The sequence below is a fragment of the Lepisma saccharinum genome, chromosome 27, assembly GCF_977018435.1.
Source record: "Lepisma saccharinum chromosome 27, izLepSacc3.1, whole genome shotgun sequence".
NCBI classification, from domain to species: domain Eukaryota; kingdom Metazoa; phylum Arthropoda; class Insecta; order Zygentoma; family Lepismatidae; genus Lepisma; species Lepisma saccharinum.
In genome coordinates, this window is record NC_139255.1 from 52,565,768 (window position 1) to 52,709,946 (window position 144,179).

The window sequence follows — 144,179 nt, forward strand, 5'->3', positions numbered from 1 at the left end:
ATCACGTACGCCTATACGTGCGTAAAAGTATGAATAGAACCTATGCTCGGAAATCGAAAATGGCGACCGGAAGTAGGGTTATCTTGGAAACGGTAAGACTTAGGAAAAATGTGTTTGGGGATTCATCACGTACACCTATACGTGAGAAAAAGTATGAATAGAACCTATGTTCGGAAATCGAAAATGGCGACCGGAAGTAGGGTTATCTTGGAAACGGTAAGACTTAGGAAAAATCTGTTTGGGGATTCATCATGTACACCTATACGTAAGTAAAATATGAATAAAACCTATGTTCGGAAATCCAAAATGGCGACCGGAACTAGGGTTATTTTGGAAACGGTAACACTTAGAAAACATCTGTTTGCGGATTCATCACGTACGCCTATACGTGAGTAAAAATATGAATAGAACCTATGTTCGGAAATCGAAAATGGCGTCCGGAAGTAGGGTTATCTTGGAAACGGTAAGACTTAGCAAAAATCTGTTTGCGGATTCATCATGTACACCTATACGTGAGAAAAAGTATGAATAGAACCTATGTTCGGAAATTTGAACTAAGCGAACCGGGAGATCGAATACGACGTGGACGTAGGCGACGGGTTCGTTCATCCTCACAGAGCTGACCTCTACCTTCAATTCGACGTGGTGAAGAAAGAAGGCGGAGAAGCCTTTCCGCCAGCAGCAGCAAATTTGATACTCGTGGACAACTTCGTGCCTCACCTGTTCTCGCAGGTGGAGGTGAGGAAACACAACACCGTCATCGACAGAATCGATTACCCAGGCATCACGTCGACGGCAGTGGGAACATTGAAATTATCCAAAACGGACGCGGCGTATTATCAGGCGGGAGGATTCGAAGCGGGGACCAAAATATCGACGAGAAGTCACACGGTGCTCTTTCCCATGCGTCTGCGATACGCTACTTTGGGTCCGGACGGCACCACGCCGCTGCCCAACACATTACCCGAAGCAGCCAAGTGCGTCATCCGGAGCATGGAGTTGAGAATGCCGGTGGTGGAATACGAGACGAACTACGCCCTCAAGTACAAAGCCGAGATCTTGAAAAGTCCGCAGGTACCGATTCACTTTCACGGTTACCAGTGCGTGCAGAAGATAGCGTCGGGAAGTCACATGGAATTCGACGTGACGACGCAGTTCAACAACATACAGTTCGACATGCCAGTTTTTGTTGTAGTGCTCTTTCAGACCGGACGCGATAACAACCAGGAGAAAGATTCCAGCAAGTTCGACGACTGCAAGATCAAAAATGTTTATCTCAAGAACGGTAGGAACGAAGTGTTCCCGCGCGAAAATTACAACCTCGACATGACCAAAGACGATTACCTAAAACTTTACGAAGCTTACACCTCTTACAAACGCGTGACCGAGGGAAGCGTGGACATGTACTACACGCCCAGCGAATTCAAAACCCACAGACCCATGTCCGTCATCAACACCACGAAGAGGAAGCAGGTGGTGGTCAACGATCGCACCAACATCAAGGTCGTCTGCGAGTTCAACAGTCCGTTGCCCGAGGATACTCTATGCAGCGTCATCCTGGTCGCAGAGAAGTCCTTCGTCCACGACGTGAAGAACGAGAGGGTCACAGAGCAGTTTTAACAGGTTTAACATCTTTTCTTGCACAATCAGTTACAATAAGAATTTTGTACTAGCACAATCAGTTACAATGGCACAATACGAATGTCACTAGTTCAGATCAGTTACAATGTCAATTTCATCAGTTATCAGTTACAATATCTTTTTTTTTTCATCAGTTTTTTTTGCACTATAGCACGAGACAATCAGAATTTGCACAAAATTTGTTGTTGTTTTTTTTACATGAGAAAGTTAACAATAAAATTCTTTTTTTTTTTTTATCGTTTCAGATGCTGTCGAAACATCAAAAACACATACACATACACACACTAGAAAAAAAAAGCATGCAACTTTTTTATTTGTAACACACACATATTCTCCATCTTCATCAAGAAAATATTATAATAAACATAATATTTTTATCTATCTCACAATAAAACTCTATATCCAAAAATTACAACATCAAATAACACTAGAGTCGTTAGTACACGTTGCATGCATTACGGAGGTCCTCTGTAGAGTTTCATGGAAGTTTGTGAGAAAAAAAAACACGTGAAACTCTATAGAGGTGTGGTTATCTATAACCGCAGCCGTTAGAACCTTTTACTTTTTTGGTTGGGCACCACGCACCCTGACGAGGTTATAGGGGCCAGGAATCCTAAAAAACAACAATTATTATTTGTTTGTTTGCTTGAAATAAAAAAAAACACGTCACAATACAGAAATAATGAGAGGCGCGCGCGCGCGTGTGTGTGTGGCACATCGTTCCGAGAGAGGTTTACAAAAGTCACGATATATAAACATTGCCGGAGTTGGAAAATTACGATAAGGTGCATTCATCCTTCAAGGATGAGAGAGTGCATTTACTCATCACGCTGTGTCAGCGCAATAAATGTGGCGCGGAACGTGGAGAGAAAGTGATTTTTTGAGGTTTTGGTGCTGTTTTCTTCGCTGTGAAACATCGTCAGCGCAATAAATGAGGCGCGGAACGTGGAGTTAAAGTGAGTTTTTGAGGTATTTTTGAACCTCAATTGATGCGTTTGAACCCGGGCACCTGCACTACTCATGTCCCCTTGCAGTACGGTTGTCACTTTTCCCGCCAGGTGTCAGCCCGAACTTCACCCACCGCGTTCTGGCAGGCGCACCGCACGGAAGCAGAAGGCAGACGCCAAACAAACATCACATTGATTTCCACCGATTTACTACTCATATTAAAAATGTAACATGCTATTTCATCATTTATTCAGTATTATCGATAAAATGTTAAAAGTATAAAGAAAAATTAATTTCGTTTAATGCAATTTAATATACACTCTTGAAACTCCTAATAATCAAAAGCTTGCAGAAAAAGTTTAATCTTACACAATTAAAGTGCTAAGTCCAGTAGTTAGTAGTTTGTACAGTTACAAACATATGTACAGTTTTCGCATGATCTTCTTTCATATGGTCGTCTTCAGAATTAACAAATTTTGACATTCGTTTTCATCATCTAAATTCAACACATTTTCCAATATCTTAACACATTTCAAAATCAGACAATTCTTTCTTATAATATGCCATTTCCAAATACTAAACATTTGAAAATTTAGTACCAAGAAGATATTACACTATTACCCACACCCACCACAACCAAAACTACAACACGAAACACTCTTCCCATTCCAGAAGGTTCTCTTCATTGAACTTCTTGAGAATACCCAGAAGTACAAACCTGTGTAAAATCATGCTACATCTGGTGGCACGTGTTAAAAAAAATCACTGGGCACCCATCCTAATGTTCAATGGGTAATATAATTTAATTTTGCAAGCTTCAAATGCATTACTCTAACCTAAAGTCCGCCCAGCCAAAGAATGGACTTTAGGAAACCCAGACTTTCTGCCTCGAGTTCAAGGGGAGAAAAGCGGTGTTACTACCGGTTTGCTACATAACTGATTTTTTCCCACAACTTGGTGAAGGATAAATTCACAGAACATAAACTTCTTGTTTATGAGCTGAAGTCAAAGTAGCGGCAAGTATTTAGAAGATTCTCTAGACTATAGAATGTCCTTTCACAGAGGAGCTTCTTTATCCTTACCTTTGCTGCCCCTGTTGCGGTCTCCTGTTTAGACAGAAATCTGTGACTTTGACGTCATCATCCACATTCCTTCCATATCTGCATCGAAGGTCAACAGTTCCTAAGTTTTGGGAACGAAGGGAAGTTTTATTCCTTCAGCTGGGGGTGGAATGTACGGTAGGCACTATGATTGAATATTATTCATTTTTTTGTATGATATCTGGATCATCAAAAGTATGTAATAAGGGATGAGGCCAATAGCAATTAACACTTCAAGAGATGTTTTAGAAGATACCTATAGAAAAATGTACTATTTGTGTGATATTTCTAAATTTTATATTAACTTAATGACCCCCCCCCCACACACACACACACACACAAACACACAAATAATTTACCTTCATTTAACACTGTTAAACTTTTGAAAAATAGACTTGGTTTACACCCCCCACCCCCCCACCCCCCCGGAGATCAATTCTAGCTACGGGCCTGGGCCATACCCTAACCTACGCTCAAGGTAGGCTGGACTTTAAGTGCCACTTAGCACTAGGCCGACATTGAACAACTGAATAATGATGTTAAGTGTGACGTGAGAAGTTAAGCAGAGATGACGCAACAGCCCCCAAAAAAACGTAAATTTTAGTAAACACGGGAATTTTGGGGGACAACGACCCTGTTGTCCCGACTGAGTTATGCCAATGGGAGCAGTTCAATACTGCAGGGAGTAACACCATGTCCCAGCTTCATGTATTGCCCACTAACATCGTGTGAGGTTGAAAGATCTGACACTAAAGCATCATTTACTTTGGCACAACAACCCTTAAAGAGCAGGGCCTACCTACCGACTTCCAGCCTAACTCTAACATGCCTCAGCAGAGGTGGTCAGTCATCCTACCAGTTTTGGGGTGACCTGTCGTCAACATGACAAACCCCCAATCATTGTTGGTTTTCGATTAGTCCTCAATTTCCTCATGATTGTGAGTGGGCACCGATCCCACACACTGACTGAAATCTCAGGAGAAACGTTGTTATATTTCCTCCCAGGAGGCTCGAACCTGCATGCATCCCGACCCCAAAGTGCACAGCCATGGTGCATGACAATATAATGTAGTTAGTTGAACAAAAATGAAGGTCCAAGTTCTTTTTGTTTCATTGCCTTACGTTGGTTAGCACATACTGCGGAGTTTTAGCAATTACTTAAGATTTTGTTCAATATATGCTTTCGTGTTAGGGTAAGTAGGTCACGTTTTAAGTCCCTAAATGCATTCTAATAAGATTCCGATTTACTTCTACATTCATTGACAAAAATATTGAGCCCTTGGTTTGCGTGCTTGTAAAACTGTACTCCTTGGGAGGAAGATGGGAGGAAGAAAGTCAAATATAGCTCATTGGAAAGCTACAAGTGTCTGCTTTTAGACAAAAGCAAGACAAAGTGATTTTAACTCTGTCTTGTTTACTATTCAGACAAAAATGTTTGTAATAGTGTAGTTTTTCGTGTAATTTTTACATTAGTCGAATTCAATTGTGTGTAGCTTCGTGCAAAACCGTCGCAAAAATATGTTGTTGTTTTTTTTGTGATTGAAGCTTGGTTATGTGGAAATATCTCAGCCAAATATAATGGTACTATCAGCTGTGGAACAGCCACAATTAATGATTAATTATGATGTTGCAATCTCGGAAATGGTCAGTGCAATGGTCATGAAATGCATATAAAAATGATGGCCGTGGAATAAAAATCAAATTTCCATATCTCATTCTTTCACACTGTGCGAATTGAAAACAACAGAGCGAATTGAGGGGTCTAGTGAGAGAGGGGGCTATGCCACTTTGACAAGAAATGGAAATAAATTGAGTTTTCTAAAGCATTGCGTTGAGTCATAATTTGTATAACAAAGGGCAAGTTTTTTTTCTGAACATATTGTTAGGTAAATTATTCAAAAGGAAAAATATGAATTTCAATATAAATACCATTTTTTATGAATATGTATGGTATATTGTTGTAGTATACCCATGTGGAAAAATCAATCTAGCACATCAAATACATTGAACAAGGCTTGCCTGAGTGTAAATCATGTTCACAGGGTTACATATGAACTACATAAAGACAACTTCGTCTTCTGGAGGATCTTCACTGTCCATTGTTTCTGTGGATTTTAATTTTTGGTAAACACCAGGAAAAACTGGAGGAATATAAGGCATTATTGCCACGAGATCTTTTAACTTCAGGGCTGATATTAAATCTAGCACCGGTATCTACAACACAACCTCTGCCACTCCTATTGCAGACACCATCAGTAAGTGGCATAGCTCCTTCTCTCACTCAAAATGCTGATGAGGACGTATTCAAGAACTCAGAAACTCTGCTGCAGAACAAGCGGGAGCTATGCCACATGGTTGTAGTTCACATGATAGATGACAGATGGTAGGAGAAGACTGAAAATGGCAAAAAATAAACTTTTCAAGATTTGTGGCATATCTCCCTCTCTCACTAGATCCCTCAATTGTTTTTTCTTGTTGTTCCCGCGCGATTCACATAATTGCTAAAAGCAAGTGAGCATTGTTGCCAAGCGTTTCCACTTGCCCTTGAAACTACGCGTCGAAGCAGCTTTGACACAGGAAATGAGCCGAAACAATGTGTTGCTCGAAGGAAAGCATTGTAGAGATGCCGAAAGTTTCTTTTGTCACTTCTGTGTTTACATTCCTGCCATGAATATTGCCTGAACACCCACATAGCCATAATAATTCTTACGTGTATTCTGTACAGGCAGTCAGTCTCCCACAAGTTCGCGTGTTTGTTCGTATGTACAGTATTGAGTGATAGCGGTTCTGTGAAGTGATTTTTTTGTTGCATGATAATGGCAAGATGGTGATATCATAGTGGTGTAAAAGAAATGATTGTCAGTGCCAAGAGATACTTTGACGAGGAGAAATGAATGGGTGCATCTCGCGACATAAACCAAGGTGTCAAGTGCACGGCGGAGTGTTTGGGGGGGTTACGTCAGCACAGTGAAAAGGGTATGTATAAAAAAAGGGAAAAACAAAAATTTGCATCGACCCAATATTTTATTGGGCAGGTTTTTGTAAGATGTGGTGAGAAGAAAGATACGGAACTTTTGTTTTAATTATCCAGTTCAACAGAATCCATTATGAACAGCATTTTATACTTTTACCTTTCACTCATTATATTTATTGAAAATTTACTGTCTCTCCAAATAAACCCACAACTCCTTGCTTATTACAGCAGTTGCAGCTGTGTAAGAGACCAAAATATAAAAACAATATTTCAGGTGGTATGTATAGCAACACGTTAAATGCTGAAACCACCACCACTACTCGATACAATGTTTAAGTGAATCTTACGAGATAAACACAATTTACATGCGTTTTTGCTCGAAATATATTTTAAAATGTTAGTTGGTGTGAAGGCTTCAAATGCACATTTTTTAAAAAATATAATTTATATGTGTTGCTATCACTAGTACGCACCTCGCTCTGTTTTCCTTGCTTACGAAATCGCTGTACACAGCAGGTGCATTATTATTGTATACAGAGAAGACTGGATCTCTCATCGAACATCGTTGCACTCAATATATGTTTAAATGAGCGACATAAAATAATACTGGGAAAATTACATTCATAAAAGCTGAGTGGAGTTGTTTTCTCTTTCTTTAAGTTCACTTTATGCACAGGTAGCCTATGCTAATCAGGACTGGACTTAAAGTTTAAAGTGAGATCCGAACCACTATGTACCTCCACCGGGTATCGAAGGAGATGTTGTTCATATGAAGTTAACAGCTAGAAGAGCCCCCCCCCCCAAAGAAAAACTGCAGTTGCAATATGAGAAATATTTCATTCATTATTTTATGCTGCGACAGTACCTACTTTGGATCGGCTAGACGGAACGCACTTGCGCGATTCTCGCTGTGTAAGTCGCCTGCAGCCCGCGGAGTCTGAGATTGGCTGCACCCGGGCATACATCATACACCTGTTTACCATATTAGGAGTGCGAAAGAATAATTAATATCTGGAACCACATTTAAGGTACACACACACGCCAAACTTCTGGAATTTGATCATATGCGTTATATCAACAGTTTTTTTTTGCAATTTCATTGAATTTGTAAGTATGCATTTCAATTTTGCACGTTTCCCTAAAACGCCAATTTTTTAAGCATCTAGTAAAAATATGCATTTGATTTTTTCTACAGTGGTGCAGAAATAATGTTCCCCGTTCGTGAAAATTGGAAGAAAAAACTACATTTTTCAGTGATTTTTTTATTATTTGTAACAAAGTTAAGATTAATTTTCAGATAACGCTTATTAAATAGTAGATACTTGAAGCTTTCCAATGAGATATATTTGAATTTTTTCCTCCCATGGAGTACAATTTTACAAGCGCGTAAAAAGAGGGCTCAATATTTTTGTCACGGATCGTCAGGGTGGGTCAAAAGTCGCAATACACCTAAATAAAAGAAGCCACTGTGGAGATAGGTGTCAGTGAGTGTTGGATATGTGTGTTGGGGGTGGGGGAAAACTTTATGATGAGGTTGATCTTGACGGCCGCTATCTTGGATTCAACTTCAATTTTTTAAATGGGAAGGGGGTCGTGTGACACATAATTTTAGGCTAGAATTTTGTCAGGAATTAAATGGTGTTGTCCATTTTGACGTATCTTTATTCGTGTAGGAGTTACAAAGGTTTTCTCTTCGTTGCAGGTTGACAGGACAACATGAAACTAAGCGACGCTGAACGGGTTGAGATCATCCTAATATCAGGGGAAAGAAGTTCTCGCACCATTGCAGCCGATTTCAACGCTCGCCATCCAGACCGACATCCAATTTCCCACGCCACAGTTGCATCACTGCTGTCCCGGTTCACTGCCACAGGGAATGTGAAAGATACGCCAGGGTCTGGGAGGCCACGTTCATCAACAGATGAGGCGACAACCATCGCCGTGTTAGGTAGCTTCGCCCTCAGTCCCACAAGGAGTGTGCGTAGCATGTCTCATGTGACTGGTGTTGGCAGATGCTCCATACGCCGGATCTTGAAGACACATCATTTTCATCCATTCAAGCTGCAGTTATTACACCACCTTTCTGAAGACGATCCTGACCGCCGGCTTCAGTTTACGGAATGGGCAACAGCACAGCTTGCAGATAACCCACAGTTCGCCCAGAATGTGCTCTTTACGGACGAAGCTAACTTTACGTTAACGGGGAGGTTAACAAGCAGAACCTGCGTTATTGGTCAGACAGTAACCCACATTGGACTGATCCATCCAAGATGGTTGGAAGTAGAATCAAAAATACTTAGGAGTTATTAATTTATTCATAACGACGCTCGGCTATTGTCATTCTGTCATTTTTAATTATGATTAATGGTTTTTTTTATTTCTTATCGAGGGAAGACGCTATTGTTAATTAATCAAGCGCCACGTGTCGGGGGTGGGGGAGGAGATGAGTCATCGATGACTCATGCACACGTGTGAGTTTGAAATTAATGGTTTTCATTAGTGCACAAAAGATACTATTATGTATTCCGTTTTTACCCTAACCTAACCCTATTGTTGTATTTTATATATGCGTTTCTGCCGGATATGAGTCATGAGTGCTTTATGCACACGGGGGAGTTTGGAATTAATGGTTTTCCATTAATGTACAAAAGACACTATTGTGGAGTTCCTTTTTTACCCTAACACAAAACAAATAGATTCAGTAAACAAATAAAAACAAATAAGGAAATAAACAAAAAAGCAATCAACAATAAAGTTAAAAAAGGATAGCACTGAAGTCAAACAACCTAACTCAGATAACAAGCAGCAACAAGGATAAACAGAAACCAACATGGAATTCAGAAAGGGACATCAATAGCTACAGCCATAGCAAAAATAATAGGAAGTCAAACAACCTAACTCAGATATGAACCAGCAACATACCTCAGATATCGAGCAGCCACAAGGCATAGAATAGAGTAAAACAGGGCCTGCTTATTGAGAAACTCAACAACATAAGAATAAAAGGGACAGCCAAGGCTATTTACAGTACAGAATTATAATTACCCAAATAAGGTACATCATACATAGCACCTGCGAATAGGAAATTAACAACATCAGCAGTAACTACTTATACCTGCTAGAACAACTAAGCGACTATAGTTAATCAGAAAAATACATATTTTCACGAACTAATTTACCTCTACGTTAATAATACTGTACTAGCAGAATGCTAAGGCTTCAAAAGATAGCTCCCCGAACAAAGTACAGCGTGGAGTATAGGGTCACATGCAAATGATTATTCAAAGGAGCTTCGTAGATCAATAAGACAATAGTGATTATTCTAAGTACTGCAACTTGACCGAAAATAGGAAACCTACACAAGAACATCAACACAAGAAGGAAAGATACTTGCTACCATTACAGCAGCCACTCAATATCACAAAAGACCATGCAAAATATTCTACAACAATCTGCTTCATAACATAAAAAACTGCTAAGTTCGCATAAAGTATCTAATCAATGAAAGAAAACTGCTTGAAAAGAGAGAACTCTCTACAGTCTCGGAGAATTATAGGAAAATAACAGCAAAACTTGGAAGTATACACACTCAATAATGCTCAATATGCATACACTTCACATGCAATCCTCTGCAAAAGGCACATAGCAGACTCTCATCTGAACTTGGACACCAAAAAACAGCACTTTGGGATTACTAATACTCGTAAATACTACATTGCCTGCCCTTGTTTGAATAGCGTGGATGCAAACTTCATAGCAAAATATTGAAAAACGTCAGATGTATATTCGTATAAGTGTGTAAATGTGTGTGTGTGTGTGTGTGTGTGTGTGTGTGTGTGTGTGTGTGTGTGTGTGTGTGTGTGTGTGGCGTGCGTGTGTGTGGCGTGCGTGTGTGTGTATAAAAGAGAATATATGTGTATTTACCAGAGTGTGGTCTTACATAAATTGATAAAAACAGCAATATAGAACCTGATAGAATAGGAAATAGTTAAAAATAAGGTTTTTAACATGCCGAAGTAATTAGTTTAGTTTGTTAATTATAAGAAACATAAGTTAATTACAAGAAATATAAATGAAATGCGCTAAATAAGTACAATTGTTGGTTTGAAGGTACTGAATATATCGAATTTGTACAAATGTTTGCATTATAACCAGTGAATTAAACAACGTTTGCGTTAGAATAGCACAAAATAGCATACTTATTAGATTAATAACAAACTTTCTGATGCAGTACAGTATTGACTAGGGCTGAATGATTCAATTACTGTAAAATATTAGTCTCAGATTGAAGTAAATAAAGTGTAAACAATACCACTTGTTTGTAAAATAGGGTTATTAATTCCTCTGATAGCAGAAATATCAACTTGTACACAGTAAATTTGAGAGTTTTAGCAATATTTGTCCTGAAATGGATATAAGTGTAACTTGTTAAGCGTGCCAAATACAAAATATTTAAGAAACAGTACAGTATAACCTCAATTTTGAAAGCTAACAGTACTCTAGTGTTTCTACATAGGCGTCTGTAGTGGTAAAATACATCCACTCCTTAAGATTTTTGGCCATTCATTCATCCTGAGCGTCACGATTAGTCACAAAAGCAAAAAAAGCGAAATCTTGTGGTTGTTATAATTTCTACTTTTCATGCAAACACCTACACTATAGTACTAAGTTTAGTGAATTTTGTCGTCTTCCTGATTGGTCTGTTAAAATTAGTAATCAATAAAAATATACTTATACATAGAAAAAATCCTTATATAGTTGGATTCTCAACTATGTACAATCAGTGTTCTTGCTACATTTAGCACCTAATAAAGTATAAATTGAAGTCTAGTTAGTGTTGGGCTGTAAAATGTTCTGGTACATGTAGTTACTTGAAATAGCAAATATTGGCTGTGTAACTGGTAAAGCACTCAAAAAAATCAACTTCGTTTCCTCGTAGTACTCCCTGAAAGTGCTTCTTGCACGCTAATAAGGCTCTGGCGTGTGTTCCTATGCCTCCTACTAGCCTCTGTAAAATTCATATTGACCAGTGCTTAACCATTCAACATGCTGTAGAGCCTAAGCTTTAAGCTTCAGTCAGTGGAATTTAGTTCTCAGGGACATATAGTGATTGTAGAATAAAAAATAGAAGCCTCGAATAATACAGCATAACAGATACAAATAACCCCTGGTATTAATCAAACACTCAAGAAAGTCAATAGTACTTGAATCGTACCCCGAATAAAAGACTATAAGGGTAAATAGCATGGTAAGAAAAGTTTGGCAGGTGGACTTAAGAGCCACGTAGTCATCTGCTAACATCGACTTGTCCTGTGATTTGTCATTATATTGTTAAATTGTTATATTTAAGGGATGAAAGAAACAATATTAATAAAAGTTCAGTTATAGTACTCTTGGTAAAGGGGTTTCAGTGCTTAGAGACATAATAATTTTAGTTACAGTAAAAGTTTGGCCTCTTATAAGTGCAAAAAAAAGTACAAATATTAAACATTTCATACAGTTTATCTAGAAAGCAAAAGCAAAAATACAATAACTGCGCAACATACTTAAAAATGAAGCAAGCCGTGATATTCTAGTGGCCCATAATAAGTCTACAATATACTCAAAAATACTCTGACATAAGGTTGACGGTTATCTGAGATCGAAATTTTCAAGCTTTCTCTCATGCATAAAGTGGCTCTAGGAATTACTAAGCCTCAATAAAATGGAAACATGCAGTAAAAGCACTTGGAGAGTTGTGGTGATCACATCATATGAAAAACATGCAAGAACAAGAATATATGGAACCCTACTCATATATTTAGGAAACTTTACCTACCCTAGCAGTAAGAAAATACTGAGGAAACTCTAAAATAAACAAACTTTCGTACGAAGCAAACCAAAAATAGCGTAGTGGAAGTCAATAAACCCTAACAACAACAACAAGATTCAACAACTACATCAAAACAAAAACAACAACAATAATAATAATACTAATAATAATAGTAATAATAAAGTTTGTGGGTACAGTTTTACTTAAAAGTACTTCTTCCTTAGTGATTAGAGAAATTTTTTAAATAAAGAACAAAACTCGAAGTTCAGAATTAAAAAATATAAGATACAAAAGGCAATAAATAGAAAAATTAATAAAAGAAGTTGAAAAAATTATCTTTGCAAGTCTAAACTGGAATAAACACTCCTGCCAGAATAGATGAAATTGTGATATTAGAGTAAAAAATGGAAATAATTTTTTAAAATAGCAAGTTAAAAGTTGAAAAAATGTCTTTGTGAGTCCAAAATTTAATAAAAAATGTTGCCTGAATAGAAGAAATTGTGATATTAGAGTAAAAAATAAACCTAAACTTCAGCTAAATTTGAAGAAACACAGTTTGTGTGTCTAAATTGCCATGCAAACTCTTGCTTGAATCGTTCAAATAGCGTTTTCTGAGTAAAAATACATAAAAAATGCGAAATATTGGCCCTAACAGTAAAAACATCTGGTCAATTTTACGTGAATCCTGATGTTTATAAGTCAATAATCAAAGGGTCCATGGTTCGCAACCTAGAAATAAGGGCAAATAGTGGATCGCATCCACTTTAACCTGTAGATACTGGAACTGATTGTTCCTAGTTCAGCCAAGTTCCTTACGCCTTAGGTCAAATAGTCTTTGCAATGTTACAAAAGGTGGAAGAAAAAAGAACGCGTAAATTACTTCCACAAAATAAAATTGGGAACCTCAAAGAAAATCAATACACGCGTGTAAAAAATTTGGCGGCACTTGACTTCCATTCAGCTCGCGTAAGGGGGACATAACAATAGAGTCGTTTCTCCCCTCACGCGTCAATGATCGCTCGCGGTTTGGGGTGACGATGAATGCAACCACGTAACAGGTTCTTGCGGTATTCTTCCCTTTTTTAAGAGCAATTATTATTAATAACATGCATTCTGCCCGTATATTTCGTTTTCATATAACCTACATCGTTCAATTTCTTTGCCTTTAAAGCGAACATAGGCTAACGCCATACATTGTGTTATAATATCTTCTACCCCAGATCGCATCGACACCGGTTGAATTCGGGTAAATCCAGATCCTTAATGGACATTTCCACTCAATTTTTTTTACAACAATTTTAAAAACTACACCCTGGAAAAATGACCCCTGCAAGTTCTCGCGTTTCTCTGCGTCCAGTTTAAGGCAGAAACGAGACTTCCAAAGTTGCGAGCCTAGCGTTGCGCTGAAAACATGCAGCCGCCATGTTACTACGTCACTCCTTATGGAGAGCTCGTTGTCGTCTGCTTCGAGCGTCCAGTTCCGGATAGGTAGCCCACGGTGAGCGAACACTGTACCGATTTAAATAATGGAAGAAGGAGCGATAGGAGAAAGGAAAGCTATGCTTTGTAATGATCATATTTCTATGAAATATCCGTGCTGCTCGCTCACGTGCAAGATAATGAAAGGGTTCAGCTGCGTGCGTGTTCGCAGGTCATCCGAAAAATATTGCTTGTAAAATTGGTTGCTGACCAAACTTTCAAAAATATATGTATTTTAAACTTATATTTATCGAAATTTACCGTAACCTATGTAGTGCAAAATAAGAATTTTCACATTCACTTTATTTATAAAGCCTTTTTTACTTTATTTTCCATAAAGCAATTTCAGTTTGTGTTTCATTTCTGTTGCGCAAGTTATGATCAAATATTCTTGGGCAATTAAGAGAAAATACACTGAGAAGATTACATCAGTTGCACAGTACATATTAATATTTAGTTTATGTATAATTATTACAAGGAAATAATGTGTATAACCAAGGGCGTATTTAAGGGGGGTTTCAACGGGTCCACCTCCTTTGGTTCAGTAAAATTGCCAGAGTTACCTGTTCATCCGCTTGTTCATAAAAATTTCTTCGGACTTATTTTATTCTCTTAAATTAGAGACGTAAGACGGGATACGAATGGGAAGGAAATTACGTAATTCCACACACCAGATGGGACTGCAGACCAAATGTCTGCAATTTCCTGATAGTTTCGGAATTTCTGCGATAAGAAACTGCATTGAGACTGTCAAATCAGTTATTTTTCCCCCCTCGAGTCATCTTAAAGATATTTGGTTTTTAAAACCGCAGTGACACAAGATGAACAGAAAAGTATCAATACTAGCGTGACTTCGTGACTACATACACATAACTTTGTCGGGTCCAGCACTCCTGCTCCCCAACAAGCTTCCGGCCAGCAGTGTCCTGGATTTTCACTTACGAAATAAAGCAACCCTAATCATACCAAAAGTTGATCCACCCCCCCCCCCCACGTGAACTATATATACGCCCATGTTCATAACAATATCCCATACTGAAATGGTACGATATATTTTGAATTTTGTACTGCGAAAAAAGCCGCCTCATCTCCTTACCCCGAACGCATTAATTGGTTGGTTCACAACTTCACCACTAAGGATCCTATCGAGACGAGACATGGCAGCCTTGGTCTCGTTCTCGTTGAGAGTTGTAAATGTCTGTCTCGTGTTTATTTGTAAATGTCTCATTGACAGTCTCGTCTCGATTTATAAACATCCGTCTCGGTTTGGAGGGCGATTCTCGTTCTCGTCTCAAATCTCGAAAATTATAGAATTAACAACGTATGCAAAGGCTTATGATTAGGGATCGTAAGTTGAAGACCTATAAATTGCCAAAAAAGGACCTAATATAAAATGACCTAAAAATACCAAAAAAAAAGGACCTAAAAACGGAAAAAAGGACGTATAAATGTGATCCAAATTAATTAATAACTTCAGTTTTAATTACATATTTAATGAATAAAAAAATAAAATTATGGTGGTATGGAACACACAGTGCGAAAAAACTATATGAAAACTTCGTCCAGACATTACATATTTTTTAGATTAACATAATTTGAAAAATCATATTTGAAGAATCATATTTGGCCTAACCACACTAGGGTTACAGAAATAGGACTTCGGATCCTATTTCAGTCATCCAAAAATGTTTTTCTCTCGTTTCAGGGATGGTTCAAATTTCTTTCTTTTTTTTATTTCTTTACTACAGAAAGGACGTTTAAGAGGTGATGAACTGATGATGATTCGAATTGAGAATGGGCAGTAAAAACGTAGTCGAAAGAAGGTGAAGTCGAAAAAAGCCGTTAAGACCTAAAAAAGACCAAAAAGCCAAAAAACGCCGAAAAAGGCAAAAAAAGGACAAATAAAACCCACCTTTTTCTGGCCTACAATGACCCAAAATGAACATATATTATGTTGGGCCTCGTCTTCGGACACTAGGAAAGAAAAGGATTTTTCCTCAACTTCCGAGCCCTACTTATCATTATAAATGCAAATTAAAAACCTTTCTTAATATATTTTTTTTGACTCCTCGTTTTAACGGTACGAGCCCTCGAAAACTGAATATTATCCTGCTTATATATGCAAACCAAACAGCAGATTCAGAATTACCAGAAATGAACTGGCGTTGTAATTATTATACACAAAATTCATGATTTATCTGAGGAAGTCACATGTTCTAGGTTTGACTCCCGACCTGGGCATGACTGTTCCCTTGTGAGTGACATTTCATTGAACTGGAAATTGTTACATGGGAGGATGTTTGTTCTAGACTTTGGGGACAGCTAGTGGGATGCTTATATTGTTAATGTTAGTGTTGCTCACGAGACGAGACATTTTCCATCTCGTCTCATAAAAGGAGATGGGACAGAAGAAAAAGTTCGTCTCGTATCGTGGCAGGTTGGGTGATACTTAGATTGTTCTTGTTTGTGGTGGTGGTATAGTGGGTGTGTGTGTGGGGGGGGGGTCCTCCTGCACCCCGACTTCGAATACAGCTTGTAGTCATTCATTTTCATTGTAGCGATTAGCCAAAATTGGGAAGAAATGTGATGTTAGAGAAGATACATACTAAATTAACCATGCGTTCTCATCGTTTCGGTTAAACAAAATGACGGAATAGCGACATAAAAGTAGGCTAAATACAAAAATTTGCAATATATATATTAACTGAACAAAGCTGACCTTTTACCGAAGGAAATTTAAAAACTCCCCGTACCTTTTTATACCGTATCACCTCTTATATTGCAGAAATTGGCGTGTAAACCAGTGTGTTCTAAACGTATTATCTTAAAATTTGCGAAGAAAATATTATGACGAAAATAATTGTAATTCCAGAAAAGGCATTCCTATAACATTAAGTTCTTGCCAGTCAGTACCAACCTATGTATTCGCAATGAACAAGGCTGTTCACGTGTTCAGCCATTGACTGCTACAAGTTTTGCTTTGTCACCTTAATGGGAAAACCCTCTACCGAGTGGCTGAATTATAGTAAATACTGGTATACTGCTAGGGCATAATTCATCTCCAAGAAATGGAGCACAGATTTTTGCACTGGAAGTTACAAGATACTTGTTTTACGCAGTAACAAGTGACTGCTGTCGCTTCCGCGGCTCATGCTAAGTTAACGGGTGGGACGAGCAGAAGCCCTGCCTGCACGCATTTCTAAGGGATGACGTCAGAGGTCCTCGTGTCTGTGGAGAGAACGTTTTCAAATCCGTGACGTAGGAGGTGAATTTCAGCGGTGTTTGAAGGCGTGTTTCTCGAGAACCAAAACAAATATCGCCGAGATATTTTGCTCATCTCAAGTTTGTGTCATTATCTGTAAAATGAATGGATTTAAAACGTTTTTCATGTCAAAGTGGAAATGTCCATTATAGCTAATATAATCCAGCACCGGCGCCACATGACGTCATCGACGCCTGGAAACCTTGCCTGACGCCATCAAATGGCTTGTACATTAATGGAAAAACCATTAACTTCAAGTACCCCGACTGTATAAATCATCCGTGACTCATATCCGGCTGAAACACATATATAAAGTACAACAATAGTGTTAGAATAGTCCGAAAACGAACTCCATAATAGTGTATTTTGTACATTAATGGAAAAACCATTAAATCCAAACTCCCACGTCTGTATAAATCATCTGTGACTCATATCCGGCTGTAACGCATATATAAAATACAACAATAGAGTTAGGTTAGGGTAAAAAAGGAACTCCACAATAGTGTATTTTGTACATTAATGGAAAACCATTAATTCCAAACTCCCCCGTGTGCATAAAGCACTCATGACTCATATCCGGCAGAAACGCATATATAAAATACAACAATAGGGTTAGGTTAGGGTAAAAACGGAATACATAATAGTATCTTTTGTGCACTAATGGAAAACCATTAATTTCAAACTCACACGTGTGCATGAGTCATCGATGACTCATCTCCTCCTCCACCCCCGACACGTGGCGCTTGATTAATTAACAATAGCGTCTCCCCTCGATAAGGAATAAAAAAAAACCATTAATCATAATTAAAAATGACAGAATAACAACAGCCGAGCGTCGTTATGAATAAATTAATAGCTCTTAAGTATTTTTGATTCTACTGTTGGACATACCAAAGTCATGGTGTGGTGCGGGATCTGGGGAACACGGGTTATTAGTCCTGTGTTCATCCACAACAATTTGAATTCCGACAGCTACAACGAGATGTTGGAGGAGCTGGTGTTCTCATCCGTAGCGACGGAGGATGTTGACTTCCCCTTATGGTTTCAGCACGACGGGGCACCACCTCACTACGGTCTGCAGGTACGTGGATTACTCAACGAACAGTTTCCACAGCGCTGGATTGGCCGTCGAGGTCCAGTGGAGGGGCCTGCAAGATCCCCCGATCTCAATCCCCTGGACTTTTACCTATGGGGCCACCTCAAAGCCATGGTGTATGCGGTCAAAATCAATGATCTTCGCCACCTGGAACAGCGGATCATTGATGCATGTGCGGCTATTACACCAGATGTCCTGTTACGTGTGCATACGGAGTGGCAGAAGAGAATGGAAATGACTGTCCAGCATGAAGGAGGCCACATCGAACACATCATGTAAAGTGTGCCACTTTTCAAAACTTAAAAAAAGAAACCTTTGTAACTCCTACACGAATAAAGATACGTCAAAATGGACAACACCATTTAATTCCTGACAAAATTCTAGCCTAAAATTATGTGTCACACGACCCCCTTCCCATTTAAAAAAATGAAGTTGAATCCAAGATGGCGGCCGTCAAGATCAACCTCATCATAAAGTTTTCCCCCACCCTCAACACGCATATCCAACACTCACTGACACCTATCCCCACAGTGGCTTCTTTTATTTAGGTGTATTGCGACTTTTGACCCACCCTGTACTATATACTTGCTGTCAACGGAGATTACCTTGTCCATGGAAAGCGCGCATGCTTGCGTAAGGAAATATTTAAGTTGTTTTTCTTCAACAGAAATAACTTTTTCGAATCCAAACAGTGGTCAGTATTTTAAGGAAGGTTCAAATTTCGTATGACAATGATTTCCAAAATTCTACGATAATTAGCCTTTCTGCTAGGAGAATTTGAAAAAAAAATCAAACAATCTGAGACGTTACCAAAATGAATTACAAACACTACTTTTTGTGCATAATTTGGGTGCCATTTTTGAGAAATTTATTGATTTTTCTTACGTATTTTCATTAATTTTGTGTTAGTATTACAGTACAAATAGCCTCCAACTAACTTACAACATTGTAGCTTTTTCTTTTCACTGTCTTTATGAAGATGTAAATAAAATTCAGGAGAGTGATTTTTATATATTTTTCTAAGAATGCAGTTTCTTAATCTAAGGCAAAATACATTAGAACTCTCTGGTGAATACATCATTCAGATTGTGAACTCATTTTTCCATTTTGTAATTTTTTTATTGTTTCTATGCTCATCCATAGTGCAGATGTGTTATTTTTCTTTTAGAAGTAATATCTGTACTTCTTTTACCAGATCCTTTCTTGTACAAAACATCATGATGGCATGTGGTTGAAGATGGACCTTGTTCAACAGGTATGCAGAATATTTTCTTTATTCCTCATAACTCTAAGTTTTTGCTTTAAATTATTATTGGAACATGAGAAATAGCATGCTCAAGTGATAGTTTGCTTTGGATGTCAGTAGGTGTTTGGAAGCTAGATATTTGTGAATTTAAGACCATAGAGGCTACGTCTTAACAGAAACTATATTAAGGTGTAATGAGAAATAAAACTATCAAATTAATTACGTGATATATTTCTGTAAAAGAAATTCACAAAAGCAAATTGGAATGTCAAATGTTTCAAGTAAATACAAAGTAAATTCACAAAAATCAATTTGGAATGTCAAATGTTTCAAGTAAATACAAAGTAAATTCACAAAATGCAATTTGGAATGTCAACTTTATTAAGTGCAATAAATTTTAAAATATTGTGCTTTAACAGGCACACACACACACACACACACACACACACACACTTGAAGTGTAATTTCATTATATGAATCACAAGCATATTTTTAATTAATGAATTAATGAAACATCTCTTACATAATTGGTTGCATACAATTCTTTTTTTAATAATCTTTATAATATTCCAGTTCCCATAATATTTTCAGCAACTTACACACTAAATGTTGCACCATTTCTTATATATCTTATATATCCACCAAGGCAGGTAGGTAAAAGCTAGTAAATAAGCATTGGTACCTCACTGTAAATTTTATACAGAATGTAATGAAACAGATAATATATTTCACTAATTGTCAACTCCAGTTTTCAAAAATGCATGGTTACTTTGGTGATTGGATTACTAGGATTGGATGACACCTCCTTTGATAGGTCTCTTAAATTCAAACAACATTTGTATGAAATACTTTTTGGTATGTGTCACTGAATTCAATTATTCCTTTATGCCTTTTGGGCAACGATTCCTACTTGCTTACTATGCCAATTAATTTTGTGCATGTTGTGAATTTATATTCAATTATTTACTTCAAAATCTGGTAATTTGGCAAAATATCCTTGAATGTACAACAAAAATGGATTCAACTGGAAATTGTAAAGTACACAATGCCCGTTTAACTTAACCATTATCCTCTTACCTAGGTAAATAGCCCTAAAAGTTATAGACAAAAAATACTTAATATTATAAATTCACATCAGGGCTGAACCGATATTTATCCAAGTATTTTGCTGCAATCTGCCACAATTTTGCTTTAAAATATTGAGTGGAATATTAAACATCTAGTTTTTCACAGTGTTGTGGGACATTTTTTGCGAACCCATTGAAATGAACAAAATCCAAGAAGCTATCCGCTGATACTGAAGCATCGGAACTGTCCTAATTCACATTATATTAAAAATTCTGCCACTTGAAAGAAAGTTCTTCTTTATTTAATAAGAAGTAACACTTCCTGCTGCACATAAACATATCGAAACAGCAATCATCATATAGTACGCATACATCATCATTCTATTATAATCAACCACTTAATATAACTCATACAGTAATTCCAACTTAAAATGTGCCAAGTCCACTAACAGTTTACACTTCTTCACAAACTAACGACTCAGCTACAAATATTTCTTATAATCTAATCTGCATACATTACCATTATCATATATTTTAAATTTATTAGCTTTCTGATATTTCAGGATCATTGACCAACTTTCCTCATTAGTAGTACGCTCAGAAAATTTGTTAAAGGAGGTTTACATCTAGCTTTTTCAGTTGTCAGCCACATATTTTGACTTTTTTTTCTGAATTTGACTTTCTTTTATTGAAATGCTGGGCCAAAGCAGGAGGTTATGCCCCAACCCCCCCCCCCCCCACTTGGCAAATGCTGCTGCAAAATATATGTATATGAATACGAATTATAGGAAAAGGCAATCTATTAAACACACTAATTTGTTTGTAATTTGCAAAGAATAATTTCAAACTGTAACAGTGTATAAGAAATTGTAAAAGAGAGCAAGAATTGGAACTATAACAGAACAAAGTAATCCGATTGGTATGATTAAATTTTAATTTTATTTCTTTTTAAATCATCCTTTGTTGAATTGATTTTTCTTCTTTTTTGTTTTTATTTTTATGTTCACTTTATGCACAGCAAGGCTAATTGGGACTGCACCTACAGTTTAAAGTTGGATCTGAACCACCATAAGCATCCGCCAGGTATTGAACCCGGGACCCCTTGACTACAAGGCAACGACGTTACCACTATGGCAATGGAGAGGCCCATCCTTTGATCTTGACAAAGTTATATGTATATTTGTGTCGAAACTTCAAACAAATTATACATTTTTTTTTTACATTAGTGTTTTATATAAAATTCACAATCCACAAAGTGCTGATCACCTTTGTGCAATGTTTAAAATTAAGTGAACAAATCTCACTCAGGATGTTCGAGTACAGCTGAACCACGAGCAAGTTAGTAATAGTGAACCTACCAGTCGATAACTAAAAAGTAGGGCAGAGCCGATACCGATGCTGATGTATCGGAATTGGAAAATATTGGTTGGACTTTTTTATTTTTACAGATACCGGCCAATACCTTTCTTGTGTATTGATCATTCGCGGTGGCTGCAAAAATGCCATGTGATGCTCTATGGCTCTAATTATCCTGGAAGTTATGCAAAATTCAATGTTTCCATTGATTTTGTACCAATATTATGTGAAAAAAATGTATTTTGTGATTACATAACAGCTATTCCTATATTCTGATGTAATTTTTTTAATATTTTAAAGGAAAGCTCTGGTAAATTGGTTCTTATAATTGGAGTGAAACGCTGACCCACTAACATTAATCAATATTTTGAAGAACTTTTAATTTTTAAAATTTTGAAGCATCATTATCCATTGGAATTGACTAGAGCATCGGTATCGGTTCAAATGGTATCGGGTTAGCTCTCCTATAAAGATATCATATCGATCATGTTCATAAAAATAATGTAATCTAAGGATTTCGTTCTGGTCCTTTTCTGATATTTAAAGATGTAACCATACCTTGGAAGGGCAAAGTTTTTTAAGTGTACTTTATTCGCATATAGGCTAATCACAACTAGACGAATCAGCTAAGCTAATCACGACTAGACCTACTGCTTACGAACTACAGAAATGTGCCCCCTATTAGTTAGCAAACCAGGGATCTCTTAATTACCAGGTGATTCCTCTACTGGAAGTAGGGGATTGACAATAAACAAGAATCATCTGCAAATTGTAATTTACAGAAAAGCTTGGCTGAGGAACATGACTTCCCGTTTTGATAAATTGATAAACATTATAGTATATAAAAGATTTCTGAGTATGTAGGAATTTGTTTTATCACTTTTGGAATGTTATGATAGAGATGAGAACTTGCAAGAAAGTCGTATAAACCTGCAATTGATACAAAAGGAACTCCAGCACCACAACCCATAGTTTCATTCATGTAAACAAAAGAGGGAAACTTTTGTGACTGTGAAACAGTGAAGATGATCACACAAATGCAGTTTTAAAATTATTTGGTTGTGTTTATTTTGGAACAAAGAAAATAACCAAGAGATGCCTATGAGGAAAGTTCTCGCAATGAGCTCAAACGTCAATAAGCTAAAACCTAACCACACAAGTGAGCGCAATATATTTATTTTCTATACAATCAATAATTTTGTAATATTTCTTCACCAATTACACGTTTAAGTTGCTTTTTTTTTAGTGCAATTACGTACATGTTACGGTTTACTTTTCACGAGTACTTGCTAAAATATGTTTCACGCTCACAGTAGAATTTAACACAATTTGGCCTCAAGAGCACATGATCAATATGCTCTCGAGACCAGTTACATTAAAACTGCTGTTCATCATGGAGCAATATGTAAACAAAAGCATGTTGAAGTAACCGCTCCATGCAATGTATATGATTATGTATAACGTCCGCAAGTCAAATCGGCTAGTCCATCTACATGATCTCTTCTAGCATCGTCACCACTTCCTGAATTGACGGTCTGGCATCTTGGCCTTCGCAGAGCATGCTCCTCAGCAAGTCCACCTGAAAAATAAAATATATAGCATTTAAATTAAATTTATAATTTCCTTCCCCTGCACATTGCATCAAGCAATTAAGTCTCAGAGGGTGGCATGTGGAGGCAGAGCACACTCACGGTCTTGGTCATTGTAGAGGTGATGTGATCAGCACCATGCTCTGCTCCCCCATATATATATTTATTAGAGGCTCCCACCTAGGTCTCCAGTTTGACAACCAGATCCCCTCAACTGAACCACTGGTGCTTAGTTCTGTGGAATTAGAACATTATAGCAATTTAAATTATTTCGAATAGTTATAAGTTTTAAATGTGCAGTTTTAGTTGCAATCTAATAAAGGATAGGATTTGTATGACATAACAATCATGAAAATATGCAAAATAAGAAATGCCCTTACGATCTAAAATTTCAATAAGTATGCCCTAAAAGAAGAAATATGGCCTAACAACAATATAAATTTCTAATTAATAAATTATGTTTTTTCATAGCATTCTTCATGGGGTGCACTGTGAGTAAACAACATAGAAGAAACAAATACAAAGTAGAAGGCCTAATTTATTTTCTTCCAAATATAAGTAACATATGCTCAAACGTAGGCCAGCTTGGTGACACATTAAGTGGTAAACCTTCAGACTTGTCACCAAAGTTCTTAATTGTGAGTATCCGTTCATCAATTTCATTGAATCATCACTCATTATCATCAACACGATTAGCCAAAAGTGGCAGATACACAATGCTAAATAACAAACACACAAAATACAAGAGAAGTAAATTTAACCTTTGAAAATAAATTTGTATACAAAGAAAATTTCTTATCCCTTCAAGAAGCAAAGATATACTGAATATGATTGAAAAATTATTAAAATATCTTCACGTTAATTTAGAATTACTTTTACATAACATGAATTTATATATAATTCACATAGAAATAGGCAAAACATGAAAATCCTAGCCCAACTAAAGAATAATCATGTAAAAATTAGATTACTAAGGGATTTCAGGTTTCATGTAGAAATAAACCTGAATTTCTTCAGATTGGGCAATGTAATGTTAATTTTTGGTGATGTCAAAATTTTACCATATCATACAATAATACGAAAAATTACAGTAAAAAAATATTGTGACACCACCGTGCCCTTATCATCACCCAGTTCCTGCAGGAAAATAGAATCCATTGCATGCCGTGTCCAGCTTATTCCCCAACCTCAACTGAATCGAAAGTGCATGGAGACTCCTGAAGAGAGCCATCATTGTCAATCACTCCCAACCCACCATAGACTCTCTGATACCTCACCAAGGCTCCCGTACAGAAATGGGGCATACTCCACAGGATACAATGGACAATCTGGTGCGAAGCATGCCACGTCATGCAGGGAGGTGCATACATGCTTGGGAAAAACCATTGGTTCCTGAAACCAGGAAGCAGTGCAACCGTATTGGCTGTTGAGACTGCTGACACTCATATACACCCTGTTTATATTGGTTTGTATTGTAAAGCTGTTTGTACACAATCAATTGACTCGCAAACAAGTCCTTGAATTGAACACTTAAAAGGGAATGACTTCTGAGACCACGTCATTTTTTTCATTGGATGCAAGGTTAGGTTCAAGAATTTCTATTTAGGAACGGTTCTAAATAACATGTGCAATTTTAAACCATTCAAGATTTTGCTGTTCAATGACTTTCAATTTTAGTGTTCAATTCAATTACTTGATTCTTTAATCATGTACAAGGCACTTAACAGTGCTACTGTATACTCTTTTTCTTGTTTAATGTAAAACATTTTGACTTTACTATCAAATATACATATGTTTTATTCTTTGTGCCTCATTTACTGGCAACCCCACTCCCTTCTATAATTGATTGATTGATTGATTTGTTGCTTTAAGTTAACTTTATGCACAGAAAGGCTAATCGGGCCTGGACCTACAGTTTAAAGTGGGATCCAAACCACTTGTGCCTCCACCATGTACTCCCTTCTATAAATATCACATTATGCAACACTTTTTTAAGCACGGTATATACACACCTAACTCTTAATTTTGAAATTTGCATTCAAAGTTTATTATACAGTTTTATAATACATCCCTCACTTGTTTCAAAATTACAATAATGTGAATGTAGGAAAAGTATCTATGAGACACCCCTTTGAATATGGTGATCCATACCTAAAGCATGAAAAATTACCTTGAAATTCGTATCACCCAGTGCTCATTCTTTGGCACCCAAATTTACAAATGATACCATCCCACTTGCACTTTGCTTTCTCATTTGATGACAAAAAACATTTTTGCAGTTTATGTTCAGTTTTAAAGATATTAGCCTGCTATTCCCTGTCCGGCCAAAGAACCAACTTCAAATTCTATTTTTGTCTTTTCCGTCGAAGGGCAGGGAGGGTCACATGAACCCTTGAACCAATCGGCTTGGTCTAGTTGCCATGGGGAGGGGAAGTTCTTGAGGTACTCTGCCTTGCCAAACTTATGCATGACAACAAAACAGGTGGGAAAGGCATCCCAACAACACCAAGGCTCGGCTAAGCCTAACGGTCACCGTAGCAAAGGAATGGGTCTCCAATTCTCTCCCTACCCTTGAACCGCAAGGGAAGGGTGCATGTTGACAGCAGAACGTGTAATTTAGGACTGAGCAAAAATCTTGCATTTGGCAACACCGCTTTTTTTTCAGTTCGAACCTCTCCCATCCGGAGACTAAAAGTCTGGTTTTGTCCAAGTTGGATCTTTGGCTGAACAGCCTGTAGAATGTTACAGACTCACCCTAAATGTACTTAAATTAAAGTGAATGTTTGTTATTGAAATCAAGTAGGAGTTTCACAACTGAACTTACCATTCTTTGATCACAGATGAATGGAATGTCTGGATTGCCATCTTTGATCTTAGTTATGTAATCCAATAGCCCATGGCCCGTTGTGCATTTGCAGAGCAATTTGATTGCAATGACTCCCAGGCTATATACATCTGACTGAAATACAGAAACAGATTGTTTAATTTCTTTTGATTGCCACATCTAACAAAAGTGATAATTCAAGTTGGTTTATAATAATTTTCTACAAAAAATTACAAATAAATGAATAAATAATGATATTTCTCACTGGAGTTTTGTGATTTTATTATTTTGAGGTGAAAGTCTTGGCATGTTTTATCAAAGCACACAGAAATCATATCATATCTTTACAAATTTTCTGTGGATGGTCTCTTACAGAATATTATGGGTTATTCATTTCTTTAGGTGTGCCTCTTTTGAGATTTTTTTTTTTTTTTTTTACTATTGAATGCATTTTCTTGAGTTAAGCAATTCCAAGCCAATTGGATATAGGATATAGATGAAAGGAAGGAGGGCCAGAAGGAAGTTGGAAACTTTCACCAGACGCTGGAAATGTTTAAATTTTCACAGCCGTGGGACTCATATACAGGTGAAAGTATTATTTCTCTTATAGTCTACGGTTATTACAAGCATAAAAACACAGTTTTTCATTGTGACGTTTCAGGAGAATACACACTCCCTTCATTAGACATTTATTTTTAGTTTGATTAAAGATACAGTTATAACAATGGTTAAAATGAAAGACTAACTTCCTTCTCCTGCTTCACTGTGTACAATGCAAGACACAGGTTTCACTTTCAGTTTCCCCCACCCCCTCTTTCTTGCCCCTGCAATGCACAAAACAAAGTGGGTGAGATGACGTCTCTTTAAAATCCCTCAATTTGCCATGGTGTAACACGGTCTCGAATGGAATGGGATTTCAACATGCGCATGAGTGTAGATACGCACGACTCGATGCGTGCGAATTGAGGGGTCTAGTGAGAGAGGGAGCTATGCCACTGTAACAAGAAATGGAAATAAATTGAGTTTTGTAAAGCATTACGTTGAGTCATAATTTGTATAACAAAGGGTAATTTATTTAACAAGGATCTCTTCTATTTTTGGCGCGGCAACCTGGCATCTTCTTGAAGAGTTCTAATCCATGCCACTGTTCCATGTCAGAATAGGTGTCTTTGAAGAAGACAGTATCCAATGAGGCTTCACTCATTTTGTGCTTAACATTGCCATGTTTTCCGCATCTATCTATATGTGGCATGCCAAGATGTGTTGTATTAAGTTCATCAGTACTTCCATCACTATATACAGCTTCACCAACATTACATACTTGCCTGTCTCCTCTAGCTGTTGCCACCCTTTTCCTTGAAAATGCAAATATGTCACAAAACGCTTTTAAACATACTCTAACCTTTGTATCAGTAACTGTTGTCACATGGTAAACAAATGAGTTCTTTCTTCTGCTCACTCCAACATCATTGCGTTTTTTGGCATAGCCCCAACTGCACACCTTACGCTCAATAAGACCATTGAGATATGCATTTTGAATGTTGTACTCCTGCAGCTTGTAAAACTCGCAAAATAATGTACTTTTGCAATCTTCGTTTAACACTGAATAGCTGCACCAGTTGAGGTTAGATCCGTCTGATTTGTTTTCACAGTCACATCTAGGTCCTTGTTGCTTAGCTGCTATTTTCTTACCGGTTTTATCACTCACGTATTCATTTCCACAGTTTCTTTTTCTCTTCACGACTACTCTCTTCCATTTGTCTGGGTTACGAATGTGTTTTTTACAACCACTTTCAACAACATCTGATACACATGGATCCATGTTTCTGTGGAATATTTTAAAGCAGGGTTACCAGAACTAACATTCACATAAACAAAAGAATGACGTAAAATGTTTATTGCAATGTGGGGACAAAATAAAAAATCACGTATACGCATAAAAGAAGAGAGATATAATGGAAAAAATTGCATTTCTTATCAATATTCCTTTACTTGATAACTGATAAACCAATTTGTAACATTCCTATTTTGGTACCTGCCACTCCTATTGCAGACACCATCAGTAAGTGGCATAGCTCCTTCTCTCACTCAAAATGCTGATGGGGACGTATTCAAGAACTCAGAAAATCTGCTGCAGAACAAGCAGAATCTATACCACATAGTTGTAGTTCACATGATAGATGACAGATGGTAGGAGAAGACTGAAAATGGCAAAAATTCAAATTTTCAAGATTTGTGGCATAGCTCCCTCTCACACTAGACCCCCTCAATTCCCTATGACACAAGCCAGAGGAGGGAACCGATTTTGCAGTTTTCTCTATGCAGACAGCAGCCACCTGAATACAAATAGAGTTGTGTTGGTAAGCGCAGTGTAGCCAACTGACGTCCGATGAAGCGCAGCAGGTGAAGTACCGTGGGAACATTCTATGTTTTGAAGGAGACGGTATTCAGTGAATATCTAGAATAAAAAAATATTTGCATTGCAGATTGATTCGGGTGTGCACGTGCGAATAGGCAGAACCCGCTACTGTGTGGTTCTCTCGCCAGGCTTATCGAAATGTGTAAGTGGTAGGGAGGGTGTGATGTGCGACCAATGTGAGGGGGAAAACATAATAATGCAGTTTCTTTGAAACAAATTTAGTGAGTTATATATTAGTGGGGTTATGTATATTAAGAAAATTCTGCACTCATGTCTAAATTGGTACACTATCATGAAAACATTATCTTGGGCTATCGATCAAGTGAGTTGTGGAAAGGATTCCAAGATTTTGAGTGCTAACGTCACTCGTTTTCAGGGTAGACATGCAGTGCTGAAACAGGGTGGCTTCTCACCAGGAATTCCTTGAATTCCGGGAATTACATAAATTACTGGCTTCGGGAATTATACGTGAATTCTACATGAATTTTTCTCCATAGACATGAACTTATATTAATACAAATCCAATTGAATTTGTACATATTTTTAATGACCTCACAAAAAGTTTTTCTCAGTTTATATTTTATTTTTATTGAGGCAGGAAAAGAAAAGAAAGCTGTGTGGAAAATAAAACATAATTCTCTCAATCCGTTTGCTTTGTTGGTCATCATTTGCAGAACAATCTTTCTGACAGACGGAAGATTATTGCAAGATATCTTGAAGTTGATTAGGTAAATCTGAGTTTGAAATTCTTATACAATTAACAGCTTTTTGTAGATGAATATATCGCGTAACATTTGTGACTTGTGTTTGTAGATGTATTTTCGAGTCTGAGTATGTGAAATGTCAAACATAAATTCTGCACCTTAAATTATATATATAAAAGGAAGGAGGGCCACAAGGGCTAAATATAAAGTGAAAGAGGAGAGAGGAAACACTCACCGGACAAAGAAAAAATTCGAATTTTCGTGATGGTATTTTCTCTCTCCTCTTTCACTTTATATATATATATATATATATATATATATATATATAGTTTAATTGAATTTAATTAGAATTTTGGGATAAATTAGAATTTCACAGAACTTCTATATTGTTAATATATGTGTATGTGTGTGGTTGGTGAGAGGCGGTAAGACATAAGGTTTAATTTGAGAAAACACCTGGTTGTACCATTGAATTTTTTTGAAAGTTCCCCTTGAAAACCGGGAATTATACTTGAATTTTATCAAGATTGTAGAGTGGTCACCCTGTGAAAGTCAACCCAGCATGTATGTTTTTGTAGATGGAGGTACCCAATGAAGATGGCAGAGCAATCGGGAGCCATGTCTGCTGCACCTGCACGGCTTGGTGACTATTACTAGAAAGATTGGGTTCAGTTCGATTGATTGATTGAGTTGGTGTTTTAAGTCCACTTTATGCGCAGAAAGACTACTAATTGGCACTGGACCTACAGTTTAAAGTGGGATCCGAACCACTATGTGCCTCCACCAGGTTTCAAACCCAGGACCCCTTGATTATAAGGTGACGACAGGGTCCTGTTCGAACCTGTGTCAAGTTTTTCCCCATGAATGGCTATTGCGTCCTTGATGATGCCATCCCAGTAGTTTGAAGATTTTGCTTGAAGTACTGTTTTGCAGAAATCTATTCTATGTCTCTCATTGATTGAATGTTGGAATTCTTTTTTCCTCAACTCGCCTGCTTGTGAGAAAGAGAGAGAATGTTTCCATCATTCATTGCCAGGAAAGCTTCGTGTGGTACACTATCAGTTCACAGTGCCAGTAAAATATGTACATCAACACATTTCTATTAAATGTTTATTGAAGATGCTATGTGGTCAAATTTTGATCTTTCATTCAAGTCGCAGCCTGGCATGGATGTTCTTTGTGAATGTCCCTTCACCAATTTCATGTATTCATCATTCATTTATCATCAGAATTAGTCAATGGTGGCAGAAAAGTGATGCTAAATAACAAAAATACATAAATTTTTATTATGCAATGAAGAATAATTAATACCAACTTACTGCTTGATATATGAATCCATTACGTGTTTCCGGAGCTCTGAAAGGCAACACTCCAAAGTATGGAGAGATAACAGTCTTAGTGTTTGGTCTAGCTAAGCCAAAATCTGTTATCTTTGGACATATATCTCCTCCATCAGTTTCTTCTACAAGGATGTTTTTATCCTGCAAAATAATATTGAAATAAAGTAATTCTTCTTATTGTTTCACATTGTATGTTGTTAAAAGTAATACCATTAATTCAATACAAATAAAGCAACTTGAAAGTTATTGTTACAGCATACCAGGCTAAATAATTTTACACCTATGTGTTTTCCACTCAAGTTAACAGTGCTTAAGTTGTTGCAATTACTTTAAAACTATTAACAATTAACACCCTGTATCAGCTTTATTTATTTTATGTTTATTGTTATTAATTCCTTCCCTTTTTCTTTCTTTTCTGTCAAATTCTTTATTTGTATCGCACATCTTAATACTCTCTATGTTCTTTTTTGTATTTCTATTGAAAAAAGTTCATTATAAAAAAATGTAGTGCATGAATACAATATATAGTGTGTTGCTTTTCCTCTGAGTGACTCTCCTCTGCATTATCCTCACACAACACTGCAGATAGAATTTGAAAAGAAGACAGTTGACAATCAAATAATTAATTCATGTATTAAGGGAAAAAGTCAGTGAACTATTAAATAAGGAATAATTGCAAACTTACATGCATATCAGCATGAATGAATCCCTTTCTATGAATACATTGCAATCCAAGGGCAATTTTGTGAAATAGTCTGGTGGGAGCTTTCTTGTATCCATTTGCAGTGCCAACAAATGTTTTGTCCATGTCCGAAATCAACTCCTGCAAGGTTCTTGAATAAACTTTCATCCTTATGTATAAGCAATACTGAAAATGAAAATAATTTAACTGTAAAACATTGCATGTGTAGCATTTAAAAAGACATTTGAGTAAATAATAATAAAAAAGGCTGATTTTGTTTTCTTTTCTTTTACATTTTCTTTTCAAATGAACTATAATACAATGTATTGTAAATAGTACTATTTATATGCATATTAGGGTGGGTGGTTCTCAAAACTCACAGCAGCAGTACAAAAGGGAATTTTGTCAATATGTAATGCTTTTAGAAAGGTTATGCTGTTAAAAATGTTCAATCTACTAAAAACATTTTTTTATTTTTTTCCCCCACATAACTGATTTGATTTGATTTTGTGTTTTAAGTCCACTTTATGCACAATAAGGCTAATTGGGACTGGACCTACAGTTTAAAGTGGGATCTGAACCACTTGTGTCCACATAACTGGGGACCACTCTAATGTATATTATTAATATGTATAATGTAGCATAAAACTTTTAAAAAAAAAGTTTTCAACATATTACAAACTCTTTGTTGGCATCATTAGTTGATATACACAGCACAAAATGTTTCCATTTCCCAAACTTCTTTGCATCACTAGTTAATATATCAGTATATATTAATTAACTGGTGATTTGAAAAAATGTGAAATGGAGACTTTCTGTTTCAATTGATTGATTGATTTGTTTATTTTACTTTGCATTTCTGCACTTTTGGCTAATCGCGAAGATGAGGATGAGTGATGATGATATGAAATTGATGAAGGGATACACAAAGAATACCCATGCCCAGGCAAGTCGTAGAACTGTGTGCATTCTGTTTCAAGATCAACATTGTGTATATTGTGTATACAATGCATGAAGCAGAGAAGATTTGGCAATCTAACTGAATGTATTAGTTATTTTATGTATTACATACCTTGGATACATAACATTTCTCACACACTCTTCGATCATTTGGAGTCATCTCACTAGGTTTTGAGGGCCCACTGTCAAAATGAAATGAAAGTATGTTATTAGATGTGAAATGTAGAATTTGTCAGCTTAATATACAATTAAGAACAAGTTTCACTTAAAGAGCTATGGTAACACTGTTAAACCTTGCTTCCATGTTAATAAAACATTAAAATACTGACCAAGGCAGAATTTATTGTATAAAAAATATATACACTAAAAAGGTAACGTTTCTACCTTCTAACAGGGTCTTTTTCAGAGGAATATTCACACTAGAATGATGAAAATTACAAAACATCATCTTATATATACACACTCCCAGACAGGGTCAATACATAAAACATAGTGGAAATTGTTAGTAAGAGGATGGGACAAGAAATAGGAGAATGGGATGGAGAACGTGTTGTGAAAGCTCTGCAAACTGTTTGGGATAATGGTTACTGCAAAGTGGGGGATAGAATAATGAAAATGAGTGAAGGCCTAAATATAGGCTCTTGTTTAAGCCCAGTGTTAGCAGAATTGGTAATGAACGAGTGGGAAAAGAAGGTGATCGAAAAAGGAGGGGACAAAATAATTCTGTTCTGCAGATATGTGGACGATTGTTTCGGCATATGGAGGGGAACAAGGAGGAAGCTGGACATATTTGTCAAAGAAACAGAAGATGAAGCACGAGGGATATTACTGAAGCTTGAAATAGAAGAGGAAGAGAAGATAACTTTTCTAGATATAATGATGAAAAGGGAGAGAGGAAAGAAGATTGAGACCACTTGGCATCAGAAAAGTGTGCAGCAGGGGTCTTCTGTCACAAAAGAAGTGATGTGAGTGAAGGGACAAAAATAAATTTTATGAAGAATATGGAAGACAGAATCAAGAAAATATGCACGAAAGAAGAAGAACAAGATAGCAAAATAGAGAGCCTTTGGGAGCAACTAGAAAAGAATGGGTACGAAAAGGAAGACAGACTTGGCGTAAACAGAAGAAGAAGGAAGAAAGAAGATAAAGAAACAGGAGAGGGGGAAGAGAAAGAACAAGAGAGGCGGTTTGATATAAGGAGTATGGGGAAAGCCACAGAGACATTAAGCAAAGTACTTAGAAAGGTGGGCATAAAAACGTACAGAAAGGGAGGCCGCAGTATTTTAAGGATAGCGAACAAGAAGAAGGAAGAAAACAGAGAGGAGGGGATTATACATGAGGTTCAGTGCAATGAATGTGATAGTGTGTACATAGGGGAAACAAAAAAGAGACTGAAAGACAGGTTACAGCAATATAAGGATGACGTAAGATTAAAGAGGGAGAAAAATGCTATATTGAAGCACACAAAAGAAACGGGACACGACATAGAGTGGGAAAAGGCTAGGAGGATAGGGAGGGAGAAGAAAGGAATAGTGAGAAGTGGAAAGAGGCAAAGCAAATAGAGAAAAAAGGAGAAGAAGAAATAATGAACTGGAATGGGGAGACTGAAAATCAACAAGGAATGGAGAGGAGTGTTAGAAAGAGTGGAAGGATGAGAGAAAGGAAGGAGGAAGAATAACGAAGAAAGAAGAGAGGAGGGAAGGAGTCCAGGAGGTAAGGAATCTGTCTAGGTCCATTAGTGGAGAAATTGATAAGGCACAGACTCTCACCAGGTACCTGTCCATCACCTGTCAGGTAGTGTCAATTACCTGTCAGGAGATTCCACACTCAGGAATTCCTGACAGGAAATGTTCTAAGATAAGGACTGGTGCCTTCATGTTGTTTAGTGTATTGACCCTGTCTGGGTGTGTGTATATATAAGATGATGTTTTGTAATTTTCATCATTCTAGTTTGAATATTTCTCTGAAGAAGACCCTGTTAGAGGGTGGAAACGTTAACTTTTTAGAGTACCCAGTCATATCATAAATTCTGTTACAAAATTAATAATGAACTACAGGCACAGTGCTCAAACTAATGTATTAATATTTGGATGTTACAAAGCTACAGGTCTTGCCAACACAGAGCACCAATCACTGTTCAAAATGGCCACCTCTGGCCTTCCCACAGGCCCGAAGTCTCTGAGGCTAGTCATCGATCGCAGCACGCAAGGTCTCGAGGGGAAAGTCTGCCACTGCTCACAATGCTTGAGACTCGCAAGGTACTCTTGTAGTCCAATGGGCTGAGGTCGGGGCTGCTGGAGGACTAATCAGCTGGAGCAATGAAATCAGGCACATTCCTCTGAAGCCATTCCTGTGGGATCTTTGCCTTGTGGGCCGGTGCTGAGTTCTGCTGGAAGCTCCATGGCTCATTGTTGAACATGGTGTGGGTCAACGATTTCACAACCGGCTCCAACACTGTCGCTTGGTACACTTTTGAGGATGTTTTCACACCATGTTCACAGAAGTGGAGGTCAGTTGTGCCATCGTACGAACTCCCCCACCAAACCATCACTGAGGCGGGATAATGGCCTCTGAGGATCCGTGGCGTTTTTTCACGAGCTTCCTGGGATGTTGAGGCATAAACACAGTCATTTTGACGATTGTAAGACTCTTCAATCGTGAAGATTTTTTCGTCTGTGAAAAGGATCCTCCTGTGGCCACTATTTGTGTAACGCTGAAGGAGTCTTTTTTTATTCTGCTCCCTCTGGAACTTAAGCGTTGGAGTCAGGAAGTGACCAGTACTTCGCCGATAAGCGCGGAGTCCTAGGCCACTTCGGAGCACACGGGACATTGAATCGTATTCTTTGTTGGGGACATAGTAATCCTCGAATTGTATAGTGTCCCCAACAAAGAATACGATTCACCGTTTACACCAGGTGGCAAACTGTATATGTTGTCCCCTGCACAATTTTATTACCAGTTCTTCGTAAGGGGCACACTCAAACCGGTCAAGATCAAATACTGGTTACAACCACAGGCACACTACTACCCTACCTTGTCAATAGCCAATGCTGACAACATACGAAAAGTCACCAGTGTGGAGTTGGAGGAGTTTACAGACCCCGATACACTAGAAACAGCCTATGCTGAAGATGGTGGTTCTTTGGAGTTTAACATACAAATAGGGTATAAGCTGTATTTAGAAAATCCAGTATGTATCAGCTGCTGAACACCCCATAGTTGCAATATTCTTGTTTACATACTATGTCTAGACAAACCATAGTTGACGAGCTACACTAACCAGCCACACGTAACTATAAGCGACTGCCAGTGGTCACAAAAGGCATAGACGATCTGTGGCAGGCTGACTTGGTTGAGATGGCAAGTGGACAGCTGAAAAACATACACAAGATCAACAAGGGCTACAAGTATCTACTTACTGTCATAGATACATTTTCGAAATATGCCTGGGCTGTGCCACTCAAATCCAAGACTGGGGCATGTGTGACAGAAGCTTTTAGGACAATCAGAGTAGCAGATTACCGCGCTATCTACAAACAGATAACGGTAAAGAATTCTATAATTTGGTGTTTCAACAATTTCTTAAGAGCCAGTCAATACGACATTACTCAAAGCCTCTATTGTAGAAAGATTCAACAGGACCCTAAAAAGTCATATGTATAAGCAATTTACGCTTCAAGGTAATTATAAATGGATTGCTATGATACCAGAACTTCTAGATCAGTATAACAACTCGGTCCACACCACAATTAATAAGAAGCCATCTGACGTAACCAAATCTGACGAGCAGCAATTGATCAACACTGTTTACTATCCGAGATATCAGCCAACAACCAGAAGACCTAAATACAAGGTAGGTGATCAAGTAAGGATTAGTAAATATAAACACATATTCAAAAGAGGCTTTACTAGAAACTGGAGCACTGAATTATTTACAGTGGTTCAAGTTATACATGGGAACCGTAATAAATAATAAAAGATATCACAATGAAATCCTCAAGGGCCGATTCTATGAAGAAGAACTTAGCAAAACTAAACAGCCTGACACATATCTCATAGAAAAAGTCATCCGCAAAAAAAGGCAACAAGCTACTGGTCAAATGGCTAGGTCATCCAGAAAACAGCTGGATCAAAGCAGACAAAGTGATACTATGAACACCTGGGATGTTATAAAGCGACTACCAGAGCCTGAACAGCAGACTAAGAAAAATGGCAATCTGCTACCTGATAATATTCGTTGTCTTATTATTGGGCCATCGGGTTGCAGCAACACTACGCTACTGGTTGATAATTTTTTACTGGCACCTAACTGGTTAGACTGGAAAAACAGGCACTTGTACGTCTTTTCTAAGAGTTTGGAACAATTAAAATATCAGCAGCTGATGAAGCTATACGATGGACTGGATATAGCAACTTTTGAATCAGATGTTAAGCCACTCGATGACTCGATGATTTTTCGTTGCTTCCTACTGAGTTTCCTAAAATAAATATTTGACACGATTCAGTGCAAAAAGTAAAGATTACCTGTCATTTTTTCTGTCTTCCTTATCATCAACCAGAAGTTTGTATCCATCGTCATTATTGTTTTCGAATTGCACAACTGAATCCACACTTGTATCATATGCAGACTTGGTCACTTCTGCATCATTACCAGAATAAATACTAGCATCATCGTCATCATCATCTTCACTCTCAGAATGAGTACAGTCTGGCGGCTTATCAAATTTGTCCCAGTTGACTTCAACCCAGCTTTCATGATACCTAGCAATATATGGACTGTCAAACTTCGCCATAATTTGGACCTCCTCCTTCACTGCATCAAGTTCATCGAATGTACTGGAAGCACAAAGAAGCCATTATAAGTTCAAATATAATATAAGGATAATTGCAGGGTACCTTTCATATTAATTATAACATATATATAACTGAAAGCAGAATACTCGAGGACTATTCCTGAAGATAATGTGAACAGTTTAAAAAGCCAACTTCTCTCATTATTTATATATTGTTTGGATGATCAAGAGTAACTATGAGTGAAAGTTACTCATTCTAAAATAACTCACATACAGCTACTGTTCCTGTAAAAAGTAATTAATTTAGTTTTACAGTTACTTTATTCTTGATATTACTCATGTAGCATGTTACATGCTGGCCCACTTTAGATGAAAGCATTTTTCTTAGCATGTTTCTTAACATTTATGCAATGACCAAAATGCTACCATGTACAGTGAAAAATCTTCTGGGATATTTCTTAAAGATAGGATCGATCCTATTTTCATAACCAATCAGAATAGGTCACCAGTGCAGATGTAATGGCGGCCGCATGAGTTGTAAACAATGCATCACTTCACATTTTTAATAGACAATAATTATTCAACCAAGAGGAATAACATTTCCTATTAAACGGTTTTAGGTACAAATCAACAGCGCTGCTTAAAGACATACTTTATAGCGTTTACTGTACACATATGGAAGATTATTTAAGTTGTTTCAATTGTAAACACCGTGCACTCATGATATATGGTGTAACTCGGCATGCCTTTCATGCTGTATATTATACATTGTAATTGCAAAAGCTAACTGAAATGTGCCATGAAATGCTTCCGTATAAAGAACTATCTGCTATAAGATTTTTGGAAGCATTCACATAGCATTTATGCTAGTAAAAATGTTAAAACAAATGCTTCCGTCTAAAGTGGGCCTAAACTGCAAACAGGCATTTCGTTTTTTGTTTTAACAGATGATTGTTTAAAATTAAAATTATTTTTTAAAATATATTACATTTAAAGATAACATTTTAGGTGCAATTTTTTTTTGCATATTTATATCAGACAAATGGTCATAGTAGTTTGAAATGCAATTTCAATATTTCTGTAGGTAAAACATTTTAAACTGTCTACATGGATATCACTGTTTACAGTATAGAAACATTACATTCAAGATGGCGTCAGGTTAATGTATACATGCTGCTGTGCTCCTGGAAAAACTCGAAATTAGTGGGGAAAAACTCTGAAAACCTGCCACAAATACCACACATACTTTCATAAATAACTCGGAAGATAGTGTAGTTGAAAAACAGGTAACAGTAAAGTGTAAGACAAGGGAAAAATCGCAAAAATGGTGGTCTGCTGTGATTGTGAAAAAGTTAAGTGGGAATTAGAAAAACTACAAATTGAACTGCAAACGAAAAGTGAAAATATAAGAATTCTCGAAGAAGATAAATTAGAACTGTTAACATAAGATAAGATTTATTTCCATCCACTTGATCATATGAGTACAAATAGCACTATGATATGAGATAGGTCAATTACATGTGTAATTTTGAGTACAAAGGAATTAACACATACTTAAGCATATTAAAAGTATAAAGAGTATAAAATAAAAATAAAATAAAATTACATGTATAATTTTGAGTTAATTTTGAGTACAAAGGAATTAACACATACCCTTGAATGTATGTTGGTCCCCTCCCCCAAAATGTACAAACTTTTCATTTCAATCAGTTAAACAATATAACACTGCTACTACATTAGTTTAACAGTCGCGAGACAGTCTGATATGATATGATATGATTTATTTCCATCCACTTGATCTTATAAGTACAAATAGCACTATGATATGGGATAGGTTAATTACATGTATGATTTTGAGTACAAAGGAATTAACACATACTTAGGCATATTAAAAGTATAAAAGAGTATAGAATAACTTAAAAAATAGAAGAAAAATCAAAAGTTATGGCTATTAGTGAACATGAAAATGGAAGAAAATCAAAGGTTATGTCTATTAATGAAAAATATGATCTAAGTACTCCTCTGTGCTATAAAACAAATACTTCATAAGCAAGCTTTTTACTGTTATTTTAAGTTTGGTTGGATTATGATTCTTGAATTCCTCTGGCATCTTGTTATAGAGTTTTACACCTTGAAATCCTAGACCACTATGTGTTTTGGATGTGCGGACAGTAGAAAGGTGGAGGGAGTTATGCATACGAGTGCTGTACTTGTGTATGTCCAGATTTTTTGAGAAGATTTTAGAATTTGTATGAATAAAGTACAATGTTTCTAATATGTACAAACATGGAAGAGGTAATATTTGAAATTCATTGAACATTTGTTTTGTTGGGTTTGAGAGGGATACATTCTTCATAATTTTTAATATGCGTTTTTGCCAAATAAAAAATTTCTGCATTTTGGGTGAGCTGCCCCAGAAAGAGATACCATATGTAAGTACAGGTTGAATCTGTCCAAAATATACTGTCCTTAAATCATTCAAAGTTAAAACATTTCTCAAAATTCTCATCATGTAGCAGAGCCTGCTTAACTTTTGAGTTAAATTAGTAATATGCATGTCCCAAGACAGGTTTGTGTCTATCCATACTCCTAAGAAATTTATTGCACTGCATTCTTTGACAACTTCATTGTTAATAATCACATTTAAGTTTTTATTTGTTTTGCTGGATTAAAATTTATTAGAAATGTTTTATTAACATTCAGGGAAAGCTTGTTGTTGTTTAGCCAGGTGTTGAGTTGTGTTGTTGTTGAAATGGAATTCTTTTGAAGTTGCTCATATTCCAGGCTTTTTACTATGATTTTTGTATCATCCGCAAAAAGTATTGTTTGAGACTCTGATAAGGTTTCTGGAAGATCATTTATGTAGAGTAAAAATAAAACTGGTCCTAGAATTGAGCCTTGCGATACACCTGTATTGAGGAACAATTGGTCTGACTTGATTTTGTTAATATCTACATGCTGACATCTGTCTTTTAAATAAGACGTGAACCATTTTTTTGCTAAACCTCTGATTCCATAATGGTCCATTTTATCTAGTAAAATGTCATGCTGAACCAAATCAAATGCTTTGGTAAAATCTAAAAATAATCCATGCACATGCATTTTTTTGCCTCTCGATTTTAGAATGTTATTTGTAAATTCAAAAATAGCTTCTGATATTGACTTACTTTTTTGGTATCCAAATTGATGTTTGGATAAAATGTCGTATTGTTCTAAGAAAGTTACTAATCTATTTAGCATAATTTTCTCTATTACTTTAGAGAAGACCGATAAAAGAGAAATTGGCCTATAGTTTGAGCATTCTTCTTTGTTGCCTTTCTTGAATAATGGTCTCACTTTTGCTATTTTGTACTCACTAGGAAAAATACCTGTTTCTAAAGATGTGTTGCAAATACTTACTAGTGGTTGTAAAATACTATTCCCACATTTTATTAGTAGAGAACTTGAAAATTCATCTGGCCCTGATGAATATTTATTTTTAAAATTTATAATTACCTACTCGACTTCTCCCTCAGTTACTGGTGTAAGAAACGTAGTGTTTGTGTTTCAGGGACTGTTGAAATATGTTCTTAATCTAGGTGTAGAGATTACTTCATTTTCATTTGCGGTATTGGGAATGTTCACAAAGTATGTATTAAAAATTTGTGCTACATCAAGCGGATTGCTCATTTTCTCTCCATCAGCCATTATTTCTATTTTTTTCATTCACGCTCTTTCTTTTCTTACCAGTTTCATCATTAACAATTTCCCATAGTTTCTTTGATTTATTTGCAGATTTGCATATTTTTTCTGCAATGGTCAATTTCTTAGCATTGTTTATTACCTTCCTGAGAATAATTACATATTTTTTGTAGCGGTCTTTAAGTATGGGATTCCTGTTTTTCTGAATTTCTTTATATAATTTTCTTTTTGTTTCACAGGATTTTTTTATACCTTTAGTTATCCAGGAAATTGATTTTGTTTGATTTAGGGGTTGTCTGTATGTTTTGTATGGAAATGCTACTTCAAAATTCAAAAGGAAAAGAGAAGAAATAAAAGAAAATGGTAATAGTACATGGTCAGAAGTGGTAAAAAGAAGCATACAGAGAAAATCTACCTTCACGAACTATGTAGGCAATCGTGGTGTAACAACTACTTTCTCCCATCAAAACCCATATGAAGTGCTAATCGATGCAGAAGTAAGCCCCCAAACAAATGCATTGGTTCTTTCATCAAATTCAATTCCAAAAGTAAAAACATTGCAAACCAAACACAGAAGTAGATAAATCAGGACAAACAAAGAAACTAACTAACGGTGAAGTGCTAAGTGAAAGGAAACAAAGAGAAGCTAACAAAACAGCATTCTCTAAAGCGGTTAGTACGCACTACAAAAACACCATTTCTAACAAAAAAAAACTAAGAATGCAGTGAAACTGACTACAAGGAAAATAATCCCCAAAGTGATGGTAAACACTCTCCCAAGTAAAAACAAGAACAACATTTCACGAAAAAGAAAAATTCTTATCTTTGCGGATAGTCATGGATGTGATTTAGCTGCTCATGTAAACAGTATTTCAACCAATGTAGTGTGTAGTGCAGTGGTGAAACCAGGTGGTGAAACACAATAGGTAACCCACACAATAGCAAAGGACTGTAAATCCTTAGGATCTGAAGACTGTTGTGTTATTGAGTGGTACAAATGATGTGTCCAAAAATGAAGGTCAGAATGTTGTAAGCACAATGAAACACACCTTGAAACAACTAACCCATACAAATGTCATCGTATGCAATGTCCCATTTCATCATGACCTAATAAGTACCTCTTGTGTAAATAGTGCAGTAAAAGAAGTATACAATGAACTGGAGTCAATGTGCAAGAGATTCAGGAATGTGAAATTGCTCAAACTCGACATGGCAAATAGAAGTCTACACACAGAACATGGTCTACATTTTAACAAGGGAAAGCTCTACATTACTCAGTGTTTAGTTAACTTGTGCAATGGAAATACCTTCAACACAGCATACCACTCAAATGGAAATCAAGTCAAGAAAGTGAGGAGAATGGCATAAACCAAAGGGAAATTGAGGAGCAAACACATTCTTCCATGGTAGAAGTACAATCTGAAAACAGGGATTGTGCTATAATCAGTCACGACACCGAAGATAGCAGTGAAAAGTGTAGTGAAAAAGTGAATGCTCCAAATGTACGGTCATCTCAACGGAAGAAGTGTACACCCAGTAAACTGAAAAACGATTTTTTATGGTAAGTGATAAGCATACATATGATAACCAGGTGCCCAATAAAAACAGCCTGCCAAACCAAGAAGGAACGATTACAGTTCTCCATAACAATGTACAGAGCATTTCTAACAAAATTGACCAACTGGAAATAATGCCAAGTGAATGCACACCAGATATATTCGTAGTTACTGAACATGGTCTCAGGTCTGAAAATTATAAATTATGCACAATTACAGGTTACAATCTACATGCAGTTTACCAAAGGTCAATTAAAAAAAGTGGTGACACTGCGATCTTCATCAAAAATAGTGTACAAAATATAAAAAAAAGTGTTAAACCTTGCCAAATACTGTATGGAAAATATACTAGAAGTTACTGATGTAGAGCTTAATATAGAATTAGATACATTTAAGATTATAGCAGTAAACAGATCACCAAACAGTGACATAAATCTCTTTGTAAATGCTTTGAAGAACATGCTAAACCACCTGACAAAAAAAAACATAACAAACTATTAATAGTTGGAGATATAAACATAGATCTTCTAAAACAAGACACTAACAGTGCTCAATACTTGGATACCTTGAAGTCAAACAACCTAACTCAAATAATTCAAGAACCAACTCGAATAACAGAAAGTACAGAAATCCTAATTGGCCATGCAATATCAAACAAACATACAATCAAATCACATTAAAGCTGAAGTCCTACTCCTACATACGCTTATCTTTGACCACACATCTCAAAAAATTACAACACAAGGAAAAAAGATTAGAATACTCAAAAAGTTACACAATAGAATGTAGGGATACATGTGAGCAAAATATAGATTATCTTAAATACCTCTTACATCAGGAAAATTGGATAGACCTTTACCAACTAACTGACACAAATTATATCTGAAAAAGAATATACCCTAATAAGAAGAAAGTGCCACAAACAGAAGAAATTATACTTTTGAAAAGTAATATGAAAAATTTAGAATTACAAAAGACATTAAGCGCCAGGAAACTATTCAAGAAAGCCATAAAGAAACAAAAATCAAATATTTTCAGTAAACAAATAAAGTCTGTTAATGAACAAAAAGGAATTTGGAAAATTGTAAACAATCACGGTGTATCAAACACAAACAATGATAAAGCAAACATAAAAGTCATTAAGGATGACACCGAAGTAATTGACCCAAATATCATATGTAACTTATTCAATGAATATTTTATAAACTTAACCAACACAAACAGAGAGAATGAAAATAATGACAAAACACTAGAGATCCCAATGGACAAAGATCGGCCAAACAGTATATATATCCCAGAAGTAAGTGCTAATTAGGTAAAAAAAAAGTCATGCAAGGTATAAAAAAAAACAAGAATCTCACAGACCTGATGAATGGTCAGCTGAACTTATTAAATCCTCCTCAGAATCTATTTTAGAACCCCTGCTGTATGCAGTCAATAATTCAATAAAAAATGGCACATTCCCCAAAGTTCTAAAAAACAGCACAGTGATACCCATATTAAAAAAAGGAGCTGAAACAGACATTGAGAACTACAGACCTATCTCCCTAACATCTGCTTTTTCAAAGATATTGGAATTTTTTTTATCAAATTATATTATAAAGTTTTGTAACAAATATAACATAATAAACAGAAACCAGCATGGATTCCAGAATGGGAAATCAATTAACACAGCTCTAGCACAGTTAATCGATTATGTAACCGAAACATTAGAGAAACACGAAGCTGCAAACACTATATATCTAGATCTTTCGAAGGCATTCGATAGGGTGAAACATGACTTGCTTATGGTCAAACTAAGCAACATAGGAATCAGAGGGATAGCTTATGAACTTATACAATCTTATCTACAGGACAGAATGCAAATTACTCAAATAAGCTACACCATGCATGGTATAGTCACTAACTTTAAATCACAAAGTGGGAAAGTGTTAATGGGGATACCCCAAGGATCAATCCTGGGGCCCCTGCTCTCTATTTTGTACATAAACAATGTACCAGAATACCCAAACACAAAAATTGTCACATATGCAGATGATACAACCATTCTTGCCAGAGGTATCGACCCTAGGAAGCTTGAAAACACTTTTATCGCCATAAACCAACTGGCACAGTACTTAACTTCACATGGATTAATAATAAACAACAATAAAACAAAATTTATGATATTCAATACAATCCGAAACATGGATTTTGAGTCACAAACACTATGCATAGACAATGTGCTCATAGAAACTGTATCTTCAGTAAAGTTTTTGGGAATAACACAAGATCAAAAATTAACGTGGGAAGAACAAATTAACAACATCTGCAGTAAACTATCATCTAATCTATACCTGCTAAAACAAATGGCTGAATATAATTTAACAGAAATTAACAAATGCATATATTATGGACTAATTTACCCCTATGTTGAATATGGCATAATAACTTGGGGTGGATCATTTTATAATAATACTGTCAGAATACTGAGACTTCCAAAGAGAGCACTTAGAATAATGTACAAACTAGGCTGTAGGGAATCTTGCAAAGAGTTATTCAGGCAGAAACAAATAATGACAATATACTCCCTATACATCTATAAGGCTATAACGTTTGTTCTAAATACTGGAAGCATGACTAAAAATAACCAATTACACAACCACAATACAAGGGGGAAAGATAATTATTACCAGAACAACACAGACTCAGTATCTCAAAACAATCACCAATGAATGCCGGGAAAATATTCTACAACCAGCTGCCTCATAACATAAAACTGATATCTCCAAAAAATAAACAAATACAAACAATAAAAAAATATTTGACAGAGAGCTCTCTACAGTATCAGAAAATTCATGGAACAAGACAGTACAAGGCCAATGTACTAAACAATATGTATTTTAATTGTATTCTTATTTCAATCATGCAACAATGATAATGTGTTTTTATTTTTATTGTAGTGTAATGAAGTGTATTTTCCAATTTTTCATCTTTTTTGTTATGATGTACTAAATTAATTAATATCTCATTATGTATCTTGACGTTTTCCATGCCCTTTTAATCAAGGGTCAACGGTAGAAAAGAAAATTCAAATTCAAGTTATGTATCACAGAACTGAGCCTATTTTCCGATAATATCAGTATTGGAATCAGAAAGTATCATTCTGAATTCAGTCACTGATGCTAGCCAATACTTTTCCAGCATGTTGTGTCTTGCTGAGTCAGCAAAATGCTGTGTAAGACATGCACAGAGTCTAAATGTCCTGGAAATTATGTAAAATTTACATGAAATTTGCATTTACTTTGCACTTGTATTTTGCAGAAAATGAATTATTCTATTGAATGACACTATTTTTAATGTGATTAAAACTTAAGCTCCGTGGCACAGCAGCTTTTTGAGAGCCAAATCCTGCCACGTGGCGTTTTGTTAGGTGGAGTGTGGTCAATGCATCGAGCCCTGTAGTGCATATTCACATCCTCAGTAATACAGTAGTGTTAAAGCAATTTTAGGGCAGCATCCCAAGTAACTAAAAGTGGTTGGGCCAACCATACTAAAAAACTGTTGGCTAAACTTAAGAACATACCATTGGACAATGGTAATTTTGGCCGTAGTTCCAACGTTGGCTCAACGTGTGGTTTTTATGTTGAGTAAACGAACTGAAAATTAAAGTATAGATAGGTTTGTGTTCTGATATATACATAAATTATTGTAAGGCCAAATATAAACTCTAGTACAAATTATTTGTGTAAAATGAAATAATACACAGCACTTTCTCGTTCATGTGGTATCATTGTTTTCAAGGTACTTTTAAGTGGTAGCACAAGATACTTTCTTGAGTTTATTTAGTTTTCCACTTTTCATGGAATTTAGTCTGTGCATAACGTTTACTTTACATATGTGGATCTTGATCCACCTTCACAAGAATACCTGTAAGAATGTTATTTTTATGCTACAGCTCTTAAACAGACAAACAATCAACAATTCCCAACACATCTTTCATCCATGGCAGCTGACAAAGGACTGGTGAATGACTACAAGTTAAAAATAGCTTCTACTTTGATTAACATAATATTATATTTCCAGTATGTGCTGTGACTGAAATATTCGAAAAGAAACACTTTTTTTTATCCTCTAGAATTTACAGCATACTCTTGAAAATTGTCTTAACAGTAGTTTTTAAAACTGATTTTGACTCACTTTTCCATGTGGGCAAGCATTGGCAACAACCATTGGCCCAACGTAAGACAAATTTCAATTTGCCACTAATGTATGCCCAACCTTTTCCACACAAAACTGCAGTTGGTCCAATAGTTGTGGTTACTCGGGATAAAGTATAATTTTAAAAAATATATATATATTTCCAATGCAGTTGATAAAAATCTTAAATACTGTTATCATTTTGCAGTAGTGAAAAAATAATAATATGATCTTCAGTGTAAGCAACTCTCACTACAATATAATCATTGTACAGGGTGGGGCAAGTAAAAAGGTAACCGAAGTTATATCTCATTTCCATGTTTCGATTACCTTTTTTTTTTTGCCCCACTCTTTAGTTGATCTACAATATCTCTAAGTAACAGGTATACTTACCCATCATAAGCATCCATGTTCACTTTACAATGTTAAAACATATTGTACTGGTGCCAAAAAATGGTTCATTGAAGAGACAGGGAATTATCATGCTGTTAAAAGACTAAAGCAATGCCATTTTACCACTGCCTTGAAACCTGCTGAAAGAATTCCCAGCTCATGCTGAAAAAAATTCTGACAACAATAGTTGAGATTGAAGTATGCAAGTGAATGACTTTAAGGAAAAACAGTAGCTGAATAATGAAAATCTCAATTTAAAAAAGTACACCTGTGAATACATATATTTCCATCTATTTGAAGTAGGTAGTGTTAATTATACACAGTGTCGTGCACTGAGGAGTGGCTAGTCTAGCAGTGATAGATCAATGATCTCACACATCTAATTATTTTCAAATTGCAATATTTATTGTCTTCTCGAAGCTGCAGCTCATATGCAACATTTTTTTTTCACATGCTTCTCACCACTTGGTACGATTGCCAGGCAGCCTGGAAGGAACTACTCCAGCTGACCTTTCCACCGCCAGACCAGTTTCAGGCTGTCTCGGAAAGATTTCTGTGTTGATTTCCCGACCTCGTCGCCTCGAACCCTCCAACAAGAGCCATGGTTGAAAGCCTATTTTTTTACAGATAGCCCAGTCTATCACCTACATAGGAGATAGAAGATTGGTTTCCCTCAATTCCCTTTTGACCGAGAAACTTGGGGCGTGTTATTCCAATTTTTACATCACAAATCTTACTCATTATATTTATATATAATTATGGCTTCAAGTCTTATTATTTATGCAATGAGAAAGTGAGTATTTTTTGTGCAGACGAATTACTGGAAACATTTCCTTTTTCTCCCATAAGGATTGAAATTATGCAAAAAAACTCTCGTCTTAGTAGTATTATTATCTTTAATTGCAATAATCTCGTCCGCAAGTAGAGAACTCATCAATACATTTTGATAAGCCTAACAATCTGAAATTTATATATTCGTGAAGGAGTGGGTTGGGACGTGGTGTATTGTACTTTGTCAGACAAAGTACAGTGAAAAACTGCGTACACAAAATCTATCAGTTTTCTCACTGTGCTAATTTACATTTTTGCCATTTCATGTCACTTTTCTGGTTTTTGAACTTTAATTGTGAAGTGACAATAAAAATGGCTAACGACAAGTGGTGAAGTGTGACATTTTTACATAGTCATCGCAAGACTTGCCAAACGTCAGGGTCAATCTTTCAACCATGGAGGAGGGGGGGATCATCCTACATTGATAATGATGATAACAGTGTTCGTACAGACGTGTGAAGTGGAGATGGCCAAATTCATTTTTTTCTGCAGATTATATGATCGTAAAATAAGGAAGACTAAACTTTCTTAAATTCTACCCGAAAAATGGAAAAATTGTTAAACCTCTCTCTCCAAAATTTGGGTTGCCTCCGAAATCTGGGTAGTAAAATTTCCGAATCTGAATTTAAAATCTTCCGGAATCCTGATGTTTTTGATCATCCCTGATGTGAAAGTAAGATATGTTAAGGAAAAGGTTCTGTCTAAGTAAGTATATCTGTCACCCCGTGAACAAAAATCTTGATCACTTTTGTCATTCGTAAGCATAGTAAACATGAAACAACATGAAGTACTTCATGTTTTTTAAAGCAAGAATATTATTTTCCAAAGTCAATATTTGAACCGCAGGATAAAAAAAAAAATAATGAAAAGGAGAAATACTGTGAAGGAAATTCAATGGATCCAGAACTGCTTTTCTTTCAGTTCTTTCTAGCACTAACCGTGGGGAAATTTATGCTTTTGCTTACTTATATTTTCTTCTATGCACCATTACTTTCATGTATTCTGTGTAAGTTGCATTGCGATGCTCTTCAATGTGTTTTTCTCTTAAAAATAAGAGCGTTGCATATGCTTTAGGCCTACAGTGCTGGACATTCTGAGAAGTTTCATCTTGATGTCATCACAGAAACCCTGCCGTGTTTGTAAACAAGGGGGCTGAAATAAAGGTATTTTATGACTAGACCTTCAAGAGCGGGGGAAAAGCGGTCGAAGGACCTTGGATTTGCAGATCTGCTGCGATGAATTGGCCTGCCTGACACCATTGCACTCAACAGGAAACGTAGCGGGATGGTTGGGAACGGGTGTAGAACTGGGCTCTCCTTTCGATGCGTTAAACTTTAAAATTAGCGAATCTCTTGCGTATTTCTAGCCGTTTCGTGGCATCGCATGACTAATTTCGCTCAAATATGCGAGTATTCTGACTTATTTTTTACTTCTTCTCTAAAATATTTAAAAAGCAAAATTTTTATTATTTTGCTTTGTCATTGCCACATCTCCCGTTGACCGGACGCCTGCCTCGCCTCTGCTAACGAACTCATGGTAGTGATGAGGAAAGTCCTAAACATTCATACTGTACTCGGAATTTGAATTCAATGCCTTTCTTTTGAGTGCTTATTGTTTTCAAAGAGAGCTTTCTTAAAATTCCCTTCTGTGTGTGTGTGTGTGTGTGTGTCTGTGTGCTTGCGTGCATAGGTGAAGTTCCTCGTTCATATAGCACTGTGCCACGGAGTCATATTAAGGGGATGTGGGATAGGGCTCCACACATTCTTGATTTCAGCCCATTTCAGAGGTGATGTGATCTAATCGGTACCACACTCTGGCTGCCCTTACCCACAAAGATACCCATTGATTTGAGGTTGGGTGAGCCTCAGAGCTGCTTTATGTAGTGACAAGGCTGGAAATATTCTGGCTTTAGATCACCCACCCCAGGAATCAAATGTGGTCCCCAACGTGGCAGTCAGACATCATACCGACTAGACCATGCAGTTGTTGCATGCATAGGTCCAACCAAAAAGGTTTTTTTATTATAATGTTATATTTTAGGTCGTATGAAATAATAAATTCTTTCGTCTGTGCTGAAACAACACTGAAAGTGAAATCTATACATGTGGATGTCGGGGGAGGGGGGAGAGGGAGATACCTGATGCTTTGAAGACATACAATTGCTACCCCTAGTGCCGAGATCACCTTAAGTCACTGATTATACAATACAGTAAGATTGAGCTAAAATGTTTAAATTTTAATTCTGCATAATCAGAAAAATGAAACACCAAATGTATGAACATCAAGCATGCATAACTTATATAAATAGAAGAAAGAGATGTGAAATTTGAGTCTAGACTGAGGCTACTGTATATGTAAGGCTTGGCCAAATGTAAATTCATAATTCATTGTACATAGTGCAACACTGCCACTTGGTGCAAGAACAGGTGTGGTATTGGGAGGTTGGCAATACTGTCGAAGGTGTGCAGTGAGTTAGTCATGAGAACAACTTGTGAATGAAAGGTTCATGTCAGCATGGAACAGTGCATTGTAATCAAATTCCTCACCAAAGAAGGCTGTAGCCATCTGAAATAACAGTACGGTGAGAATATGCTGTGAGATGTTAGTGCATATAAGTGGTGTAGTGCCTTTAAGAAGGGTTGGGAAATCATGGAAATGAACCATATGCACGCCAGCCCAAGATGTCCTTAATACCTGAGAACATTGAGCATGTCAACTAACTCATTTAGGAGAAGAGATGAATAGCTGTGTGAGTTGGCTGGCATATAGAACATCAGTGAAGGTAGCATGGAAGACATCATCAGAAAGCACCTTGGATATATGAAAGTGTGCACCCAGTTGGTTCCACAATTGCTGTTGGACTAACACAAGATTACATGGATACAAATGGCACAGACATTGTTGTCATGGTACGAACAGATAGGCGATGCTTCTTTGATGTCAATGGATTATTTCCAAAGATGCTGACCAGCTTCTTCTGGGACTCTTAAAAGCACTGCACCTGGATTTCCTCACAGAGTATTGTAATGCAGAATATTACACAAGGCTCCTTGAAGGTCCAGTAAAGACTGCCATCAAGAACAAAGGAAAAGATCACAAATGATGGTGTCATTTCTGCAGAATAATGGCCGTCCACATATGGCTGCATGAGTCATGGCTACAATCCAGAAACTGAAATTGAATCATGTCCCACATCCTCTGTACGGTCTGGACCTTTCACTGTGAGACTATATTTTCTTAGGTCAAGAAGCATCTGAGTAGGCAAAAGTTTGGGAGAGTGCTGGCACACGTGTGTTGTCAAATAGACAGAGTTGAAAATTAGCTACTTTGCTTTCGATAAAGGAATTACAGGTATTGATCTTTTATGCATTATAATTTATATTTGCCCAAGCCTTGTAGAAGACAAGACGAAACTAAGAATCCCCCCAGTCAAAAAATATAATATTCATTAATACAATATTAAAAAACATAGAATTTTAAAAACAAAATAATGCACTGTCTCTTATGAAGCTTATATATATATTCAAATTTTAAACTCATTGAACAAATTAAAAATTAAAATAAACTATTTTTCTTGTAGTTTACAGTTGTTACAATCATAAAAACACATTTTTTTGTTGTAACATTTCAGGAGAATATGCTCCCTTCATCAGACATATATTTTTAGTTTGATTGCCAGTGACCATTATTTAGTAATTGCTAAATTAAGAGAAAGACTCGCAGTGATAAATCATAAGCAACAAAATCTAAAAGTTCTAAAATTTAATACAGGAAAATTTGCTGATGAAAGAATTAAGAAAGTTTACCAAATTAAACTGTCAAATAGATTCGATGTTTTGCAGGATTTAAATGATGATGAAAATATAAATGAAACAGACTTAAATAAGAATTGGGAGCACATACGTAATGCAATAGAATCAACAGCTAAATAAAGTATAGGACACCATAAACCAAGAAAAAGTAAGCCATGGTTTGATAACGAATGTCATAATGTAATAGAAATAAGAAATCAGGCTAGACTTAGGTGGTTAAATAACTCTGAAGATACAAATCTAAGCAATTATAATAGAATAAAGCGAGAAGTTAACCGCACGTTTTGAAGTAAAAAAAGAGATTACTTGAAAAGTAAAATTAATGAAATTGAAACAAACAGCAAAAACAAAAATATCAGAGATTTATATAAAGGTGTAAATGAATTTAGAAAGGGGTGGCAACCTAAAGTAAACTTGATAAAAGATAAAAACGGTGATTTTTTGGCCGATCCAAGCGATATTTTAAATAGATGGAAGAACTACTTTAATGACCTCTTAAATGTTCATGTAGGAGATAAATAAGAAGTAAATGAAGTACACACAGCAGAACCTTTAGTTCCGGAACCTAACTTGACTGAAGAAAAGGCTAAAGAATAACAAAGCACCTGGCATTGATTTAATGCCAGCTGTGTTAATTAAATATGGTGGAAATTCCTTAATATGTCAAATTCATAAATTAATTTGTTTAATATGGAATAAAGAAGAAATCCCTCAACAGTGGAAAGAATCCATAATTGTTCCTGTGTTTAGAAAGATGATAAAATGAACTGCAATAATTACCGTGGAAATTCTCTACTCTCAACAACATATAAAATATTATCTAACATTCTTTTAACAAGACTAACCCCATATGCTAATGAAATTATAGGTGATTATCAATGTGGATTTAAACGTAACACATCAAATTTTTCACATCAGACAGACACTTGAGAAAAATTGGGAATATAATCAAAGCGTCCATCAGCTGTTCATTGATTTCAAAAAAGCATATGATTCAGTCAAAAAAAATAAATTATATAATATATTAGTCGAGATTGGAATACCTAAGAAGGTTGTTAATATGATAAAAGTATGCACCAGTGAAACAGAAAGTAAAATTCATGTGGCTATTAATGTGTCTGATAAATTTACAATTTATGATGTGTTAAAACAAGGAGATGCATTATCTCCATTGTTCTTTAATTTTGCCTTAGAATATGCTGTTAGGAAGGTAAAAGAAACTAACAAAGGAATAAAATTAAACGATGTGACTCAGTTGTTAGCATATGCAGATATGATGTAGACTTATTAGGGGATGATATAAATACAATTAAGAATAATGCTAACATATTTTTCAAAGCAGCTAAAGAGATAGGTTTGGAAGTTAGCAAAGAGAAAACTAAATATATGCTTACAGGCCGAAACCAAGTGTTAGGTACTAATAAAAATCTAATTATTGATAACAACTCGTTTGAACCAGTTTCCAAATTCAAGTACTTAGGAGTAATACTAACAAACGAAAATGATATTAAAGAGGAAATAAAAAGCAGGCTTAATTCAGGAAATGCATGTTACTTTTCTCTTCATAAACTTTTGTCTTCTCGTTTAATATCTAAGAAACTAAAAGTTAAAATATACAAAACAATAATTTTGCCTGTATTATTATATGGATGCGAAACTTGGTCCCTTACATTGAAAGAGGAACATAAATTGAGAGTAAGATATCAAGAATGTCTGTAAAAGAGAAGATGATTGTGAATTGCCTGATGATATTTGGGGTTTATAATTTTAAAATGTGATAAAAATTTTCATCTAAAATAATAATAAAACAGACTGCTTGTTTCACAGTTAAGTTGCTATGTTACAGCAATGTAACATTGACAAGGTCCATTGTTTAACTGATTCTTTTTTGTAAAATTTTTTAACCATAGTTATAACTGCATCTTCAATGAAACTAAAAATAAATGTCTGATGAAGGGAGAGTGTGTTCTCCTGAAACGTCACAACAAAAAAATGTGTTTTTATGCTTGTAACAGCCGTAAACTACAAGAGAAATAATTCTACAATGCAAGCAAAAAATGAAATAAACAATTTTCGCAGTACTTCCATGTGAGATGAAAGGAGTTAGAAAATTATAAATCATATGAATTAATGAATTAGAGAACCTTAGCCCAACATCAAGGGATAAAAGAAACTCATCAGATGCAATTGAAAACTCGCAACACTTACTCAAAGAGAATCCTCTTCATGGCATAGATTTCTCCATCATTCTTACAACAAACTTTGAAAACTTTTCCAAAACCTCCTTCACCAATAGTTCCTAGGTTTATAAAACACAGATGAAATCTATTGCTAAACAACATGAGTAGTTCCTCCTTTACAAATCCACGATACACCAAAAGGCTGAAAAACAAGGAAGAGAAATAAGTTCACACTCATGCAATCATTACCTTACAATTTGGCACACACAAGAAATGTACGAGGGGTGTATCATAACGATTTACAATTTCGAATGTCCAGCATCCCATGGTTGACCATTGGGCTTGTCATACTAAACACAGGTAGCTAGTACCTTGGTCTATCACCTGATATCAGCACTGGACAGAAGCGGGCCAATCCACGTGAGCCATGGTGCATTTTCTGCACCACTGTCAGCATGTGAACAGACAACATGGAAGGACAATGTTGGATGATGTGGTTCTTTTGGAAAGAGGGCATGACTACCGTAGAAAATCACAGACAATAGTTAAGGGAGTATCATGTGTGTGGCAGCACCTGAAACCCCATCTTGGCAGTGACGGTGGTTGTTTCCAGATTGATATACGGACATACATATGTCACAAAAGCACACCTTTCGACCACTTCCCTTGCTAAATCTTATAAATGGGGCGATGCAATCTGCGGAGAGTGGGCACACATGCTGTGCTGTTAATGGAGGTTCCCGGTTCAAGCCAGTTGATGACGATGATGCCCTGAGTGTCCCAAGAGATTGTGGCCATTGCTTGCAAGCTGAGGATGCTGTCCAGAATTTCTGGTGCTTCGATTGCATTGATTCGGCTTTCGTCTCCTGCTCATGGTATTACCAAGATGGGGTTTCAGGTACTGTCACACACACCATACTCCCCTAACTATCGTCTTTGGTTTTCTAGGGTACTCACGCCCTCTTTCCAAAAGAACCACATCATCCAGCGCTGTCCTTCCATGTTGTCAGCACACATGCTGACAGTGTTGCAGAAAATGCACCATGGCTCACGTGGATTGGCCCGCATCTGTCCAGTGCTGATATCAGGTGATAGACCAAGGTACTAGCTACCTGTATTTGGCATGACAAGCCCAGTGGTCAACCATGGGATGCTGGGCATTCGAAATTGTAAATCATTATGATACACTCCTCGCACTATGTAGAAATTGAAACTGAAAATACAGGCTCAGAGGCAACAGATACTGTTGCGGTAGCACTGGCAGAGAGAATTCCATGCATGTAAAAGAGCAGCAGTGAAAAATCTGGTGAAGACAGGGCTGGCGCAGTACTGCAGTTGATAGAGTAATAGAACGTTATGCCAGAAACCCAGGTTCGAGCCCTGGTCGAGCCTTTATAATTTGTTGAAATTTCAACATGCAATCAATACATTGGAGCTGTGTTTACAGAATGCATTCACTACAGCTAGTATTTTTATGGTATGTCATATTTTTATCCTGTCCTGTTTTTCCATGCATAAGTTATTTTAAGCACATTTCTAGCTTTTGTGAACTCACTTATGCTGGTAGTTTTACCATATTTAGTTTGTTATATTTTATGAAAACATGGGAAAAATCATATTTATGATATTTTTAACATTTCTCCAGATGTTCATCAACTCATGCATATGCCATTAATAAAGAAGGCATTTCCTTGACTTCTCCACCCCCTTTTTCTTAGAATTGTGTTACAATTAAGTAAAGGAATGTGCTAGGAAAGAACCAAGAGTTCCTACACACCCAAAAATAATTTGGTATATATTTTATCTCTTTATACAGCCAACAATATATTTAAGCACACTTTACTGCAGAAGAAAATAATAATTTTGTATTTAAAATACAAATAAAAATAGGAGGCATACTTTGCAATTTTTTAGCAATATGTTCAGTTTTTTGGTCATATATTGGTAATTTTAGGGTATACTTGCATGCATATCTCTAAAGTTTTTAATTTATATAAATCATAACAATAGTAATCACAATAAGCCCTGTAGGTACTACACATCTTATCAGTGAGGTGTGGATTTATAGGCACTAAATAGAACTTGTAAAATAGGCAACTGAAGGCACCAAAATAGGCAGTAAGCATGAACTAGTTATTAATTTTCCTATTGACTTGCATGTTTTTCTACTTTACTATTTTTGTGTCTCTTTTCCATTACTTTTGGCTAATCACAACAATTAAGAAGAATGGTGGTTGGATCAAAAACCTCCTGCAATGTACTGTTGAGAGCCAATACACGAATAAGCAAAAAATAGGTGAGATTATGTTCGAATTAATATGAAATAAATTAAGAGCATTAAAACCTGAGTTGTCAAAGTTTGCTAAGACCTTTTGGAGATGCAAAACAATGTTTTGGGTCATGCTATCACTGGTGATGAAACATGGGTGTACCAATATGATCTTGAAACAAAGCATTAAACTGCACAATTGAAGTCTGCTAATTCCCCATGACCTAAAAAACTTCTGTCAGTCCAAATCAAGAGTCAAGATGATGTTCCTAACTCTTTTCGACATCAGAGGGTTTATTCATTATAAACTTGTACCAACTGGACAAACAGTTACCAAATTTACTATTTGGAAGTGCTGAAATGGCTGTGTAAAAAAGTTAAATGTCAATAACTTGAACTTTTCGCAAACAACTCATGGCTCTTGCAACACAACAATCCACCAGCTCACACGGCATTGTCTGTGAGGGAGTGTTTAGCCACTAAACAAATAACTGTATTAGAACACTCTTCCTACTCACCTTATCTGACCCCAATAACTTTTTCCTTTATCTGAAGGTAAGGAGATATTGAAAGGAAGACATTTTGATGACATTCAGGTCATCAAGCGTAATACAACAACAGCTCTGATGGCCATTCTAGAAAAAGAATTCCAAAATTGCTTTGAAGGGTGGACTAGACACTGGTGTACCTGGGGGAAACCCTGGGGGGTAAAGGCAGTCAGGGGCGTGATGCTGATCACATCACCCCCACTCACGACCGGATCAAGAAAGTGTGGGGTGTTACCCCCACACCCCCTATATGCCTTCATGGCATGGTGCTAAGCACATGGAAGCACTTTACCTTTTTTTTTTACTAGACACTGGGGTCGGTACATATTTCCCAAGGGGAGTACTTCAAAGGCAGCCATAGTGGTATTCAGCAATAAGGTATGTAGCATTTTGTCTATGATGAGTTCGCATACCTAATTGTCAGACTTCATATATTTTGTAGGAATGCAGGAATACTTACTGAACAAGCATGCAAATAAAGGTGCGGAAATTGTATTCTGAATTCTCGCCATCATCTGGAAAAAAATCAGTAAATATGTCATTACCAAAATGTACCATATGAGAAGTATTTTTTCTCAAGCTTCCCTCTTTATTTAAAAAATGAAAATCGATAAATCAAAGCAACTACCTCTTTCATCTTCTAATGTTATTTGTATGTTTTTCTCATTGTTTTTTTTAACGTACAATGTTATTGTTAATCCAATAAAATTTGATTCATCCATTAAATGTAAAGTATATTTTTTAAATTAAATTATTAATAATATCAAATTATGCTTTGCAGAAGTTATAATTAATTTGCAAGTTATCAAACCATTACCATCTAATACTTAATTTCTATTTCTCTGCAATAATTCTGCTGAGAAATATGTAATATATGTGCAGGATGTAAATGTGTGGTGGCTGTGGCCAGTTCTGGAACTAACACACTGGAATTACTGAATGAAAAATTGTTTGGAATGTGTATATATACTTAGTATATACTTAATATATAGTAATAAGTCATGTGTTTTGCTGTATCTAGTCATAGTCCCCCCAAAGTTGATGGTTTAGCAGTCTCAGTTAGCCAAAGTTGATGGTCTAGAATATTTCAAATGTGTATTTAAAGTTAAGTTCATGTGGCACATTCAGAGTAAACTTTAAAAGAAAAGCAAAATAATACATTAGATCCTCTTAAGCAAAATTATTTGGGGGCTCTGTCCCCACATTGTTAACATTGCGGGGGTTGTCCTCGAGCCCCCCTCCCCCAAGCCCCATGGAGTCTGGGCCTATGCTACAGGAGGTTATGATTTCTACAAATATCTCTCTGTCTACCATATTGTATTCTGTAAAAAAAAAAAAAAAAAGGTAAAGTGTTCCCCTGTGCATAGCACAACGCCATGAAGGCGTATAGGGGGTGTGGGGGTAACGCCCCACACTTTCTTGATCCGGTCGTGAGTGGGGGTGATGTGATCAGCATCACGCCCCTGACCGCCTTTACCCCCCAGGGTTTCCCCCAGGTACCCATGTTATTCGACGCTGGGTGGGCGCCGGGGCCGCTTTCACCGTTAGAAAAGTTCCCGGATTTGAACCGGCCGGGGATCGAACCCGGGACCTTGAGCATGGTAGTCAGACGCGTTACCGACTGAGCCACCTTGTATTCTGTAGGATCTGAATTAGTATTAGAGAAGCTATTCTGTAAAACAAATCCCAAGTGACAACTGAAAGAATAGGTTTCATATTTGGTCTCGAATGAGTATTGACAACACATTAATGCGATCTATAGACAACTGGGCCAGCGTACCACTTCTCCACTTTCTTACATGGATAAGTTAAGGGTCGTAAGCAATCTTGCAAACTTCCTTAACCTAGCTGCTGTTTCTCGCTAGTTTATTTTACATCTTGTAAGAGACTTTGATGTCTGCTACTCAGAAATTGACTTTTGTGGTAACTTATTCACACCCAGCTACTCTAATGTGGCATATCTCGTGTGTTGTAAAAGTGAAGTGTCATTGTTACATGTTCCAAACAATTTTCATTCCTGAGTGCTAGTTCCAGACTTGTTATGAGCCGTCATGTCTGAATATATGTATTATATCTTTTCCAAAATAATGAAAAATATGTGACAGTTTATAAAAATAACCCTCAACCTACAAGAAACACCAGTCAGTTGAACTATTTCCTTCCATTTTGACTTTTTTATAACCACAGTATTGAACATTCTTTGTTTAGCACATGCACAAATGGATGTGAAATAATGATTTTGAAAAACGAATCTCAAAATATGTTATATCAAATTTTGTGCAGTTTCAATTTTAAAAGATACCATGATTCTGGTTATAATGCTATTAAATTAAACATGCATACATATGGAAATAATAAATACAAGGCCCACCCATAAAATAACCAAACTTTTATTTTAGGAAAGAAAACAAGTAATTACCTTCAAAATAATCACCAGAGGAGGCAATACACTGTGATCAGCGTTTGTACAGGTCTTGGAAACATTGTTGATAGTCATTGACAGTAAGTGTTCGCAAAATAAGTGTAACATTTAATTTGATATCTGCGACGTCGTCAAATCTTCGCCCTTTCATAGCCATCTTAATTTTGGGAAAAAGGAAAAAATCAGCAGGCAATAAGTCCGGAGAATGTGGAGGGTGATTGATCACTGTCACTGAATGCTTAGCAAGGTATTGTTGAACAGACAATGCAGTATGAGGCCGATCTTTATTGTGTAACAGAAACCATTGGCCAGAGTCACAGAGGTCCTTCCTATCCCACTTCATCCAGTTTCTGAGTCGACCAAGCACTTCCTTGTAATACCACTGATCGATTGTTTGGTTTTCAGGGACAAATTCATGGTGGATCAGTCCTTGTGAATCAAAAAATGCGATCAGCAGCACCTTTGTCTTCGATTTCGACATCCGTGCTTTTTTCTTTACGGGCGAGAACTGTCCTTTCCACTGCGCACACTGTGTTTTTGTTTCGAGGTCACATTGTAAACACCAGGTTTCATTTCCCGTATCATCTGTAACGTTTCAGTAAATGATTTACCAAATTTGTAACAAAACTTTATGGTGTAACGTTGTTCCATCTTGGTGCACGTATTTTGTACGCTGCCTGCACACGACCTGCATCTGATGCATGCTTGCCCTGATACCAACTCCCTGTAGCAGGTTGAAGCATGCACTGACGGGAAGTTTAGATATACGTAGCTCTTTGCGGTGTTGATAGAATACGGTACCTTCTTATTTGGTTTGGTTCTTTTTTTTTTGACAGTTCGGTTTCTTTATGGGCGGACCTTGTACAATATTTTTTATTTAACTAAAAAATTACATAAATTCTAAATGGGAGAAACTTAACAAAATATTCAAAGTAACTTATGTCTCAACTGGCTCTGTGAAGTAAAGAAAATATTAACTACCTCCTATTAGTTGGTCAAAGATCAATCTTCTAGCTTCTTCTAAAAAGAGAAAAAGTGAAAATGTATAATTAGCCTTTTCTTAACATGACAAAACATACATACATAATAATCATAATCTTTATTCATCTGTTGCCCCATTTTTTCATGGGTATGGATTTGGATATTATGAAGGATATGAAGCACAGGGTGTGCACACACTCCACTGCCCTGTTCGTATTCGTGACTTTCACACGACCTTGGCACGTCTTCTCATGCTGTCATAAAATCTCAAGGCGATGTCGTCTATTGATGCACTGCATGTTTGAGTTCATTGTTTGTCTGAGAGTCACAGCAGTTGAAAGTCGAAGCAATGGCTGACACAGGTGAATACACAATTGAACAGCATTTGGTGATCGCTGTTTGGGTCTATGAGCATCCTATTAATCGCAAATCGATTATAAAGGTAATTTACAAGTTCGTTGCACATTTTGTGGGGGAAAAATCTACTTTCTTTGAAAAAAGTGAGCACCATCCATCTCATGTCATGATCTAAGCTGGAATGACAGCAATGCATCCTTTTCGTATGTATTTTTTTATGATTCTATTGATAACATCAGTTATCTCCAAATGATGTGTGCACTTGTAGCTCATCCCACAAGTGCCAGATGGAGAAATTCTGAACAGTGTTTGGTTTCAGCATGATGGAGTGCCGGCCCACTTTGCATTGGCTGGTGAACACAGTCTTGAATCATTAATTATAATTAGAGTTTAGCTTATACCATCTTGAACCAATTCCGATACACTTACCAATTCCGTCTGATACCGACATTGAACCTTGAAACTTGTAACAATTTCAAAAAGTTTGGGTCAACCTCACTTCCACATAGTACACCCTGGACTGCAGACTAACTACGCTCTGGTGACTGGCCCCATGGCCAGTATAATTCTGTGTCATCCTGTGTTTTGTCCTTATTTGTGCTGAGTGCCCTTTTTAGCCTCAGCTTTTAACCAAGGTAAGGAAATTTTAGTTTTCAGACACGCTTTTATTTTTGTTATGATAAGGGGCTGGACCCCGTATAGTGTGATGGGTGTAAAATTGCCTCAGTGCTGATGCACACAAAAAATTTTGATATAAATTCAAATTTTAAAAAGTTGTTCAAAATATTGATTAATATTATTGTGTAAGTATTCCACTTCAATTATGTGACAAGTTGCTTTAAAATATTCTAGAATTACATAAGAATATTAAACTACATAGCTGATATGTATGCATGAAATCCATTTTTTTCCATAATGCTGGTGGAAAATGAAATAAAATTTCAAATGTGCATACCTTCCAGGATAATTATACACTGCGAAAGTGTCTCATGGATTTTTTTGGAATTCGCGAGAGAAGAAAATGAAGAAAAAGTATTGATAAATATATCCCAACCAGAACTTTCCGATACCTATATCACTTATATCAGCCAATGCCAGTATACATCAGTATCTGTATCTGCTCAGCCCTAATTAAAATTAATCACTGGATATGACGAGGATCAGACAATTGTCCAACTCCTCTTCCATGGCTTCCAACAAGCTCTGATCTAATGCACTCTGGTGTTTCATCAAGGAGGGGTTAGTTCTGTTATTTAACTCTGAACTCCAAAAATACGGTGTGTGCAGCAGTCCAGAAAGTGACCCCAACAATGTTGGATCACATGAACAGCGGATATTAAAATATCATACAGCCCTACTTCTGAGATGTTTGTGTCAAGCATCAACTTCACCTTACAATTACTTGAGAACTACTTGACGTATTATAATGTAACAAACGCCATTCTTAATTAATTATTCCCTACTTTCAATTGCACTAAAAATAATATGGGGTTTCAATTTTTTTTAAAAATAAGTTTGTGTTGATTGATTGATTGACTTGCTTTATTTTACTTCGTTTTTTGTGCCACTTTTGGCTAATTTGCAAAGATGGGGATGAATGATAATAATAATAATAATAAATTAATAATAAATTTTCTTTATTCAGCAGGCGATGTTCAGCCAAGGGCTGCTCTGCCACCTAACCTAATGATGAAATTGATGAATGGACACTCACAAACATCCATGCCCAGGCTGGGATTCGAACCCAAGATGTCGTAGCGCAATGTGCTACCAACTCTGTCACGGGGGCCAGCAAGTTTGTGTTGAAATCCGTACTTCCTTACATTGTTGAACGTATTGTGTCCACTAATTTGATGAGCCCCTCTCATACATTTATATCTGCGAAAGTAGTTTTTCAATATTTTTTTGTTGTTCATGAAATATTTCCAGTTGTAATTTTAGGTGACTCACCCAGTATATAAGGGATATACGGACTTTGTGCGCACTTTGTATAATGAATGAAGAGCTGCAAGTGCTGTTTCTAGAGAAAGGTTAATGCACCACAAGTTACAAAAAGGGGCATCTACAGGAGCTGTTCAAGAAGAACTTTTACAAAATTGAGAAAATAGTAATATTCACCAACTATTTGGACCTGTCTCCTTCAAAGTACTCCCCTCTACTGTGCACACACTGCTTCCACTGTTTCTTGCAGTTCTGGAATGCCTGCTGAAACTCCAGTTTTGGAATGGTCTGTACACACCTTAGCGAATTCCCTTTGATCTCTTTTATTGTCTGGAATCTGTGATCTTTGAGGGTTGATTTCAACTTATGGAAGAGTAAGAAGTCTGCTGGTGCCAAATCAGTGGAGTAGGCTGGTTGTGGGACAACCGGTGTCTGGTGCTTTACCAAAAACTCCGGCACAACGAGTGAGGAATGAGCACGTACATTATCGTGATGAACCATCCGGGACTTGTTCTACCACATGATCAACATCACTTTAACATGGGATCTACTCATCCCTCGTCCTCGATGGAGATTCGACCTGATCTGAAATGTCTGTACCATTCGTAACACGGTGTTCAACTGAAACATTTCTCCCCATAGGCTTCATGTAACACGTCATACGTCTGTCTGAAAGTTTTCGGCAATATCACACATACTTGTTGCTCTTCCCTTCCAGTTACTTCATAGTAGGGTAACTGACAATCTCGGCAGGTACTCAACACACCTGCACTCAACGCGGACTACTGCATTACTCCAGTTAGCAACAGTTTTCAAACTGGGCCAAGTTGATAACTTAGAACACCGTTATGCACCACCACTGTTGGTTATCTTCAACGAATTTACATACAAACTTTACAAAAGGAGTTTGGTTTCTTTTTGAACAGGCCTTGTATATAGGAGCAGCAAAATATGTAATGATCAATCAAGAATTCAAAGTAGGGTTTAAAATGGGCAACCATGATATAGCATAAGAGTTGGAAGGTGTGTGGTGGGTCTACTTTTAATCATATCTAATAATTAATTCCATCGTGGTTCCCAAGAGTACACACAGCACTCCTCTATGGAAGATAGAACGTTTTATATTTTTGGCACATACACTTACATTTTCATACTGTGGTGGTATTCTATAAATAATACCACACTAACAGTGGAGTGCCCAGGATTTTCGAAAGGGAAAAGTCCTCACTTTGTCATATTTTCTTACCTTTGACATTCTTTTTTTTATGAATACTGGGACTAAGGGGGGTTATAACCCCCACCAACCACACCACTGCACACTTACAGTAAATTTTATTAACATGAAAATGTTAAAACTAAGTTTTAGTGTGGTCTTTGCCTATAGAATAATTTTAGTAATTTTGAATATTTTTCAAATGCCCAAAAACAGTTGTTTTTTTAAAAAAAACTCTTCACAGTAAACTTCTTCATTTTTACTGTTCTCAACTTACTTAGTGCATCATTCCTTGATTGATTGATTGAATTGTTGTTTTGAGTCCACTTTATGCACAGAAAGGCTAATTCAGGACTGGACTTATGGTTTAAAGTGGGATCCGCCAGGTATCGAACCTCTGGCAGCATTCCTTGATGTGTGAGGTTGTAGGAAAGTGGCATATTCTCCCATGTTACCTGGTTTACTGCCAGTAAACCATTTTTTTCATGTACATTGCAATTGACAGAAAATTTGAAGATGTTGGACTTACGTTTTTGTTTTACTTACATGCATGCATTGGTATTTTATTTCTTATTATATGTAATTAATACATAACAAATATGTACAACTTACATGCATGCATTGGTATTTATTTCTTATTATATCTAATTAATACATAACAAATATGTACAATGAATAAGAATTGTTGTGGTAAACCAGGTTAAATTTTCAGAATACGCCACTGCCCTGTTTTTACCAACTCCTAGGGTCAGCTTTGTACCAATGCATATGGGTAGTAATTAATGTACATAATATGTTATCCTATTACTAGACAGATGAAGGAAAAGTTTTATGAACATGACATGGATTTGCATTTTTTATTTGTTGACTTCAGGAGGCTTTTGATAGTGTTAATTGGAATGAACTGTTTAAGGTACTTGAGGAGTATACGTGGACGTCAGCAGGATTTCTTCCAGGGAAGAGCAAGGAAGGTATTTTTTTTCCAGGGAGGGGGTCAAACAAGGCACATTTTCCCCAATAATTGCGTTGTTCCCTTGAAAAACATTGCTTAAATTTGAATGTATGATGTTCGTGCAATAATTAACACACATTATTGGGGCTGAAATGAAATTATATGTGTGAAATATATAATTTTTGGTTGACTGCCCCTAGTCCCCCCCCCCCTTTCTGGATGCCCATGAGAATATAATATTCCCCTCAATTAATAAGACTAATAAGAATGACTGAGTGGCACTAAGGCAAGAGTGAAATTAAGTAGTAAATTGAGTGAAGAATTTGAATTCAATACAGGAGTGAAGCAAGGGGATGATGACCTTTCAGCCATCTTATTTAATCTATCACTGCACAAAGTGATAAATGGAGTTTACCAGAAGGGAACAATATTTGGAAAGTCCAGTCAAATCTGTGCATATGCAGACATAGGCGTAGCTACGGGGTGTGCTGGGTGTGCCTAGGCACACCCTAATGGGCTGCTTTATCAAAGAGAATTAAATACAGATATTTCAATAAGAGAGAAAATAAGCGACAGTTCGTATGAAGTTCGAAATGTCATTACTTGGCACAAACGTGTGCATTATCGCTGATGAAACGAGTGTCTATAGATTTTCGATTTTTTGATGTCATTGGAGAAAGAAGATATTTACTGCATTCTACTCTGTACTACAGCGCTTTTCTTCTACACCTGTCACAAGCTGCAAGTGTGAGAGAGCTTTCTCCAAGCTTACCCAAGTTAAAACTAAATTAAGAGCAACTCAGAAGCAGGATAGATTGGAAACCCTGCCCTTGCTATTTGTGGAACAAGAAAAAGCTTAGTCTATTGATGTAAATGAAGTTATTGATGAGTTTAAGAACATTGTACCTTTTGACAGACGTCTCTTGTTATAGGTGACGTGTATTTTGATGTATTTGTTTGTAACATTTAAGAACATTTTGTGTGTGTGTAATTTCTATGCAATTTGATTTTCTACTACATGTTTTCAGAAATTTTCAACACTGTCATTTAATGAATTTATATTCCTTTACAAACATCAGTGCAGTTAAAGATTCAAGTGATTGTGTTGCAAAATATGCTATTAAAAAGGTACAAGACCTATTTTTTTTACTTTGTGCACACCCAAATATAAAGTTCTAGCTACGCCTATGTGTGCAGATGATATTACAATCATTACTAGAACAATAAGTATACTTGAACAAATTTATGGGCAAATGGAAAGGGAAGCAATAAAAATGGGGCTTGCTGTAAATGAAAAGAAAGGCTGTACATGAGAATATCTTAATTCTGAGATTAGAAGAGCACCTTAAGGTCTGTCAATTGGAGAGAAGATTTGAGGGAGTCCCTTATTTTAAATATCTGGGGACAATGGTATATAATGACAATGATATGAGTGAAGTAAAATAAAGGAAAGAATACTGGCAAGCAATTGTGCATATTTTGCAAATAAGCAGCTGTTCAGAAATAAACTGACTACAAGAAATACAAAGCTTAAAATCTATAAGACAATGGTACGACCAGTTGTCACTATGAATCACTTGGACCTTAAAATTGTCAGATAAAAGTGCCTTCAGAATATTTGAGAGGCAGATCTTAAGAAAGAAATACATGGACCTGTGAGGAAAAATGATGACTGGAGAATAAGATATGATAGATGACTTAATAAAATGACAGGATATAGTGAGATTCGTTAAAGCTCCGAGAATAAAGTGGTTGGGTCATGTGGCGAGAATGATGGAATACCGGATGTCAAGAAGAACGTTGAGAGAAAAACTTCACCACACAACAAGAAATGGCAGACCACGACTTTGATGGATAGACAATGTCACTGCAAACTTGCGGACAATGAAAATTAAAGGATGGAGAAGAAGAATTGATGACAAGAGTGAATTGAAGGCTGACTGTGGAGAAGGCCAAGCCCACCAAAGACTGTATAGAGAGAGAGAGACAGAGAGAGAAATATTTTATGTATTCCCCTTGAATTCTGTAGCAACTTGGATGGACCATTATAGATAAAACCTCACATTATACTTCATTCTGTGGTATATTATTCATTAATGGAAGCAGGCAAAGCACAGGCACCATTACCTTTTACTTTTTTAGACAATATGCCAGCGGCGGCTCTAAGGAGAGAGCCGCCGAACCATGGCTCTACCCTCAGAATAAGAAAAAGCACTTGCTTTGCCAAAATATAGTTAAATTAATGCATTTACGAATGAGGAGATTCGAATCTCGTAAGGGTTCGAGCTTACAGCCGCCTCAATTCCTGCTCCGCATCCCCAGCTGTTCTCTCACTTGACTGGGCCAGCATAGTCTGGCCTGTGCGCAGAGGCATGAAAAAGTCTCCGCAGTTAACGAGCGAGGAGGTGGTAGCCCAGTGGTAGCCATAAGACAACCAGCCGTGTCCCTTTTCGGCTGGCACGACATGAGAGCTTTTGCATTGTGTTGACATAGTTGCAAACTTCACAGAGAAGTGACTAATTCTGACCGATTTGTAATACTCGTTGGAGAAGTAATTCGTGAGAAAGATACTTTCCTGCACACTTGGCAAGAACGAACGTAATATCTTCCCCAAATTTATATAACCATTTAGATAGATGCATCTAAAGAGCCAACCAGACTATTTTGTTATCGATTTCTTCCTTAAGAAAATATATATCCCTTGCTCTCACGCACACAGAGACTCACGTGTTGCAACTGACGTTGACAATATTGAAGACATTTTCTGTACAAAAGAATTGCCTAAATATCAAAGGGAATTCGCATCACCAGGGGATTTTTTACTTTAATATTTGTAAAAAATCACACGGAAAATCTATGAGTATAGGAATTTCACTTGGAGATATAATTCAATTTCTTGCATTCAATTCTAAAAATTGTAGATCTACAGTTCATTTAGCAGATAATCATATTTCAGTTGTTAGTAACACTGATTGTTGATGTACCGTCTGCCGTGCTGGGGTTGCAAATTATAAACAAAGCAAGGTGAGAATACCGTGATCGACTCGGTGTCTCTAATTGTCCAGTGCTTTTTTCTTTTTAGTGAAGTGAAAGTGTCCGATGGTGTGTGAAAGGAAGGGTAGTTAGTAAAGATGAGTCAGATTAGAGCATTACATACACCGTTTTCCAAGGTACTATGTAATATTAAATTAAAAGTTAAACAACTTGGCTGTCCCACGCCAGATTTAAACATCAATTCTATTTAAAAATATCAAAAATATGGTAAAGGTGACAGGCGTTGAAATTTTAATAGTCGCATTTATTTCCTAGAAACTCTAGTCGGCCTCCGCACAGCATGCTACAACGCCAGGGATTGCGGGTTCAAATCTCGGCCTGGGCATCGGTGTTCTTTGTGAGTGTTCACTCAACTTTATCTTTGCGATTAGCCAAAAGTAGTACAAATGCGAAGTAAAATAAACCAATCTTAGGAACTCTGAATTTTTGTCTGCAATATTAGTAAACAAAGCTTCATTAAAATTACCTCTTTCATTAGATTTCTATCTAGTGAAAACTTTTCGATTTCTTGATCACGTTGGCACTACCCATCATACTAGCTGCCAGCCACCACTGCGATATGCTACATAACACACAATATCTTGCATATTACATTTTTCAGATTATTGGATACCTTCATTTTAAAAAAAAAATCTGTGGTAGGAACTTGTTAATTCAAAAGCCAAGTGTCATCTTAAAAAGTGCATTGTTTAGAAATGCTAAACAATTTAAATGATTATTTTTTGCTAAATTTATGAAAAGAGAGAATAATTACCATTTAATCTGTTGAACACCAGCCTCAGAGCAGGATATCTGGACATCCCTAAAAAAGCCAAAGAAAAAAAAATAATTATAACGTTCATGAAACGTCAAACATCATCTTGGTGACAAAATGCAGGACAGTTTAACGAAGCCTTTCACAGTATATATAAGTTTCCAAGCAAGCAAATATATTGTGGGGTCCATGTATGTACAAGCAATGAGTGAATTAAACATTTTGCCTTGGGTGGGGGTGACATCCATTGGTAGCCAGGTTTTTGTACACAAAAAATGTATGTCTGTGTGTGCGCACTCACTTTTTAGGGGATATAAATGCACATTATTATTATTATATTATTAACTAGAAGAAAATATTAAACCATTATAGAAAGTACGCATTCATATCCTAACGCAAATTATTACCTGAGCTTAAACCCTTCAACTTAACTAAATTTTCAAATTTCATGATTTATGGAGATTAGGTGGCTATTGAAATCCATGATTCTAACATGAAGAGTAAATTGTTGTAGATAAAATTTCATGATATACTGCATTCTGTGTTATATTATTCCCTAAGGGAAGTAGGCAAACTAATTGAAAGATTATAACTAGAGAAAATATGTTGTGTACATATTTACTTCAAATATAAAATGTGTGCATTGAGGCAACTGTATATTCAGTATGGTATTTGAGAAACTCCTTTCAAAATATCAGGATATATATATAGTATCTTCCTCAAGAGCTAAAAATTTGGAAATCATATAATATTCTGCATGTAAATTATTTTTGCTCAAATTCACTTGACCACAGTTAAAAATAATTATAATCTTACAATCCCATTTCTATCCCTGCTACAATAATACTCTATTGGAACAGTCCATGTAAAAAAAAAAGATGATAATTTTGCCCAAAGCCATTTCTGATTCTTGCAGACTATTGTTTAGAGTCTAAATTATAAATATAAAATACTTTGAAAATAAAGCTAACATAATTCTGCATTTACCTCGATGCATTTCATGTACAGGTAAGCTTGACCTTTCCATGGCACCTAAAAGAAAAAAAATGGAATAATAACAGTAATTAATGGAATTTTTTAACAAGAAATTGTAAGAACATGACTTGATTGGCATGCAAAAAGTATAGAAGAATTTTATAATCAAATTATCAAAATGGAATTGCCTTGTAAAGAGACATTGGTAAAACTTCGACATGGTCCCAATGGATTTCTTCATTTTTACACAAGAAACTACTTACGGAAATGAATTTCTGTAGCATTTAGAAGTTCGTGGAGGTATTTTCTTTCATCGTGCAATCTCAAAACTTGCCTTGAAACAGTAAAAAACACAAACGTTATTGTTAGAACCATCCAACTATGATACGACCTAATGCAATCATCATGTGTAAATGTGGAAGTAAACAAGGCAAACTCCAAATTCTCCAAAGTCTGCAAAGTTTTCCCTAGGGCCTCCTCGATGGCGCATTGGTTGCGTCGTCGCCTTGTAATCAAGGGGTCCCAGGTTCAATACCCGGTGGAGGTACATAGTGGTTCAGATCCCACTTTAAACTGTAGGTCCAGTCCCGATTAGCCTTACTGTGGATAAAGTGGACTTAAAACATTAAATCAACAACAGCAAAGTTTTCCCAAAAGTGCAAATGTTAAGTGCAAATGAAATCGGAAGAGATGGTCATACCACCCACGGCCAACACTTAAATAGAAGAGGGAAAGATTTGCTGTGTGACGAACTCTCCCTATTGGTAAACAGTACACCTCCCCCCCCCCCACCCCAAAACGGGAAAAATGCCATAGTTCTTCCGGCTCCAAATCCTACTGAGAAGACTAAGAATTTACCCTTGGCACAACCCTTACTTCAAGATATCACAGAAGTAAATCAGGAAATAGTAAATAGTGGTAACCACATCAAGCAAAATGCTAAAAACAATCAAGTTGATAGTGAATCAAAGGAATGTTTGACTAGTGAAAGTGCAAATAGAAGTATTTAAGATACCCGTCGGAAATCTACAAGGGAAAAAAAAGTCCCGTTAATGCATGACAGAAATTTTTTATGGGGAATGTAATTTGATCAGTGGGCTGTATGGATACTATGGAAAGTTATAGGAAGTCAGAAACCTTAAATAATTCTCACCAAAACCTTCAAGTTGTAAATTCAAATGTAGATAAGAAAATAATGTGTATGAGGAATGTTAAGAGAAACTGTAATTGGGTAAGAAATGGTAGAGGATCAATATCTCTGAATATATTCCATCAAAACATCCAAGGACTAAACACCGCAAAAAAAACTAATGGTAGAAACATTCCTAGCTGATAAGTTAGCAGATAAAAACATCATCTGTTTCACTGAGCATTGGCTAAAACATGATGAAATATGTTGTGTAAATTGTCCAAACTTCATTTTAACTTCAAACTTTTCAAGAAGTAAATTCAGGAGAGGTGGTGCATGCATATATAGTAAAATTGATATCGCAGTAGAGGAATGCAAAAAGTTTGCTCACCTCAACATTGAAAAACACTTTGAATCATGCATTATCGAATTGCCAGAACTAAAATATATAATCATATGTGTATACAGAACGCCAGATAGTGATTTGAATATATTTGTCAGTAACATGGAAGTTATTCTAAATCACTTTCAGCACTCCAACAAAAAGGTAGCAGTGATAGGTGATCTAAATGTTGATTTTCTAAAAAAGAATGTAAATCATGAATTATACATGCTTCTTAACATGTTCAACCTAGAAGCAAAGTAACAAAAAAATACAAAAAGTGCTCTGGACCAAATTCTATTGAACACACTAGTCGACCAGTGCACAGTAGAGGTTTTTGACACTGAATTTTCAGATCACTTTGCACAGTCTTTCTCACTTTCAACACCATTTTCACAAAGCAATAGCAATGTTAAACAAATAAATGATTATACCACCAAAGAGTTTTTAATGATGAAAATACAACTTACTTCAATCACTTACTCAGCAATGAAGATTGGAAACATATATATGAGTGTAGCACAGTAAATGATGCTTTCGACAAATTTCGTTGCATATTTTCTTACTATTTTGATGTAGCCTTCCCAAAGAAGGAAGTTAAAGGGGCAACACAGAAAGAGAAACCTTGGATCACAAAAGGAATAAAAATAGCTAGTGATAGAATGAGATTCCTAAACAGGGCTAGGAAAAGCACAGCTGTAACAATTGATTTTGAAGAATACTTCAAGAAATACAAGTCAACATATAAACGTGTGTTACAAGCTGCAAAGAAAGGGCATAAAGGGAAACTAATTTCAGACTCTTCAAATAAATCCAGAGGAAAAAAAAATAACTGCAGGGAAATTGCAAAAAACTAGAAAACATCACACTTTATCAAAATGACACAAAAGTAAGCGATCCTTTGGTAGTGGCAAACTTTTTTAATAAATACCTAATCAATGTAAATAAGGATAAAGTCAAAACCAATCAAAACTCTGGTAAGGTTAAAATGAATACACATAGTGCATCAATGTTTCTACGCCCAGTCTCTGTTGAGGAACTGACAGACATCATCTTAAAAATGAAGAGCAAATGGTCAACTGGCTTGGATGAAATTCCATCCTCAAATATAAAGAAATGCCACACCCATATCCTACACCCATTATGTTATCTAGTGAACTTATCCTTTGTTACTGGTGTGTTCCCAAATAAACTAAAACAAGCAAAAATCAAACCTGTGTATAAAAAAGGGGATAAGCATAGTGTGGATGATTACAGGCCCATAGCTCTGCTTTCACCCTTCTCAAAAATCATGGAAATTGCAATGAATAAAGAAATTACAACTTTCTTAAATAAAAACAACATAATATCTAAATCACAACATGGTTTCCGTAAAGGCAAATCAACAACTACAGCAATATTTGAATACATCGAACATGTCAGACAACTCCTGGACAATTGGGAACAGCGTGTAGGTCTCTTTCTTGATTTATCAAAAGCTTTCGACACAGTATTGCATGACCAACTTCTGAAAAAAATAAATCACTATGGAATAAGGGGTATGATAAACACCTGGTTTAGATCTTACCTGCAAAATCGCAGTCAAGCTGTAGAGATCTTACATGTAGAAGGGACAAATACCAATGCATCTTCTCATATCTCTAGGCTAGAAGAAGTGACATGTGGTGTTCCTCAAGGCTCTATTCTAGGGCCAGTACTATTTACCATATACATAAATGACCTGCCTTCAAACTTACCCTCAGTTAAAACTACCTTATATGCAGATGACACAAGCATTGTAATAACTGGCAAAAATGAACAAATTCTAAATTCAAATATAAAAAACACCTCAAACGAACTCTGCAAATGGTTCCCCACAAATAAGTTGATGATAAATAAAAACAAAACTTTAGCAATAAAATTCCATCATTCAAGAAATAAGAACATTGAAGAACCAGTAATAAAAATAGAAAATGAACACGTCAAATATACAAAATCCATAAAATTCCTGGGTATTTGGATACAGGAAAATCTCAACTGGGACATACATATAGAGCACCTAGCAGGGAAATTAAGTAAAACCATATATGGTATACAAACCTTAAGAACCATAATAAACAGGGAGACAATAAGAATAACATATTTCAGTCTTTTCCAGTCACAACTAACATACGGAATTGTATTTTGGGGGAATGCTAGAAACAGTGCAAATTTTTTTATTTTGCAGAAGAGAGTAGTTCGAATTATCGCAGGAAAGAAAATAAATGAACCATGTAGGAACATTTTCAGGGATCTTGGCATTCTACCATTACCTTGCCTATATATATTACATTTACTGTGCTATGTAAAACAAGATATGTCTAGTTTCTCCAAACGTATCAAGGAAGTACATAAATACAACACAAGAAAAATCACAATCTGGTTCTACAAACTCATAATACCACTCTCCTTGAAAAAGGTCCTAAATTCGTAGGTATCCACCTGTATAATAAATTACCTGATCACATGAAAACAATGGAATCAACTACCCAATTTAAGAGGGAATTAACAAAATTCTTATTACAACATTGTTTTTATTCAATAAATGAATTTCTAAATTTGTAAATATTAAATTACATAAATTGTCAACAAAGAGGGTTCGGTTGTACAGAAAATGGAATTATACTATTTATATTATCATGTACAAAGTATTCACTATATGCTATTATTGTGCCTAAATGATCATTAATTGGTTCTGTATATATATTGCATTCTTCCATGTTGTATAAGTAACATATTTACTTTTACATTTTATTTTTACACTAAAAAATTTCTTTGCTTATTATTATGCTCGCCTTAAATATTGTATGTAATTTCACTCCAATAGTGTATTCTTCCTTTATTTGGATTTCCTTCATGTAGAAGTTCTTCAAATCATTGCTGTAATTCTTGTCTATAATTGTATTAATATTTGATTAGTGTATTTGGATTTCCTTCATGTAGTAGTTCTTAAAATCATTACTGTAATCCTTGTCTATAATTGTATTAATATTTTATTAGTGTATTTGGATTTCCTTCATGTAGTAGTTCTTAAAATCATTACTGTAATCCTTATCTAAAATTGTATTAATATTTTATTACTGTATGTATTGTTATATGACAATTTCCATACCTATGGACATGGGTCAACGGAAATAAAGAATATGAATATGAATATGAATTTCACTGCAAAATCATGTATTTTTGAACAGAAATATATCTCCGATGCACAATTGTCGTTCCTTTCATTTCCTTGCACTACGTGAACCAAATGTTGTAAATGTTAGATGACGTAACTCCCTGTCAGTGTTTCGAACCGTGCCGTTTTTAGCAAGAAGATGACAATTTTAACTATGTTTGCCTAACGTAACCGAACCTAACCTAACATTGCCGTGCATGGTTTGTGGGGCTATCCGTGCATGGTTCGTGGGGCTAAGCGTGCATGGTTCATGGCTATTCATGAATTGGGGCTATCCGTGCATGGTTCATTGGGCTATCCATGAATGGTTTGTGGGGATTTTTCGGTTGACAAGGTTGAAAACACTGCATACCCAATGATGATGTAGCACGCTAGTCAAGCTGTCTCGCCATATTGTGTCTTATGCAAACGAAAAAAGGAAAAGAAATAATTACTCGTATGTGAAAAATTCATATTATTTTCGTGAAACAAGCAAAATACCACCTTGAAGAATCTTTCGCAATGCAGAATAGGTAAGTACGAATGGTAAAAGTGACGAAATGAATGAGTGAGAAGTGTTGGGACCGTGTCGAAGTTTTACCGAGACATTAATGTTAGAATGTACACATTCTGAAACTATACCTCTATCTACCATAAATGTGTAGTTTCCCTAATAGCATAACAGCTAACATTGTTCCCTGTAATCAGCTGGTCATTGGTGGGTAGTCCTGAAGGAAGATGTCAGATAGATTCATATTCCACTTTAAACTGTAGGTCCAGTTCCGATTGGCCTATCAACATAAACTGGACTTAAAAAGTGTAAACTCTATCATGAATGTCTAGTAAATATTCCAGTGGAATGTTTAGGAATTTCTTGAAGAAAAGGGGGAAAGTTGAACTAAAAGTGAAATCTTTGCTTTTTTTGTAATCCCTGCTCTCTCTCTCTCTCTCTCTCTCTCTCTCTCTCTCTCTCTCTCTCTCTCTCTCTCTCTCTCTCTCTCTCTCTCTCTCTCTCTCTCTCTCTCTCTCTTTCTATATATATATAATTTCACTCCAATAGTGTATTCTTCCTTTATTTGGATATCCTTCATGTAGAAGTTCTTCAAATCATTGCTGTAATTCTTGTCTATAATTGTATTAATATTTTATTAGTGTATTTGGATTTCCTTATATACTTATATATATATATATATAGAGAGAGAGAGAGAGACAGAGAGGTGGGGAAGAATTTGTCAATGCATGTAATTTTATAAAAATAAACATATATAATTTTATTTTATAAAAATAAAATTATGTGCGAAATTTAAACCCAGTTAAAATAATGTTAACTGAGAGTGGATATTGGTAGGGGTTAGAAAGACTGTCTCTGCTCCCAAAGTCGGCAACTATGCTTTTGTGCATGTAATATTCTTTTTTATAAGAGTGTGATAAAAGGGAAGAGGGGTGTAACAACTACCAGCCTCCTTCGGAGGCCTCTGAATATGCGTTGGATTGGCTTCGTAATTGGAGGATTCTTGTTTAGAACCTGACTTTCTGAATTGCCCCAGTCAGCCAGTGCAGCAAGTTAATCGTGATCTTGTTGCTATGCAAATGTATACCGAAGACGTTCGCCTCTTTCCGGTGATTTTATTGTATTTTTATTTAAGATGCTAATATCTCCTAGGAATGTCGTGGACGAAAAATTCGCTACCTGTTCCTCTCTTGATGCTGTAATTGTCTGTGCGGATAGAAAGCCGGCAGATGTTCACAATAGTCGTCCAGTACCGTTAGATGGGTTACGCCCAACCTTGTTGACTATAGAGCGTCTCAACCTTAAAAGTCAGTACCTTCGAGAATGTAAACGTTTGTGGTCTAGAAAAGACAAGACGCATTTGAGATTTGCAGTGACGTGTACTGAGGAGTAGCTAGTCTAGCAGAGATAGATCAATCAATCTCACATTTCGAATTATATTCAAATCATAATATTTATTGTCTTGTTAAAGCCACAGTTCATATGCAACACTTCCTTTTCCACGCGCTTCTCGTATATCGGTGTGATCCGCGGGCAAAGCTGGCTGGATACCCTAGCTCGCTCTTCTTCCGCCTGACCAGTTTCCAGGTAGAAACGACCGCCCGAAGGAAAAAGGAAAATTTTTACCTCTACCTCCCTTGTCCCCTCGCCCTCCGCTGTAATGGTTGAAAGCCCAAGGCTTTCAGGTCTCCCAGTTTATCTGCTATAGGACAGATAGGGGATTGGCTTCTCATAGATTTTTTTTGTAAATCCTCTAAAGAACTCAGGGTAAAATTTTCTGCAGTACTTATGTTTTCTGTATTTACACAACCTTTTACACGTTGTACAATATGTACATATGTATAATATGGGATGTAGTTTTATTATTTTTGAAATGGGAACGTGTTCTGTGCAGACAATAATGTTATGTTTTCTTTCTTTCTTTTTTAAATATCGAATATATAATGATTATAAATTAGAAATATGTGCTCAGGCTCTCTCTCGCTCTCGTTTTAGTAGTGTTTTATTTAAATATACTAATCTCTTGGCCTCTAACGGATGTATTTATTTGGGCAAGAGAACGCGTGTTCATATTGTTATTGGTTTGGTTTATTTTACTTCGTTATTCTGCCACATTTGGTTATCGCGAAAAGGATGAGTGATGATATGATGAAATTGATGAAGGAACCTCATATGAACAATCCAGATCAGGATTCGAACCCGTGATGAGCGCGCATTCTTGTTACTATGTGTTGTACTCTGCAGTGAATAATGAAATAATGTTGAATGAAAATGTATCTCAGAACTCAAGAAGCCAAATGAATATTATTGAAGAAACTACAAAAATGTGTGTTTCGTTACCTCTTCTTTTGCTTCTGTGCATAAAGTGGACTTAAAACACCAAATCAGTCAACCGTGGGGGAGTGGATATCACAGCGTGCTACGACACCAGGAGTTCTGGGTTCGAACCCCGTCCTGGGCATGGGTGTTCTTTGTGTTTGTCCCTTCATTAATTTTATTGCATCATCTTCGCAATTAACAAAATGTGACAAAAAAGCTACGCTAAGTAACAAAAATGAAATCAAATCATTTATTGGTTGTTTGATTTGGTTTATTTTACTTCGCTTTTCCGCCACTTTTGGTACTATAAAATTGATGAAGGGACACACACAAAGAATACCCATAGCCAAGCCGAGATTCGAACCCAGGATAAATCGTTTTTTATTTTCGAATGTGGGTGGGGATTACGTGTACTTTTTTTAGTACTCATTCATCATTTTGCAATCTTTTCCTGTTATTGACATTCTTCTTTTTTTTAGGAATACTGTTCCCTAAAGGGGGGAGGAGTGTGACCCACATCAACTCCCCCCTTGAGCACGCCACTGACTGCTACCCCAAGTGTCGACGTCACCGCACGTCACTAGAGATTTGAGCTGCATTGCAGTTGTAGCAGTGGGATTTGCTGCACGACAAAAGAAGAATGAAGAGAACAATAGACACTTATTTTAGTGTTTCAGCGGCAGGACCTAGCAAGAAATCGCGGGAAGTTGTCACAGTCTACGGTGGGATCTTCCGGTTCCAACCTGCATCTTTCGAAATCATCAGGTGCATAAGAAGAACGCCACTACAACAAACAGTGGGAAGAAAAGTACAGTTGCCTGGAGTATAGTGAAGAAAAAGGAGACGCGTTTTGTAAACTATGCCAAAATCCTGAAGATTGACGCAAAAGTTCTGCAAAGGACAGGTGGCGTGTTCATAACTGCTCCTTTTACATCTTTCAGAATAGCTTTAGAAAAATATGGGAAATTAGAGAAACATGAACACTCTTCAGCTCATACTGTAAGTGTACAAACGGAAAACCTCAAAAGGCTGGCTATGAAGAAATCCGTTTATGCTCAAGTTGTTCAACAGAGTGAAAGTGAAAGAGTGTTAAACAGAAAATGTTCGAAAATACTTTGCAGGGGCTTGTACTTTTTGGTGAAGGAGAAGTAGCTTTCACTACTAAATATGAAAGCATCACTGAAAGTATTCTGGATCAAATGAGTGATGAATTTAAGGTGCGGAGAGAAGCTCTGAGTGATAGATCGAATTACAGCAGTAAGGACACAGCATGTGAATTGTTGGTGTGTTTGGGCGAAGTATTGAATGAGGAACTGAAGAAAACGTTGAAAAACAAGAAGTTCTCCATTTTGCCAGATGAAAGTGTCTCTTTGAGAAATGAAACGGAGTTAAGTATAATGCTCATAGTTGTTGAGGATAAGGTCCCCGTGGAAAGTTTTTTGTCAATAGTGAAAATTCCTAATGGAAGGGCTGAAACTATTGCAAATACTATTGATGAAGAGCTTACTGCTCTTGATTTAACATAGATGATATTGTTGCTTTCGGTTTTGATGTGCCTCAAATATGGCTGGGAATGTTGGAGGGGTGAGAAAGAAGCTTTCGGAAAAGGCTCACAAAGAGATTCTGTATATGCACTGTAGAGCGCACATTTTGTCTTTCCACATTGAATTACTAAGTATGCTTAGGTCACCGCATCCTACTTTAGTTTTGTTCCTGTACGTCATTTCCCACCTGTAACGCTCAGCGTCAAGTTCATTGACGAACCACGAACGACCACTAATTCTCAATGTTAAACGCACATATGTTGTATTTCGCAGATGAGATTCATAACGCCCTCCCAGTTCTCTGAAATGCCCCCCCCCCCTCCCGGAGCAAATTTTCTGAAAGAAACACAACACTGAGTGGGAGGAAGGGAGAGTCAGCTCCCAGCTGGACACCCATTCCAAAGGCTTGACCATGCGACGCTAAGGGGCAGTGGCTGCGATTGGGTGTCAAAACTGGGGGAGGGCAGGAACAGTTTACTTTCTCTTGGTAGTCAAGGTTAGCACTAGCATTTAGTAAGAGACCATAGTATTCGCAAAAACTTGGGGGAGGGGGCAACTGCCCTCCACGCCCCTCTAATCGTCGCCACTGATAAGGGGTGCTGCCGAGTCCCTTCGTCAGTTTCATGTAATCATTCATCCTCAACGTCACGACTAGCCATAAATAAAAAAAATCAAACTACCTGTGAGAAGAAGCACAAAGTATGTATTTTGCATGCGATCAATCTTTATTTGTTATAGTGGTGTCCGGTAAAAATGGCAAAGGAAAAATTGGCAACGGAAAAAATGGCAAACGGAAAAAATGGCCAAAGTAAAAATGCCGACAAGAAGAAAGGAAAAGCAAATGATAAATAATGGATATAATTAATTCACATGTAAATTGTAAAGAGTATTCATCAGGTTCTTAAGAATGCAATACCTGATACGTGTGAAATTAATTTATGATAATTTATACACTATATTGCCGAATAAGGTTACCAAACCTAATAAAATGTTCGTGGTACAGTTCGAAATCAATCTTACATGATTGCATGAACGTAACAAAGTATCAGAATACGACTACTACAGACTTATTCTTCTTCCTTTTCAGAATGCGAACGACTGCATGTACCCACAAAGGCAAAAGTCATAGGCAAAAATGGATGAAAAACGACACTAATTAACAAAAATCAAACCAAGTCTGACGTAGTGATACTGCTCGAAATGAAGTTAGCAACACTGTCAACGCAGCTGTATGATTTTCTCTCAATGAAATCATGTTAGAACTTGCATCTGACTTGCATCGCTGCTCAAGGTCGTGTCAGTGAACCTGATGCAAGAGATGAGTGCAGGGATACGTATTTCCCGGAGCAGGCACGTATCCAAGGGGGGGGGGGGGAGGTTATGGGCTCGAGACCCCCCGAAAGTTTTAGGTTTACACTAGATAAAATGAGGTTTTTGTTTCTTGTGGTGTGAAATAAAATAATGTAATGATAATTTAAGGAGAGAAAGAATTATCGAGGCAAGACGGAGAATGTTCTGTAACCCTGTTATTGATAAAAGCACGTATCCAAGGTAGGGTACAGCCCCCCCCCCCCAAATGTTTGAGTTCACACTAGATATAATTCAGAGGCGTGGCGTGCATGTAGCCGCTGTTACCGCAGGTAACACCAAAATATAAAGAATTGAAGAACCCGTCTTAAAATATTATTACGTACATAAACTGGTAATATTGTCGTAAAGTAAACATTGCAGACTGACATTTTATCTGACACCGGCAAAAGCGAAGAGGAGGACTGATCCGGTACCCTCCTCAGGCAACATGAGGAAAGGGCCCTGAGCCCACACAAGGAAGACTTCGCGTTGCGGCAAAGACTGACCGCGAGAGGAAGAGGCGGGTTTTTGGCATGCTTGTTTAGCCGGCGCATTTGCCGGTGATCCTTACCGGAAACATACCAGTGTGGGTGCCATATTCAATTGACAGAAAAGAGCTAAGTCTATCTTACTCTGAAGGTGTCCAGTCACACTGGGGAACGATGGCGCAGTGGTAGCGTCGCCGCCTTATAATCAAGGGATTTCGGGTTCGATACCCGGTGGAGGCACAAGTGGTTCGGATCCAACTTTAAACTGTCCCAATTAGCATTACTGTTCATGAAGTGGACTTAAATCGCCAAATCAAAATTTTAAAAAATCAAATCACACTGGGGCAAAAGCAAACTACCAAGTGATATTTTGTATTTACACTAAATATCAGCGATTATGAAAGTCCTCTTTGTCCTTCTTCGACATCATGGGCGAGAAGGAGAGGAGAGGGATGGGTATGGTCAAGGGGTCCGCTGTCCTTCTAAAAATGTCAACCTAAAATTCTATATTTCACACATATAATATTATTTCGGTTACAGGAATTTGTGATAATTGTTGATAATACTGATTGAGATTGACATACGTTGTCGCAGGAATGCAATAATTTCGGATTGAAGCAATGTTTTTGAGGTGGTAGAACTGTTTTTGGGTGAAAACAATACAAGCATAATTTCCAGATTGTTATCTTAGCACGCTCTGAAGTGTCAGGTGTCGCAGGTTCGAATCCTCAGCAAGAAATGGTTATTTCAATGTTCAAAGAAATAATAATTTTATTTCAATAATTCACCATGCATCCTCATCGTCACGATTATCCTATAAAGCAAAAGCCTCAAAGGTAGCAAAGGACGTAAAATATACGAAATAGTAGTGGTGTCAGAAATGAGATTTCAGTGGATTTAGCGAAACATGGGAGTGGGAGTAGTTAGGAAACAGATGAAGACTACATCTACTCTACATACGTCTTATTTGAAACGAAAAGTTTCGCGATTTGGGCAAATCTGGTTTCAAAAGAACTAAGATGGCAACATTAGTACAACTGGATTTCTTGCAGGTTCCGAAGGAAATATTGGGGAAGGGCCGATGCTGAGAGGGGAGGGGGCAAGGAGGGTGCTTCACGTGTTACAAAACTAAACAACGGTTTGTGGGAGGGACTGTGCAGTGCGAGTTTTGTGAGTGGTGTCTTTCGTCTTCATGTTGTTTTCGGGCATTGTCAATTAATTAATGAAGCTTGCTCCGAGTTCCGAGGTAGAGGGTTCATCCTATCTGGACAGTGTGTGTAATCGTGCGATAGAAGATATTTTGAAGCAATCTTTCGGTTCGTTATTTTGCAGAAAAAATCGAAATTGTGGCGAAAGGGAGGCCAAAGCCTATTTTGAACGATTTAGTAAAAACCAAGTCGTCTGCTGGATATGACCGACATTTCAATGTTTCGTGGTATAACGACTATCCGTGGTTATGTGGATGTGTGCAGTTGTCGAAACTCTTTTGTTGGCCATGTACTCTATTTTCGGGTTTAAAAAAAAGCGTGTCGAATTCAGATGTGGATAACATGGACCATGACCATGACGCACCCAAAAATTCAAATTCAAATGAAAAACTTCTCTTTATGACAGCATCATAGAAGTTTTTTTCATTTGATTTGATTGATTTTGCGTCGCTTGTGCTACTTTTGGCTAATTTGGGGATGAGTGATGATATGATTAAATTGATGAATAGACATCACAAACGCCCATGCCCAAGCTAGGTTTCGAACCCGGGATCTCAGCATCATATTACTATTTTCAAAGTCGGATTGATCTGCTCTATAAGTAGCCTTCGATGTTTCTGTAGGTATCAAATTACGTATTATTGTGTCAACAACCAATGTTTGCGATTTCACATTAGTCCTTATGTCAACATTTTTTTTCCTGATTAATAACTTTACCAAAATCTAGTATTGAATTGCATACGTACCAGATTAATATTATATGAACTACTTGGAATATATTGGGGAGGGGGGGGAGGCGCCCAAGTCTCCCTTAAATGTCCTACTTATAACCGGTAACACTTTTAAAAATCCACGCCACGCCACTGATATAATTAGATTTTTGGCTTCTTGAATAATGTGACGATAATTTAAGGAGAGAGATAATTATCGAGGCAAGTCGGAGAATGTTCCGTAAGCCTGTTATTGTTAATGCATGTATCCAAGGTGGGTATCAGAGGGCTCGAGCTTCCCCCCAGGAAATTTTTCTGTTTTCGCTAGATAAAATTAGCTTTTTGGCTTCTTGAATAATGTGTTGATCATTTGAGAGAACTAATTATCGAAACAAGACGGAGAATGTTCTATAACCATGTTATTGTTATAATAGCGTGTATCAAAGGTGGGGATCAGGTGGCTCGAGCCCCCACCAGAATTTTTTTCTGTTTACACTAGATAAAATTAGGATTTTGGCTTCTTGAATAATGTGAAGATAATTTAAGGAGATAAATAATTATCGAGGCAAGACGGAGAATGTTCTATAACCCTGTTATTGTAAATAGCACGTAAGCAAAGTGGGGATTAAGGGGCTCGACCCCCCGGAAAGTTTTCTGTTTACACTAGATAAAGTTAGGTTGATTGACTCGTTCTAAACGACATGTATCGCGTGGCCCTTCTGTCTTGAAATCTTCCTAATTCTTGAAGATCCAAGTCACAAGGATGGAAAATTAGGGCTTTGCGAAGGCAGGCGACAGAAACATAAAGGTTAATATCCAAACCTGCAGGAAGAACGCATCTTACATCAGTCTCCAATACGAAATGATAAAAACTTTTGGTGAATTGATTTTAAAAAATGTGTCCGAGATGTGCCCAGGATTTTCGAAAGGGAGAGGGGTTACACATACTACTTTTGGTGTTCAGTTCTCATATTGTCATCTTTTCCTATCTTTGACGTTCTTTTTTTTTTAAGGAATACTTGGTCAAATGGGGTTATGATGCCACCAACTGTTCCTTGGGCATGTCACTGGAGATAACTGAGTAAGAATTTGATCATATTGTGAGACGAAACATTAGAAGTGTTTCTAACGGAAGGATTTTCAATGTGCATGAATTGTTTTGCGATCCAGCTGTATTCGAGAAGACTTCTTTTGTCTCTTGCCTATATATGGTAAGACTGCGGAAGCTGTGACAGACAATTTTGAACACTTACGAGCTCTTAGGCCTGAATATGAACAATTTGGTGGGTTTCGGCTTTTATAATAGCTGATCTGCAAACAGTTCGCAGCCCACAGTTTGAATCTCGCGTTGTCGAGTGCATGTGTAACGGCTTCGTAAAAACACTCAAAGACACCATAGATGTTTTGATGCCTGATGAGAAGAAATGGACAAATGCACATACTGAGATTGTTCGGCACACAATGTTAATGCATGGAAACAGGAGTCGAGTGGTAAAAAATTCCGATTTTACGTTCTGATTAAAATGGCAGCCTCAAACAGTGGCGACGATTCATGGGATAGTTGCTCCACATTTTTTGCCTGCACACTATGGCATTTTAATGCTAAGCCTTGTCTACCAAGAAAAAATAAACTTTCCGTGCAACCCCCCGTTTTGGAACCCAATCGCCGCCACTGACCTTAAACATACAATTGTGAGGTTCTATTTATACCCTTTAAAAAGAAGACTGTGTTCAGCCCCCCGAAAGGAATTCCTGGATACGTGCCTGTCACGGAACTAGGGCTGGAGGGGACAGAACCAGACAGTGATTTATTATGATTTATATATTATTATTATCCACACACACCCCTAATATTTTTTCACAAGGGCTCAAAGGCTTCCCCGATGGCATAGTGGTAACGTCGCCGCCTTGTAATCAAGGGTTCTCGGATTCGATACCCGGTGGAGGCACATGCCTCGGATCCCATTTTAAACTGTAGGTCCAGTCCCGGTTAGCCTTTCTGTGCATAAGGTAGACTTAACACTTCACAAGGGCTCAATTTATGGTCATTTTGGCTACAAATATACCCGTACACCTTTCCTCCCCCCCTACCAAATTATAAATTCTGATTAACTCTTAGCCAGTTCATAAAGCCAATAATTACCATTGAACTGGATGATGCAATTGGCGTCAGGAGGGGGATAAGGGGACCGTTGTTCCCCTGTAGAAATGAATGGTTATTGATTCCACAAATGAAATTTAATTTCTTCTGTCACAGCAGTTTGCGCTAATTATGCGACAACTGCTAATTGTATTGAGAATCCAAGTTATGACGCATCTTCCAATGATAATGAGACTATGGCAGAGTTGTATATCGTGACAAATTATCAAAATATGATTCGTTACAAATTTATAATACCCGGGTGATCATTCTGTCAATCACGATAGGATCGATTGTAGAATATTCAGCATTGGGCTGACAGAATTACTCATAACTAGACCACGGATTTTTAGGTTCTAAAAGTGTGCTTTTAGCTTCCTAAAGTAGGCTCTAAAAATTCTAAAATAGGTTCTAAAAAATCCTAATATAGGTCCTACAAATCTTGTTAGGCTCGAAAATTCTTGAAGTAGGTTAAAAAAAACTTAAAATAGTTGAAAATTCCTGAAAAATGCAGATTTGGTATAGTCACCGGCAATGAAATTGGGACATCTATATCCTGAAATACGCACTATCTTGCGTAACGTTATGTGTGTTGCCTAACCCTACGGCGATGGCAGAACTTACCATTGGAAATTTACTATCCAAATCCACTCTTCGCCGTATAGTTAGGCAACAATCTTTTTTCATGTTATCCACAGTCAATCTCCGCAATTTTGTCTGTGAAGATCACAGACAAAAATTAATAAAAAAATAATCTTTCAACAAGAACAGTCAGTGGTGCAAACTTCAATGCTGAAATGTTAGTTTGCCACAAAGCATCAAAGTGACGCGAAAGTGAGCAAGACCACACAGATCAGATCACTTTGGAATGTATAGGTGGCAGTGGCACCAGACATTTTGCTTTGTTTAGAGCTTTGAAAAATCACCATGGACTTGGAGGAAGGGAATTCGACAGAGAGTATGTTTCAAACACGTTCGTCATTGAATTTTTTCGTGACCAAGCAAAGCAAATGCCTCTGTGTGACATAAAAATCCTGTAAAACCTTTAAATTTATATAAGAACCTAACGAAAGGCTTGATTTAGGTGTATAAACCTAGGTTCTAACAAGCAAAATAGGTTATTTTAGGCAGTATAAAACTTCATCAGTTGTTGCGTTTTTTAACGAAACACTGACATAACTTTATTATTTCTTACATACCTGTAATGGAAAAAATAGGTTGAAAACCTAAAATCCAAGATCTACCATAACATAGCAATACCACTTGTCACCGCATTCAAAAATTTGAATTCACGTATCACCACAAAGTTAATAAAATGAGGCTGCACGTGCAACCAAATTATCTTCATGCTGTATATCGGTAAACTACAATGTTTGTAAGGGACAATAAAAATCTTCAGTATTTTGGGTAATTGTCATGACTCATGAGCTGCACAACGGAAAAGCAATAAAGCACAGGGAAATATTGAAGACGTTGATAATGCTTTTATTAGGAAGACAAGAACTACCATTCCAAGGCCATGAGGAAGGGTTCGTTCCTCATTGAAATAATTTTCCGTGGTACCTCAGTAGGCTTTCAAAATGATTTTATAAATTCAATTGATTGCTTATGTAACTCAATTTTACTTGAAATATTTCTGAATTTACAAGTAAGTTGCTCTGAGAAAATTTGAAATGTTTGTTCACAGAAACGAGAGGGGTGGGGTGAACACTTTCCTTCTTTGCAACTTATGCCACTAATTCAATCCTGAATGCATTGGCGTACGCAGGATTTTCAGGAGGGGTAAAGTTGCTTTCTATCTTATTATCTACTTCTTTTTCACTCTGGCATTTCCCGAGTTCTTCACTGCTTTTATTTGAAAATGTGGGTGGGCTGCAGGCCCATGAGTAGGCTTACCATATTTTTTTTGGGTCCGACCCAGGACATAATCGCGATCAACTTGTTACTGTTGAATTTTAGGTTTTTTTACAAAAATAAATTGAAATTACTTAAAAGCCTTAACATTTTATTGGAACATTAAACTATAAATTGTACAAGAAAAAATATTAACATTATTTTCTAATATCTCTTATGTTTGTTGAAGCAGTAGCATTAATAGGAATCCTATATTTAACTGTTTTCACGTGGTCTTCAATGTCACCTCTTCCTTTATGTGCAAGAAAAAATACTCCATTACAGAGTGTACAAAAACATTGCACATGTTCACTGTCACTGTCGTTACACAGTTTCAAGAATTTGTATTCCTGCTGCAGGTTAACGTTAAATACACACTTTCATTTGCCCATTGCCAAATGGAAAGCCATTGTAAATAGTTATAATTATCAAAAACGTGTAGACGAGTTTCTTCACACGCTTGCAAGACAACCAAGACGCTCACGGAAGTACGGAAACGGAACCGTTCGGAAGTCGATTTCTCGAAGAAAGAAAAGAATCGATCCTTATAATCGATCGATCCTTGCCGGTCATAAATTCGGTCGTCAACAGGGACGTCGTTACGGGGGGCACGCATGGGCACTGGCTCCGGCAAACGTCCACGTGGCCCCGGGAAACTGTTCTGTATTTGCTGGAAATTTTACTTTGATGACAAATATTGCAAAATAATTCTTCAGTAAATTTTGCTTGCAGTTTGAAACACTTCTTCAATTTTCAGTAGCACAAACCCAAGCAAGGCATTTCTTTCTTATTTCCCTGTTTCTTGCTTGTCGAACACAAACAGATGTATTGGGAGGGGATGCAGTTAATGGTTTTGTGGTCCGCCCCGGTCAGGGAAGTCTGAGACCTATTGAAAATGCACTTTTCCCCTGCTGCATTTCAAATTCCAAGAACAGAATTCTATTGCTTGTCCCTTTTTCGGCGCGGGAATGAATGACATAGCGGTTTTTCTCACATGCACTCAACCCTCCTTCTAATGACCTGCCCTATAAGGAGGGAAAGGTCACTTTCTGAAAATTCGGAGAAACATCGAAGCGGTCGGTTCATCTGTTGATTTGGTGGAAAATTGATATCTGTCAGTTTGAAGTAGGATTTGTTGTCCGAGCGGTGGTAAACTTCTGTAAACGCGAGAATATAGCATCACGAAATGTTTGTGATCTCGTTTTCCTACACCGCGAGTATAATGTCGAATGAGAAGCTGCCAGATTGTCTTCCGCTTGAAACAATGGATCAGGATCGACTGATCGACCAAATATCCAACATATTGGCATTCTAAAAGAGAGTCTGACTACCACACAAGATCCTGGGTTCGACTCCCAGAGTGGTTGATCTCATGTATAATGAAGAATAAACCACGTTTCAATTAAGGAAGGAAACTAGGTATGTAGCAATGGCTAATCGGGGCTAATCGGGGATCCGAACCACTATGTGCCTCCACCGGGTATCGAACCCGGGACCCCTTGATTGCAAGGCGGCGACGCTACCACTGCGTCATCGAGGAGGCCGAGTAAAACTTACAATTAGTCAGTAAAATTAATATTGAGGGACAAGGCCTGCGAAGAGTTCTTTCATTCGGTTGCGTGTGGTCATCACATCGAGTCCCATAGTTTCGAGGGCAGAATTTGCTTCCAAATCGCTTTCAAGTACTTCCCAAATTGTCCTCACGATGTTGGAAGAGCACAGAGATTTTGGAACTAATACAAGCAGGCACATACCCAGGGAAGGGGTTCGGGGGCTGCAGGCCTTTCCCGAAATCCTGCAAACATCTGATTTTAATAATGTGTAGTAGTAATTGAATTGACTTCATTAACAGGATAAAACATCTTGTATATGGTAAGTTGCAATATACCAAGAAATTCATCTTCAGTGCATTTACTCCTCCCCCCGACCTTTTCGTCGTTAGATGGTGGCTGCCGATAAGGGATAAGCAACTTCCGAAATCAAAGGCTGGTTACCGGCCTAACCACCAGCGATCGAACCTTGAACCTTTCGATTGATTGATTAATTGAACTGGTGTTTTAAGCCCACTTTATGCACAATAAGGCTAACCGGGACTGGACCTACAGTTTAAAGTGAGATCCGAACAACTATGTGCCTCCATCGGGAATTGAACCCGGAACCCGGTCAGGTTGTTGAGCCTGCCGAACCAAAGACGAGAGCGTAATCATTTGAGCGTGTGGGAACTTTGTTTTATCCAGTGCCATCATATATTCAGTTTCCACACACACAAGATTAATTTTAAGAAATTAGACGTGTGCATATAATTTCTTATCGTCATCATTTCTCAAGTGAACAATCAGATGCCATAGAAGACTCGGGCCCGCCCTTGAACTAAGAGATACCGGATTCGATTCCGGTATGAACTGTATACATGAGATGCCTAGCTTGAACTCATTACGCACACATTTCATATTTGCACTGTTGCCAATACTTGTAAACCTGGTTCCAGGAATTTATATCTAAAACCACGGAAAAGGATTTTATCTACTTCTTAATTTTCTTCCAGCAAATTTACAAATCTAAAGACTAATAACATTGTTCTTGGTGTATCAGCCATTAAGCTAATGAGTTCATTCTGCATTTAGTTTCCCGAATAATGACTGTGGATTTCGCGAGAGTATATCCGTAGACTGTTGGAGGCTACAGAAGAAAATGATGTTCCTTTCCAATTTATTGATTGATTGAGTTGGTATTTTAAGTCCACTTTATACACAGTAAGGCTAATCGGGACTGGTTCTACAGTGTAAAGTGGGATCCGAACCACTATGAGCATCCACCGGGTATCGAACCCGGAACCCCTTGATTACAAGGCGACGATGCTACCATGCGCCACCGAGGAGGCCCTTGATCCTTTTCTTTCCAAGACTATATATATATACACGCACATACATATATAATGTATGTATACAGCATAGGCCTATATGGTGTATAAATAGTTTGTTAATTTATAATAGTTTGATAGAGAAAAATGTTACGTTTGGGCCCCCCGAAACTGATCAACCTAGCTACGTCCCTGGCTATTTTCATGTTCAGATTCTCAAATCCCCGGACATTTTGCAATCCCGGACAGCACTAAAAAAACAGGACTGTCCGGGCTAATCCCGGACGCATGGTAAGCCTTTCCCCTGGAGCCCCCTTCTGCGTATACCATTCCCTGAATATATGCTAAGATGGAAAATGTCACGGACAAGTTAGGTCCAGCTTGACACCCGGACAATGCAGATCAGCTGTGCTTGTATTTAAAAACTCCATATCAGCTGCAACTTCCTCTCGCTTTCTGCATTGTCACAGGAAGTAGAGCGACCATATGGTTCACTCTTGCAAACTAGCACGATAACTTTCAACCGTTTCCTTCCCGTGTTTTGTTACAAACATTGTGTCATGATGTGACGGTTTTCAAGGTTACATAACTGTAAGTTATGATCATAACAGGCAGCATAGGCGTGCATAGACCCAGGAGTGCCGACTTGTCAACATTATTGGGGGGGGGGCTCTGATCACTGAAATATATTAATGAATGACTCACTCTCTCCATTTTTTAAGTTTTGGCCTCAGTGTTCGAAATCTCATAAAAGCCCATGAATTCCTAACAAATATCAAAATTTTTATTCACAGTTCGAATGCAGAATATTAATTGTCCACGGATGGATGTCACAAGTTTCGTCAACCATAATAGCAAAATATTCCCGACTTTTAATATCTGCTACCACGGAGCGCAAAACAGATCTCCCTAATATATCAATGATCTCGTCCTGAATGTCATGTGAGAGCCATTTGTAGCCCGAACGTCCCACCCACTTTCGAAAATCCAAAACATGTTGAATTGACTATTAAGCCAGAGATCACGGGTTCGAATCCCGACCTGGGCATGGGTGTCAATTGTGTTTGTCCCTTCATCAATTTTATCGTATCAACTTGAGGATTAGCCATAAGTGGAGGGAAAGCGAAGTTAAACAAACCAAATCAAACAATCAATCAATGATTTGATTTGATTTATGCTACTTAGCGTCGCTGACACATTTGGTTAATCGCGTAGATGATTCAATACAATTAAAGAAGAGACAAACACAAATAACACCCATGCCGAGGTCGGGGTTCGAACCCGGAACTCCTGGTGTCATAGCGTGCAGTGATAACCACTCCCCCGCGGTTGGTTGATTTGGTGTTTAAGTCCACTTTATGTACATAAAAGCTAATCGGGACTGGACCTACAGTTTAAAGTGTGATCCGAACCACTATGTCCCTACACCTGGTACCGATCCGGGGCCACTTGCACTCCCCCACGGAGGTCGGCCGACAACAAGGATGAGTGGAAAGCTCTAACTATTCGGATACTTGGGTATCGGTAAAGCAAACTGCGTATTTACTCAGTGGTACGTAAATTTCAATTGGATTTTTGAAACACCATATTTGCATATGATTAACGTTTTTCCAAAAAATTTGCATTGCTTGATTTCCCTAATTTCTCCATCTCACGATCTCGTTACTGAAGGATCCGGGCTCGAGCCCTGGCCTGTGCATGAGTGTTCCTTTGTAACCACTCTTCATTCCGTTTAATTTAATCAACGTTCATCGTCATGGCAGAAGTTAGGTAAAGTGATGGAAAAGCAACGCTAAGGAAAGGTGGAAGAATACAAATAATTTCCTCCCAGTGCATCTGCAGGGCACTGTGAAATCAGGAGTCCAGAGTTCTCTGTTTATGATTGTCCCTCGTGACTTCCATAAGTTCATTAGCTACTTATCGCGATTAAATCTATACAGCTAGAAAAAGCGATGGGAGGTGGCAAAAATTCAATATATTAGAGGATATAAACAGGTAACAAAACACACTTTTTTCTTCTTTCTTCAATGATATTCATTTGGCTTTTTAAGTTCTGGGATACATTTTTCATTCCAAATTATCTCATTATTCACTGCAGAGTACAACACATAGGAACAAGAATGCGCGCTCGTCACGGGTTCGAATCCCGCCCTGAATTGTCCTTTGTGAGGTCCCTTCATCAATTTCATTATATCATCACTCATCCTCATTTTCCCGATAACCAAATGTGGCAGAAAGGTGAAGTAAAATAAGCCAAACCAACAACAACAATTAGAACGCGCGTTTTCTTGCCCAAATTAATACATCGTTATTTATGACTGCTTAGCTTATCCATTTTTTATTGGAGGCCAAATTATTAGTATATTTAAATAAAACACTACTAAAACGAGAGCGAGAGAGAGCGTGAGCAAATATTTGTTATTTAATCATTATATATTCCATATTTGAAAAAACGATAAAAGAAACCATAACATTTTTGTCTACACATAATACAAGTAAAACTACATCCCGTATTATAGTACATACACATTGTACAACGTATAAAATATTGTGTAAATACAGAGAACATGCCCACCCAGCGTCGAATAACATGGGTACCTGGGGGAAACCCTGGGGGGTAAAGGCGGTCAGGGGCGTGATGCTGATCGAAAGTGTGGGGCGTTCATGGCGTTGAGCTAAGCACAGGGGAGCACTTTACCTTTTTTTACTTTATAAGTACTGCAGAAAATTTTCCCCTGAGTTCTTTAGAGGATTTACAAAGGAATCGAAGAGAAACCAATCCCCTATCTGCCCTATAGGAGATAGACTGGAGGACCTGAGACCACGGGCTTTCAACCATGGGAGCGGGGGGTGAGGGCAAGACTACTAGAAGGAAAGGCTGGGGTCAGACACGCCTCTTTTCGCGACTGCCGAGGGTGTGACGTCATGGGCGGACTAAACCCAGCTGAGTCTTCACCCCATACGGAAAGAAACGTGGAAAGGCTGATTTGTTTTGTTCTTTTCGCTCCTTCTTTCTTGTATTTCTGGATTGTTGGGTTCAGGGTGCGAAATCCTGGAGGGGACGAGGGGGATTTCCCCCACCAACAATCTTGGCCTCAATAATCCCCCCACCAAAAATTTCCCGGGGGAAAGAGTTTTTGTTATAACAATGAAAAGATTTCAAATATACTTTACTAAGAATAATATCCAAAACACACACAAATTAGTGTGGTTGTGAGTGTTGAATGCTTTCTCTCTCAAGAGATAATTAACAAATCTAAATCAATACGCTCAATAAAAGTAAAACAAGAATGCAAAACAATAATAACTATGAAATCTAATTGATTTATATTAACATAGTGCACAAACTAAACAAAAACTTACACATAATAAAACCACTTCAACTATGTCATAATTTATTAACATCTTTAACCGGTTAGTAATGGAATTAGTTAGCTGCTTTACACTATCTGATATGTATGAAAGTAACAAATTAATTTCTAATTAATAATCATAATAATTATTTTAATTGAGTAATTTATTTTTTACTTTTAATAACATTACAAATATGTACATCCTATAATTCACACATATGTTTGTGGGGAGGGGGTTGTAGGTTAAGGACTTTCTCCCCCTCACCAGTTTTCAATGATTTCGCACCCTGGTGGGTTGTGAGGTATTGCAGTTCACAATGCCTTCAGTGAGGTGTTGCGACGTGACGTGATCTCCGATGAAAAAATAAAAACAGCGGGTGACAATATATAACTGAACACATCGCATCTAACGAGATTTCGTAGTGAATTGCGATACCAGTAGTCTCATTACACAACATCAGGCTACCATACACTTCAATTGGGTTACAATTATTAGAATAGAAAATAATAATATTGTAATTTTTTAATAAAGGCTCTCACGAGTATAGTAAGATAAAAACTGCAAGCATACCCCTCCCAATTTAATATCCAGTCCCCCACCAAAATTCCTATGTCAATTTTAGGTTCACTGTTGGTATTGAAGAGTTGAATCTCGACCTCCTCCAAATAATTTAATTCTCAATCGCCATACCAAAATTCCCACAACAGTCTAAGCGCAACAGTAATTAATACTCAAGACTTGGCTATCTCCCATCCTAGTGCTCAATTTCCTTACTATAGAATTGGAAACTTCCCCAACCAAGGGTATTTCCACATCAGAATTCACGATAAAAATTTAAGATTTAATATGTAATAGCTGGCTGGATATTGTGCACCTCAAATAGTATATACCGTGTTGCCGAGAGACGACACTGGTATGTCTCGTCGCGTGAAAATTCCATCTCTTCTCGTGTCTAGTCTCGTTAACAACACTAATAATACATAGTAACTGTTATAATTCCCTTGGAAATACACAACTTGCTATTTATATACGAGCGATGCTTAAATGACAACGTAGTTCAATTTCCGTCCTCCATTGTTCTATTATTTATTCAGTCAAATTTTCATCACACTCCCCCCCCCCCCCCCAAGTTAAGTGGACGCAACCAGCTTTCACATACCCGCCTGTGGGCACCCCTGTTCGACATTCCACTGATTATATATATACGTATATAAAGTGAGCCTCGACTTTCTTCAGTTCTATGTCTCAAGTTCTCGTTCAATCAAAAGTTATTTAAAGTGTTTGTGACATAATACACACGGAACTTCCTTACATTCCTCCCTGTGTAGTTCAAAGATTCATAAGACTCAGAATTGTAATCTGAATAAGGAAAATTAATGAAGAAATAAATATCAATAGTCAAAGCAAAGTTACCAAATTTGAAGAAGTTAAGTGAAAACAGCTCCTCTCTCACTCCTAAAAGAGAGCAATAGATGAGGTTGTTTTCTTTTACATATTCAACTTATCCATAATTTTGGCTTTCTGCCTTTCTTTATTTAACAAAATTATTTTACGCATTCAACATATATTTTTCTTTCTGCCATACAAAACGCATTACTAGGTGCATTAACCCAATTTTACATGAAACCTAATGTTTCACAGAGGAATGTGACGACATATAAACTACCGATAAAATGTGTACGTAAATGGCTGTGTAATCCAACTGTAAGGACATACGTGATGTCGGATCCTAAGTAAGTCTGTGTATTCACTCCCAATTAGCTTCTGGGCATAATTGCGGCTCTTTTTTGTTCATAATTACTGCTTTGATTCGGCTGCGAAACCGGAGCGTAGAGCGATCTGTCCGCCCGTGACGTCACGCCTGACGTCAAGGACCACGTGATCAGGTATGGCCCCAGCCTTCTCCTCTACTAGTCTTGGGGTGAGGGAGCAAGGGAGGTACAGGCAGAAATCTTCCCTTTGCCTTTGGGCGGTTGTCTATACCTGGATCTGGTAAGGCGGAAGAAGAGCCAGCTAGGGTATTCAGCCTTGCCAGCTGATCACATCGAGGGACGAGAAGCGCGTGTAAAGAAGTGTTGCATATGAACTGAGACAATAAATATTGTGATTTGAAAATAATTAGAGACGTGAGATTGATTGATCTATCTCTGCTAGACTAGCTACTCCTCAGTGCATGTCACTGCAAACGTCCCATCCACTCTCCTAGTTCATGCACATCGTCTTTTTAAATTCTTTTTAGTAAAAATTTTAAGAATACTCATAATTACAGTAATACGTCATGTGTTTTGCTGTCTCTGGTCATAGCCCCCCCAAAGTTAATGGTTTAGCGGTCTCAGCCCCCCAAAGTTGATGGTCTAGATTCTAGAACATTTCAAATGTGTATTTAAAGTTAAGTTCATGTGGCACAATTTAGAGTAAACTTTACAAGAGAAGCAAAATAATACATTAGATCCTCTTAAGCAAAATTATTTGGGGGCTCTGCCCCCACATCGTTAACGTTGGGGGGGGGGGTCGAGCGCCAAGCCCTATGGAGTCGGCGCCTATGCATAGACCCCCTGGGGTGGCAAAAGAATTTATGGAAGTTCAGTCGGAAAAAATAAAAATCCATTCCATCTCACTGTTTTATTGTATTGTTGGGTACTGAACAGGGGCGTATATAGTGTGTGTCCAACCCACCGAAAATCACTCTGCGAGTATTAGAAGAATGCCAGCTTCCGTGGCACAGAAATTCTCTGTTCCCCTTTATTTTCCTTCGCTGTGGTTCAGACTAATTTACACATAAACATGATTCCATACAGCACATTCAAAACAACTATACACAATTAATTATTCATTTCCAATGTGTGATCAATTTATTCTGCGACCACACAGGTGTAACACAACTGGGCCAACGAATAGAATGTGTGAGTCTTAATAACACGTAATTTGCTCGAGAACGAAGTGAGATATTCCAATTACACACAGGAAATAAACCCGTCGTAGTTTGCTTGCTTGGAACTTTCGTCGGCTTGAAGATACTTTATTTTTTAAAGAGAATAATATTGTTTAATAACGGTAATAAGATTTCTCTACTCTAAATTTCTAAGTGAGAGTATTAGGAGGGGCAACTGGTCTCCTTGCCCCCCGTGCGCACGCCTATGACAGGCAGTAGTGTATCTATAGTGGAACCACAAGGAAAGAAACCTGCGCAGACCCCATCGCGCTGGCGGGTGGGGGAAAAAAAAAGGAGGAAGGAGCCTTCAGAGCGGCCAACGTCAGTGTTGCCAGACCTATTGATTTCTCGGTAAGATTCCATAATAAACTATTGCTATGGAACCTCCAACGGCCAGCTTAAAAACACGTTTCCTGCTCATCTTACTTGAACATGGAGGGGAGATGTGGAGTGGAACTTCACTCAGCCGTGAAAAGTGCTGTTTGAACTGTGAAATTATGTCAAACGCTACTCACGGGCCTCCCCGATGGCGCAGTGGTATCGTCGTCGCCTTGTAATCAAGGGGTCCCGGGTTTGATACCCGGTGGAGGCACAAGTGGTTCGGATCCCACTTTAAACTGTAGGTCCAGTCCCGATTAGCCTTACTGTGCATAAAGTGGACTTAAAACACCAAATCAAAATCAAATCAAACGCTACTCAATTGTGCTAGGACATTATTTTATTACTTTTACTACATTACTATTTTTAGATGGCTGTATTTTATCCCAGCCCAAAACTCTATTTCTATTTTAGTTATTTTACGTCGCTTTTGTGCCTCTACGGGTAAGTACGACAATATGGATGAATGAAATACTGATGAAATGGATGAAGTGACACAAACACAGTGAAATGTACTTGCCTTACAAGGTAGAAACACTGACTTCGTAGCGTGGGCAAATTATGTTATACATGCATGTGTTTGTGGGTGTGTGTGTGTATTTCTAGCAGATGGGGAGGATGGGTGGCACCCTAGCATAAGCGTTGCTATCTTGAATTATTGAGGAACACATGCTGTCTAATTCACCAAATATATTTCACATACGTAATGCATTTTCTCATTATGGTGCAGAACGCGTGCCCACCCCTATCGATAGCTGTACACCGAACACCAACAGAAGACAAATTGATTTGTTATTGTTAGCATTCGACTTGAAAGATTGTGGAAAATCGCCGACAACGAAAGCTTCATCTGTGAACACAACTTTCTACCATTTCCTGTCATAAAAATTCTTCGCGATAATAGAGGCATCACAAACCCCTTGTGTCGGTGCGGAGAAAGGGCAAATTTGAGGGTGTTTTCCATGCACCCTCTAACCGGAAAATGCAGAAGAGATGAAAGATGTTGGTCGGTTCCCTCGGGCGGTTTGCTTTCTTTTGTTTGAAACATGTCCACTCCTGAAATGGAGATCTTCGGTTTATTTTCGCCAAGCACAGAGTTCTGGGTTTAGCACCATTGTTACAAAAGTATCTGTGACGTTTACACCGTAAACAATGTGCGCCACTCCCCTTGCCCCCCCCCCCAGTGCGCACGCCTATGCCGCCCCTTCGCCCCCAAGAACGTCGTTCATCCGCTACTATTAGATCATCGGATTTTGTAGCAGATCTTCTGGTTTCCCAAGGAACAATCTCCCGAATTTTTCAAATCTGACCTGGCAACACTGCCCCGAACACCGATAACGGCAGGGAAGTTGCGCGAACGCTTTGGACGGAAGGTTTTTTCCTTGTGGTCGAGCTATAGTAGAATGGCGTCTCGTGAACGCATGCGGTGCATGCTGCGCATGCGTCAATTGTGGGAAAAAGGACAGCTTGCTCTGCGATGACATTAATGAGCATTTCTACATTCTAATTTCTTCATATATGAAAAGTATTTATTTTACACGAGAGCGCTCAACTAAGCTTATATTACATTTCTTAGATCTGAAGTGAAAGAAAGTAATAATTCTTTTCCCACAATTGATGCATGCGTCACTTCAGATCCAAGAAATGAAATATAAGCTTAGTTCAGCGCTCTCGTGTAAAACAAATACTTCTCCTATATGAAGAAATTAGAATGTAGAAATGCTCATTAATGTCGTCGCGGAGCAAGCTGTCTCTTTTCCCACAATTCACGCATGCGTTCACGAAACGACCCTAAATTCTGGTAGATTGAATCAGTCAGCGTTCGAACTGTACTCAAAATGGTCGTCGGTGACGTTAAGTAACCAAATGCAAACAATCGTATTTATTTGTAGAAAATATCGAGGAAGATAAACTTAACTTTCTCTTTGCAGGTAAGGTAAGAAGGAAAACATACAAGGTATTACTCGACTCCTTTTCTTCTTTTACTTGTGGGTGGCGGCAATTGGGTTCCAAAACTGGGGGGGGGGGGCGCAATGTGACCAAACTAGGGGATTTTCCCTTGGCAGATAAGGTTTAGCATAGTGCAGGAGCAAAAGTTGCAAAACGTGGGGGCAACTGCCCCCCTCACCCCCCTAAATGCCGCCACTAGCTTATATTCTGGTAACACACTGCTAGAATTTTCTGTTTCCCCAAAATAGTACATTTTTAAAGATGCTCTTCAGGCACTCGGACATAGTTGGAATGTTCTTAAATATGCTATTTTTAAAAAAAAAAAAAATCAGAAATACGATTCTTTAAATACAACCTATATTATTTTTGAATGAGTGTTTCTTTGTTTCCTCATTTCAAAATTTGTAGAATGTAAATATCACAATACCATGGCATAATCGAAGGATGCACATGAAATGTCGGTGCTTGGTATTGAGGTGGAAACATGGGCGTCCGGAAGGGGGGGCAAGGGGGGGCAAGGGGGAGGCCATGCCCCTCCTGGAAAATGAAAGTCAACAAAAATTTCACACATAACATTTCATTTTAGCCACAATAATATGTGTTAATTATTGCATGAACACAATAATTTCAAATTTAAGCAATGTTTTTTTTATGGAAACAACACTCTTTTGGGGGAAAATGTGACTTGTTTGCCCGCCCTGGAAAAAATCCTGCGGACGTCCATGGCTGGGAAGGGGCACCAAACCACAATCCTGGATAGGGTGGCAAAATATCTAGCTACGGGGCTTACACTGACCAGATTATTTTCCAGAAACTACTTTACCAACGTCGGATGTGAGAAGAATATTCAAATTTTTAAAAATGGCGTTTATCCTTCTTTAACCCTCCCCCCAACCACCTTTTTCTAACATGTCTCTTGTATGAGCGTCGCTACTGAGGGAAGCGGGCGAAGATGGGCACTAGCCTAACACGATTGAACCTAACCAAATAAATGTTTTATAATACACTCAAACGTTGACCAAGGCAACATTTATTGTAAAAAAATACACTATAAATGTAAAGTTTCCACCCTCTAACAGGGTCTTCTTCAGACGAAGATTCACAATAAATTCTCAATAAATTCTATGAATGAATTCATTTTGAATCTTTGTCTGAAGATCATGTTAGAGGGTGGAAACTTTACATTTATAGTGTATTTTTTTACAATAAATGTTGCCTTGGTCAACGTTTGAGTGTATTATAAAACATGGAAACAAGGCTTAACAGTGTTAACAAATAAATGTGAAAATAACGCAGGCGATAAGCATTTTTAAGAGCTTGGTAAAACGTTTAGTAAACTTAGCAAGCACGACTACAGCTGCTGGTCACATGTATCATACGACACGCAGAGCATATTGTTTCTATAATGTCCTACGGAAAATCAATTCTGTCACCTGTGCTTTATTGATCAAGTAAAGTTCAAAACACTCATACGCTCAATACGGTTGTGAGAATATACTTGCAACCACATGGAAGATTTTTATACGGTGAACTTAAAGGTTAGGTGAAACATTTTTGTACTGATAGCGGCATGGGTGTTCTTTTCGTTCCAATTAATTTTCATTTAATTGGGTACCTGCGGGCAACCCCGTGGGTAAAGGTTGATCACATCACCTCCAAAATGGCCGAGATCTAGAATGTGTGGGGCTCTCCCCCACGTCCCCTACCTAAATGTGCCTTCATGGTTGATTGATTGATTGATTTGCTGTTTTAAGTCCACGTTATGCACAGTAAGGCTAATCGGGACTGGACCTACAGTTTAAAGTGGAATCCGAACCACTATGTGCCTTCATGGCACGGGTGCTATGTGCAAGCGGAACTTTACCTTATATTATATAAGCACTGGTCTAAGAGCGAACGCAGGTAACGAAGTGGTGTGGTCAGCACCAGGGTCTATTCTAACAGGAGACATTTTTCTTGCAACGTGCCACCACTCGTAACTCCAGGGTATGGAGATCCAAATTGGCAACACACCGCTCCTTGCTCCGGCTGGTCAGTTGGGAGCACAGTTCTCACCCAGGGATCGGGATTAAGACGATCCACCCTTCCTCCAGGAAGGAAACCACCGAATTGCGACACGTGACAGTAAATAAAATTCCAAATACTTTATAATTAAAATGTCCAAAATCTTTAATCACGAATCGCGCGCGTACATACTGATTCGCACAAGTTAAAAGTTATAATATGTTGGGTCATGCACGCTCGTAGGCAGTGATAAGCAATTTATTTAACACGAGAGTCCGCGCACCGCCTTCACAGTTAATAGCAAGACCTCAACTGCCTACCTCAAGCGCGAGGAGCAGCATAACAGGTTGTTCTAACTTACAATACAAACTCATAACATAAAATAACACAAGAAAAACTGATAATTTATATAACACATCAATGTTAATTAGCGATAGTAAGCTAAAGTTCAGGTTGGCAACAATTAAAAATGCCAACGTGGAAGTTTTTACGTCGCCAAGAACACGAAGCGTGGTTCCCCCACTCCTAACATAAACAGCCAATAGCAAAACGATATTTTATTGAAAACGCGGGAGAAATACTTTGCTATAATATTACAATGTTAAACTATATAGAAATAACTAAACTGATTTTATCAAATAAATCATATTTGCCCTTGCACATAAAAATGATTAAATAAAGTTTTAGTTTATAACGAAGATAAATTACTTCAATCTTGTACATTGTTGAACAAAAATCGATATTAAGAAGAGATGTATTTAACTTGTGCTTAAAAAACAATGAAAACGTTGCATATATTATTTGGGATAATTATTAGCCTATAAATTCTGAATAAATGTTGCAAAAATATGCGAATAATATTATAACATAAGATAAAACGTAAATATATACATGAATTATAAAAACAATTGAGTATAAATAATTTAATCCAAGTTCTTAACTTGAAAGTATACGAATAAGATAAATGCCAATATACAACTTAAATCTGCCTAACATGGCGGTCGTTACATTCTTCACCAGAGTTCGAACTCAACCCCCCTTACCTACCACAGCTGTCAATTTTAATGACTACAATCAGACTATCGTCCAGGTTTCATAAACAAGCGACGTAAAATAACCTAAATAGAAGGACAGACATTTCAAAAACCTAACCACTTGCTTCCTCAGAATGGAATTTCTTGATGCATGTTGGGTTGCAGCATAGTAAGGGTGATTTTCCAATATCAGTGCGAAGGAGAATTGCTTGTATTACAAATCATAGGAGACACCCTAAATGCCTCTAAACAAGATTGAATGGCGTAAATTATAACAACATTCTGATAACAGTCGCGTAAGATAACACTATGAATCACCATAAGGTTTATTGTAAAGAAGTAGGTATCTCGTCTGTTGTTATTTCTTAAACACATGTGCGTTGGTTGTATGATAATAATATTTCTTTCCCGTAGCCTCCCTCTACGAAACAGTGCATTTTTTACCGTACTTGCTTCCTGGAACGTCCAGAACCGCAAATGCGTCCATTGACAAATATGATTTTTTTTACTCCAGTAACACATCGCCAATTATGCACTTTCGGTGATAAAAATACGTAGAGAAATGCATCAAAGAGAACTTTTTTCAGCAGCTTGTCCGTTGATGCACTAAATTATGTCAAACAGTAACACCATGCAACTGTCCATAAGTTACACATAAAAATTGCAACGCTTTGTATGTTTTATGTGGGATTTCAAACATGTTTGAAGAAATATGCAAAATTGTTCTTTTTTTAAGTTTAATTATTTCAACGCAATTAACTGTGTAGTAATTTGAAACGAAGCAATCCATCGATACAATTTCTTCCATGCCAATGCAAGTAATTAGCATTCTTTGAGTTTAGTATCAAACTGTAGCTTTCGATTCTCATATAATAAGTACATTAGGGATTATTAGGTCATATTTCTGAAAATTTTCTCTGTCATGAAAATAAGTAGGCTAACCCTAATAAGTTCTTATCATAATTATTAAAAATAAAAATGAAATTATTATATCGATAGTATTGATTAATTTGGTGTTTTAAGTCGACTTTATGCACAGTAACACTAATTGGGACTGGATCTACAGTTTAAAGTGGGATCCGATCCAGGTATATATCGACAGTAATATGAATTTATGAGGTGTAGTGTAACAAACTCTTAGAAATGAAGCACTAGTTCTTACTCCTCCAAAGAAAGTCCGTGTCACTGATAAAAGCCAACCTTTGTCCTAAATGTCGAGCAAAAACATCTTTGAATTCTCAACATACCTTTTAACAAATATTACTTTTAAAACTGAATGTTTACTCATTCCAAAAATGTCCATAGTGATACATTTCACCTAAAATGTTTCATTTGTCATTTCAATAGCAACGTGAGTGATACTTTAAGAGAGCCAGAATGGGATAGATGGAGATTTGAAGTAAATATTTACTGTGTTAGTAATATATAAAATACTTGAAAATGCACATTTTCTTTTATAAATATTACATACAACACATATGGTCTTACTAGGTAAGTTTACTGAATTAGAAGGAAGGATCTACATATCTTCGATGCCTAAATCTTGTTGTAATCTTCGTTTAAGTAATGAGCAATTATAACACCATTAAGCCTTGTTTCCATGATTATGAAAAACTGAATATGCTGACCAAGGCAGTAATTTATTTTATTAAAAACATAAACTAAACGTAACGTTTCAACCTTCTAGCAAGGTCTTCTTCAGACTCTATATCAAGTACAAATGTAACAAGTTACAAACACAGGGCAATATATATACACAAACATTATGTTTAGCCTTTTAGGTGAAAGTACAGTTGACAAGGGAAAGCCACCTCTAGAAAGTTCCAGAACAACTTTCTAACAGTCTGGAGGGAGTAATGTTTGTGTGTATATATATTGCCCTGTTTTTGTATCTTGTTACATTTGTACTTGATACAGAGTCTGAAGAAGACCTTGCTAGAAGGTTGAAACGTTACGTTTAGTTTATGTTTTTAATAAAATAAATTACTGCCTTGGTCAGCATATTCAGTTTTTCATAAGTAATGAGCGTTTTGAACGGAAAATAGATACAAATTTAGGTTATGTCCTATCCTAATCTAGCGATTACATTCAAAACAAATTTCTATGATATGAATTTCTCAAAAATCTCGCGTAGATGTGCTTTCATACAAGTTCCAACTTGAAATGGCTGTGTTCAATTCTTGAAGTTGCGGCCCTAGAGGTCGAAACGCGCCTGTTAATAAAGACTATATCTATATATCTATCTTTGTAATGTTTACAAGGCATGTTGGCACGTTATTGACTGAAGGAGGACTAATATATTTCTTGAACAAAGTGCCTTTCAAGAAAAGTGTGTTGTGTGTTTTCTTCCTGTCAGTTCTTTGTTCAGGTCCGCCATTTTGATCACTTCATGATACGATACGACACTTTCGATTCTTACGTTAAACCAACCGATGTTGGCGTTAATATATTCAATATGGTCTTTTAGAAAGGAATATTCGATTGAACTATGAAATAAAAACACAAATAATATGCAAGTTTTCCAAATTCATCGCCTTCCACGTTTGCAGATTATTAGACAAGAGAATGATGGATGTCAGCTGTCACACCACTTAACTTTTCTTTGCACGGCGTTACTGTTTGACACAAAGCCTTAATAATAGAAACAAGTTATATTAATACTTTACAGATTACCTGAAGATGATTCAGCACTAGTTGTACTTCGGAAATCCTTGTATTTTCTCGTGGGAGTTGCTGCACCACAATTCACAATTATTCCAAGATATACTATTCACTAAAAAACTGACGTAAGACTGAATAGTTGAGGCAACAGGATTGGCCGAAAGGGTTAGAGCATGCGCGTTAAAAGTTCCAGAGTGTTCTAGGCAAATGTAGAATCACAACATGATTGTCATGCGTTATTTTGCACGTAAAAAATGTGCATGTCTGAAAATAGATCGATAAGTTCTGTAATCGCTTCCTTTTAGATTAGATAGTACAGTAAAACCAACGATAAACAAATAGAGATATGAAACTAGTTGTTATGTTGTTGTTATATTTTAATAACTTAGTTGCTCGTGTGAATAAAGTTCTGTCAAAATTCGGATGTAGGCTGGCCTTGAATCATTCATGTACATGAAACCGGATGAAGAGAAGTACGATTAGAGGAGATGCATTATACGTCACTCCTCTTCTATTTATCAGCAGCTCATTTAAAGGAGTTTCAAAGTGAGACCTTCAAAAGTAGGCAGTGAAGGTTTCAAATCCAAGGCTCGACTTGTAATCAAAGGGTCGCTGGTTCGATACCCTGTGGAAGCACATAGTGGTTCGGATCCCACTTTAAACTGTAGGTCTAGTCCCGATTGATCAAATATTTGTTTAAGTAGGAGGCAAACAAACAACTGTTCACTAATACCAAATATTTTTAGTAATCGTGCATATTCGTTTAGTTACGAAATAATTTAGTCAAAATTACCAAATTTTGTAAAAGCTACCATTCATTATTCTACACTGAAGAAAATAATAATGCCGAAAATTGCTTGGACAAATGGATACTGTTTTCCAAGCACGGTATTTTTTTTTCAGGGGGGCAAACGAGGCATATTTCCCCCCGTAACAGTGTTTCCCCCTCAAAAACAGTCCTTCAGTTTGAAGTTATCATCTTACTGCAATACCCTTCCAATAATTAGCATTAATTACTAGTGACTGTAATCAAATATCATGTTTGTAATATATAATTTTATGGGAACATTCATTTTCCAGGAGCACACGCCCCCCTTTCCCCTTACCGAAAGCCCATCAGCTGTTTTCTCACCTTAATTTATGGAGGGTATTTCCTCCCTTTGCAGACTTGACTAAATATTCTCTCTCTCTCTCTCTCTCTCTCTCTCTCTCTCTCTCTCTCTCTCTCTCTCTCTCGCTGTTTCTCTTCCTTCTTTTGCTCTCTTGACTGTTTCTTTATCGTTTTCTCTCTCGTTTTCTTTTTCCTCTCTTCTTTACCTGCTTCTGACACTGTACATCTTTATCGATGGTAACTTCACTATGCGAGCAGAGGTAAAAAAGTTTTTAAGCTCGCATGCGCTCTCAACAATTTGCACTAATCGTGGGCATTTTTTATTACGCATACTGTATGTTAGCTCGGGAATTCGAATGCGGACCAAGTATTATTACGTAAAATACCTAAATTTACTGCTCTAAAAATAGGAGCAATGTCATTCATCTGTACTAAAGGTGTTTCAAGAAGTAAATGAAATGATCTACTACAGGGTTCATAATTGATCAAATATACTGTGGTCAAGAAATAAAATAAGCCTATGTCTGTCTTGTAAAGCGAATCTTTGAAGTCGGGATGATGCTGAATAAATGTACGGAGCCAATTAGGAGTTAAAATATGATAAGATAATTTTCCTCAAGCTATTTTAATAATTATAAAATCTAAACGCTCTATCATCTCAGAGGCGTGCAATAATGCAACTATATGTCTCTCTTCATTATAATCATAACAAAATTTAAGTAATTCTTCCTTTAGATGCAAAACTGATTGCTTTAAAACTACCAAAATTCCATTGACAATGTTGACCATCTGTAATTGACTTTGTTTCATATTTTGTACTTCCTTAATTATATGATGTTGATTGACTGCTAAAGTTTTAACTGATTGCGATAAATGATTAACTGACATGGTATTGAAAACAGAAAGTCCTGCACTAAACAAATTTATTAAGTTGAGAAATATCTGCCTCAGTAGATGGTAAAATACTTTAGACCTAACAATAGACCCTTTAATTGACATTAATGGTTTTTTAATTCATTTTCGAGGGGTGACGCTATTGTTATTTAATCTAGCGCCACGTGGCGACACGTGTCGGGGGTGGAGGAGGAGATGAGTCATCGATGACTCATGCACACGTGTGAGTTTGAAATTAATGGTTTTCCATTAGTGCACAAAAGATACTATTATGTATTCCGTTTTTGACCTAAGCTAACCTTTTGTTGTATATTATATATGCGTTTCTGCCGGATATGAGTCACAGATGATTTATACAGACGTTGGAGTTTGGAATTAATGGTTTTTCCATTAAGGTACAAAAGACACTATTGTGGAGTTCGTTTTTACTCTAACCTAACACTATTGTTGTATATTATATATGCGTTTCTGCCGGATATGAGTCAGGGGTGCTTTATGCACACGTGGGAACTTGGAATTAATGGTTTTTCCATTAATGTACAAAAGACATTTTCGGGCTATTGTAAGGCGTCACGTCCGGCCATTTTGGCGTTGGTGGTGAGTCATATTTGGTATAATTAAGGATCCAGATTTACCCGAATTCAACCGGTGTCGACGCGTTCGATCGGAGGTAGAAGATATTATAACACATGTTCGCTTTAAAGGCGAAGAAATTGAACGATGTATTCTATATGAAAACGAAGTATGCGAGCGGAATCCATGTTATTAATATTAACCTGTTACGGAAGAACCTGTTATGTGGTTGCATTGATCGGCACCCTCAAACCGCGCGCGTTCATGGACATGTGAGGGGGAAGAAAGGGTCGCCATTGTTACGGCCCCCTTCGCTTGGTGTTCTTCCGAAGTTGAATGGAAGGCAAGTGTCGCCAAATTTTTACACACGAGTATTGATTTTCTTTGAGGTTCCAATTTTATTTGGTGGAAGTAATCTACGCGGTATTTCTGCCGCCTTTCGTAACATTGCAAAGACTATTTGACCAAAACCGTAAGGAATTTGGCTGAACTAAGAACATTCAGTTCCAGTATCTACAAGTTAAAGTGGATGCCAGCCACTATTTGCCCTTATTTCGGGGTTGCGAACCACGGACCATTTGATTATTGCCTTATATACATCAGGATTCACGTAAAATTGACCAGATGTTTTTACTGTTAGGGACAATATTTCGCATTTTTTGTGTATTTTTACTCAGAAAACGCTATTTGAACGATTCAAGCAAGAGTTCGCATGGCAATTTAGACACACAAACTGTGTTTCTTCAACTTTAGCTGAAATTTAGGTTTATTTTTTACTCTATTATCACAATTTCTTCTATTCAGACAACATTTTTTATTAAATTTTGGACTCACAGAGACATTTTTCAACTTTTAACTTGATATTTTAAAAGTTTATTTCCATTTTTTACTCTAATATCACAATTTCTTCTATTCAGGCAACATTTTTTATTAAATTTTGGACTCACAAAGACATTTTTCAACTTTTAACTTGTTATTTTAAAAGTTTATTTCCATTTTTACTCTAATATCACAATTTCATCTATTCTGGCAGGAGTGTTTATTCCAGTTTAGACTTGCAAAGATAATTTTTTCAACTTCTTTTATTAATTTTTCTATTTATTGCCTTTTGTATCTTATATTTATTAATTCTTAACTTTGAGTTTTGTTCTTTATTTAAAAAATTTCTCTAATCACTAAGGAAGAAGTACTTTTAAGTAAAACTGTACCCACAAACTTTATTATTACTATTATTATTAGTATTATTATTATTGTTGTTGTTTTTGTTTTGATGTAGTTGTTGAATCTTGTTGTTGTTGTTAGGGTTTATTGACTTCCACTACGCTATTTTTGGTTTGCTTCGTAGGAAAGTTTGCTTATTTTAGAGTTTCCTAGGTATTTTCTTACTGTTAGGGTAGGTAAAGTTTCCTAAATATATGAGTAGGGTTCCATATATTCTTGTTCTTGCATGTTTTTCATATGATGTGATCACCACAACTCTCCAAGGGCTTTTACTGCATGTTTCCATTTTTATTGAGGCTTAGTGATTCCTAGAGCCACTTTATGCATGAGAGAAAGCTTGAAAATTTTGATCTCAGATAGCCGTCAACCTTATGTCAGAGTATTTTCGAGTATATTTTAGTCTTATTATGGCCCACTAGAATATCACGGCTTGCTTTTTTTAAGTATGTTGCGCAGTTATTGTATTTTTGCTTTTGCTTTCTAGATAAACTGTATGAAATGTTTAATATTTGTACTTTTTGCACTTATAAGAGGCCAAACTTTTACTGTAACTAAAATTATTATGTCTCTGGGCACTGAAACCCCTTTACCAAGAGTACTATAACTGCATGTTTATTAATATTGTTTCTTTCATCCCTCAAATATAACAATTTAACAATATAATGACTAATCACAGGACAAGTCGATGTTAGCAGATGACTACGTGGCTCTTAAGTCCACCTGCCAAACTTTTCTTACCATGCTATTTACCCTTATAGTCTTTTATTCGGGGTACGTTTCAAGTACTATTGAATTTTTGAGTGTTTGATTAACACCAGGGGTTATTTGTATCTGTTATGCTTTATTATTTGAGGCTTCTTTTTTTATTCTACAATCACTATATGTCCCTGAGAACTAAATTTCCACTGACTGAAGCTTAAAGCTTACGCTCTGCAGCATGTTGAATGGTTAAGCACTGGTCAATATGAATTTTACAGAGGCTAGTAGGAGGCATAGGAACACACGCCAGAGCATTATTAGCGTGCAAGAAGCACTTTCAGGGAGTACTACGAGGAAACGAAGTTGATTTTTTTGAGTGCTTTACCAGTTACACAGCCAATATTTGCTATTTCAAGTAACTACATGTACCAGAACATTTTACAGCCCAACACTAACTAGACTTCAATTTATACTATATTAGGGGCTAAATGTAGCAAGAACACTGATTGTACATATTTTTGAGAATCCAACTATATCAGGATTTTTTCTATGTAAGTATATTTTTATTGATTACTAACTTTAACAGACCAATCAGAAAGACAACAAAATTCACTAAACTTAGTACTATAGTGTAGGTGATTGCATGAAAAGTAGAAATTATAACATCCACAAGATTTCGCTTTTTTTGCTTTTGTGACTAATCGTGACGCTGAGGATGAATGGATGGCCAAAAATCTTAAGGACTGGATGTATTTTACCACTACAGACGCCTATGTAGAAACACTAGAGTACTGTTAGCTTTCAAAATTGAGGTTATACTGTACTGTTTCTTAAATATTTTGTACTTGGCACGTTATAGTTATATCCATTTCAGGACAAATATTGCTAAAGCTCTCAAATTAATGTGTACAAGTTGATATTTCTGCTATCAGAGGAATTAACAACCCTATTTTACAAACAAATGGTATTGTTTACACTTTATTTACTTCAATCTGAGACTAATATTTTACAGTAATTGAATCATTCAGCTCTAGTCAATACTTTACTGCATCAGAAAGTTTGTTATTAATCTAATAAGTATGCTATTTTGTGCTATTCTAACGCAAACGTTGTTTAATTCACTGGTTATAATGCAAACTTTTGCACAAATTCGATATATTCACTACCTTCAAACCAAACAATTGTACTTATTTAGCGCATTTCATTTATATTTCTTGTAATTAACTTATGTTTCTTATAATTAACAAACTAAACTAATTACTTTGGCATGTTAAAAACCTTATTTTTTACTATTTCCTATTCTATCAGGTTCTATATTGCTGTTTTTATCAATTATGTAAGACCACACTCTGGTAAATGCCTATATATTCTCTTTTATACACACGCACGCACGCTACACACACACACACACACACACACACACACACACACACACACACACACACACACACACACACACACACACATTTACACACTTATACGAACATACATCTGACGTTTTTCAATATTTTGCTATGAAGTTTGCATCCACGCTATTCAAACAAGGGCAGGCAATGTAGTATTTATGAGTATTAGTAATCCCAAAGTGGTGTTTTTTGTGTCCAAGTTCAGATGAGAGTCTGCTATGTGCCTTTTGCAGGGGATTGCATGTGAAGTGTATGCATATTGAGCATTATTGAGTGTGTAGGCTTCCAAGTTTTGCTGTTATTTTCCTATAATTCTGCGAGACTGTAGAGAGTTCTCCCTTTTCAACCAGTTTTCTTTCATTCATTGGATACTTTTTGGGAACTTAGCAGTTTTTTTATGTTATGAAGCAGATTGTTGTAGAATATTTTGCATGGTCATTTGTGATATTGAGTGCCTGCTGTAACGGAAGTAAGTATCTTTCCTTCTTGTGTTGATGTTCTCGTGTAGGTTTCCTATTTTCGGTCAAGTTGCAGTAGGGAACTTAGCAGTTTTTTATGTTATGAAGCAGATTGTTGTAGAATATTTTGCATGGTCTTTTGTGATATTGAGTGGGTGCTGTAATGGTAGTAAGTATCTTTCCTTTTTGTGTTGATGTTCTTGTTAGGTTTCCTATTTTCGGTCAAGTTGCAGTACTTAGAATAATCACTATTGTCTTATTGATCTACGAAGCTCCTTTGAATAATCATTTGCATGTGACCCTATACTCCACGCTGTACTTTGTTCTGGGAGCTATCTTTTGAAGCCTTGGCATTCTGCTAGTACAGTATTATTAGCGTTGAGGTAAATTAGTTCGTGAAAATATGTATTTTTCTGATTAACTATAGTCGCTTAGTTGTTCTAGCAGGTATAAGTAGTTACTGCTGATGTTGTTAATTTTCTATTCGCAGGGGCTATGTATGATGTAGCGTATTTGTGTTGGCTGTCCCTTTTATGCCTATGTTGTTGAGTTTCTCCATAAGCATGTCCTGTATTACTCTATTCTATGCCTTGTTGCTGCTAGATATCTGAGGTATGTTGCTGGTTCATATCTGATGTAGCTTGTTTGACTATCTATTATTTTTGCTATGGCTGTGGCTATTGATGTCCCTTTCTGAATTCCATGTTGGTTTCTGTTTATCCTTGTTGCTGCTTGTTATCTGAGTTAGGTTGTTTGACTTCAGGACTATCCTTTTTTAACTTTATTGTTGATTGCTGTTTTGTGTCTTGTAATATTATTTACTATAGTAACAAAATTATTTTCCTTCCATCCCACATTTATTATTCTGAGCAACAGAACTTCTCCTTCTTTCCCATATATTTGATTATTTCTGGTGTAAAAGTACAATTTTTCAAAGTGAATGTTTTAAAAGTACAATTTTTACAAAGTTAATGTTTAAAAGTACAATTTTTTCAAAGTTAATGTTTTAAAAGTACAATTTTTTCAAAGTTAATAATTTAAAAGTACAATTTTTTCAAAGTGAATGTTTTAAAAGTACAATTTTTACAAAGTTAATGTTTTAAAAATACTATTCTTTCAAAGTTAATAATTTAAGAGTACAATTCTTCTGCTATTTGAACTTTTGTACAATTTTGTTATTGTTGTTAAAATAAATATGTTAGTTGATATAAAATTAGAGTAAATTTTCATGAATTTATATATTAAATTTCAAAATAGTGTTACTTGCTAAAGATAGCGGACAAAATAAATTAAACTTTGACAAATACTGAACAAGAAATATACAAATATGTTGATAAATATCAATTTTTAAAAATAATTTTGTTACTATAGTAAATAATATTACAAGACACAAAACAGCAATCAACAATAAAGTTAAAAAAGGATAGTCCTGAAGTCAAACAACCTAACTCAGATAACAAGCAGCAACAAGGATAAACAGAAACCAACATGGAATTCAGAAAGGGACATCAATAGCCACAGCCATAGCAAAAATAATAGATAGTCAAACAAGCTACATCAGATATGAACCAGCAACATACCTCAGATATCTAGCAGCAACAAGGCATAGAATAGAGTAATACAGGACATGCTTATGGAGAAACTCAACAACATAGGCATAAAAGGGACAGCCAACACAAATACGCTACATCATACATAGCCCCTGCGAATAGAAAATTAACAACATCAGCAGTAACTACTTATACCTGCTAGAACAACTAAGCGACTATAGTTAATCAGAAAAATACATATTTTCACGAACTAATTTACCTCAACGCTAATAATACTGTACTAGCAGAATGCCAAGGCTTCAAAAGATAGCTCCCAGAACAAAGTACAGCGTGGAGTATAGGGTCACATGCAAATGATTATTCAAAGGAGCTTCGTAGATCAATAAGACAATAGTGATTATTCTAAGTACTGCAACTTGACCGAAAATAGGAAACCTACACAAGAACATCAACACAAAAAGGAAAGATACTTACTACCATTACAGCACCCACTCAATATCACAAAAGACCATGCAAAATATTCTACAACAATCTGCTTCATAACATAAAAAACTGCTAAGTTCCCTACTGCAACTTGACCGAAAATAGGAAACCTACACGAGAACATCAACACAAGAAGGAAAGATACTTACTTCCGTTACAGCAGGCACTCAATATCACAAATGACCATGCAAAATATTCTACAACAATCTGCTTCATAACATAAAAAAACTGCTAAGTTCCCAAAAAGTATCCAATGAATGAAAGAAAACTGGTTGAAAAGGGAGAACTCTCTACAGTCTCGCAGAATTATAGGAAAATAACAGCAAAACTTGGAAGCCTACACACTCAATAATGCTCAATATGCATACACTTCACATGCAATCCCCTGCAAAAGGCACATAGCAGACTCTCATCTGAACTTGGACACAAAAAACACCACTTTGGGATTACTAATACTCATAAATACTACATTGCCTGCCCTTGTTTGAATAGCGTGGATGCAAACTTCATAGCAAAATATTGAAAAACGTCAGATGTATGTTCGTATAAGTGTGTAAATGTGTGTGTGTGTGTGTGTGTGTGTGTGTGTGTGTGTGTGTGTGTGTGTGTGTGTGTGTGTGTGTGTGTGTGTAGCGTGCGTGCGTGTGTATAAAAGAGAATATATAGGCATTTACCAGAGTGTGGTCTTACATAATTGATAAAAACAGCAATATAGAACCTGATAGAATAGGAAATAGTAAAAAATAAGGTTTTTAACATGCCAAAGTAATTAGTTTAGTTTGTTAATTATAAGAAACATAAGTTAATTACAAGAAATATAAATGAAATGCGCTAAATAAGTACAATTGTTTGGTTTGAAGGTAGTGAATATATCGAATTTGTGCAAAAGTTTGCATTATAACCAGTGAATTAAACAACGTTTGCGTTAGAATAGCACAAAATAGCATACTTATTAGATTAATAACAAACTTTCTGATGCAGTAAAGTATTGACTAGAGCTGAATGATTCAATTACTGTAAAATATTAGTCTCAGATTGAAGTAAATAAAGTGTAAACAATACCATTTGTTTGTAAAATAGGGTTGTTAATTCCTCTGATAGCAGAAATATCAACTTGTACACATTAATTTGAGAGCTTTAGCAATATTTGTCCTGAAATGGATATAACTATAACGTGCCAAGTACAAAATATTTAAGAAACAGTACAGTATAACCTCAATTTTGAAAGCTAACAGTACTCTAGTGTTTCTACATAGGCGTCTGTAGTGGTAAAATACATCCAGTCCTTAAGATTTTTGGCCATCCATTCATCCTCAGCGTCACGATTAGTCACAAAAGCAAAAAAAGCGAAATCTTGTGGATGTTATAATTTCTACTTTTCATGCAATCACCTACACTATAGTACTAAGTTTAGTGAATTTTGTTGTCTTTCTGATTGGTCTGTTAAAGTTAGTAATCAATAAAAATATACTTACATAGAAAAAATCCTGATATAGTTGGATTCTCAAAAATATGTACAATCAGTGTTCTTGCTACATTTAGCCCCTAATATAGTATAAATTGAAGTCTAGTTAGTGTTGGGCTGTAAAATGTTCTGGTACATGTAGTTACTTGAAATAGCAAATATTGGCTGTGTAACTGGTAAAGCACTCAAAAAAATCAACTTCGTTTCCTCGTAGTACTCCCTGAAAGTGCTTCTTGCACGCTAATAATGCTCTGGCGTGTGTTCCTATGCCTCCTACTAGCCTCTGTAAAATTCATATTGACCAGTGCTTAACCATTCAACATGCTGCAGAGCGTAAGCTTTAAGCTTCAGTCAGTGGAAATTTAGTTCTCAGGGACATATAGTGATTGTAGAATAAAAAAAGAAGCCTCAAATAATAAAGCATAACAGATACAAATAACCCCTGGTGTTAATCAAACACTCAAAAATTCAATAGTACTTGAAACGTACCCCGAATAAAAGACTATAAGGGTAAATAGCATGGTAAGAAAAGTTTGGCAGGTGGACTTAAGAGCCACGTAGTCATCTGCTAACATCGACTTGTCCTGTGATTAGTCATTATATTGTTAAATTGTTATATTTGAGGGATGAAAGAAACAATATTAATAAACATGCAGTTATAGTACTCTTGGTAAAGGGGTTTCAGTGCCCAGAGACATAATAATTTTAGTTACAGTAAAAGTTTGGCCTCTTATAAGTGCAAAAAGTACAAATATTAAACATTTCATACAGTTTATCTAGAAAGCAAAAGCAAAAATACAATAACTGCGCAACATACTTAAAAAAAGCAAGCCGTGATATTCTAGTGGGCCATAATAAGACTAAAATATACTCGAAAATACTCTGACATAAGGTTGACGGCTATCTGAGATCAAAATTTTCAAGCTTTCTCTCATGCATAAAGTGGCTCTAGGAATCACTAAGCCTCAATAAAAATGGAAACATGCAGTAAAAGCCCTTGGAGAGTTGTGGTGATCACATCATATGAAAAACATGCAAGAACAAGAATATATGGAACCCTACTCATATATTTAGGAAACTTTACCTACCCTAACAGTAAGAAAATACCTAGGAAACTCTAAAATAAGCAAACTTTCCTACGAAGCAAACCAAAAATAGCGTAGTGGAAGTCAATAAACCCTAACAACAACAACAAGATTCAACAACTACATCAAAACAAAAACAACAACAATAATAATAATACTAATAATAATAGTAATAATAAAGTTTGTGGGTACAGTTTTACTTAAAAGTACTTCTTCCTTAGTGATTAGAGAAATTTTTTAAATAAAGAACAAAACTCAAAGTTAAGAATTAATAAATATAAGATACAAAAGGCAATAAATAGAAAAATTAATAAAAGAAGTTGAAAAAATTATCTTTGCAAGTCTAAACTGGAATAAACACTCCTGCCAGAATAGATGAAATTGTGATATTAGAGTAAAAATGGAAATAAACTTTTAAAATAACAAGTTAAAAGTTGAAAAATGTCTTTGTGAGTCCAAAATTTAATAAAAAATGTTGCCTGAATAGAAGAAATTGTGATATTAGAGTAAAAAATGGAAATAAACTTTTAAAATATCAAGTTAAAAGTTGAAAAATGTCTCTGTGAGTCCAAAATTTAATAAAAAATGTTGCCTGAATAGAAGAAATTGTGATAATAGAGTAAAAAATAAACCTAAATTTTAGCTAAAGTTGAAGAAACACAGTTTGTGTGTCTAAATTGCCATGCGAACTCTTGCTTGAATCGTTCAAATAGCGTTTTCTGAGTAAAAATACACAAAAAATGCGAAATATTGTCCCTAACAATAAAAACATCTGGTCAATTTTACGTGAATCCTGATGTATATAAGGCAATAATCAAATGGTCCGTGGTTCGCAACCCCGAAATAAGGGCAAATAGTGGCTGGCATCCACTTTAACTTGTAGATACTGGAACTGAATGTTCTTAGTTCAGCCAAATTCCTTACGGTTTTGGTCAAATAGTCTTTGCAATGTTACGAAAGGCGGCAGAAATACCGCGTAGATTACTTCCACCAAATAAAATTGGAACCTCAAAGAAAATCAATACTCGTGTGTAAAAATTTGGCGACACTTGCCTTCCATTCAACTTCGGAAGAACACCAAGCGAAGGGGGCCGTAACAATGGCGACCCTTTCTTCCCCCTCACATGTCCATGAACGCGCGCGGTTTGAGGGTGCCGATCAATGCAACCACATAACAGGTTCTTCCGTAACAGGTTAATATTAATAACATGGATTCCGCTCGCATACTTCGTTTTCATATAGAATACATCGTTCAATTTCTTCGCCTTTAAAGCGAACATGTGTTATAATATCTTCTACCTCCGATCGAACGCGTCGACACCGGTTGAATTCGGGTAAATCTGGATCCTTAATTATACCAAATATGACTCACCACCAACGCCAAAATGGCCGGACGTGACGCCTTACAATAGCCCGAAAATGTCTTTTGTACATTAATGGAAAAACCATTAATTCCAAGTTCCCACGTGTGCATAAAGCACCCCTGACTCATATCCGGCAGAAACGCATATATAATATACAACAATAGTGTTAGGTTAGAGTAAAAACGAACTCCACAATAGTGTCTTTTGTACCTTAATGGAAAAACCATTAATTCCAAACTCCAACGTCTGTATAAATCATCTGTGACTCATATCCGGCAGAAACGCATATATAATATACAACAAAAGGTTAGCTTAGGTCAAAAACGGAATACATAATAGTATCTTTTGTGCACTAATGGAAAACCATTAATTTCAAACTCACACGTGTGCATGAGTCATCGATGACTCATCTCCTCCTCCACCCCCGACACGTGTCGCCACGTGGCGCTAGATTAAATAACAATAGCGTCACCCCTCGAAAATGAATTAAAAAACCATTAATGTCAATTAAAGGGTCTATTGTTAGGTCTAAAGTATTTTACCATCTACTTGCCTCTTCTCTCTGTTGTGAGTATTACTAACGTTCTGATATAAATTTCTACAATTAGGTCTTACGTCTCCTACTGTAAATCTACATGGAAAATACTGAGAAATCTCAGTAAGATAATCATTAATCTTGGTTCTAGTATCGTTGTGAATGACCTTCCATCGCGAGCACGCGGAATCATTTTCAACCTGCATATGCGCATCGATGAAAATATTCACTGTTGTAAAAATATTTTTGTTGGTATGAATGGTTAACCCTTGTCTTTCATAATATAAACCTAATGATTTAAAAAATATATCTTGCGACTGTTCATTGTAAGTTAGGGATCCACTAAAGCTAATCAAGGATAGGACTAGGATTGAGACCCAAAAAAAAAAGTTTATTCTGCTAGTAGCCATGCTTCTGTAATAATAATAAAAAAATCCTGCATCAGTACAGCTTGAAGTTAAAATATATATCTTAGTAAAGCTAAAATTATGCCGATGTAATAAAAGTGAACTGAGTATAGGATCAGATAAGTAACGTGATCGGTAGTAGGGAAAGGGTGGGAAATGACACATCAGCAATATGATTCAAAAGATGGGAAAGATACTGTAACTCTGAAGCCAATACAGTTAGTTAGCGATCAGCCATGGGAACTGTAATAATGGACCCTTATGACATTTGGATAACCAATTTGGAGGAGGTACCAGATCTGGAAAATAACATCACACTCTACACCCACCTGTCCCGTAAGAGCCCTACCTCTATTGCAAACAGCTGACTCCATAGGCTGATGGAACTTCCTATATCCTGAATACCTAAGGAAGTTTGCATAGCGCAACACTGTGCATTATTTACAAACCACAGAGGTTGAGACAACTGAGATAAACAAGTGAATGCCCTGGTCAACATGAAACATCAGAGAGGCTTTAAATAAAATATAATCTTATGGATTGATGCGCTATCTCTTTTTGTCTTCCTGTGTTCTTCTCTTTCTCTGTTTCTTCCTTTCTGTCGCTCTCTGTTCATCTCTATCTCACTCTTTCTCTTTTCCTGTTTCTCTTCTTGCATATCATTTTCACCTCTGCTGTAACCCCTACACTATTTTGGTGGGTTACCGGGTGACAACAACACAGCCTGGCAGCAAATTATATAAAAATAAAGTTTTCGCTGACACGTTCCCCCATAGTCTTCTGCACCTTTGGCGGGAAGCCGGTAGAGTTATGCCTTTTGCCCCATATAAATGGCATAAGTATAATAGCAGTATGACATAAATTGTCCTAAAAATTATAACCGAGATAAAACATTCAAACGGTGACCAAGGCAAAATTTATTGTATAAGAAATATACACTAAACACGAGACGTTTCTAACAGGGTCTTCTTCAGACAAAGATTCAAACTAAATTGAATCTTGATCAATTTAGTTTGAATATTTGTCTGAAGGAGACCCTGTTAGAGGGTGGAAACGTTACGTGTTTAGTGTATATATTTTTTATACAATAAATTTTGCCTTGTTCAGTGTTTGAATGTTTTATTAACATGGAAACAAAGCTTAACAGTGTTATCATAACCGAGATGATGCCGATGTTATCCCCGAACCTCAACCCTCCTAAGTCCCGCACCGATCTCCGTGATGGAATGGTTAGCACAGCGCGCTTCGACGCAAAGGTGACATGAGTGTTTCTTCATCACTCATCCTCATCTTCGCGATTAGCCAAAAGTTACAGAAAAACAAGGTAAAATAAAAGGAATCATAATGTTGCGCGGATTACCGATGTAGTTACGGCTTGTGCCGCTACGTGTCATTAGTATGGGATATCTTGCATCAATCTGCAAGTTGGCATTATTCTGTGCTGAGCGGTTCGTTCGTAGTGTTGCATTGTTTGTGGTGTTGCGACAAGAGTCTGGCGATTTTTGAGTGATTGTTGAGATGGCGGACCACAAGGAGCAAAGGACCTGTGTTAAATTTTGTTTCTTGTTTGGATAAACGGCTGCTGAGACCGTTGTTATGCTTCGACAAGCTTTTAATGAAGCTGCTTTGGGAAAGACACAAGTCTACGAGTGGTTACCCGGTTCAAAGATGGCGACATGTCAACTGAAGACTTGCCAAGGCCTGGTCGTCCTTCGACAGGCAGAAATGAAGAAAACACTGGAAAAGTTCGAGATGCCATTAATGAAGATCGTCGAAAGACCATCGAACAAATTTCTGAAGAAGTGGAGTTGTCCTGGAGTACCTGCCAGCGCATTTAACTGACGATTTGAAGATGAGACGGGTGTCTGCTAATGTGGTTACTGCACCATGACAACGCCCCAGCCCACACGGCCATGTCAGTGCGACAGTTCTTGGCAAAGAACAACATGGTGCTTGTACCCCATCCCCCGTACTCACCCGATTTAGCGCCCTGTGACTTTTTTTGTTCCCGCGGATGAAGAGGAATGTGAAAGGGTAGCGATTCTATGACGTCAATGAGGTCAAAGACATTACGGACAAAACCTTGAAGATTATTGCGCCAGAGGAGTTTCGAAACTGTATTCAACAGTGGGAAAAACGTTGGGACAATTGCATTAAAGCACAATGACAATACTTTGAAGGAGACTATAAGAGTATACATGCTTACCTGAATGTACCTACAACATGTACATGTACGGTCAAAATAAAACAAGGTGACAAAATTCCGGTTTTTTTTGGTACCTCCTCGTATATAGTATAAACAATATACAGTTTGTTACCTCAAAACTTTCACAAGGTATAGAAGCCTTTAAGGCAAACAGTTTTTCTGAATAAAGTTGTATGTTTCTGTTTAACGCCTCGTTTCGACGATAAAAGGAAGAAAGAAGTAATGTTCATCCTGATTATACGCAACCATGCAGCGCAGGTTCGCACGTGCTACTAACTGATTGACTGTAGTTCTACTTTAAACAAAATATATGACTTATCCATACATAATGGGTTAGATCTCGAGAAGATACATATCCCAAAGTGTCGGTCTCGTCTCGATTTACGAAGATATGTTTTTGTCACATTGTCATCTCGACAAGTCAAAGTGTCCTGTCTCATTCTTGTATTTTTTTCCAAAGCCGCCTTGGTCTCTGTATCATTTTGAATTATTAGATTAGCCATCCCGACGGCGTAGTGGTAGCGTCGTCGCCTTGTAATCAAGATATCCCGAGTTTGATACCCGGTAGAGTCACATAGTTGTCCGGATCCGACTTTAACTGTAGGTCCAGTCCCGATTAGCCTATTTGTGCATAAAAATTAACATAAACCAAAAATGGTTGGGTTGTTCTTCATCAATCAATCATTCTTACTGTAAAATATTCTTAACTTTCATTCCAGTAGCAGTCACTGATGCATCCTTCAATAGTATACAACCCGTTTTACTTTTAGTGTGATTTGGGTTGTCTAACTTTAAGGGGATAGATTCAAAGCACTTTTTTTTTCTTACTCCCGAACTATATAATCACTCGAATACAACTTTGTTGTGTATTCTACATGCAAATTTAAAATATTGAAGAGTTATAATACGATTCTCATGTTAATCTTTTACTTATAGGTCTCCCCGATGGCGCAGTTGTAGCGTCTTCGCCTTGTAATCAAGGGGTCCCGGATCCAATACCCGGTGGAGGCACAGTGGTTCGGATACCAATTTAAAATGTAGGCCTAGTCCCGATTAGCCTTACTGTGCATAAGTGGACTTAAAACACAAACTCAATCAATGGGTCCATGGACGTCCGCAGGATTTTTTCCAGGGAGGGGCAAGGAAAGTATTTTTTTCTAGGGGGGCAAACAAATAACTTTTACCCCAGTTTGTTCCCTCAAAAAACATTGCTTAAATTTGAATTGATGGTGTTCATGCAATAATTAACACATATTATTGTGACTGAAATGAAATTATATGTGAAAAATATATAATTTTTGTTGACTTTCATTTTCTAAGGGGGGGCACGGCCCCCCTTGCCCCTCCTTCCGGACGCCCATAAGGAGGTCCCGGGTTCGATACCCAGTGGACGCACATAGTTGTTCGGATCCCACTTTAAGCTGTAGGTCCAGTCCAGATTAGCCTTTCTGTACATAAAGTGGACTTCAAACAACAACAACTCTTTTACTTATATTTCAATCCATTTTACTGTATTTGTAGTGATCTTACATGAAACCATATATTTTGGGATTTTTCTAATTCTAATAATCTTAGGCAGTGGCGTGGCGTGGGATATTTAAAAGTTTTACCGGTTATCAGTAGGACATTTAAGGGAGACTTGGGCGCCTCCCCACCTCATCCCCCCCCCCCAATGTCTTCCAAGTAGTTCATATAATATTAATCTGGTACGTCTGCAATTCAATACTAGATTTTGGTAAATTTATTAATCAGGAAAAAAAATGTTGACATAAGGACTGAAGTGAAATCGCAAACATTGGTTGTTGACACAATAATACGTAATTTGATACTTACAGAAACATCGAAGGCTACTTAAAGAGCAGATCAATCTGACGACTCTTCTTTGAAAATAGTTATATGATGCTGGGGTCCCGGGTTCGAATCCTGGATTGTGCATGGACGTTTGTGATGTCTATTCATCAATTTCATCATATCATCACTCATCCCCATCTTCGCAAATTAGCCAAAAGTGGCACAAGCGAAGCAAAATCAATGAAATCAAATCAAAAAGTTCTATGATGCTGTCATAAAGTGAAGTTTTTCATTTGAATTTGAATTTTTGGGTGCGTCATGGTCATGGTCCATGTTATCCACATCTGAATTCCACACGTTTTTTTTTTCACCCGAAAATAGAGTACATGGCCAACAAAAATAGTTTCGACAACTGCGCACATCCACATAACCACGGATAGTCGTTATACCACGAAACATTGAAATGTCGGTCATATCCAGCAGACGACTTGGTTTTTAAATCGTTCAAAATAGGCTTTGGCCTCCCTTTCGCCACAATTTCGATTTTTTCTGCAAAAGAACGAACCAAAAGATTGCTTCAAAATATCTTCTATCGCACAATTACACACACTGTTCAGATAGGATGAACCCTCCACCTCGGAACTCGGAGCAAGCTCCATTCCGCTTGTTAATTAATTGACAATGCCCGAAAACAACATAAAGACGAAAGACACCACTCACAAAACTCACACTGCACAGTCCCTCCCACAAACCGTTGTTAACTTTTGTATCACGTGAAGCACCCTCCTTGCCCCCTCCCCTCTCAGCATCGGCGCTTCCCCAGTATTTCCTTCGGAACCTGCAAGAAGTCCAGTTCTACTACTGTTGCCATCTTAGTTCTTTTGAAACCAGATTTGCCCAAATCGCGAAACTTTTCGTTTCAAATAAGACGTATGTAGAGTAGATGTAGTCTTCATCTGTTTCCTAACTACTCCCACTCCCATGTTTCGCTAAATCCACTGAGATCTCATTTCTGACACCACTACTACTTCGTATATTTTACGTCCTTTCCTACCTTTAAGGCTTTCGCTTTATAGGGTAATCGTGACGATGAGGATGCATGATGAATTATTGAAATAAAATTATTATTTCTTTGTGTATGTAATTATTAATTTTTATAATTATGTAAGTAAAATAATAACAACGAGCATTGAAATAACCATTTCTTGCTGAGGATTCGAACCTACGACACCTGACACTTCAGAGCGTGCTAAGATAACAATCGGGAATTATGCTTGTAAGTAATGTTTTCACCCAAAAACAGTTCTACCACCTCAAAAACATTGCTTCAATCCGAAATTATTGCATTCCTGCGAGAGCGTATGTCAATCTCAATCATTATTATCAACAATTATCACAAATTCCTGTAACCGAAATAATATTATATGTGTGAAATATAGAATTTTAGGTTGACATTTTTAGAAGGACAGCAGACCCCTTGACCATCCCCATCCCTCTCCTCTCCTTCTCGCCCATGATGTCGAAGAAGGACAAAGAGGACTTTTGTAATCGCTGATATTTAGTGTAAATACAAAATATCACTTGGTAGTTTGCTTTTGCCCCAGTGTGATTTGATTTTTAAAAATTTAGATTTGGCGATTTAAGTCCACTTCATGCACAGTAATGCTAATCGGGACAGTTTAAAGTTGGATCCGAACCACTTGTGTCTCCACCGGGTATCGAACCCGGGATCCCTTGATTACAAGGCGGCGACGCTACCACTGCGCCATCGTTCGCCAGTGTGACTGGACACCTTCAGAGTAAGATAAACCCGATTAGGCGACTTAGCTCTTTTCTATCAATTGAATATGGCAACACTGGTCTGTATCCGGTAAGGATCACCGGCAACTGCGCCGGCTAAACAGGCATGCCAAAAACCCGCCTCCTCCTCCCGCGGTCAGTCTTTGCCGCAACGCGAAAAGCAACGCGAAGTCTTCCTTCCGTGGGCTCAGGGCCCTTTCCTCATGTTGCCTGAGGAGGGTATCGGATCAGTCCTCCTCTTCGCTTTTGCCGGTGTCAGAAAAAATGTCAGTTTGCAATGTTTACTTTGCAATGTCAGTTTATGTACGTAATAATATTTTAAGACTGGTTCTTCAATTCTTTATATTTTGGTGTTACCTGCGGTAACAGCGGCTACATGCACGCCACGCCTCTGATCGTAGGGGGTTCGGATTTCCATGTGGACCACTTGTCACCTTTCAAATTTCATGTTTTACAATTTTTACATGAGTTGGCTAATGAACCCCTCACTGTGCGAATTCATGAGTTAGTCAGAAAAAAAGTCAAAGCTTACATGGGTCATAAGTGTTGGCCGATATAACGTCCAGACGATATATCGTGATATTGAAAAAAATATCGTCCAGGCGATATGAAGTCACGATATTTGGCGATATATATTGTGTCGGCGATATATTGTCACGATATTTTGGCGATGTATATTGTGTCGACAATATATCGTCACGATATTTTGGCTATATATCGTCACGTTATTTGGCTATATATATCGTGTGCGCGATATATCGTCACGATATTTGGCGATATATATCGTGAAGACGATATATCGTCGATATAACGATACTGAAGAAATATCGTATTGTATCGTCTGTGACGATATTTTCTTGACGATATATCGCGATATTAAATTTCCGATATCGTCCATCCTTAGTCATAATCCTACTATATTTTTTTCTGCCATCTAGGAAAGCTTGCTTCCTGAATACATAACTTGTGTGCCTCCACCGGGAATCGAACTCGAGACCTCGTGGTTACAACCCGACGATGTGACCACACGCCTACGCCATCGGGAGGTTGAACACAACTAATTTTCTTATAAGTGACAAGTTCGCTCATCCAGTATCAGTGGTGGAATATGGACGTTCTCTCCGTGTTACTCCTACCAAACTAAAGGAAAAATATATTTCTCCTGTCCTCAAAGGTCCCTATCCCTTGTCTAAAGTTCTTTTCGGTGCGCCCTCTCCCCCTTGCCCTCTCCTACATCTTTCAATGCCCGTATGATGAGCCATCTTCTCCCATACCTACAGGCTTTCCATGTTTGTCATAAAACATTACATAGTTTACAATATTTCATTCCAACTTTGCAAACCATTTATCAGTAACTGAGAAAATAGAACAAGACCTTTGGTAATGTGACACCTCCCCCACCCCCTCCCCATCCTGCAAGATCCACAATGGAGAGTGGCTGCCACCAGAATCTGCCCCTGCAGCAAGCTAATTGGTTCTATGCCTCAGTCATTTTCATCACCCGCATCTTCCAGCACCCATCGAGCTCGGCTCTCACCAGAAATTTTGCCAAATTATATAGAAATATTGATCAAGACACTTAGGATGTTTACAAAAGACTTTGCGATGTGTGCAGTGCTGATATTGAAAATCATTCTTTCTTTATTTAAGCTGCAGTCTGAGTTTGGAAGCAACCAACACTGAAAAAAAAACTCATAACGGTAGCAATCGAGTATTGTAATTCAAAAACTTGTTCAGTGCAACAAACAAATTTTGACCAAATGTGTATGGACTGCTGTAACTGTTCCAATCATCATTCGGAGAGATTGTTCTTCTATTAAAGATGAGGTGAAGAATGCCTTGATGGTGCTAATGCGAGCTATGCATTAATTACACTGGAAGAAGTGCTAAGAATGTTCAAAGAAAGCCAATATGTGTGCACATTTTAAGGATCATAATTTTCAATGACCAAAAATTACAAGGCCTATTTGCAATTTTAGTCGATATTGCATCCAAACAGAAATAAAAACCTGGCTGTGCCTCCAGCCTGAGCCTGGGGCACTTTCTTCATGCTCTTATCTAACTAGGGTTGGTCCAGTGACAGTGCCAGAAAAAGATACTAAGGGGGCGAGTCACAGTTAATATTGTATACACTATACCAAAAATGCCTACTTTTGGCTTTAAAAGCAATAACTTGTGCAGTTCTTGTTTCGTAGAGGTGGTACAGGCAGGGTTTCAAGTAAGGCGGAACTCCGTTCTGACAAATCAGTTTGATGCTGGACACTGAACAACTATTTTATTCATGTAATGCACTATACAAGAGTCCATCCTTTGTTACATTAATTCTTGTAAACAGTGGATAAAGAGGAAAAGAGAAAGTTATTGTCAGTGGATGGTACGGAAATTTAGAAAAAAATAATAGATTTCGGTCAGTGCTATTTATTTAAGATGCAAATGAGAGCCTAAATTCCTGAAATGACAGACATGATAGATCTTGTGTGTATATAAACTCCTCACCAAAAGATTTGGAATATTGTTACGTTCGACAATAGGTGATATACACGGCCTTGGACTGCAACAACATTTCGCCCACATATGCAACTGTGCCTATCACCTATTGCTTAATATAACAATATTGCAAACTTTTGTGAGGAGTGTACTTTTGTTTGGATACAATAATAATTATAGTCATTGCTCTTTTCTGGTGGTACACAATGGTATGCCGTACTGGCATATTTTTATAGGCAGAATAAAACTACAAATATTTTTTTTTTATTTTAAGGCCGTACAAAAGGCAATTTTGTGGTAATTTTTCGATAACAGATGGCAGCACCGTTTGCCATGGCAACCGAGGGCCATGTTGCCAGATCTTCGCATTATAATCCAAGTAGCTACATACAGGTTGGTCAATAAACGATAATGAAGCAACATTTACTGTCAATAAATGACGTCACGTTTGCTTTTTTATTTCTTAAGTTAAGAGAACTGAAACGAGGGATATTGGAAGAAAACAATGTGCTAAATATTTGATTGCAGTCGTCTAAATACATCCTAAACAGAAGAGTTATTTATTTCACCGTTGTAAAATGACATTGAAATATTAAATATATGCAGTGGTCAGAAGTAGCGAGCTACTTGTAGCGTCGCTACTGTAGCTAGCTACAAAATTTGTAGCTGTAGCTGTAGCGACGCTACATTTTGAAAATTGTAGTTGTAGCGGTAGCGAAGCTACAAAATTCCTGTAGTTGTAGCGAAAATTTCGCTACAGCTACATTTTTCCTCGGCATTTTGAGGTGAATTTTGAATGTGGCAACAGCGTCAGAAAAAATCGACAATAACCCTTAATTTTGCAGAAGTTTCATAAAGACCAGTGGCGTAGCGTGAGCATTTCGGATGGGAACGCCAAGTTAGAAGGAAGGGTATGCCATTTTTTTTTTCTTAAGAGTTTACTTATGGAATTAGCCGACATATGTATTGTCTATTTAAAATCACAATCTCATCACATAAGTCAGCCGGGTTCTGATAAAACATGATCCATGCTTGTTTTATGTAGAAAATAAGATGCCTCGGTGTGCAATAAATGCTTGGAGCACTGGTGTTTTATACCATTTTTAATTAGATTGCTCAAGTCAGAAACACCGCACACCATTCGGAGTATTTTGCTCCACGCGTAACACATGTGTAGCAAAACAGTATTTTATAATCAAGGCAACCTTTCGTCATGACGCAAGTAATTAGAAAACCTACCTCAATCACAAGCGCCTTTTGAACAACAGTAGACTTCATTGTTGTGGATGATACAACTATTGAATGATTTGGTTTATTTTACTTCGCTTTCTATCACTTTTGGCTAATCGCAAATATGAATATGAGTGACGATATTGATGAAGACACTCACAAAGAACAAACATGCGTAGGGTCGGGATTCGAACCGGAAACCTCTCGCCGTGTGCAAAACACACTGACACGAAGGGGGGGGGGATGATCCAACAATCGTACACTCTACTGACGTAACAGTGCCTATTAGTAGTAATTCAGTTTCAGACCACTGTTTATTGTATCTTGAGAATGCCGATAAACATTTTAAAATAATTTTGTCAAGAGATCATACAATGTTAAGAGTTTTGAAACGAATACTAAACATTTCCACTGTCACAATATTAGGCAGTTAGATACTAACGAAAATATATTTTTTAAAATAAATAGTTTTGTGGGTTAGGTGGTAGAGCAGCCACAGGCTGAACTTCTACCACGAGGACTTTATCAACTTGTTTGACAAAAACTTTTTGGTTCTTTTAGTTTTTAATGCACTTCACTGTTCTTGCGATAAATTACACGATGCATTGGTCATTAAAGAAAGATACGTCAGTCAATATTGCTTATTGTAGCATCACACAGCATGAGCAGAGGCACGAGCGCTAAAAACCGGGTAGGAATTCTACTTCTGTCGGCTGCATTGGAAGTACAGCGCCTTGAATCGGAAGGCAGGAAAGGTCACATGGCCCCTAGAACCAATCAGGTCTCCGTACGCCCGCGTATGGCGAGAGCATTTCGCCCGTGCTGTAGAGATCCAAGCCACAAGCTTTCCCTCCTTCTCTCTGCCTACAGGCAGGCAGAGTCCTGTACGCCAAACCTAGCCGACGTCCGGCAAGCAAAGACATTAGAGAAATGCTACAAGGAGAGCTGTTAGTGGAGCGTTGTAGACGGATAGCGAAAAATAGCTTTTATAATCCATTATGCTCAAACATGTATATAATGATTAATGAGTCACGTTTTACTTTATATTTATAGCATTTACGCATTTTTAAAATTTTAAATCAGGGAACGCCGGGCGTATGGGCGTATTAGGACGCTACGCTACTGATAAAGACAGTCTATTACATGGAGATACAGATTATCTAGATTGTAGATTATAGATATCTGCGTAATTTCTTTAATTAGTATCTGAAGAATTCAGATATCCAGATAACTAACTGACATATATGAATATATTCCTGCTAACAGCTACGTTTTATTAGCTGCATCGCTATTTTGCCTCGTTTGCTGCACCACTGGAAAAAAGTGCCTCGTTTGCGTCACCCCCGGAACAAATCCTGTGGATATTCATGGTGTAAGAGACACCAAAATGTCATTAATTGCTGTGTAAGACACAACTTGCAGTGCAAAAACGAGCAATGGAATATCCACTGCACTGACAAGGGAATAGTGCCAGCAATAAATGTCTCAGTACGTTAACAGCATTGACCATCGTCAGTATATAGGATCTCACCAGCAAGAAATTATTGTTGCAAGAATGATCGAGTTTCTGGAATTACAATTATTTTCGCGATAGTATTTGTTCACAAATTTTAAAATTACAATATGTTTAGAACACTCAGGTTTATACGACAGTTTCCTCAATAATTTTATCATATTGCAAAAAGTATGTACGAGTTATTGACTTTCCTGCAGATACGACAATTTTCTTTAGTTAATATACATAGTTTTCAAATTTATGTATTTCTCCTACTTTTCCGTCACTTTTCTGTAACTTTTGCTAATCATGACATCATCCTTCGCTGTTTCCTGCCTCTGGCTGGGTCGGCATAGAAGTCAAGCCTCTCCATTTTTTCCTGGTCTTTCACAACTCCTCTCTTTCCAAGGTGTTCCAATCTTGTCTCCTAACACTCTCCACTATCTGCTCTTTCCACCGACACCTTGACCTTATCCCACTCCTTGTGCATTGTAAGCTCTTACTGGTAGTCTTTCTGCATTCATCCTCTTCATGTGTCCGAACCATCTCATCTGTGCCCTATCTATTCTGTCCTAAAGCTTCACTACACCCACCGTCTGTCGGATCTCCTCATTTCTTATTCTATACCTTCTAGTCTTCCTCAAAAGACTCTTTAGAAATTTAATCTCCACTGCCTGCATCTTTTCTTTGTCTCTCTATGTCATTGTCCAAGTCTCTGCTCCATACGTAATTATTGGCACATAGTATGTTACATATTACCTTTTTGCATTTCATAGGTACAGTGGGATCCATGAGTATTACCTTGCAAATTGTCCATCACCATGTTCGTGCACTTTATATGACCTAATAAGAGCTTCAAGAATTAAAAGAAAACTCAAAACAAGCTGTTGACAACTTCTGCACCAGCATACATAAAAATCCATCACTTAAAAACAGACGGGATATAAGAGAAAAATTAATGAAAATAGTCATGGACAATTTGCACGGTAATACTCATGGATCCCACTGTACATCCCTATTCCATATTATTCTTCGAACGCTTTGATATAGTCCACCACCATTGATTTGTCCTCTTCTGTTTACCTCCTCATCTATTCTTCCACTTCTCTCAATCATGACAATGAGGATGAATGGTTTATTTAATTATTCTCTTATCTATAGTCGCTTTCTGCCACTTTCGGCTAATTGTGAGAACGAGGAAGAATGATGAATAATGAGCAGTGTGGGGAATGGAGGAGCAGGAGGATCTCATCCTCGCAACTTGGCGTATTTCCTAGTTTTTGTTTTGAGTCCATTTTATGCATAAATAATCTTATCGAGACTGGATCCTAACCACTATGTGCCTCTGCTGGGTATCGAACCTGGGGCTCTATTGTAGTCAAAGGGCTCCAGGTACTTTTCATTCAAAATGCTGACTTCATATCAGTCTATAAAAAATGAAATATTTATTCTCAAGAAAAATATGTTGATGTGAACATAAATACGTAATCCTACCAAATTTTATTTGTGTATAGTTGTAATAATTAATTTGGGTAACACCCTAATTGCAATATTCATATATCAAAATTTGAATTGATATGCCACTTGCATAGGTATGGTATTCTCAAAAACTATTGTAAAAATAAGTAACTGAAGTAACATTGCTATCAAAATTATCCGTTGTTTTCATTTTTTTTATGCAGAAGTAGCGCAAAAAGTAGCGAAGTAGCGAGTATCGAACAGGAGTAGCGTAGCGAGCTACTTTTTGGTAAATGTAGCTGTAGCTGTAGCGAAGCTACATTTTGGAAGAGTAGCTGTAGCTGTAGCGAAGCTACTTTTAAAATGTAGCGTTCCGATCACTGAATATATGTATGTAACATAATAACATTTGGAATTGATGAAGTTGCAGTAATTTGCAACATACATTAAATTTGCAATTGATGCGTCAAAGCAAATATTTGAAATTTTCCTGACAGTGTTGCTTGTATTTGTTCGAAAGCAAATGTAAAGCACATATTAAATTATTCGTTCTCACGAAATTTTGCAACAAGCAATTATGGAAAAGACGGAACAAAATGCAATGGATTACATAAAAAATAATAGTGAAATGACTCTAATGATTATACATGTGAAGATGGCAATATTTGTGGCACTTAGAAACGAAGAACGTAACTGTACCAAAAAACAGCCTCCTCAAATATTGCGTTAGTCAATTGTAGTCAAAGCATGAATCCATGTACGAAGTCATTTTGTACTGCATTATTGCTTGAAAACAGATTGTGAGGTTTTAGTACCATCCGTGTAAATACGTAGGTTGTACCTTATAGTGGGTTCCAAAAGTACGTACTCACACAATTTCTCAGATATACTTATCAGGCAGGCATGTACATATATTTACTACGGCAAATTGCTGACTTGAGTAGCGTCGTCTTTACAGTCCAAGTTACAGAAAGCATTGGTGTTGTTTAGTAACGTTATGACGATCTGACATTGGCAAGTTTGTATAAAACAGCAATGGTTTTACACAAAGGGTTGAAAAATATCTTCTATATGTGAACAAACAACTAATAAAATAAGATTTCCCAGCTTCCCCAGTCTGGATTTCAATTCTGGTGGGAATTTAAAGGCGATAAATCTGCTGCACAATGAATATTGGATCATAAAGCCATAGTTTCGACAAGGAAATTTGACGTTCTGCCCTAATTGGGTCCTTTAAAAAATATACTCGTATGGAATTACATTTTAATAACTACGTTTAGAATGCAGTATCAAAAAGTAATTATCAAAATACATGTGAGATTATTAAGTGGCATAAATCATAAATAGGTGTAAAATTATTTAAATATGGCCCAAAAATTAATCATTAATTTCAACTCTTTCTAAGATGCCTGAAATCAAGAATAAATCAGAATGTTTTACAGAACGTAAGAAATATTTAGCAATGAAAATACAATATATGAGATATAGTAAAGAAATCCTTCTTATATGAACTGTGACAAAGGAACATCGTAACATGTAATACACACACATAGATTCTCAGCAGGTACCGTCAAGCAAACAAGAATAATGAATACATGGGCAAGCAATTCGGAGCTTTATAAGCATATAGGCCTACATGATAGATATGAATAAATGCACTAAACAATTATTACATTTGTATGTCATAAACAAAACATGCTATATATATACTCAGATCGCTAGAAAAAATAAACGTGAATATATTTAACCTAAAAAAAAATAAAGCCTAACATGATAGTCTTGTCCATTACAATTTTAACTAACTAAAAATCCACATACTCAGTACATACATAACTTTTTACAGCACAGCACTACCAAAATTATATATTTAATTTATGATACTAAAAGTTTTTGTAATTGAAAAGCCTATTTTACATTTTTCTCTTATCTTCTATAGCCTTTAACACATGATCAGGTTCTCTAAGGGGCATACCCCTTACTGCTCGTGAATCCACCAGTTCAGGTAGCACTGACTCGTAATAGAAATCGTAGAGTTTGGGATAAAGATTTTCCCAAAATGGTTTATTCCGAAGAATTCTTATTGTCTAGGTATTGTTCGGGGACCATACAAACAAATCACACCAGTCTCTTTCTGTTATTTCCAACTGTCCTTGTATTTGATAATAATATCGGTGTTCTTTTCTAAGGTACAACTTGCAGTTTTATTTTACTTTAAACCCGATATTGCTACTTCTAGCAACGTCAACAAGTCTTATACATTCTCGGGCATTGTATGGACATTTTATCTCCAATAAGCCGTCACTGTTCACCAAACCATCTGGACTAGTACATAAAAAGGGGTGCATTTTATGTACAAATAATCCACATTGCTGCACATTATAATTTGGGTGGAAACTTGCATATTGCCTACAAGCTTCTGGTTCATTATCCCTTCCATAAACTAGTGAAAGGGCACAGCTGCTATTTTCATGGAGATTCGTTATTCTTTTTTTCCAAACAAGAAGTACGTGTTGTTGGTCTTCGTGAAGCAACGTCTTTGAACAAAGAAGATGGTATTCTTTTACTTCTTTCTTCACGCCATCTCTCGCTATTGGCTTGGCCACGTGTTAGTACTTCAAGCTCATCTGCTGTTGATACACTCAATCTTTTTACATATATTTCAGCTAGATCGTCAAATATTTCTTTTGAAAGATCTGGAACTCTTGGGTTAGTTCCATAATGATTATCGCCGCCAGCAGGAATTTGTTTACTATACTTGCGTTGTTCTGAAACTTGACCAAATTGTGTTCTACGGCATCTTCTTTTCTCGCTGCGTAGTTCCCGCCTCCTAATAAATGACGTTACAGAAGAAGGGGGACTGACACCTGAGAGTTCTCTGTGTACAGCATCATGCCACCCTTGGCCTCGAGTTTGGTATGCCAATGCAGCTACACAAGCTCTACGTTGAATACTTCCAGCTCTAGAAAAATCCACCCTTTTACCTCCTACAGCTTTCGCAAACTGACTCATGTAGCTTTCGGCCGGATTGTTGGTAGCATTCCACAATAATGTATTTGCAATTACGGCCAAACACATGACAAATGACATTCCTCAATTGTTTTCTGAAATTCTGAAGTCTAGTCTCCGTAATTTCTTTCATGTTCTTTATTGCACTGGATTTAATCACTGCCCGAACTCCAACAGCAAGTCGTGATGATCGTTTTTTCAAAGATTTCCTCGATTTGACACCTAAAGGGCCTGGAAAACGTTTGCTAGCAGAAGAAATTTTGTCCAGAGCACGACTAAATCTTCTGACAGCATGATTGGCACATTCAATTTTTTGTATACGCGAACCATACGATACACATTCACGCACTTTGGTCATCGTGCTTGCATCACCGTCACCAATCAGTCTTGTGCAGCGCAAGCGGTGGACTTCTTCAATATAATTTAGGCCATCCGCTATGATGTCTGCTTCCATGGCAGTAGATGGCCCTTGCCAGTTTTTAAAACATATGTGGATTCTTGGTTTCATTTTTTCTTCATCAATAGCGCGACATATCAGACACACTTTATTTCTCAAGCCAACAAACAGCAAGGACTGTGTTTCGGCTCCAATAATAACTGCCTGAAAAAGAAAATCAAATTCATAATTAGCAAATCGTCAACAACAAATTTCAACAACTGCTTTTTTACATCAATTTTATGACAGACAAAATTCTAAAGCACAACCATTAATTTGGTCAGTGAGATGCAATGCCCTTGGTAATTTTCTAACAGTTGTGATGTTTTGCGTGCGCGTGTGTTTTTTGGATGGGTGGATCTGTAAGTTGTTAGGTGAATGTAAACTATTCAACAATAACTTATCTTCATTGAAATTTATCATAATCCTCGATATTAGTGCCCCTTTATGGCCAATTGCTTTACGTATCGGCTGAAGTTTTTCTATTCTAGCTCTGGTACGCATTCTTTCTTTTTCTCCCACTCCCACTCTTTTTCTCGCCCTCTTTCTCAGTGTTTGAAACTCCTCCGGAATCTGCTGTATTCTGAGAATGAGAATCATTACACTGGACAGTGCAACTTTAGATGTTCTCTGCACTGTAGTCATCACTAAATAAAGCTAGTTATTTGTTACATTATTTTTTTTACGAATATAAGTTGCTGTAACCCTGCAGAATAAGTTAAATATTTTCTTCTTCAGAAAAGCAAATTGCATTTTAGGCAGCTTACATCCCATTTTGCAGACGCCACTTTTTTAATGATCCAATAGTGTATAGAACATTGGCAGATCTTGTAAATCAGATATGAATTCTAGTCAGGAGGAAGGAATGATGTTTTTATTTCTATAATTGTTTCTCTTCACTTTCATCAGTGGCAGCGAATATGAGGGACGGGTCATTCTATTCCATTTTTTCACTACAAAGAACACAAACACCTACTTCTCACCATTAGGTTTATCCACCTGATTTGGATATGTAGCTGCACTTGCACAATAAGGATAAACTATCAACTCAAAATCACTAAACGAGCTAGACTAATGTTTGGGTAGTTTAATTTTGAGTTTACTTTATGCACAGTAAGGCTAATCGGGACTGGGCCTACAGTTTAAAGTGGGATTCGAACCACTATGTGCTTCCACCGGGTATCGAACCCGGGACCCCTTGATTACAAGGCGACGACGCTACCACTGCGCCATCGGGGAGGCCGGAACATATTAGCTATTTTTATGATTAATTTGGGATATTTAAATTTATTGTTGTAATTTTTTCTCTTCATGAAAAGCCTACAATTTGGAGCATATTCAAAACATTAAATACATGTAGCCTAACCTTTCTATAGTAGAAATATGCTGTGAAATGCTTAGACTGTAGAAGGATATCCTAGATACGTAAATGTTCATAGTTTTGCTATCCTACAGTTTAGCATATATATAAAATAATACAATGAAAAATAAATGATTTAGGTTCACAAAATGAGAAAAATGTAAATTGGAAGGTACGCCATTTAGGGTAATTTTACAACCTCCCTCAAGTATACAATATGTGTTTATGTAACAGTTAGTAGACCTGTAACATACTCCCTCTGTCCCATAATTATTGTCCGGTACACGTTTGTTTGTTGTCACAAAATACTTGTCCGATATTCAAACTGTGACACTTGTGTATACAGAAGAAAAAATGAAACACGGGAATGAGTCATACAACGTTATTACTCAAGGATCAGTATAAATTGGCCGATCAAGTATCGAAAAGAACATAAATAAAAAGTTGGCATACCGGAATATATGTATGGGACAGAGGGAGTATCATTTTGCATGTTGGCAGAGAAATGTATCATCCTCACAGCTATTTATTATTTGTATTGATCTTCAGACCTTGTTTTGTGAATCATTGCAATATGATTCACACAATTATATATCATATATCAATAAATCTTTTCAGTTTGGAACAAAGCAATAATGAATTGTACGAGTTATACAAAACAAATACAACTACATTTGTAACGTGATCGTGCTCTTATTCTTGACTAATTACTGGTGTAGTATGCATTTTATTTAACACAAAACATTTTTTTTTCTTCACAAACGAAGAAAACATTTGTACATGAGAGAGATATTACGTCGTTCGGAAAGTAAGTTCCACTGATGAATACCGTGGCGCTGCAAGCGGGGCAGTGTGAATGCGCATGCGCCTTGTGTAGCCACAACCTTGATGAAGTCCAGACGTCAGTCTGAGGCAAGTTGGTCAGGAGAGTAGTGCGTAGTGCGTTGTTGTTGTGTTTCGGACAATCCAAACTCCCGCCACGTGTGAGATGCGGTCCGTGATCCGTTTTCTGGATGCACGTAATGTTCCAGCTACGGATATCCACCGTCAGATTTGTGAGGTGTATGGAGAAGGAATAATGAGTGCTTCAATAGTAAGAAGATGGGTGAGACGGTTTCGAGGTGGACGGGTTAGTGTTCATGATGAAGAACGAAGTGGTCGACCGTCTGTTGTGAATCCCAATTTGGTTCGTTTAGTGGAAGAGCAGATTAGGGAGAACAGACGATTCACTTTGTCTGAGCTGTCATTAGAGTTTCCACAAATCTCCAGAACTGTGCTGTATGAAATTGTAATAGTAAATTTGAAATTTCGCAAATTGTGTAACCGTTGGGTCCCTCACCAGCTCTCCGAAAATGCCAAAAAGGAAACAATGGGAAGTGCATTAGTTTTTGAAACGGTATAGTGAGGAGGGGGAAGAGTTATTGGAGTTGTTTCCCAGTGGTTCTCCATTCAGGCGGAAACGTTCTATGATAGGGGTATAACGAACTTGGTATCTCGCTGTGATGCGTGCTTGAATTCTTATAGCGATTATGTGTGAATGTTGTACCATGTATATATTCTCACCCCTATAAAGATCATGATATTACTATTTATATTTTTCATTTTATGGCATGATGGAACTTACTTTCCGAACGACGTAATATATTTATTGTAAATTCTATCCTGTCTACTGTTGAATTGCCCTTGCACATAACGCAGAACGCTTAAAATCTGGTTACTGTTATGCACATTATCAGCCATGTAAGCTATTGACATCAAAGTTTCTTGGTTTCCGTCGAATTTTACAAATTTATTCATGTTAAATATATAAAGTATTACCATTAGGAGGAAATGGGCCACGATTAGTTGAAAGTTATGAGAGGAGGTTGGAGTTAAAATCGTTACAGGAATACGGTTTTTGTGTTCATTCGAAGCTCGAAGTAAACTGTAAGATGTAGGGCGTTGTGGAGAAGTTACTCAATCTGACCAGTGCTAACCTAACCAGCTTATTTTAGCCAAATCTATCGTAATGTAATAGTGGATCATGAGCAACCTAACCAATGAATGTTAACTTGTTCAAAGAATTACTATATCACATTGTATGGACAAAAGAATAATCGATTTATTATTAGTCACAAATAATGGAACTCCGGTATTGAAGATGGTGCAAGGGCAAAGTGAATTCGTAAAGTGACTGGCTACTAAGAGTTTGCTAGCAGATATCCGTGTACCCCAAATAATCAACAATTGTCCTTGAGCTCGCGTTCTGTTTGTACGAAACAAGCGAACAGAAATCGTATGAATTGTGAATTTCAAAACTTCACTCACAAGGAAAACTGTGAACGTTTTTTTCTTGTGTATGTATCTTTTACACCTTGCATGCAGACAATACGTTCATTTTGATTGAAAAAAAATGTGTAAAGAAACATAATAACAAATATGTATACTGTGTGAGAAATGTCCATCTGTATTATGCATACTGAATTTGTAGCACACTTGATATCTGGAACAGATACGAGCAAGCAATTAAATATAAACAAGACTTACCTTTTAGTTCTTTCTTGCTTTCACGTTCACGACGTATTCTTTGGGCCCATGCTTTTCTAGAGCAAAATGGGTGTCTTTTACTTCCATACTTTTGTCTCACTTTCCCCATTTTCCACACACACTCATTCAAACATGACAATCAACGCATTGTAATAACATACGGAATGTAAACTTGGCAACAGCGTTTGATATAAATAACTTGAGGATGAAACGCCACTTCAAAAATTATTAATATAAGAACTAGTTTATGGACGCACAAACTGAGTTAAATTTACACACAGTGCTCCTAATACTTGAGACAAGAAACATGTGAAGACCGTTTCGTAAAAATCATCCTTAATAGACAGGCAACTTTAAAAAAATGCACCGGTATTAACAAAACTACCACTTCAGCGCCATCTGTACGCAGCAGTTTGAACATGAAGGAGACCTTATATTTTCTGTTATTTACTTAAATCCCTTCAATCGTAACAAAATTATAAGGTTCACATGTTCTAGTGAATAAAACAATCTTTTATGTAGGAAAATTTCTTCCTTACCGAATCTATATTAGTTGTATGGCTATCATTAGAAATTTGGGTCTATGCTTTAGCATGGCTTTAGAACCCCCTTAAGCAAAAGAAATGTGTCTGTGTGTGTGAACCTACATGAATGCAGACTCATTTATGTTCATATTTGCACTTGTGCGAATTACTCACTTCTGGAAACAATAAGTATTTTTAAAAAAATATAAAAATAGTTTACTTACGTAATGTGAGTATACTCCGTTTATAAAGCGACATGGAGTACTGGTACGTGCCAAGGAAAAGCCTGAAGAAGGGTCAGTAAGACCCCCAAAACGTCGCTTTTATAAACGGAGTATATTCATTACGTAAAAAAAAAAGTAAAGTGCTCCCCTGTGCTTAGCACCACGCCATGAAGGTGTATAGGGGGTGTGGGGGTAACGCCACACACTTTCTTGATCCGGTCGTGAGTGGGGGTGATGTGATCAGCATCACGCCCCTGACCGCCTTTACCCCCCAGGGTTTCCCCCAGGTACCCATGTTATTCGATGCTGGGTGGACGCCGGGGCCGCTTCCAACGTTAGAAATGTTCTCGGATTTGAACCGGCCGGGGATCGAACCCGGGACCTTTAGCATGGTAGTCAGACGCGTTACCGACTGAGCCACCGTGGCCTATACGTAAGTAAACTATTTTTATATTTTTAAAAAAATACTTATTGTATCATTTATGAACACACTATGTTTTACAATAGTTCTGATGATAAACACAGTAACAATTAATAATAACAATAAACCAACTTGAAGCGTACCAAAACCTTTCTTCCCAGCAAAAATACCACTGCTATTTTAATATGCATTTATCACTAGTACTTGTGTCTATTTATTTGTGGATGGTGTTCCATAACCACTTTAAGCACCAAGAGCAGGATCAGACTGGTTGACTGAGAGTTCCCTCCTTCTGGGCTCTAATGCCCCATCAGTGTTTTGCACATATGTTGAAAAATGCTTCAAGGTTTGGTTTATTCAAGGGATCCCGAGTTCATTACCTGGTGGAGGCACACAGTGGTTCGGATCCCACTTTAAACTGTAGGCTCAGTCCCGATTAGACTTACTGTGCATAAAGTGGACTTAAAACAACAACTCAATCAATGTTTGCTTTCTTTTATTCCAACAATGTGAATCAGCGGCGGCTCAAGGGGTAGAGCCGCCGTGCCATGGCACTACCCTCAGAAGAAATTCATACGTCACCAAGTAAAGTTAAATGAATACATTGATAGTTTACAGACAAGGAGATTCGAATCTTGCAATCGGTCAAGCTGACGTGACGACCGCCCCAACCTCCTCACTGCATCGCCAGCTGTTTCGTTCGTACCCTCGCGAGGCAACGGTCCGAGCCGCTGAGGATCTGGCCTAACCAAGTTGACACACGTGCAGAGGGTTGAAGAAGTCTCAGCGAGGAACATTTCCACCATGAGCCGAGAACAAAGTGGCAGGGGGCGGGGTTAGCCCATAAGAAACCGTGCCAGTCTTAGCCTGGCCTGGCGAGGGAACTTTCGCAGTGTTGACGCGACACAGTTTCCACCTTCTGAAAAAAGTCGCTAAATACGACTGGTTTGTAACACCCGTTGGGGGAAGTAATTTCTGCCTACTTTTGGAGAAACGAACCTAATATTTTTCCAAAGTTAAATGAACATTTTTGATAATAGATAGATGCACCAAGAGGGCCATCCAGACTTTTTAAAAAATATCCTATGATGATGCGAGTTTCCTTTGGCATTTCGACAATTTATTTTCATAACAAAGATATTTTCGACATCCAGTTAGAATACGTGTGCATGGGGGAGAAGAAGGTGATAGGATTTGTTTTTCCTTTCCTCTTGTAATTGTTATATTTTTAGGGAAGTTTCCTGTAGTGTATAAAGATAGGTTAGTGAGTAAAGATGAATCGGATTAGTACGCTATTACTTAAACACATGTTGTTTTCCACGTTACCAAACGAGGACAAACATCTTGGCTAGTGGCGCAACCTCAAGGAGAGGGCGCGGGGGGGGGGGCATTGCGGAGGGTTTTTTTTCTATTTACTTGATCACGTTGGCACTACCCATCATAGTTGCCGCTGGCCGCCACTGATGTGAATTACCTCTCAGAAAAACAAAGAGGCCCTGGACAGTCCCGCCCTGTGTCACTCCCAATGTTCTCTTAAGAGGTAGGTCGCCTACCAACATGCAGCAAGCGAGCAAGCTCCACCGAAGATTGTTTTCATTTCCCCACAAATTTCAGCAGCTGCTTCTTTCAGTGCTCATAACAATTGTCCCCTGCTCCCCTCTCTCCCCTTTACTGCTACCTTGTCAAGTGTGTCGTAAAATGCCACAGTGTTTTGCATCATTTCATTCCATCTGTGTAATACGACAATGAAAATATAATAAGGACCTTGCTGTAGTCACCCATCAGCGCCTCCTCAGGTTTTTCCAGGAAGGGGAGAGGGTACAGTCACCCCTTCCTTTAATATGCTATTGAATATGTCTTAAAATGTCACAATGTTTTGTGCAGTTCATTCCAACTGTGCAAATTATAAATAATAATTTATCAATCAACATGAGAAATTATAAAGCAATCGTCTTGGTGGAAGTTGATCGCCCCTACCTGACTCTACTGTTAATCCACCCTTGGGTCTGCACATGTTACTATTATGAATTTTTAGCAATCCCACTCAGTTTTGCTCAAAATTGTGTCTACACAAGCATGAGCTTGAGGACAGATCATTCACAGACGAGATGGTTCGGACACATGAAGAGGATGGGTGCAGAAAGAATACCAGTAGCAGCTTACAATGCACAAGGAGTGAGAATAAGGCCAAGAGGAAGACCAAGATGTCGGCGGAAAGAGCAGATAGCGGAAAGTGTTAGGAGAAGAGGACAAGATTAGAACACCGTGGAAAGGAAGAAGTGGTGGAAGACCAGAAAAAAATGGAGAAGCCTGACTTCTATGCCGACCCAGCCAGAGGCAGGAAACGGCAAGGTATGATGAAGAAGCATTGATTTTGCATTGCTTAACTCCATTATTGAAATATTATGTGTAGAGTTAATCACCAAAAGTTGTACTGTATTGCTCCATGCCATGAGTGGCTGCACACGTTCGTCGTCTCAATCATTATGGAGGTTATGTGATCAGCACCACACTTCAGCTACCTTCACTAGCGTACACAGAATTGTTCCGGAGGGAGCTATCCACCTTGCTGCATTCTATAGGGGGATGGGGATACTGTAGCATCTGAAAATCGTTTTAAAAGTTGTTCAAACAGAAATGCTAATCAGGAAAGGGGAGTTTGCATTAATCACTTTGGTTTCTCCTGAGTTCTTTACTGTTCTCATTTGAAAATTTGATTTTCTCAAAATTTTGGAACAGACTGTAGCACCATCAGCTTCCCTTGCGTATGTCAGTAGCTACCTTTACCCCAAGGATGGTCCCCTGATTTACACTGAACAGAGTCTGCATAAGTCCTGGTACCACTTTGTGTGCGGACATGATTGGAAAAATTTCTACCCGGGATCACTCACCCAATGGATGGAAGCCAGGTCTCCTAGCCATATATGAGAGGATTTAACGAGTCCAAACCCCCTCCCTTTGGTTTAGTAAACATTTTGCATTAATTACATATGCAAACCAATAATTAAACTTTTCCTTACATTACTTGAAAGAATTTTGAAAAAAATATATACGCTTTATTTCTAATGGATGGTTACATGTTCTCCAGTTTTCTTCATAACTGAAGCTTGTTTGAGAATTTGTTATGGAAAAAATACACTGAATTAGCAATAATTAATTGTATGTAGTTTCAAAAAGTGAAATTTCAAACATATTTTTTTTTTCAAAAGTTGAAAATAGTAATATGAATGCACTCCCATGTTAAACATAATGATGAATAGTAATGTTGTTAATAGGTGCACATTAATGGACTATGTACAAAGGTCATCCTGAAATTAATGCCTCCATCTTAATAACTTAATAATATTGGATTGCAATGAAACTTCACACACATATAATGCTATATGTTACTAATGTACACAATTTTTCATTTGGAGGTATCTAAATAAACAACATGAACAGCCGAGAAAAACAAAGAGCTGGGATTGAATTCTTGCAAATAGAAGGTTGTCGGCCACCAGAGATCCATAGCAGGCTGCAGGTGGCATATGGAGAGGATGCAATTGACATTATCAATGTTAGAAGCTGGATGAAGAAGTTTCGAGAGAGGGAAACCTCAGTGGCAGACTTGCAACCGCAGTAATGGATGAAAAACCGAGGAAAAGTGTCATCAGAGAGAGTGTTGTCTCTACGGACTTCTTGGAACATGGTGCAACAATGAACAGAGCTGCAGACTTTAAAAAAGTTGAGGGACACTATTCGATGAAAAAGAAAGAACATTCCACTAGACAGTATTGTTTTGCATCACAATAATGATCGTCCCCATATGACAATGGAAATGTCACAGGTAGGGTTACCAGATTGCTATAAGGGAAATGTGGGACATGTTGTCCCAAAATGTAGGACATTAAGTCAAAAATTAGGTCACAAAACATTCTCAATAAATAATACATATTTCTATAGAACACGTTAGAATGTAATTGAAAAATGACACTTTTCAGTTTTAAAAGATGAATTCTTAAATGCAAAGTTTCAAAACTTGCAATCATACTAAACAATGCACCTCTTCCTACATGATTTAAGTGATACTTCTCAGAGGAGCCAATTTTTCTCAAAATTTCAGGTTTAATCAAAATATATTTAAAATTAGAGTGGACAGTCAAACTCTTGAAATTATAGGAACCAGTACCAAACATTTTACAGACTTTATGAAAAAATTAATTTCTCTTGTGAGTCTGTTGTGCTGATGGTAATGAAAGTACTCTCTCAACATTTGCATTTTCAGCAATTACTGTAATTTGAAATGGTTCCAGAAGTTTCATCTTGGGTAGTTTTTAGATTAATAACAGGGTGTATACCAAAATAACACATCCAGAATTATTGACTTTTTCTGGACTTTTCTAGACCTTTTTCCGTTTTTCTAAATGTTTATTTATTCGACCCCTACTTAGGTATAGCTGGAAATTAGTAATTATGAAAATAAATATTTATTTAATGAAAACCCCTAGATGAAAACTGAAGCTGTATTTAAGAAGAGAATTAGATATGCTTTATCTATTAATGCATCCCGGACTGTTTCTTGCAGACTAGCAAGGCTTTGGCATCTGGATTGATTGAGTTGGTGTTTAAGTCCACTTTGTGCACAGTAAGGCTAACCGGGACTGGACCTACAGTTTCAAGTAGGATCCGAACAACTATGATGATCCTCCATCGGGTATCGAACCCGGGATCCTTTGGCATCTGGACTCACAGCCAGTATAATCTTATGTGAGGCTTGTGTCGGTTGTCCCTATATATTATCTTACCACCATTCATCCTAATCTTCACAATTAGCCAAAGGAACAGAAAAAGTGAAGTAAAATAAACGAAATCAACCAATCAGTCATTGTGATAGCAAAAATTCTTGACCACAAGAATAATTTATTGCCTTTTTATTGATTTCTCGACCTACTTGTTGATTTCTTTACTTTTTCTTGACTTTCATTACTCTCTTGACTGGCAGGCACCCTGAATAACTTTGTTCTCCATACCCCTGCTTTACAATCAAAATATTGAATTAGAATGGGAAGCACCGTATTTCATCAGTATAAATCCCAAGGCAAGACATTCCGCTTAGGCATTGAACAGTGACATGATCAGAAAGTTTTCCCAAAACTTTGTTCATTAATTGCTTCCGTTTTATAGTTTGTTTTCTAGCAGGACAAACTTTTGTTTTCTTTTTGGGCAATGACTGAATCAAAATAAATTTCACTATTGAGTTTGGAAGCCCAGTCCATAGACTTGTAACTTGCATGATTTTTTTCTGTTACGTATTTTCCTAATTAATATTACGTGATGCTCAAAATGTACGACATTTATGATATTTTTGAAATTCCTCCCGGACACACGGCTAAAATGTAAGACATTTCCGGGAAAACTGGTCGTCTGGTAACCCTAGTCACAGGCCATTGCCAAAATGGGGTGGTCAGTAATGCCCCAACCCCCTTACATTTAAATCGCAGCCTGTTATGGATCTCCGGTGCCCTACTCAACCCTCTTATTTGCAAGAACTTGATTAGAGATCTTTGTTTCTCTCAGCCATTCATGCTGTTTATTAAGTTACCTGTAAATGAAAAATTGTGTGCATTAATAACACATCACATTATACGTATGTGAAGTATCATTGCAATCCGATAACAATATGAGGAGTTAATGTGGAAACATTAATTTCGGAATGATCTTTGTACATTGAGATCGTTTAAAAGGAGCAGGGCCATACAGACTAAGGCTTCAGTCTTTGGGCTTGGGCTATGGGACATGTGCAGGTTTGAATTTCTCGGGGAAAGTGTAACAACTTTTCTCCTGAGATTTCGGCCAGCATTTTACTATCATTGGGCTGCTGAAAGTTGAACCTCCCCCCCCCCTATTATTTCTCTATATATACAGTTATGACCTTCAAACAAACCTCCATGATGCCTGGAATATATGATAAAGCTTTCCTATTACAGTCAGCATGCTTTTGGATGCACAGAAGGAATGCACATAAATAAGAATAAAACGTTTTTATTACAAATCAATCATCACACAAAATATGTACAGTTTCATACAAAAATACCAAAAAGTGGTATGCAGGTGAGAGTATTCCTTTGAGTCTACTGCTTTTGTTTTGTTATTTATAACATAGTTTCAATTCACTGTATTCACTGGCTTCTTATCACCGGATTCACTTTGTCACTCTGTAGTTCCATACTGGTGATAGTAACTGATATTTCATTACCTTCCAAGAACTCGTCCACTACCCCAATAATGAGCGCTGCTATTTCTTCTGGCTCCAGAATTAGAAAACCACCTGTGCCTAGGATGGGGGAAAAAAGAATAAATGAAATATGTTAATTCATTAGTTCCCTTTGAATCCAATTTTAGTAAAATCAAAATGTAGCTTGAAAATTATACAATTGTTACAAAATAATAGTTATGAGTAGTTTGTATGCTAACGATTCATTGTAGTTCATGTAGTAAATTCTGAAAACCATACCATCCAAACCAGTGGCGTGCTCAGGGTTTTTGAAAGGGAAGGGTTATGTACACTTTTTT

The 144,179-nt window shown here is 37.1% G+C and overlaps 3 protein-coding genes across 7 annotated transcripts in view; 1 reads left to right on the plus strand and 2 right to left on the minus strand.

Moving 5' to 3' along the window:
- Positions 1-20,905: 20,905 nt before the first annotated feature.
- On the minus strand, positions 20,906-103,553 carry LOC145980102 (eukaryotic translation initiation factor 2-alpha kinase 1-like). 3 transcript variants are annotated; one of them, XM_083113105.1, is made up of 12 exons: positions 103,425-103,553; positions 69,403-69,447; positions 68,416-68,463; positions 60,145-60,183; positions 57,202-57,256; positions 53,953-54,126; positions 37,024-37,335; positions 32,612-32,681; positions 31,543-31,725; positions 30,837-30,998; positions 26,395-26,529; positions 20,906-23,560 (listed from the first exon to the last, which is right to left on the minus strand). In XM_083113105.1, exons 2-12 carry the CDS (start codon positions 69,440-69,442, stop codon positions 23,471-23,473), a joined length of 1,308 nt encoding a protein of 435 aa, XP_082969231.1. In that variant the 5' UTR covers positions 69,443-69,447; positions 103,425-103,553; the 3' UTR covers positions 20,906-23,470. The 3 variants fall into 3 exon arrangements, with proteins under 3 accessions (XP_082969231.1, XP_082969232.1, XP_082969233.1); XM_083113106.1 differs by lacking the exon at positions 60,145-60,183; XM_083113107.1 differs by lacking the exons at positions 20,906-23,560; positions 26,395-26,529 and adding an exon at positions 28,179-28,220.
- Positions 103,554-134,920: 31,367 nt separating this feature from the next.
- Positions 134,921-135,334, plus strand: LOC145980254 (protein GVQW3-like). Its single transcript, XM_083113263.1, has one exon. It carries the CDS (start codon positions 134,921-134,923, stop codon positions 135,332-135,334), a length of 414 nt encoding a protein of 137 aa, XP_082969389.1.
- An 8,298-nt stretch (positions 135,335-143,632) lies between these two features.
- Positions 143,633-144,179, minus strand: part of LOC145980108 (derlin-1-like) — a 14,606-nt gene continuing 14,059 nt past the window's right edge. For all 3 annotated transcript variants that reach the window (XM_083113113.1, XM_083113112.1, XM_083113114.1), the window contains exon 7: positions 143,633-143,940. In XM_083113113.1, the coding sequence (XP_082969239.1) occupies positions 143,859-143,940 (82 nt within the window). In that variant the 3' untranslated portion in view covers positions 143,633-143,858. The remainder of the gene's footprint in view (positions 143,941-144,179) is intronic.

Bases quoted from the DNA above. Each gene is read 5' to 3' on its own strand.
- LOC145980102 (XM_083113105.1), bottom strand. From the start codon at position 69,442: ATGGAAAGGTCAAGCTTACCTGTACATGAAATGCATCGAG. The intron at 37,336-53,952 runs GTAAGTGTTGCG...TTGTGCTTCCAG, and splicing joins ATGAAGAGGATTCTCTTTGA to TACATTCGATGAACTTGATG. The intron at 31,726-32,611 runs GTATGTAATACA...TTTCATTTTCAG, and splicing joins AGAAATGTTATGTATCCAAG to TATTGCTTATACATAAGGAT.
- LOC145980254 (XM_083113263.1), top strand. From the start codon at position 134,921: ATGCGGTCCGTGATCCGTTTTCTGGATGCACGTAATGTTCCAGCTACG.